Source organism: Atractosteus spatula, chromosome 4, assembly GCF_055471065.1.
Source record: "Atractosteus spatula isolate fAtrSpa1 chromosome 4, fAtrSpa1.hap1, whole genome shotgun sequence".
Classification (NCBI taxonomy): domain Eukaryota; kingdom Metazoa; phylum Chordata; class Actinopteri; order Semionotiformes; family Lepisosteidae; genus Atractosteus; species Atractosteus spatula.
Genome location: NC_142709.1, coordinates 6409891 through 6518763, shown reverse-complemented (window position 1 = coordinate 6518763; position 108873 = coordinate 6409891). Strand labels below are relative to the sequence as shown.

At 41.2% G+C, this 108873-nt stretch overlaps 9 protein-coding genes across 15 annotated transcripts; 5 read left to right on the top strand and 4 right to left on the bottom strand.

The window, feature by feature from the left end:
- Positions 1-3981: 3981 nt before the first annotated feature.
- On the bottom strand, positions 3982-40857 carry LOC148835739 (sentrin-specific protease 7-like). 5 transcript variants are annotated; one of them, XM_088914929.1, is made up of 24 exons: positions 40710-40844; positions 38799-38933; positions 37892-37996; positions 37332-37435; positions 34833-34922; positions 34031-34210; positions 27949-28055; positions 25732-25880; positions 24953-25304; positions 23263-23411; positions 21221-21355; positions 18840-18882; positions 17422-17613; positions 15253-15521; positions 13445-13575; positions 12879-12995; positions 12264-12383; positions 11153-11245; positions 9101-9306; positions 7534-7598; positions 7138-7181; positions 6543-6611; positions 5385-5532; positions 3982-4462 (listed from the first exon to the last, which is right to left on the bottom strand). In XM_088914929.1, exons 2-24 carry the CDS (start codon positions 38856-38858, stop codon positions 4328-4330), a joined length of 3063 nt encoding a protein of 1020 aa, XP_088771055.1. In that variant the 5' UTR covers positions 38859-38933; positions 40710-40844; the 3' UTR covers positions 3982-4327. The 5 variants fall into 5 exon arrangements, 4 of the variants coding, with proteins under 4 accessions (XP_088771055.1, XP_088771056.1, XP_088771057.1 ...); XM_088914930.1 differs by having other exon boundaries at positions 18849-18882; XM_088914931.1 differs by lacking the exon at positions 38799-38933 and having other exon boundaries at positions 40710-40857.
- A 3162-nt stretch (positions 40858-44019) lies between these two features.
- LOC148835738 (cotranscriptional regulator ARB2A homolog) lies at positions 44020-44967 on the top strand. The gene has a single exon (XM_088913343.1). The coding sequence runs from the start codon at positions 44020-44022 to the stop codon at positions 44965-44967; it is 948 nt and encodes a 315-aa protein (XP_088769469.1).
- Positions 44968-47199: 2232 nt separating this feature from the next.
- txnl4b (thioredoxin-like 4B) lies at positions 47200-50376 on the bottom strand. 2 transcript variants are annotated; one of them, XM_088913346.1, is made up of 4 exons: positions 49925-50376; positions 49474-49630; positions 49152-49303; positions 47200-48263 (listed from the first exon to the last, which is right to left on the bottom strand). In XM_088913346.1, the coding sequence occupies exons 2-4, from the start codon at positions 49603-49605 to the stop codon at positions 48098-48100; spliced, it is 450 nt and encodes a 149-aa protein (XP_088769472.1). In that variant the 5' UTR covers positions 49606-49630; positions 49925-50376; the 3' UTR covers positions 47200-48097. The 2 variants fall into 2 exon arrangements, with proteins under 2 accessions (XP_088769472.1, XP_088769471.1); XM_088913345.1 differs by lacking the exon at positions 49925-50376 and having other exon boundaries at positions 49474-49738.
- Positions 49941-52395, top strand: trmt10c (tRNA methyltransferase 10C, mitochondrial RNase P subunit). Its single transcript, XM_088913342.1, has 2 exons — positions 49941-50060; positions 50692-52395. Exon 2 carries the CDS (start codon positions 50716-50718, stop codon positions 52060-52062), a length of 1347 nt encoding a protein of 448 aa, XP_088769468.1. The 5' UTR covers positions 49941-50060; positions 50692-50715; the 3' UTR covers positions 52063-52395.
- Positions 52396-53535: 1140 nt separating this feature from the next.
- Positions 53536-60307, top strand: pcnp (PEST proteolytic signal containing nuclear protein). The gene is made up of 5 exons (XM_088913344.1): positions 53536-53668; positions 56350-56564; positions 57043-57117; positions 58404-58459; positions 58737-60307. The coding sequence occupies exons 1-5, from the start codon at positions 53623-53625 to the stop codon at positions 58843-58845; spliced, it is 501 nt and encodes a 166-aa protein (XP_088769470.1). The 5' UTR covers positions 53536-53622; the 3' UTR covers positions 58846-60307.
- A 1470-nt stretch (positions 60308-61777) lies between these two features.
- zbtb11 (zinc finger and BTB domain containing 11) lies at positions 61778-74035 on the bottom strand. Its single transcript, XM_088913341.1, has 11 exons — positions 73507-74035; positions 71794-72035; positions 70493-70724; positions 68538-69457; positions 67422-67604; positions 67075-67314; positions 66307-66451; positions 66077-66194; positions 65395-65553; positions 63924-64099; positions 61778-63320 (listed from the first exon to the last, which is right to left on the bottom strand). Exons 1-11 carry the CDS (start codon positions 73814-73816, stop codon positions 62773-62775), a joined length of 3273 nt encoding a protein of 1090 aa, XP_088769467.1. The 5' UTR covers positions 73817-74035; the 3' UTR covers positions 61778-62772.
- A 1221-nt stretch (positions 74036-75256) lies between these two features.
- Positions 75257-79308, bottom strand: rpl24 (ribosomal protein L24). Its single transcript, XM_088913340.1, has 6 exons — positions 79245-79308; positions 79042-79117; positions 77431-77541; positions 76839-76975; positions 76381-76444; positions 75257-75390 (listed from the first exon to the last, which is right to left on the bottom strand). Exons 1-6 carry the CDS (start codon positions 79247-79249, stop codon positions 75310-75312), a joined length of 474 nt encoding a protein of 157 aa, XP_088769466.1. The 5' UTR covers positions 79250-79308; the 3' UTR covers positions 75257-75309.
- Positions 79309-79471: 163 nt separating this feature from the next.
- Positions 79472-91795, top strand: cep97 (centrosomal protein 97). 2 transcript variants are annotated; one of them, XM_088914621.1, is made up of 11 exons: positions 79472-79530; positions 81823-81965; positions 82880-83038; positions 83883-83984; positions 84658-84771; positions 85448-85614; positions 85968-86132; positions 86422-86552; positions 86904-87555; positions 88545-88620; positions 89028-91795. In XM_088914621.1, the coding sequence occupies exons 1-11, from the start codon at positions 79482-79484 to the stop codon at positions 89640-89642; spliced, it is 2373 nt and encodes a 790-aa protein (XP_088770747.1). In that variant the 5' UTR covers positions 79472-79481; the 3' UTR covers positions 89643-91795. The 2 variants fall into 2 exon arrangements, with proteins under 2 accessions (XP_088770747.1, XP_088770748.1); XM_088914622.1 differs by lacking the exon at positions 79472-79530 and adding an exon at positions 79767-80182.
- A 1973-nt stretch (positions 91796-93768) lies between these two features.
- nxpe3 (neurexophilin and PC-esterase domain family, member 3) lies at positions 93769-101020 on the top strand. Its single transcript, XM_088914833.1, has 6 exons — positions 93769-94045; positions 94858-95084; positions 95803-96566; positions 96948-97021; positions 97902-98120; positions 99690-101020. Exons 2-6 carry the CDS (start codon positions 94992-94994, stop codon positions 100235-100237), a joined length of 1698 nt encoding a protein of 565 aa, XP_088770959.1. The 5' UTR covers positions 93769-94045; positions 94858-94991; the 3' UTR covers positions 100238-101020.
- Positions 101021-108873: the final 7853 nt, after the last annotated feature.

The following is a 108873-nucleotide window of genomic DNA, read 5'->3' as shown; positions in this document are numbered from 1 at the left end:
TTATCAAACGTGCAGGTTGAAAAAGGGCAGAAATCACACAATGAATATCACAGGAATAAAAACGTTTCAAATATGAAATGATGTTTTCTTTATAGAAAGTTCTTCTAGACATAGCCTTTAGTAAGTTTTTAATTCCATGCATGTGTTTATTTGGTGTGGTTTTAAACAAATATGAAGGCTGCAATTCAAAGTCATGGAATAATTTCTCTGGTGGCATGTTTAATAGATGATAAGCAATTAACTCTTCCAATTTAAAAAAAAAATCAGGTTGTGATGCATTTTTTAGGGCCAACAAAAATGTAAGGAGATACTCTCAACTTTAGGGCTTGCACTAATAATGAGTTGAAATAGAATTAATATTTGTGTATATTGTAGAACCTATTCCACACATTCCAAGTAAAAAACAACAAGAACAAAGTAAAGAGATTAATATGAAAGAGAAATGGAAAAGTTGTATTTTCATAAGTATTTAAATTCTTTGCTGTGACAAACCTACAGCAGATTACATGATTTCAGAATAAATTCAACTGCCTCTGTAAAGTTCCTAAGTTAGGTAGTGAATTTGAAGAAATTATTCTGTCATGAAGACCAAGGAGCTTTCAAAACAACTCAGGGATATATTTGCATAAAAGAACATAACAGGAGAAGGGTATAAAACCATTTCAAAACCTTATGATCTCTTTGAGCATGGTTAAGTCAATTATTATATGGAAGGCACCCAAACACAGCCTAGATCAGGCTGTATCTTCAAATTGAGCAGCCTGCAAAGGAAGACACTGGTTAGGTATGCCACCGTGAGGCCAACGATGACTTTGAAAGAGTTACATAGTTCTGTGGTTGAGATGTGAGAAAATGTCTGCAAGTCAACAACATCCCAGCCACACAACAATGGGGGCTTGTGTCGAACTCAAAAGAAAATCTCATATCCAGCATGGGGATCGCAAGGAAACACCTACGATACTGCTTGACGAACGTGAGAAAACGTTCTGGTCACAAGAGACAAAATTTGACCTTTTTGGTCTAAATGCTAAGTGTTACGTCTGATGCGAACCTGACAAAGCGCATTACTTAGACAACACTAGCCCTGTTGTCAAGCATGGTAAAGGCGGCAGTAAGTTATAATTGAGCTTCGCATCAGCAGGAAATGAGAAGCTTGTCAAGACCGATGGGGAAAATAGATGGAGTCAAATTATTTTCAAATCCTACCAGAAAATGTGTTAGGGACAAAAAATTCCCTTTCAGTAGGAGAATGATCTGAATCACAAGGCCCAAGCTATGCTCGAGTTGATCTTACCTCATGAACTGGCATAAGGAAAAGAAGGGGAATGTCTTTGGTTCAGTCAAAGTCCTGACGTGAATCCTATAGAGACAAACAATTTGAGAGAGCTTGAGCAAACCTGCCAAGAGGAATGGACATCCACGATACCAAGCTGGCGTGAAAAGTTGGTGCAGATTCACCCAAAAAGACTGCTTCTACCAAAATATTGAAATCATGGATTTGAATGCTCATTCAAACAACATTTTGCAGTTTTTCCACTGTGGCTTGTGATGACTTATTATTGTAATGTATCTTACTCTTAGGAATCTTCAATTTGAACATTCAGGTTTTGAACACAATATTGTGTAGATTATGATTTTGTAATCACACATAATGGGACACCATTGGAAGAGTCTGAAAACTTTTGGAAGGCACTCCAAATATATTATATATAGAATACAAATTTCTCTATTAAATGTTACATTTCAATGTAGTAGTGCATTTATGTAACAGTGTTTATTGCTTGCTTTTGATATTTGTAGTGCATGTGCACTACTTCATTGATCAAATCTAGCTGCTTACATTACATTTTTTAAGTTCTTAGCAAGCTGTAAGGATCTTTTATCATGGTTTTAAATTGCCGTTGCAAACACTTCTCTCACAGTATATCATGGTATATTGCCTGTAGAAGAGTTGTACTAAAAAATTTGAACAGACCTGTAGTTACAAATGAGAAAAAACATTTCTGCAGCCGTGGACACAATTTGTAAAAATTCTGCACAGCATTTTGAGATCAACTGCAGCCATTGGGTACTGGGTTGTAATCTTATGAACTCTAATGCCTTAATATTGTTATCTCTGATACAAATGCTTTGTTTGACATTCCTTTTGATTGGAGAGGGAGGAAAACCGCAAATCTGTCTCCAATCCTCTCACTGAGGCCCATATGCTCCTTCTCTGTGATTCATCTTTGTTGACAGCCACGGCTGTTCAACCAAATGCTAACACATAACATTAGCCTTCTACCTCAGGTTTCTGAGAAAGGAAATGTTACCATCTGCAAACCTTACAAACCAGTGCTGCTATCCTGCGATTTTTCCAACTTCCACTGTTTCATTCATTAGTGACACATTTTAAAGATATTTTTTATACACACTTTGACTCAAGAAAAGTTTGTCGATATACCATGGTAACCAGAACAGATCTGTTTCACTCCCTCTTAAGGTTATTTTACTATAAGAAGAGGTTACTCTTTAGAAAGTGGAGTAATTAAGACAAAGACCATTCACACTCTCGTCCATATATTGGCAAGCCGTAGCTGGGGAACAGCAGGAAGTGTTATGGAGCTCAGATTCTGAAACCGATTAATCATCAGGGGTATTCTTAGGTCCATTACTTAAAAGATTCCACTCATACTGTAGGTTGCTTCAAGTTAGTAAACAGAACGTCCTTTGAAGCCACAACCTAGACTTTCGTCTTTTTTTTGTGAAAATGTACATTGCAGCTGCAGCTCAGAATGAATCCATCCAAAGAAGCTGCCAGCCTCAGTAGAAGGTGGAATTCAAACTGGCAGACGGATGCAATCTGAGGATTGTGCTTTCTGTGTCCGGTTAGCAAGCGATGCTTAAGCAATTTCACAGAATATCCGAATCCCCAAGTTGTGCATCAACTTCCGTACCAACGTAAACTCTATTCACTTTGTTTTACTTCCCAGAACAGCAAAAGGTATGCTTCTAGGCATTATATGCAGTGAATGTAAAATTTAAACCATAAAACAATATGTATTATCCTACAGAAAACACTACAGTTTGCCTCAGTAGCTCCAGTTTGAGTCCCTTCCCCAAGAGTCCCAGTGCCTGAAGTGGCTGACACTCTTGTGGTTCCGGTCACTGGTGAATGCTGTGCCCCTGACAGATGTAAAGAGATGCGCTGGGCAGTGTTACGCTGAGTGTTGTGTTAATCAAGCCAACTGACGGGGTGCTGGAAATTCGATGATATGGGGAGATGTTCTTTAGCACAAAGAACTTCACAGATGAAATCTTTGTGCCAATGACTTTTTTTATGCACTCATTTAAAATTAATGTTAAAAATATTTTTGTGCATTAATATACAGAGCATAAACTGTACTCTATAAAGTCACAGGCAAATTGTTAAATGGGACTGTTAACCCCTGGTCATTGTAAGATCGTCTCAACTTGATTTTAAAATCCTGACCTACTGAATTTTCATAAGTGCTTAGTTCAAAAGCTATTCTATTTTTTTGGACATTTAAAAAATGAACTTCATTGATAGAAACCTACCGTCCATTTTATTGACAGCAGGTAGGATCTCTAATAACAGTGAATCTAAAACATACTCAGGCAATGGAAATAGTGGTTGGCACTTCTTAACATTCAACGCAAATAAGTGGTTATGTCAATTCAGTCAGCACCAGCACTTCATTTCTCTGTCAACGTACTGTACATTTTCATGACTGGATACCTAGGCACTTTTCATTTATCAGTAGGTAGCTTCCTTTTGTTCAGATCAGTTTCTAATTATACCAGTATTTCTGGGAATTGTCATTGGAGCACTAGGGAACCTACCTTAGGAAAAATAATTATAATACCAATGAAAAAAACACTCCATATTCACACATCATATAGCTCCCATTGTACAAATTCCACCCAGTATATTATGACCCAGTGAATGAGAACTTCCACATTTCAAAGAACCCACTGGCATTTTATCTACATTTTTATTTAAATATAGGATGTATTTTAAACTATTACAATGCCTTTTAACTTAAAATGTAACAAAAACATTAAAACAAAATGAAGACAATCATTTTAGCTGAGAAAAAAAAGTTTAAAAGGAAAATCCAGTGAGAAAAATGTTTTGATATGTACAATATTAACACAATAACTTAAAGCATTCCGAACTGCAGTTTGGGATCATTTAGGTTTGATTTTGGTTCCACTTTAAGCTTACTGGAGGCCACAGTATGTTCCTGTTTTGCACTGGGTTGTATTTGCACAGTAGCTTCCTCGTAGCCCTGTGCTCTGTCTGTGTGAGTGTCTGCTGCAGAGGTCACTGGCTGCCGTTCTTCTGCTGGCTGTACAGCTGCAGTACCAAGTCTCTAATCTCATCCCGCTTCCTGTTCACCTCCTGGCGAGGAAACCACTGCTCCAGCAGTAGAGGGAAATCAAAGTGGACTACAGGATCCTGGGAGCAAAAGTACAGACTTCGATTAACACTGATGTGACACACGGAGTGGCTTTCAGAACTTCATGGAAGTCGTTATGTGCCGCATGTTCCCTTCTGTTTTGCAAATATGTTGCTAACTTTTTTAAGTTACAAACTGCACACTTAAATTGCAATTTGAAAAATGCAGTTTCAATACAGGTAAAATATTTAATTCTTGACTGCAACCACCACATTCAAAAGGGCTAGATATACTAACCACCAAAACAATTTTCTTAAACAATGTTTATTATCAGCATTTCACATTATTAAAATAAAGTAGCAGATGTCAATCCACTTTTGAAAACTTAAATGACAGTGAAAAAAGCCTACACTAGTGGACAGGTGTGTATGCACTGGGCAAGATTTTGCAGGACTGCAGGAGTCATTTCTACTTCCTGTACCACACATGTTGCTATATAATATCTCACAAAACACTTTGATCCCCGCAGTAGTGTTGTAACAAGGCTGGACTGCACATGCAATAAAATTTCTGCTCAGTGAAATTTCACATTTCATCACTACAGACGCCATCATTTAAATTCATAAGACTTTGACATATCCCTTTACCAGTGATCATGTCAGTTACAAGAAAATAGAAGATTTCAATGCTCCAGCATATTTATATAAATGGTAAACACTTGCAACAACTGATTTGATATAAGATGTACAAATCATAAAGCATGCGTGTTCTGCTGACAAAAATCGCCAAGCATAGTGCAGAGCTCTCAGACATTGGCTAACTTTTGTCCTGGCAGGCAGTGAATGAGTTGAAAAGGCCCCTGTCTAGCTCCTAGAAATTATTTCATATAACATTAGAGCTTTCTCCAAGAGGAGTACAAGATGGTTCTTGCTCTAACTAATCAGTTATCGGTAGCTTCAGCACAGTGAAGCCTGAGATTACCTGGAGGAAGCTCTCCACGTACTGAAGCAGGTAAATGCCACAGTCGCTGCTGTTGTTCTGCAAGGGAACGCTGCAGTGGCAGCCCTCCACCTGCGAGGTGAACTCCCTGGGCGTGCCTCTCCTCACCTCCCACTCTACCTGCAGATACCTGACACAGAGCAGACACAGAATAGAGGTCACAACAGAGCTGAAGAAAAGAAAAATCAACTCCGGTCCGCTTGTCTTTTCGGCTTTCCCAAATAGCTGGAATAAGGAAATCTACACAGGTGTATCAACAACTTCACTGTAGTAAATGACAAGACTTGATTCAATATTCAAGATCTACTGTTAGAACATGGAAAGACTGACTGAATATTTCTTAATACATAAGAACATCTCAATCTAGACAAGCACTAAAGTAGCATTCGCTCCCTTTGGAAATGTAACAATGACATCTTGAACAAAGATTCTCAGCTTGAACAAAGTTCCTCAGCTTTAGAGAGGCTGAATATTGACTACCTTGTACCATCTTGTTGATCACAGTAAACAAACAGAGAAAGAGCCACCTAATCTCAAGTAAAAACAAAAACAATTTAATTAAGTTCCAATCTCATCCTCCACATTTACCTGCATCATACTGTTGTTTTATTGCTTTTCATGTAGAGCAACAATCTGAACCAAAGCATTTTATTCAGGTCCATTTTAGGACAGGGGTCTCTAATTCAGCTCCTGGAGAACCCTAATCCAGCAAGGTTTATAGACAGACATTAAATCATCAGTTTTAAAAAAACACAGAACAATTTAACTGTGATCTGGATCAACGTTAGGATTTAGAAATCACTACAACAGAAACTACCCCCAGAGGACCAGAGTTCTGTTAAATCTTGCTGAAAAGACCACTAGACATGGGGGACTGACAAGACTTACTGAACTAAGGCTCTCCAGGACAAACGTAAGGACAAGGATGCTGGAAGAGATCATTCTTGTCAACACAAATTAAATCATCTTAGACACAAGTCAATCTGCTCCTGCAGCATGAGAACAGACAGAAAATAACTGACTTCATTAACAAGCAACAACCCACAGAGTTTTTCCTCAAAAAAGTGAAAATGTACATTGTTTAAAAACTCTTTTTATTTTTAAATTTTCCTTTTTTGGGACAACATGAAGCGTACTCACTCTTGCAAGAGTTTCACCGTGCGATCGTGTGACGACAGCTTTAGAGAATCCATAATAAGAATGCAAGGTCTAAATGATAAACGCAGAAGAGACATTTTTTCAGTTCTGAGACATCGAAGAGCACGTCTAAAAATAAAACATCCACTAAAAATAACCATATTCCACGTTGCCTTTCCTATTAAGGATTAAATTCCAACAAAAAAAAGAAAATGGTGGAATGAAAATATAAACACAACTGTAATGTAATCAAGTCTGACACATTTCTTTCAATAACATTAGCATGTACTGTAGTGGTATTCCTGCTTGTACTAGTTAATAGTTCGTTGTTTTTCACCTAATTTGCAAACCTTCTATGTCAATTTAATGTTATTAAAAACATTTAAGCAACCAGTTACAAGATCATTGTTTGTACATTCAGAAGTACATTAAGATGTTTAATTTAGATGTGGGGAACATTTTGAATTGCATCTTTATATCATTCCCACTGAAAATCAAAAACAAAAGCTTACAATAATTACAAAATATTAGGAGGCTCTTATACTGGTACTCAATACATGATCTCAATTTACTATTAGGATGTCAACTTTTTTCTCACCTCCTACACACTTTATCTCTTTGACAGGTCTTTTGCGTACACTCCTACAAAACAGACAAGAGCACAAAACAATGCGTTTCTTAAAATTGTAATTCATCACAGGGCAGAAAAACACAGAACCACAAGAGTATTTTATCTAGTCCCTTCAAAAATTATACGTTACAAGGAATTTTTGGCAAATACAGTAACAGTAACCCTTTAAACCAATAAACAGGATACACTGTAAATGAGAATTAACTTACAATCTAATCTGTTTCAATGCAGTGTTTTTTATTTAATACTATGTTTATAGTATATTTTCATAAATATTATAATATGAAATATTAGTGAATTAAACTAATATGAACTATAAATTCTTAAAATAACAGTCTTAAACACACAGAGGTTAAGCATTACCGGAAGACGGTGAAGATTTTGCAAACATGAAGCTGACAATCCTCTTTTGGAAATTTCTGTTTTACCTGCAAAAACAAAAAGTCAGCAACAAAAACAAACTATTAGCAGCACATTTCAACTTTATGGTTAAGCCTTTACTCATATTCTGGTTGCAAGCTTTTTAATGGATAAACGATTCAGACATAAGGCCTTTCAAAATAAATCCACAACTACAACATTTTTGAAATGCTAGGGAATTCTAACCTTATTTAGCCAGTCAAATTAAATCATAACATTTCCAGATAGCTTTTTAAAATAATTTTACCATAATTTGTTTCTTAACTAACATACTGAAACAAAGACTCTCAGCATTATATTGGTCGTCTTTTCCCTTGAACATCTAGAATATTGCAATCTTTATTTGAAAATAAAACAAGATAAATAACATATATTTTAGTAGCCTCTGTAATAGTTTGGTCTTTGTAAGTGACAAGTTTGGCCAGGGAAAGAAACGCATTGCTCCGATAAAAATGGTCTTTTCTCATTGGTGCCAAATTCTAGCCAGCTTTCAAATGTAAGTGTCTTGTGATAAGTGCCGCCTTGTTACAAGTTTTCAATTTTATTAAGCGTAAAATTGAAGCAACATTGCACAAATGCTGTCTTATGGGAGACATTTTCTGACTGGACCTGTTTATGACAATCTTTAAGCACAATAAAGGAGAAACATTTTATAAAAATATGACTGAAATGTCTCATGAAGTATGCAAGACAAAACTGACTACAAAATAAATAACACTTATCCGAGGGATAACTATAATAAATGTGAAAACAGAAACATGCAACAATATCTTATACAAATCCTACATGTAAAGATCAACAGGCTGGAAATAACTCATAGCAAACTTATCTCAGTTGTCTCTTTTAATTTGGCAATAGTTTTCTGGTATCTATACTTTTAATGACTTTTTTGTGTTCACAATGTTTTCACTATATATAAAACAAGAAATGTAATATTGTTAGAACCATTACAGAATTTACTGATTGAGTCATTTTTATCCCTCTTTAAAAATAAAAAAAACATTTCTTAATTCCTAGTGTATATTGTTCTTTCAACACTGTTTCTTTGTCAATACCTACAGAACAGTACAGAACGACCTCTTTTACAAGCTTTAACGCAGGAAGAATATGTGCCACGCCAAAGGAACAATAAAAAGTAAAAATTCAAGTGAATCCAGCTGTTGGAAGTCTCTTAATACTCCAATAAAAATCCCATTCACTGATTTCAGAACACACAGCACTTTACTATGCAGAAATGAGGCCATGTCTATATTTACAAAGTTAACAACTACACTTAATCCAGTACAATACAAGACTACCGCTGTTTCCAACACTAATAAGTTAGGAATTCATAAGTCAAAATATTTTTATATTCATTATGTATCCCAGTCTTCTGTATTTACCTTATATGTGTATCCTATATATATATCTATAGAGGTTAAGACAGGGGTCATGACAAACCTAAAAACATGTGATGGACACAGCTGATGAAGAAATACAGTGGAATAGAAAAGAACAGTCGACTTTCTACCTTTTTCCTCTTCACAGTCTTTGCTGCCCTCCACGGAGGCTGTGTTTGAGAAGCCGTTTATCCTGTGAGCCCCAGATGTATGTGGCCCAGTCCGGGCCTGGCAGGTTCTGTTCACTCCAGTCATGTGGGCTGCCTGACCTTTCCATTCCTCGTGTCGCAGCTCCTCTAGCCAAGGGAAGCAGATCACAGCCAGGTACCAGTGAGCCCTGAAAGCATCAGCGCCAAAAACTCAGCACACTGAACCCAAAGCCCAGACAATGGCCGTTTGTCATGTTTTTGCAAATGCTTTCAAGATCAATATTGCCACTGGTTTGCATGTATGTATATAGGTTTGTGATGGTTTAATATACTACCCCTTACAGAGATTAGTATTCACACTGTCTTAAACTAATTGATTGACCACAAATCATAATTACCACTGTCTGAAGTGAACTATGATTCAATAAGAAGAGACAAAACGTCATAAAAGAAGATCAGCAACTAATACGATTCTTAATAAATGTGCAAGGAAAACTGATGGAGATGGAATGTATCAAAACATGTTAGCAACTGTAGTCATATATTACATTCTTACCTTAGAATATTTAAAATCACACACCCTAGAGAACTATCCTAAGAGCAAAAGTAAAACAGGATCTTGGAAAACATTCTGTAACAGATATTCTGTTAAAGCAGATACCTCTCATCCTGAACAAAAAGGCTGGACGAGATAGCCAGATCGACAAGCTAAATAATAAAAAAAATAAAATAAATAAGTAAGATGGAACAAACGACCTCTCATTTGAAGCCTTTGTTCTTATTCTGAATAAGCTGTATTTGCCCTTTTGCCTTTCTGTAATAGAAACTCAACAGTCAGACTAAAAACCTTTAAAATCACTGGTGACTTGAGCCAGAAATTGCAGATTATTTGTAAATTTCAAAATACCAACAACTGCTTGTTTTCAGCTGCTAACATCTACAGTACATACAGTGTTTGAATGTACTGTATGTAGATGTCTCTTAACGACAAGGAAGGTCAAGAACAATGAAGTGTCCTATCTGGTGTATATAAAGTTAAGCATAAATCTAACTTAGTAATTCCTAACATATGTTGAGAGAAAACATCAGTGTCTTTCCCAGGCAGTTTTGGTGTGCAGGCAATTAAGGGAATGCATGTAGTTCAAGTACGTAGCTGCGTCAGGATGCATAGGCTGCAAAGGAACCAGTAAAGGTTTATTCCATGCTGAAAAAAGAAGAAAAGAAACACAATGTTTCCTGTTGGTTTCTGAAGAAAGCTCCACTGCCGAAACATTGTGTTTCTTTTCTTCTCTTTTCAGCATGGAATAAACTTTTACTGGTTCCTAAGGGAATGCATGTTAAACAATACTTAAGGCTTTTAAGATGTCAGTATTTAGATCTCTGTTTTTAATATTTTGGCATACTACTGTACAATGCTATGAATAACATAATTTAGAGGAACCCACAAGTAAAAATCTTGCCTTTAAGATCATTTCAGTACTTGTATGTTTCGATTTATTCTTTATCTAATCAGAATTGGGAAAATGATTGGCTTTATGGTGCAGTATGATCTTGATTAGTAAATGCTGTGTGAAGTTTCATTATTTTTTCAGTTTACCACAGAATTTTAACTTTCACGCTAGAAACATTAGAACTTTAACATAACATAGTGGCAGAAATAGATGTGCACCTCTTTACATGTGATGCCAGTTCATTGTAGGTCATTTCACAAGTACAAATTATGATCTATGGTCATTGTCTTCTATGTGTTTCGAAAGAAAGGTACAGTACAATAGCCTAAGTTCCAATCCCTGTTTCACGGAAATGTGAAAAACAAAATAAAAATGAGAATATTGTGCAACAGGGTTCCAGCTTCACCTCTTCATTGTATGTTAAGAATGAACAAGGAGAAACACATGTAACTGTTCTCTTTCCAGCTATGACATAGAGCAGTAGAGCTGAAATTCACCATTCTAGATGCTATACTATTTTAACTCTCACAACTGACAGATTATGTACTGTCTCTGTACATGGCTTCAAAGAAGAAATACTTACTTTTGATTGACGGGCACAAACAAAAAATCTTTGGTGAAGATGTCAATATGCCGAGTCCAAGTCTTAACTCTGTGGTGTCTCCGGTGTTGAGCCCTGGAGAAAAACAGTATATACCTGTAATTAAACTGTACATTTAAGGAAGAGGATTAGCTGCAGACCAGATTTGTTATTTACAATCAAGATTACCCTTTTCAATGAACTGAACTGCATCAAACGTCAGAACTACAGCCAGCAGTAGTGATTCTAACACAAGACTCAGACTAAGAAAGTCAAAGCAATGTTACTGAAAAGAAACATCAAATATTATCAGGCTGGCCTAAACACATTTAAAACTCCACAGATATAATTCCAATTATACTCATGCTTTTTTCAAACTATCCTTTAATTTAAATGACCTATCTGATTTCACAACTATGAAACATGATGACTTATCAATATTAAGACTCTTGTATTATAAATCCTGCATATTAGTACGCTATATGTCAGTGCAAGTGTCTGCCTACAACTGCGCCAATAGTGGACTGTGTGGTGGCTACATGAGTGGGCAAATTGGCTAAACTGATACCATGCATTCACGGTGGGGTTTCAGCTGTTAGTCAATCAAAGCAATCTCCACACCTTTCTGAAAGAATCCAAGTTTTTTTTAAGCAACCAGTTATGAACTGTATACCTTTTCACCATGTGCCACTGACCTCTATTTGAATAAACACTCAAACTAAAGAGGTACTGATAGCCAAGAACACAACAGGGAAAACAAATTAATGAAATTCCTTCAACAATATTTGACGGTTTCCCCTGCTGAGTCCCAAGATAGATACAAATTTAATAAAGAGCCAGATTTTTCCAGCAGCCAGCAGGAGAACATTCTCATGTCTCTTAATCGCCCTTTCATGCCATCTCAGGGTATCACCAAACAGCTCTCTAGTGAGTAAGTTAGATGCTCCTACCTACACCTACAAAGCTTCACAATGTTTACATAAATTTTATATATGCATTCTTGCGCAATACGCAGATACACATATTTCTGAGCAACTGTACACGGAAGTAGCTCAAGCACTTGATATAGAAAAACCAGCTCCTCAAAGCTGAGAAGTTGGGGTCTCCTGCTTACGAAATGTTGGCCATCTCTTCATTGGGGGTGTCTTTCCGGGTGAGCTGCTTGTAGAAGAAACTGCTAAAGATGTGTGCACGCCCTGTCACCTCTTTTGGTGCCTTCTCAAGCATTAAATATCTGACAAAAAGGAAGAAAGGTATGCAGTCACACACGAACTCAAAGATGTTACAAACAGTACAACAGCAAAAATGAATGCAGTTTCAATTCTGTGAAAAGATGTAGTAGTTCTAGAATACAGATAAATAACATACATACAATATATCCCCTTAAAACTGGATGTATAAGGGTTGAAACCATGGCAACACCTTTTGCTCTACTTAATTATCATTAAAATAAAAAATATTATTTTTGTACTGACCCTCACATATATTTTCATATGCACTTATTGAAAGGCTTCAACTCTTTTTGTAAGACATCTAGGGTGGCAAAATGATTCATGCAAACTTGTTGTTTTAAGATAACGACTTTCAAAGAACAGCTTCTGTATAGATGAAAGGAAGATAAGAACATTCAAATCAACCTGATCTCTGAATCAAACATATTTCTGTGGAGTCATCAAGTCAGTGATGCACCACAGAAAAAGAACGCTCTTGGAAACTGTGTTGTATTTACTTGAGATAAAAGTCGATTATGACGTCATTCAGAAACTCTCCATTGTCCAGGCATTCTAGATCCTCAGAGGTGACGGCAATCCCTCCTTTGGATGGGGGTGGAGGGTAAAGAATTAACCTGCCAAAGGGATGACAGGCCTTGTGCATTCATATAAATTATTTTTAAATAAAACCTACAGCAATGACAAGAAGATAAATACATAAAAAAGTCATATAAAACATTTTCTTTCTATTGACACATAGATAGACATAGTGGTAAAGGATGTTTTTTTTTTCAGTTAGTATTAACTGTAACCCGTATTATGACCGTTACTGGGAAATCATACATCTTTCAACTTCTTTGGTCGGTTTTAATACTCATGTGATACACAGTAAGAGGCAGCAATTCAAATCATTTTAAACTCCAAATCATACTGCATTCCCAATCAAAAGGTTCAGCATAAAAAATAGAACCTTTCCCTTAATTAACATTTCACACCAAGTGACTATGAAGACTTTGATTACACTGAGAGTGGTGGTGGCATGATGTCTGCAGAGACTTCCAGCTTTTCTGAGTGATGATCTCACCTTGTAGGTGGTCCTCTGTAACTGTGTTGGCTCCAGCACTTGTCTGGCTTTGCAGCTACAGACACTGAATAGGAGTCATTTACCCTGTTGTGACAAAGGGTATAGCAGGGCTTGTGCAGACTGGCACCCTCCTGTAGGTACACAAGCACAAGGTTTCACTCCCACCTCAAATAATGTTTTGAATTTTCATTTCATAACCATTTAAGCTGCAATTCACTTGGCATTCATGACTCTCTATTCAAAAAGACATATTTATGTTTGTATGCTGGCAGTTATCTCCAATAACTGTCCTTGTTTCACCTTCCTGCTGATTTCCATACCTCCCTCAGACATCTGCGTCAGCACAAAGCTACTGAACGCGGGACAGTGGCTCCTCATACATCTCTTTTTGTCTGAATTCACCCAGTTGCCAGCCCTTCAGGTCCAAAGCCATCTCAGTAACTTCAATTTACCAAAATGTGGACTAATGACCTCCCTATCACATCACGAAAGTTGGCTAACAGGGCATCACTAACGGGGCAATGTAAATGGATAAACCATTTATTTTTCTATATCAAAATAGAACAAAATATTATTTCTATATTAGCATTCATAAAAGGTTTTTCATCTAATGAAATGCAAAGATTCCATGTTGTTTCTTGAAATAAATATTCAAAGCATGTGTTTCCTGGATGCATGGCTTTCAACTACATTTCCAAAGCTTTTTTTTTCATGTTCCCTCACTGCACCAGAGTCCATCAACTGCTTCAAGCTAATGTTGGAAAACAACAATCAGCAAATAATGCACTAAATATTTTTTTCATTAAGTGAAAGGATATCTTTACCAATTTCAATAAAATGTGATTATGTTATTAATCACATTTTCCTTAGCTGAATGATGGTAACTTATTTCCTTGAGAATTTCTATTAAAAATGCAAGATTAGATTTAGCTAGGGGATAAATAATGTTATGCAATAATTTGCATCCCTTTTGAAAGTATTTGTTGTAATTAGTGCCTAATCCCTGTTGATGGCCTCTCCTGAAGACCACAGAAAATCAAAGCACAGATCACAAAGAAAGGCAGCTCCTAATGAGCAGGCTGAGGTGGCTTATTTTTCTCAGTGCCAGCTGGCTTTATAATAAGTGGTGTTTACCCCTGGTTTCATCAAACAGGGAATGTTAATATTTTCTCCCTAGCTGATGCTGCTGATTTTAACTGATAGATGAGGACCAATCCCAGTTTTCCAGATGGCTGGGAAAAGAACCAACATTAATTCCAGCAATAATCAAAAGGACCCAAAAGCATTTCTAAACTCTTGCCTCGATAAATATGTTCTGTTACTTAATGGAAAATTAAAATTTACAACTAAAACAAAGGGTGGCACAATGGTCAGCATGGCTGCCACGCAGTGCTGGGGCCCTGGGTTCAATTCCAACCCTGGGGTGCTGTCTGCGTGGAGTTTGTATGTTCTCCATTTGATCTCGTGGGTTTCCTTTGTGTGCTCCAATTTCCTCCCACGGTTCAAAGACATACTGGTGGGTAAGTTAGCTTCTGGGAAAACTGGTGTTTGTGCGCGCTGTTAATTGTCTCTGTGTGTTTGTGTCTGTGACTGACGTCCTGTCCAGGGCGTATCCTGCCATGTGCCCCCTCAAGCTGGATCCCCCACAACGCTTAACTGGAAGAAGCACTTAGAAAATAGAAGGAAGGAATTATATCAACGATTTTTGTGCCACGTTCAGCAGGAGGTCCTTGGTCTAGACAAAAAAGGGAGACATGAAGAAAACGGGCAAGAGCAGAAAGAAAGCAAACCAGTAAACAAGGAGTCACCTGTGGAGAGGTTGGGGAATGGTGGGTGTGACCGCTCTGTGGACGATGGTCCTCTGGTTCTGCTCTCTGTGCCGCGCACTGTTTCAGGACAGACAAGAGTGGGCTGTTCCTTTCAAACCTTCTGAGCAGAGACAGGCCCTCAGACTGAGACAGGGGGTCCAGCAGCTCCGAGCTCCCGTTTCTCTGGCCCATCAGCTTGCCCAGACGTTTGCAATGCTGTTCATCTTCCTTTGCACACAGCTTCAGCAGCACAAACTCGCTGGCTTTAGCTGAAAAACAGGAACATGAACACAAGACAACAGGAGAACTGGCTATTAATTAGAAAGTAAAGATTTGGAAGTATTTTTTGGCAGTCCACTAAACATTTTTTTTTTCTTTCTAAAGGTATTATATAAAATAATATTTATGATTTATTATTATTCAGGAGGAGGCACTCAGCAATGATTTTACACAGGATTTGGCTTTAGGATGCTAAACTCATTTTTGATGATTAACAATGATTGTCAATATATCATGGCAAGACAGATGTTTATGAGAACAAAAATAAAGAGCTACTTTGGCCCACAGCATTGAACAGAGAACAAAGTTATGTTTTAAATATGTTTGCAACTAAAATCACAAAGGAAAGAGGTGCAAATTAATCACATATTCAACATATATCGCATTTTAATTAATTACCAGTAACATTTTGGTTTAGATGAACTGTTTTTATTATATACAGTCAAGATAAAAGAAGACTTATTTGCAAACCAGGCTGTATGTCAGCAAAACCTGTAAGAAGTTAGAAAAAGTGCAATTTTCCAATTGCATAAGTATTCTATCTCCTATGTCAGTACTTGGTAGAAACATTTTTGGCAGTAACTGCTCTCAATCTTTTTGGATAGGTCTGCACTGGCTTTGCACAATGGGATGATTTAAGTTTTCCTCATTCTTCTTGGCACAATTCCTCCAGTTCTAACAATTATGTTGGGGATCATTGATGGTCGGCAATCTTCATGTCTAGTCATAAACATTCTATTGGATTTAAGTGAGGCCTTTGGGCCAATCAAGAACATTTACTCTTTACTTCTTGTCAAAGCAATTCCAATTTGGTTCTTGCCTTGTGAGTCAGATCATTGACGTGATAAAATGTAAATTTGCGACACAGTTTTGAATTCTTGAGGTGACTCAAGCAGGTTTCTCTCTCCAATTCAGCTGTACTTTGCTCAGTCATCCCTCATTGCCAGATGCTTTCCCTCAGTCCGTCACTGCTGACACCCTCCTAACATCATGCTGCCTCCACTATCACGCCTGAAACTTGGGAAGGCGCTGAACTGGTGACGTGCTGTTCGGACATTATAATCTCCAATTAGACCAAAAGGTTCAATTCTTGTCTTGTCTGACCATAAAATGTTCTGCCACATGTCTGCAGTGTATCCCATACAAGATTTAAGTATGGGTTGTCAGTAATGGCTTCTTTCTTGTCGTGTCATCAAAACGGGCTAGATTTGTGCAGGTACTGAGATGTTGTCAATGTAAGAACGCGGACTCCTCTTTCAGACACAGACCTCTGAGAAACCTTTCCCAGTTACTGCTGGATTCACAGTGCCATCCGTTGCCCCTCTGAAGACAGCATTGCCTTTTGTGTGCCAAGGGCACAACAGTATTCAGCAGTGAATAAAAATACTCCAGCGTTCCCTCCGCCACCACCAGTGAAGCGGTCAAGACCTCGGTTACCACCATGTTACCCACGTTAACATGTAGACACGATGGCAAGTTTACAGTCAGTCTACTGATATGCGAGTTACGTCTTCCTGGAATGTCTCATGTAACAGCTGATGCAGTCTGTAAATGGCTTTGCCGCTGGATAAGATGAAAGAGACGGCCTTGGGTCAATGTGGCAGATGCCTCATGCAGCCAGTTTTCTGGCTTCTCTGGACTGGTTTGATGACTGAAGCAGACCTTCTCATTCTCTGGTCAATGTCTCTCAAAGCCCAGTTACTTTCAATTATACCAATAGCACAAACTAATGTTTATTACCCAACAGAGGCAAAGTCAAATCTTTTGCTGCTCTTGTGTTGATTAAAATCATTACTTTTCGCACCTAGAAAAAACTCACTTCTAATGCAGATAAAAAAAACTGCACAAAAATACAGATGGAACGAAAAATGTTATTCGTCAAAGCCTTACCTGCCTGTTCGACAGGATAAACTGGAGATAACTCCTTCTGGATAAGTTGTGCTTGAGCCTCGGAAACCCACAGAAAGATGAGGGTGCAGGCCTCACTGCCATCGCCCACGGGGCTGCACTGCCACACACCGTACCTCTTCAGTTCGGACATCACCACTGTCAGAGAGAGGGTCTCACCTCGATTGTCTGGGTCTGGGGTGAAACAAGACTGTGCTTCAAAAACCTGAATTAGGATGCTGTGAAAGATAATGTATTTTGGCAAATGAGATGCAGGACTCAAAATATTTTCTCTCTTTTCTTATCTGGAATTGTCAGTTCTTTGTGTTGATCCTAGTTTATTAACAGCCACCCTGCATATCAAAACAAGTATACAACATGCCAAGATAAGCAACTCCTCTTGTGCTGTAAAGTGAAAAGGGAACATGTAAGGAACTGTACTCTAAATTTGAGAGATTAAAGATGACTGAAATCACCAAATGAAACTAAAAACATCTCACAACTAATACAGTAACAACATTGTAAAAAAAGGATAATCCTTTACTTCACATAAAAGCACAAATCTGCAGCACATGATTACTTGTGATTCCTGTCACTAATATACTCATTAATGCTCTTATTATCACAGACTGACAGCATAGACCATGTGCCTCTTTATTAAGTCTCAGTACTGTAGCTGGCTGATTTTGCCAGGCACTGAGATACACACAGAAAAATTATGCTATAATATTACACTACTTTTTGAAGCACACTGATGAGCTGTGCACAGTTATGGCATCTCAAGGATTATATCATGAAACAAATCTGTTATGCTGTATTCAATTATTATTAAAATAGAATTACTGTTAGCACAAATTAAATGTGAACATAGGTTCTTACTCATCATACTGCTTTACGAAAGCATATGTTTTGTGGTAAAGTCAAGTTCTAATTTGGAAAACAGCACACCAAAAAAGCTATTTGCTAAAAGGTACAGCTGAACTGGATCATCTAGCTGAGATATTAATGATTGCTGCCTGTTTGCTTTTTCTCTTTGTACTGTCTATTAGTAGTTATACTTTTTCTAAGGTCAAACAGGTTAACAACAAGATATCTGAATTTTGCATTTTGAAAATATACGATTTTACCCTGTTTAGTACAGCTCCTGTTTGTCAATCAAACAATGTATAGGCTCTATAACTGTTAAATGACTTAAAATTTGAGAACAAAAATAAAAAAGCAAAGAGAACCAATAAGACCAAGATTAAAAATAAATAACATATTAAAAGATACAGTAGCTGGTCACTGTGGCGGAGGCCTGGTGCTGACCAGTAAGAAGTCCTAACCAGCAACTGGGCAATGTTTATTAAAGATTACTCAATGATCACCCAAACTAAATTTCTACAGTCTAGAATAGTTCAATTACTATATTAAAAACTTACAAAGATTACCTTTCAGTGGTATTATGATACTTTCTCCTGTAACCTATAAAACAAACAGAAAGAAAATATAAAGTCAGCAAAAATGCCATACTTGGTATGACTACTGCATGAAAATAATTACGTTTTTAATAGGATTCTTGATTACTGGGTAAATATATGGGAAACATGAGTGTGGGAACCTCACAAAAAAATATCACAGCAGGAGACTATTAGCCAGGGAAGAAGGTGCATTCTTGCATCAAAGTTCCCTTATAACTCTGTATTATTTAACACGGATATAAGCAATAAAAAGAAAATGGAACCAGGAGAATAAAAGTATGCATAATGCTCTCACGAGAGTGACTGCTTGTAAGAAACACTGACCATCAATCAGTCTAATTGGGTTTCAAGCAAGCCAAGGATTTGCTCTGGACTGTGGTATGCATTGATGTGCAGCAGGTAAGGCACATCTTGGAATTCATTCTCGACGACTATAGCATTCCGAGCCTGTATCTGCTGGAAACACTTTGTCCTTGCTTAGCTCCCCCATTAATTCTTTAGTATAACAAAGTAGCCTGTTGTGATGATCTGTTTTATCTAAATGATACCAATTAGAATAAGCTTTTGTTTGCTTCAAAGGTTTAGTTGACAAGACATACAGACTGTGCAGAAGTACAAGGCTTTAATTATCTGTGAAGATGCCTTTAGGCCCTTTGGCAGCACCTACGTCTGGGAGGAGAATATATTATGAAAAAAGATTCTGAAATCTGAAAACTGTGAGGAGACGTGATGTGAAATTATTTACTAATAGGAAGAACCTTGCTCTGCAATTCCGCAGCAGATACAAATTGCCCTTATGTGCTTAAGAGCAATACAAAAACATTACTGGGGATTTCAGCAGTGATTTTGCATTGCTCTTTCGTGAACACCTCCAAGACGCTGGTTAGCAGATGAATAATAGTGTTAATGAGCCTCTTTTAAAGTGCCACTACTGCAATAACCCTAAAAGTTTCAGATGTGTAGACCACCAACTAGCTGGAATTTTCTTCAGCGCACAAAGCAGCAAACACAAAAGGCATTATGAACACTTCTCCAAAATCTGGTGCATTAAAGCTGTGGGCACAACAGGCAGATTACAAACGGATTTTGAGAGTGTCAGATCCCCGTTTTGCATTAGAAATAGAAACGTTTAGATCCTAACAAAAAGGTGATTTGGAAAGACGTTCATAACAATAATAGGTTGTAAAAATGTGTCTGTCTTTTTTCATTGCGTAAGCAGTATTTCCTCACTTCTCATTAAAAAGAAAAGAAAATATAGTCTTATTTGAAGTCGTCATGGTCTAAGGAGAAAGAAAATAGGCTTTTCCAAAAAATCTTAAAAATCTCTAGACAAACAGCCTCTTGCATTCTCAGCCAGTCTGCTGTGGCCAGGTCTGAGATTCTTCATTGCTGTTTCTGTATTTTTTATACAGAACAATATGTGCAATTCTGAGACTGTTAAGAGTGTTTTTATTTAACTGTAAAATATGTTTTGGCACTTTACAAACAAAATGGTAACAGCTATTTTGATTTTTCATTTACTATGTGTTATTCCTTAGCATATTTAAGGCTACAGTCTGTGAATCTGTATATATATACACACACAGACCTGCACCAATACAGGCGTAATAAAGCAACACTGGAAAAACAGATGTCATGTATTAAAATAAACTGCAAAAGAACTGTACGTTTGGGCAATAAAAAAAGTCTGGAAGAAGGCATGGAAATACAGAACTACAAAACAGGGAAGAAACCCTGTTCAGTTCAATTTTCAACTACTGCACTGTTTTTATCCATGTGATATAAACAGAAATCTGACTGTGCCTGCTATACAGAATATACTATGTAAAATATAACGGGCTGGAAAACAAAAACACTACTGTTTTCTTGCTTATATAATGCATACTTTTTGTGCATTAATTTTTTAATAGCCTGCAGTTTGGTTAAATGTTGTTTAATCATGTTTAATCAGGTTATTTTTGTGTTTTATTAAGACTTTTTGAATGAAAACATAATTACATTTTAGGTCTTAAATAAACAGTTATATGAACCATCCTAAGGAGTGCACAAGCTTTCTTTTGGCACTGTGGGTTTGCACGCCGACAGTGAATAGATGCAATTTAAAGTTTCAGGTAGTTTTCTGTGTCTGAAACAAACTACACAAAAGATATTCACCTACATAAAATATCTAGATAATTTTCTAGCTATAACCTGTGTATAGTTACAACTCGCTGTTACCACTCCAAGATATCAAGAAAGGGGAAGGTATCAACAGGTGGTATCGAGGGGGGTGGTGGACACGACATGTCCTTTGCTGCTGGCCCCACAATTCAGCAGCTCAGGTCACTGAAAAACGCACTTACTTGAAGACAGCCATGGGGCTCTCCTTTTATTTTCCCACAGTGAAATTCAGAAAACTTCAGTTCCACATAGAGACCCCTCTCCTTTTCATCCGACTCTGCAGACTTCTCACCCAGGGAAACGTCTTCATCCAATTTCTGAAGCAGAGATCAAGAAAATTCAAAGTGTCAGAGCTTTTTAAAACAAATATACAAAACAGGACACAGATCTTTGGACGGAGCATGTACGAATGATAACCAGGATTTTTTTCGCTGTTCACATTTTCTCCAAAAACAAAATACCAACACCCCTCATTCAAGCTATTTCTTTTCCTCAGAGGTCTGCTTCTCCTTTCAGAGACCATAATATCCTGTCAATAGTGCAAAGGGCACAAGACCATTTTTATTGCCTACTTTTTATTCATTAATTTATAACATTTTCTTTCCATTTGTGTCAATACCAGTCCTATTTGATTCCACACAACTCCCTTTGTTATAACACAAAGACCTTTTTACCTCACTAAAGAATCATTACAAGCAATAGCTGAATACTATGAGGTACATGTTCCACCAAGCTCCGGTAATTACATCACCCCTATCTACTTTGGAACCTAACTAACTATGCCACCTGCTTCTTTACCACAGCCAAGACACCGTCAAGACTCCCACAATGAGATGCACATTATGTGATTAGTGATTTGTGATTGCGAAGGTGTTGGCAACGTTACTAAATCTTAAGCATTTGTCAATATGAATACAGCAAAAAAAAAAAATGCAATTACTGCAAAAATCAGGAATGGCACATCGGCATGTGCCTTGTGTGTTACAATGTACAGTGGATGATCTGAATGAGCAAAATGAGTTATTTTTTTCAAAAATGAAAGTAAAAAAAAAAGTGTGAGAGTTCATAAGATACTGAAGGAAAGGAAAAGCAGTGCACTGAAAAGTTTTGTCGGGACGGAGGCGTTAGTATTTCAGGCAAGATGGTAGGACAAACAAAAACATTTTCTTGTGGCAAAACACCGAAACTGTGTAACAGCAAAAAGCAATGAAGAATGTTGACAAGCCTCAGCTAGAGTAGAGTAGGCTTATACAGGATGTATCCCATCATATAGGAGTGTCGCAAAATTAAATAAAAAGAGTTTGCTCACTACAATACTGACCTCCCGTGGTTCTGCTAATTCTCTCATTTGATACCTGTCAGTTTCTAAGGACCTGTTTCTAGGTGGAATAGAGAAGTTCAACCTGTACCTTCAGGTACAAACTGCTACTCACTTCCGAGACACACTTTTACTAAATACAGACAGAAATGTACTGCAATAATGAACCTTTTTAGATGTTGTGGATTGTCAACTCCAATATGATACAGCAGAGGGAATTACTTCTATAAAATGTACAACCTTACAACCTTGCATACCTTCAAAACAAAGAGTGAAACAGGTTTTTGATTAATAACCATTAATCTAACAACTGTGAAAAACTTTTTAATTGCAGCCCAAGTTCAGTGATCAAGATTCAAGTCATCTCTAACTCAATAAAACACTCTTGAAATTCAAGATACTATGTGTGCAAGGGCTTCTGATGTTGAAAGTGTTCTATGGCAGCTGAATGGGGGTCTGCCTTCAAGCAAGAAAGATACTGCTAGAAGCTTTACAATGACGTCCAAGCTTGCCAGTGATTTGAGCATCATCTCCCCACCCTCGACAGAACACCGTTAACTCGGGCTAGTTCCTAGGGGCACTATGCAACATGCCAATGAGCTGACAATCTGACAATCATTTCTAGCATCTGAGTTTCATAAGAAATGGGATTTTTCACAGCAGCCATTGGTACAGTAGTGAATCTTGCATCAATACTGGAGTCTTGTAAAAACCTTCTTTTTCATAAGGGATTTCATTATTTAATTTAACTGGTTCTGTGTGCCCTTTTGATTTCCTACAAGTATTCCATACCCCAATCTACTATCTCCTCTCAAAGTCTTTTTTTCGTTGCTGTTCTGCGAAGTGCTTCGAAGAGCTACTTTTAAAGGCTCTATATAAAAATACAGTTTATGATTATTGGTGTACCTGGTTCTCCGACTCTCTGATGTCTTTTTGCCTTTCTTTCTCCTCCATCTCACTGTTACTTGTCCGGAGCTGCTTAGTAGCTGGGGTCAGAGAGGTGGTGGACTCAGGGGTGCAGCTGTTCCCCTCTTCTTCATCACTAGAGAGAACAACTGAGACACACAGAAACACTCTTTTAGTGCAGAAACCATGTGGATCCCTCGCAGTCACGTGCATGCTTACACACTGGGGGACCGTGTTCATCAGGTGTTTAAAAATGTAGTTCAGGTGGGTAGCTGGGTCCGCATGCGTAGGCTTCAAAGGAACAAGTATTAGGTTTATTCCATGCTGAAAAGAGAAGAAAGAAAGAAAACACAATGTTTCGGCCGTGGAGCCTTCTTCAGGTGTGGCAACCTCACACCTGAAGAAGGCTCCACGTCCGAAACGTTGTGTTTTCTTTCTTCTCTTTTCAGCATGGAATAAACCTATTTAGTGTTTAAAAATGTTCTGTGATTTGGTCCAATTCTACACTGGTAAGAAAGGTTTAAAACAAGGAGAGGGGGGGAAGGGATTCAGGTAGAAAAGTTATAATTCGGAAGGGAACGGAAATGCAAGAAGGGAACCAGTGCTATGAAAAATTATAGAACTATTCTTTTCCCTGACAGCAACTGTAGCTCAGATTGCCATCTCAAACTTCTACAGAACTGTGAAATTTAGAATCTTTTGGAATCTAAACTAATCCTAACATCAAAAATACCTATTTTGATGCTATTTATTCACATTCAAACTGGATTTTTGTCCGTCAGATTCCTTTCCACGGCTCAAACAAGGGAATTTAGGCACACAGCTTCCAATTTTAGACAGTGGCAGATCTATGAAAGAGTTTCATATCCTTATTATGTATAAAAAAATTCAGGTATCCAGATAACAAAGCAGTACATTCAGCAACTCTGCTCAAGATGTAGCGCTGTACTGTGCTTCATCTGCTCTGTAGAGAGCACAACTCCAACAAGAGGAAATGTGTACTTTTGCTGGCATGTACTGCAAGCCACAGCATCACAGGGTGTCCGTCTGTGGCAGGATGCTTTAATGGGCTTTGGGAAAATGTCACGGGTGGAAATAATCCCAATCACCCTAAGGTAGTACATCTGATCTACAGCAGGTAGGAGCAGCAGGGCTCTACAGTCATGAACAATTACAATTTTTCTTCATTATCTTCAAGTAACTTATAAAACTGACATTTATACAGACTAGGATAATGATTAAAATGTCAATTGTGCACATTTTTTTCTACTTTGATTGAAGCAATATATTTGAATTGTGCTCCAATTACATGCCACCATGAAACGTTTTATTAGACTTGTTTTTAAGATTACACCGATGCTCCAAACAAAAAAGCACAAACTACCACAAATAATGTGCCTGATACACATTAAAGACACCATTCACCCTGTCTACTTGGTAATGAGCCTTGTGAGGATGAGGGTTCAATACAAATTCAATAACTCAAACAAGTAACTCTACAGGGTAACATTCAAGTCAGAAATGTATATTTGAAAACTTGACACCTAAACAACAAACTTTTTTAATTAGAAGAGAACTAGTAACTGCATGGAAGTACCCACAATATTCATCACACCAATTTCCCGATTAATCCGTGAACGGGAATCTGAAGCTCCTTCAGATCCTGCCTGTCCTGTCAAACTGCACTTACTTGGCTCGCTGGGAGCAGGCGGGGGCTTTAGTGTGGAGGCAGAGTGACGTGTTCTCACACTCATTTTCCTTTCCTCAGTCCTCTGCTCAGGCTGGTCACTGCAGGGGGGCTTCTCTCCAGCCTGGGTACTGTTCTCTGTGCTGTTACTCTGTACGGGATCTGTCTTCTGGCCTGTTGGACTTTCAGGAGTCACACTACTGCCTGACCATCGCAGACAGAGCTTCTTTGCAGTGCTAGAAACTTGACGTGTCTGTTCCAGAACAGCTCTCCTGCCTGGGGTCTGGCAGTTCTCAATACTGTCTGCGGTCTCATTGCCACCACGAGGTACTAGAGAATCACTTCTATTCTCCCCCTACAAAAAGACACATTATAAAAAAAGGTGTTATGTTAAATTTTTGGACAGTGGTGACTAAAGAGGAATTGCACCTCAAGGGAAAAAATGATGTGGGCCATAACACAAACAGGCAGAATAGCCCAAAGTGTGGCATGAACCTGGAAATGTTGGTAGCGATTTGAGATCAATGTATTTAGAATGTATTAGACTGTATGAGGATATGTATTATAATGTGAATAAAAATACTTAAAAGAAAACTAATACCCAAGTTAAATGTAGCTAATGTGCGGTTCAGTATTAATGTGAATTATTGAGACGTAAAGTTTAAAAAAGAAGACAACAAATAAATGTAGACAAAAACTAAATACTTCACACAATTTCCTTTAAGAACTTCAACTATGAAGGTAAGTGATATTTAGGATTTAGCTCTGACAAACATCTTTACCTGTGGCTCCTCCGTTTCCACACCTGTCTTTCTCTTCCTGTTGCTCTCCGACAGGGACTTTTTTGCGTCTGCTGGATCCTGTGCCTCATTCTTTATTCTATTATTATTCTCAATCAATCTCCCAGTCACTCTGCAACTTGGTAGCAAATCTGAAAAATCACAAATAGCACGTTTAAACTTTGAAATATCAGAGAAACCAAGCAGGAATATAAGACATGAAATAAGATCTTTGCAAGGTAATACTGACTGAACTGCTCAGATCAGATTGTCATTCAGCCTTTGTATTAAAGGTCTCATTTCTGAGGATCTGGTAAGAATGATCTTTTGCTAGCTAACAAAGAAGGAAACCTACAGTGAGAGAGTAATTTACATTTATATTTTAAAAATACAAAACATAAGGTGTAAATAAGTATGCCCTCAGAAGATAATGGGGATTTCCAATTTTTAACATCTGAATTTAAATTCTAAAGTAAGGAGGTTTATTTAAAAGTTTAATGTACAGGTAAGGTAACAATTATTCTTATGGAAACTGCCTGTAATAGACAACAAATGTCAAGACAATGACTCTTTGACCTGGGTTTCACATGTCCTGTAGAAAGAATACCTCAAACTCTTTCAAAGCTTAGGGTTTCATATGTTAAACTTGGCATGTGTTCTGCAAACACATGATTTTAATATAGAAACTTATCTGTACTAATATCTGATTAATGCTGATGAAAGATAACTACGATGAAAGATACAAATCTCAGATGAGCTAAAATTATTCCTTCATTAAATTAATTCAAGACAAGGCTTTAGTGCAAAACCTCATGCGACATGGGATGCATCACTCGAACGACAACATGTCACAGAACAAGCACACATCATTAAACCAGGATCTGCTGAGATTTAACAGGTCAATAAAGTTAAGCTTAATTTGTCCAAGCTACCTCAGATTGTTTGCCAGGAAAATGACAAGGATCTTTCCATTTCATTTTAAAAAGGTCTGGAGGAAGGTTAGAGGTAGTGCCTCAAGTACCAACTGCCTCAAGCAAGCACAACAACAACAGAAAATATGCTAAAGAACAAGCAGTTGCAATATAAATGAGCTTCATACATGATTTTTATAGACCACAATTTCCTTTTATTTGAAACTTGATTATCTAGGTCAGGCTCCGGTCCACTTTTTTTTTTCTAACTGAATTTTTTCATTTGTATGGCTGTCATGTGCTCATTCAACAAAGTGAAACAATAACCAGTCATGGGCAACATCTTGTTATAAAAATATAGACATCTTGCCATAGAAATTATTTAAAAGCGTAAATGTTCTGTATTTTTTAAAATGTTTTGCTGAAAATCCCAAAATAAATTTATGTACTTTAAATATACATAATTGCCTTTCTGAACAGGGACCTTGTTCAGAAATCTTGCTACCTACAAGATTTACACGTGCAGATTTCAGTGTATAACAACTGTGTTCATATAGCGTTTATCGCTGCATTAAAATGCTCCATTTTTCTCCAGTGAGAAAACAAATCAGTGAGTGACAGATCTAACTTTCTGGTGCTAATTCAAGAGAATTGAAGACTTGTTTAAATTTTCTTTCTGATTTGTAAATTTAGGAGTCTGTTTCGCATTTTTATCAAAATTATTGCAAATGTAACACAATATACAGTATTTATTTTATTAATATGGCCCCAAATCCATTGTGTGTCCAGAAGTAAAATGCCATAATTACAACACTCCATATTTTTCATGGAATCTGAAAACAAGATGATGTTTTAACCAGAGAATCAACCACTTAAAAATATTCTCTAGAGTGGACAAGAAGTTGCCACCAGCAGCCAGTAGAAAGCCAGGGACTGTGGCTTGATATCTTGAAATGGTCTAGTTTTGCAATGCAAATCAAAACCAAACGTTGGGCAGTGCAGGTCTTCCATTGTGTGCAGTTGTCTTCATTTCTTCCAGATCATTTTAGCTCATGGCTTTAAAGCAAAACAAACAGATCCTAATTTTAAATAATACCCTTATCCTTGAAATTCCTGGTATATACTGCAACTGCATCAATTGTACTACATACTGAAAACATTTTATGGCTGAGGTGAATGAAAAACTCAACCACTTGCCCATAACACATTTGAAGTGTCCTGGGAAAACAAAAGATCAATCCTTAAATTTCAACGGACACTGCGTGCCACAGCATTAAAGATGTAAATCCGCTGGAACTTGAGTTCTAACCTTTTGATTCCACTTGGGTTCTCCTCAAGGACACAGAAAGACGGCTCTTTGACAAGTTCTCACTCAGCTGCGGCAACAAAGAATCAGATGTTCTCTTGGGCCACCCACTGAAACAAAGGACCCTCAGTTTATTCAAAGCACTTCATTCGTGGAAAGGGAGCAAGGAAGAGGGAAACAGGAAAAAACAAAGCATACAGATAACTCTTACAACAAAAAGAAAACACCATGTGGGCAGCGATGAAAACAAAGACACCCAGGCTGTGCACCAGTCACAGTAAGCACACTGAATAAATACACCGCGCAAAGGTCTCAGTTTGTCTCGACACGAATCATGATCAATCATGAAAAAATGGCGTAAATAACAAACCTGAGTTTAAATAATAATAAAAATTCGCAACATAATTTTGCTAAAAGTAAAAAAATATATCCTTAATAAGAAGTCGGTCACATGGTCTCCTAATGTGGCAGAAGAGCAAATGCACAACTTTTTTAAATGAATGGGTCAGACATCCACACTCACTCAGCTTTATTCCAGCTTTATCTTTTTATAACAAATTATGTTATGACACAAAACAATCATCAAATGGCATCAGAATAATCAGCAGACCATCATATGCAGTGCATCTATACACCCTCCATGTGAAAATCATTCTGAAAAGTAACTGAAAATGGGAACCAGGAAAAATTAGTTGCATAAGTGTACTGTACACACGCCTGAATTAGAACTTGGTGGAAGCACATTTTGCTTGAATTACGGCCATATTTCTGTTTGGATAAGTCTGTTCCAATTTAGCACACCTAGATCTGGCTGTTTCCCTATTTCTCCTTAAAAAAACTGCTCAAGCTCAATTAAATTGCAAGGGGACCACTGATGGACTGCAACCTTCAAGTTATTAAACAGAATGTCAATTAGATTGAAGCCGGGGCTCTGACGGGGCCACGCAAAGACATGGACTTTTTTCTTTAGCAACTCCACTGCTGGGTTTGGCTCTGAGCGTAGGGCCACCGTCATGTTGAAAAGTAAACTTCCTTCCCAATTTCTGCTTCCTTGCAGAGGGCAGGAGTTTCTCTTCAAGAATTTGATGTCAGTTGGGTGATCTTGTATTGGGCTTTTGCCAATGGAAACGGTTGTGCAATTAGGCCAGAAAGGTCTATCCTGGTCTCCTTAGGACCACGACTGTCTTTTTCTACACGTCTTGAGAATCTCCCGGCTCCTGCAACTGTGCTGTACATCTCCCACACTGTTGCAGAGGTGGGCAAGTTGGGCTCCAAACCCATGGATCCCCAACAGTTCCACAGTGTTTTTTCCACGCCTCAAACGAAACTCAACAGAGGCTTTTTTGAGTAAAGACATTCTTCATGCCACCATCCCATACAGACCGCACTTGTGGAAAGCTTGGGATATTGATGAGGAATTGGTGCGATGTGGAAGGCAACTCGTTACAGCAGAGCTAGTTTACATTCGTTTTTACTAAGGAGTATTTACACCTGTCCAGCCTACATTTCTAAGTTTCTATTTGTCACTACCTATCAGAATGTTTGTGTTTCACTTGGAGGATGTGTGTTACCCTGTGTAAAGATACAGTACATTCTGATTTCAGGCTGTCTTTCCACCAAATGATACTTTTGAAAGGGTGTGTATACTCTCTATAGGCACTGTACTTTCAGTCTTCTTTTCATAGGTCAAAGTGAAATAAATGTTTAATATGCAGGCTGTGCTTGGTTTGTTGAGGACATGAGACTCCACATAATAGTTTAATAACAGTACAACTGCAGGAAGGTATGCATGGGACAAAAGTGAGATTTTAAATCCTTTAAATGGCACAACAGCTTAAACAATGAAATAGATGATGATGGCAAATGAAAGATGTCTTTCTTTAAAGTATAAAGTGTTTTTTTAATCAAAATATTACTCGAAAGGCAAAAGAAAACTGAAATGTGCGGACAAGCTGGGCAGTGTTAAAAGCGAAGGAAACCATAAAAACAGACCACAACTGATAGAATACATAAAAAGAAACAGAAAAATAACTTGAAAACTTGGAGAAAAACTAAGCTTCAAAACACAGAGGTCCCTGCATAAGAAAGTGAATGTAAACTTCATCCAGACGTTTCTTAAAAGAGAAGATTTTGGGCCCAAGGGGCCTCCTGGCTGCCTTGGGGTCCGTGACTTCTTCGGTCCTCCTGCAGGCTGTCAGCACCCAGACCGGCCTCCCAACACACAAGAACTACTGAGCAGTGGAGAAATCTAAGATAATCAGCCTTCACCATGTTCTCGACAAACGGACAAGTGCACCTGTGTCACCAACCTAAAGCACTCTGCAAAGTGTTGCATTCAGGCAGTTTTAGAATGTAGTGAGGTGCGTTTTCCAGGAATGGTTTGGGTACACTCATTCTCTCAGAGGGCAAGATTAATGTTAATCATGACATAATGGCACTCAGTGATCTTCTTCACCCCATGTTGCTGCAGAGGTGTTAGTGGGGCCAGTAGGGAGCGCTCATCCTGCAGCCTGTGTGAGTCCTAATGATACAGTATAGTGACAGGGACAGTATACTGTAAAAAGGCGGCGTCCTTCAGATAAGACATCAAATCGAGTTCCTGACTCTGTGGTCATTAAAAATCCCAGGATGTTTCTCGAAAAGAATAAGGCCAAATTGCCCATTGGCCTTTACCAATCATGGCCTCCTAAAAATCCCCATCTCTGAACTGGCTTCATCACTTTGTTCTCTCCCCACTGAGAGCTGGTGCGTGGTGAGTGCACTGTGCACTCTACGGCTGCCGTCATATCATCCAGGTGGGGCTGTGCATTGGTGATGGTGAAGGGAAATTACCTGTAAAGAGCTTTGAGCAGAGTGTCCAGAAAAGCGCTATATAAGTGTATGGAATTATTTTTGTCATTATTATTATTATTATTATTTATTATTAATATTCTTTTCCGCAGGGGAGGGTCTCTTCCAGGATGGCACTACACTCATCCCCAGGGCACACGTGGTCACCCAGTGGTTAAATGAGCATGACACTGATGTTATCCTTATCTCATGGCCTTCTCAGTCATCAGATCTGAACCCAAAGAGCATTTACAGAATTCTATAACAATGCCCAAGACAAAGTTTTACAACTCCATCAACCAGGCCTGAGTTAACCGACTTTCTCATAGAAGAATGGAGCCATATATCCATCCTGCACAATTCCAGATGCTAGCAGATTATAAACTCCAGTGCATACAGGCTATACGGTGGCCCACACGTGGTCACACGTGGTCACACATGTTGTGACCCAAAGTCCCATTTAATGACTTTACATTGATGTTATCATTTTTCCCCCACTACTTTTACCTATATGAATCCATAGGACATAAAGGTGTATTTCAACACTTAAAATCAACTATACATTTTTTGCAATACATTATCAGTATCGTATTTGAAAACGCTCATTTACAAAATGAACAATAACCTGTAGCAAACTTCAAATATTAAAAGCTTTAGATTTTTCTCGGCCCCTGATTAAAAAGCTCAAAGCTCAAAATAAACTGTAGAAAAATGACTTGAAATTGAAAACAGTCACTGCACTTGAAAACATTTAATATTTTCTATTTTTAACTATAGCAATTGTGTGTCATGGAAAAATTATAAACTTGGATTTCAACACATGCAAAGGAAGAATAAGCATATGACAGAAAAGGTCAAATAGAAGTGGACAGAGGGCTTTTTGCCTGCTCAGATGCCTTTGATGCAGAAAAGCCAAGGTAGGAAATTAACACTGGTCTAGTATACAACTTTTCAGACCTAGCCTCATTTATATAAAATAATTTCCTGAAAACTTCCAATGCAAACTTACAATAAAACTGTAAATCATAATCACAATGAAAATTATCCTGAAAACTACACAGGTAACTGAAGAGTCCAATTATTTGAGAATATTAATTGTAAAATATTTTCCTCAGCCTCAAAGAAAAACAGTTGGATCCTTTTTTCAATTATGTTTCAATCTCACTTAAACAATTCACGATTATCGATAAATAGGTCCAGATGCTGCTAGAAGCTAAACAAAGGACAGTTATACAGCATCATTGCATTAAAAGGACACTATGGTGCCTTGAATAATATAACAATGGGAGCATTAAAAGTGTTGCCTCTATGCAAATTAAATCTTTACCGTATATAAACCTACTTATCAGCTCTTTGAACTGAAAGAGCTTAAGAGTTAATCAAATACTTAATATAAATCTAATGCTTTATATTAAAAAGATTTAGCAAAAAGGCAAAGTATGAAATGTAAGAACTCTAAAGCTTGACATCCAACCTTTTCCGAACAGTTTAGAAATACATATGAACTGGAACATAGCCAGCAGCCATATCACTCTGCAACTCATAACTGGCAACCCACTGAAGCTCAGCAGGTGTGAGCCTGGCCAGTACCTGGATGGGAGACCTCCTGGGAAAGCTAAGGTTACTGCTGGAAGAGGTGTTAGTGGGTCCAGCAGGGGGCGCTTACCCTGTGGTCCATGTGGATCCTAATGCCCCAGTATAGAGACGGGGACACTTCTTCGGATGAGACAAAAAACCGAGGTCCCGACTCTCTGTGGTAGTTAAAAATCCCAGGGCATTTGTAGAAAAGAGTAGGGGTGTAACCCCGGTGTCCTGGCCAAAATCCCCATTGGCCTTTACCAATCATGGCCTCCCAATAATCCCCATCTTTGAATTGGCTTCATTGCACTGCTCTCCTCCCCACTGATAGCTGATGTGTGGTGAGCATTCTGGCGCACTATGGCTGCCGTCGCATCATCCAGGTGGGGCTGCACACTGGTGGTGGTGGAGGGGATCCCCATTACCTGTAAAGCGCTTTGAGTGGAGTGTCCAAAAAAGTGCTATATAAGTGTAAGCAATTATTATTATTGTTAACATGAATGTCTCTGTTATGAGTATTTGCGTAGGAATTTACCTGTTGAGTTTCTGTCAGGACTACAGGATGAGTGCGGAGACAGAACTTGCAAAGAGAAGCTCAAACACAAGCTTATGTAATAGCCATGCAGGGAAATAATAACTTAAAGATTCATCACAAAACTGATAAATTAATTTTAGAATAAGGATCATAATTTTAGTATATCGATAGTTTTCTGTGATCCTTTATAAATCTGGGTCACAAATTGTATGAAGATCTGTAGCACTGTTGGTGTCAAACTACAATATCTTATATCTTCAATATACACTTATATAGATTTCAAAAATAGCACCCTTGCAGCTGAAAGATTAGTCCATAGCGCCCTTCTTCATTTTATTAAGCAGAAGTCCAAGAGGTTACCGTATCACAACTGCATCCTTAGGTTTTCATGACATTAATCATGACATGACATTAATCACTTCCTCATCTACATTACTGACCCAGAAATGTCTGTCTCTCCTCTGCAAGATACTTTGTAAAAGAGAAGGAATGATTTCATTTTTTAAATGTAATCTTAATAAAAGACAAGTTCTCCTCCTTATAAAATGTTCCCAGGTGAAACAAACTTTACTCTCCCACGGGGTGTATATATATATAGGAGTCTTTATTCCTTCAAATATTAATAGCATCTAGAAAGCCAGTTAACCAAAACCTCTAAAACGCATTCAAACTAACTTGGAGAGGTGGACTATCCTGCCTCTCTGTCCTTGGTATAAAACTAATTCTACCTGCATTCATGTTGTTATTTTGGAAAATATCTCCGTCCCTTCATTCACTTTTACAAATGCAGACAGGGATGTAGACATAAAACTGTCAATGCAAAATGTTTTGCCATTTTTTTTACAAGAAATCTGATTTTAATGTAATTTAAATCTGACAATGTCAAGCTGAGGAAGTGCAGGTACAGGACATGTAGATGAAAGTAGAGCACCTCTTTCTCTCTTGCACACCACTTTGAATCTTGTCCCTTAGAAGACAGATGCAGAAAAATGCCCTAGCATCAAAACCGGACTAGTTGCTAAAAGAAGTTAAAATGCAATAGTAGTTTTGAAATAAATCTTGAACAAAGGGCAATTAAAGTATCAATCAGCTACCAAGCAAAGCAGCTGAGTTAGTGGCAGGCCATGTCATAGTATTACTTACCTTCGGAGATGGCAATTTAGCCGATGTGGTGTGAGAGCCAGGGGGTTCTGTTCCGAAATCTCACGCGAGGCAGTAGGGCGTGCTCGAGAGTCTGACTCCTTATTGCCCTTCTCCCGGTTTAAATAATCCCGTCCTAATTCAGTCCTCAAGACATCCGTTAAGACAAGTCTGGCATCCTTGCTATATGGATACAGTTGTGCAGAACAGTAGCATAAATGTTTGGTGACTTTGTGAACATATAGCTATTTGGCAGAAAATGGAATTATCTGGGTAAATGAGAGACACCAGGTATACTGAAAGCAACAGCGCATACTCCAGCATCATGATGTCTGTGCATTAATTCGAAGTGCAAGGCAAAACAGACAAGCAACTTCAGATCAGCCGGCTGCAGGGTTTTTCAACCTGGGGCATGAGCAGCCAGTCTCATCAAACACAGTCTGACAATAACTCCAATCCAAAATGATTACATGCTACTGTATTAAGATATTAAATTCAAGCTTTACCATCCTCTGGAGGAAATTTGTTTTGCAGCATAGTTCAATACAACAAGGCAGACATTGAGTTACACATTTCATAACACTCTCTGAAATCTTTATAACCTTTGTTTGTAGAGGATATTTAAGTTGATCCGATTTGCTCCAATTAGTTTGCTACTTATTTTCATTAATATTCCTGGCCTGTTACAATTAACAGTACTGATGCATGCTGCCCAACACAGAAGTGAGACAGTATGTTATTGAACATGTTAACCATCTCCAAATTTTTTAATGTTCTACTAAAAACTATCCAGTATTTTATTTACCTTTGAGCGTGATTGTACTCTTCGACCCCAAAGCAATCCAAGCACTGTTCAGAGGGCTGGGATTTGCGTTTTATGGTGCATGTCCCAGACCTGTAAAAGCATAAACAAAAGGCTCAAAGGATTTAGGTTCTATTTCTTTAAATATGCAAAAAATTATAGAAAAAAAGGTCTGGGTCAAGGGCTATAAAATGCAAAAATACTCAGCCCACTGAGTGCGCTGACTGCTTTGGGGCAGAAGAGTACATTTTTGCCCAAATGCTAAAAAATACTGGGTAGTATTTAGTAGTCCCAAGTCTACTATGAAAAGTAATAAAAAAGGATTTTCTTCTCTCCTAATCTTTTGTTTCTTTCAGGCTGATAACCACATACAAGGTGGAAGTAATTTTAGAATTCCTCTTTCCTACTGTAGCTCAGTATGAGCAAGAGAAAGATCGCTGTATGAGTTGTCTTTGAATAAGATGAAGCTTTCTTCTGGACAGACCCAGAACAGGATGCACGATAGTGTGTGGTTATTCAATGTTAGACTGTAATATTCTGTTAATGTATGGAGTATTGTCTCGACATTTGCAAGTGTTTGGTGCAGAGACACATCGAGAAAATGTACATTTAATCAAGTCTACCTCTACACCGTCGCATAATGTACTAGAGTACATATAGTATGTCTAGTTAAATTACATTTGTAACCCTCTCTTATATGATAATGATATTATCATATAATATAACACTGGTAATTTAAAACAAACAATAATAATCACAAACTTATAATAATCGGTTAAAATAAACAACAGGAATTCCTCATCAGTGTCCAACCCCACTTTCTCCCTCAATATAACTGTCAGTGAGCCTGTAAAGCCGTCTGCAGCTTGTCAGTCCACACAGAACCAACTAGGCGCGTTCGCTGCAATACAGGAACAAGACCACACTGAGATGCTGATTCTTTGTCATGGGTACTCAGGCAGGGGACAGGGAGAGGCTAAGTTCATCTCGGGAGCCGAGTCTGTTGCACCATGAATTTGAAAGCTGCGGTTTCAGCCTTCAGCTTGGTTTCATCTCCCTCTGCCCTTTGACCTTACATTTTGTATCAAAATATAAAGTACTGCGACTTCTTTTCAAGCTAGCAAAAAGCAATGAAGAGTAACACTGCTTGCAAGATTACCTTCTGCTACGTAGCTCTGAACCATGAGCTTTTATAATATATGACTGCACTGAGAATCTCGCAACATAAAACATAAATACATGCCAGATTTTGCATTAAAATTCTCCACCCCCCACGTGTCATAAGTCTGCAAGTATCACCCTTGATGACACTTTCCTTAACTGGCTGCAGAACTGCCACATCACTACCTAAACAGCATTCTCCTTGAGCTTGGACTTCTCTGACGTTTGTTTGGAAATTCTGAGAGGTGCAAGAATAAACAGCCCTCTGCTGCATTTAATAGAGGATGTGCCCCATCTGGTGTATGATGAAAAAACAGCACCCTCATATAAGGTTTCTGTATTTAGCTGTTCCTGAATACAGTTCCTACTATGGGGCCCAAAAACTCAGAGCACATTTTACATTTCTAATTTCTGAATAATGAAATATGAACATTTCATGTATGTTCCAAACTAATCAGAAACACAATCAATTAAGAACTGACAATTATTTTTTGTTCTACCCACCCAATTTGGAACTGCCAAATGCATGTTTGTTTGTGTTTTGAGTCTCGGCTCACGGCTACAAACTCCGAGATGATGCACAAAGGAGAATGAGGAAGTGCAGGCTGACACCTCTGACCTGCCCACCTTCGAGCCACCTATCTTTTAACGCACCACGGGCAAGAGCCCAGGAGCGGAGGACCAGCACTGAATGGAGATGAGGCACATGCCTTACTGACCGCACCACAAGGCTACAAGCACCCAGGAGGACACAGTGGTCACCGAGAGCCTAAGGAGCCCCTGTCATCCCACTATACCCTTGGCGGGCACGACAAACTATGCGTCACCACTTGGGGAATCCACATTGGACCCCTGATCACACAACTCAACCTGCGCGGGGGCACAGGCACACACTATCAGGATTCGACAAGTGCTGGAACATGCGTGAGCCAAGTTCTAACAAAATGTCAGAGAACAATAAACACTGACGTAATTACAAAAGTACATAATACTAAAACTGTGTATTGTAAACCGTACACCCATTTTGCCAGGCAAAAATAAAAAACAAAAATGATAGAACTTTTATGATAATCAGAGACAAAAGGGACGATCGCAGTCCAATATCAGGAGAACACCAATGACACACTGATTTTAGACTGGAGTTTTCATTTTGTGCTGATCACTAAATCAGCAGTCAACCAACATATATGTTTAAAAAAACTCACATGAACTTATATATACACAAATACTCCACGATACTAGAAGTAATGAAATTTTGATTTAGAAAAATTAGTTTCAAAAGCACCAACAGTTTGATATTAATGTTGGTAAATATCCTGAAGGTGCCATCCCGATTCTTACCATGCTCGCATCTCTCTGTCTGCTGCATTTGGGCTGTTGTGCCGGTTGAGAGAAATCAAGGCTTGAGATCTTCTGCCACTGTTAGAAATCTGACTCCAGTGTATCTATTAAAAAACAAAACAAAATGACTATTAGGAAAAAAAACATTACTGTTTGTACTCTGGACGGGATTTTAATTTTTCTAGAGAATGAAGGTGGAATGGATTACCTCAGTGACTGAAATATTTCTGTATATAACATATCTTCTCTATTTATATATTTACAAATATTAATTGCTACTTCCAAGTCATGACCGCAAGCCTTACAGCAACAAAATGTGAAACAAAAATATGGCTTGAGATCTGCATATCCCACAGTAAGGAAACTAGACTCCGTAATCACTGTCAGAACATCACAGTTCTCCTAACGAGCAGAAAAAAAACATGCATTTGACGTGAAAAATGGGCAGCAAAAAAAAAGAGATGTATTCAAGTGTTAATCATTTACCCCTTTTAAATAGACTCCTCCCCGTGGGTAACATACTTATGATGCCCCTTGGAATTCAGTTAGATTGCACTCACCTTTTTGTAACCTGAACCTGAGGTCTGAGAAAGAGGAGACTGCATCACCACGCTCGGAGAGTCAGAGGATGACTTCCTTTTGGGAATCCTGAAACTCCCTTTCAACTGAAAAACAGAATGGTGGGCACAGGCCTGATATTTCCATTTTCTGTTACATATTAATCTAGACTAGATAGAAAGGTATATAGAGGGGGTCCCTGATATGTGACCCCTACATAGATTCTTCCACACTATCGTTATTGTTAGTAAGCAGCTAGGGGACAACTTAAGCAACAACAACTTTTATCATATTTATGTTGGCTTCTGTGTATAAATTATACTGGAGTTTAAATAGTACAAAATTTAACAAACCCAAACCGCTGCTCCAATTATATTATTTTCTTTCCATAATAAGCATACACTCTGAAGAACAAGTATCGCTTTAAAGATGACCTAATATATTTTTAACTGGGAATATTTTTTCTACTCACATTTTGTTTTAATTTAGTTGTATCCTTTAAAGGCTAAAGCAGAACAATTAACCCAAACACAATGAGAGGGAATCTTGAAAAGCATACTTTCTCAGTAAATATAAACTTTGAGACATCTCCTACTAATAAAATTATTTTATGTGCATGTAGTGACTTGGCCCTTGGCTGAATTCAGTAATATTAGATGTAAATTCTACAGGAAAATGAATGACCACTATGACGTAAACCAATCTCAACTGCAAACTAGTGTCAGCAACGTAGTTTAATATTGCCTATCGGAGATGTATCCAAAAAACCTTGCTATTGTTGTATGACTACCAGTTAGGACAATTTACAAGAAACACCCCACATTTCAAACAAAAAAGCATCTGATTTCTGCCCCAAAACCATCAAAATGTCATGGGTTCTCATGCATAAGGCCTGTTCTGTAAACAAACCTTAGAACTCCCCAATTTGTCTGGCAAAGGTGAAAGACCCAGCACTTTCCTGTGATCCATTGCTGACCTCGCGTCTCACAGGGTTTAATACAAGTATCTCCTCAGATCAAGTCCAAAAATCTTTGGGGAAGGTCACTGTTATTGAAGCAGAATAAGGTATATTTTATTATAACCATGAAGATAATACTAGGAATGCATGTTGCATTTTCTTGTGCAAAAAAACCCAGGAAATAATCTCCCATAGGCAGCTGATAAACAAAAACATCTGAAATGTTTTTAGGTTATTTAGAACAGTGCTGAAAACCTCATTCATTTTAATCCTGGTGAGCACCCCTCCTGAAAACCTATAAAATGTTACTATTACATTTATTCAGGCTAGTCAATACAATACAACATATTAACATATGGGAAAATAGTATCCATCATGTTTCAATACAATAATACTTAGACACTGATCAAAGGAGCAGTTTATTTTCATGCATTTTCATTTGTTGCATCTTCTTTTAAAGCATTCTGTGTCATCTAATAATTCTCAGTCTAATCAAGTATTCCACACTTGATGGCCAAAATATTAGGAACTCCCAGCTACTATACGCTGACAGTGACAGGCATCACATGCTTGGCTTGAAGGACACAGCCAAGACTCTCATCGTCCTCCTGAATTGAACAATCGCTACATCTGAAATGTATTCAAGGCAGGTGCTGTAGGAGTTTTGCAAATTTACTGGAACAATTTACTAATTGTAACAGTAATTCACATGGTATTTGGCTATTAGGATTCAAATACACAAAACACCTTTATTAATACATAAGACTGTGCATATAAAAACATGTGACAGTCTGCCTGGATACAGACAGCAGATCTTATTGTGAGGGTTACCAAGTTACAGCATACATCACAATCACGAAGAGATACAAGACAAGGAATATGCATTTAGTATACCAACTTGGATATTATACAAAATACTGCCTTTAAAACAGCTGATTAGCTAGCTTCTAAATATACATGAAGTTCATTTCAAGGACATGATGGACAGACAGAAGTTACTTACAATTGTAAAATTAACACCTTAGTATGGTCTGCAAATTCAAATGATAAATTAAAACCTGTAACAGACCAATATTATTAATCGTGTTAATAACAAAAAACTTACATAAAATGATTAAATGCCTATTTATTATTAATGTCAGATTCACTGGATACTTCAAAATTAACAGACTCTTATTAAAGCGTAATGTGACATTTGTAGCCTTTGAACGGAAGTCAAATCATTCATCATTTACTTTGAAATGAAACCTTGTGTCATTAACAGAACAGCCTGTGAAAATGAAACTATATGATGGAAGAAACTTGAACAACTTTAAGTGAAACATTCAAACAAGTTTTCATAACATAAAAGGGATTGAACAGTTTACCATGGACTTTTTCTCGAACTGAGGTTTTATATAATGTAACGTAGCTAATAGTAGAATTGTATTATTTGAGGGTCGACACTATTTAACAGAAATACGACAAATAAAAAAATAGTAATGAAAATGCAGTATTATACTACAAAAATGCTATATGTGAAATATTCCACGGAACCAACATATGCCAACCAACCGACACGTAGTATAGATAGTTTTTTTTTATTTTGTCAGCTATAAAGACCTTTAAACAGGAAGCGGCAGCCTACAAAACTGGCACTGCTACTAACAAAATACTGCGTATCGAAAATCTAAAAAATTCGCCATCCTAACAGATACCCCTGTATAAATCCCCTCTAATCAGTTTTCAACCCATGCTCCACCAGGAAGCAGGAGTAAAACAATTCTGAAATCACCTGAACGCCGGGTCTTCCGTGCACAAATACAAAATTTGTTGTAGATAATAACAGTATCAGGTTTACATTAGCATTTCCAGCTACTTACCAGTTTCCGTTTGCAGAGCATTAGCAAAAACCTAAAAAGTTTTTTAAAAATTAATCCTATGTATGATACAAGTTGTAAATAAGGGGCATAAAATATATAAAAACAAATGCGTGGATCTACCAACCTACAAAAAAATCCAACACTCTTCAATTACTTCCTGTTTTTACCGGATGTGGTTAAACTAACCAATCCGCGCAGCCAATGTAGGCGGAATCTAGAATGAAGCTTCCGGTGGTCGCATGCTTCAGGGTTTTAGTACCTGCGATACAACAGTATAGTTCTTCTAAACTTTACTTAACACCGAATAATACAAACAAAAGGAGAAAAGGTATACAAAAAAAGATAAGTGCACAAAAAACACACAAAACAATACAATGTCGAAGGTCATTTTCTTTTTCCCATATTACATCTTGCAGAGTATAACGTAATACCAAAATCCTTAAATCAACGTTCACATTTAAATGCTTAAAGATAGGGTTTTGCATGTCTATCTAAAAGAACTTTGTATTTATACAGGTAACAAATGTGCCACAGTTTATTTTAGAACCTTACAGAGCACACAAAAATCATTTAGCTTATAGTGAATTTATAAAGTGTTAGTTTAACAGGATAAAACCTATGAACAATTTTAAATGTTATTTCTTTAGCCTTGGTTGTAAGGAAATATCTGTCAGGGGTTGTCCAAACTAATTTCAAATTAATATTTTCAAATATCGCATTCCAGATGGATATACTGCATCTGGTCAGTAGCTGGATGGGTGACCTCCTGGGAAAGCTAAGCTTGCTGCTGGAAGAGATGTTAGTGGGACCAGTAGGGGGCGCTCACCCTGCAGTCTCTGTGGGTCCTGATGCCCCAGTAGAGTGATGGTGCCATCCTTCTGTTGAGATGTAAAACCAAGGTCCTTACTCTCTAAGAGCATTAAAAGTACCAGGGAATTTCTTGAAAAGTGTAGGGCCAAATCCTGGCCAAAAGCCGTGGCCTTAACTAATCATGACCTCCTAATAATCCCCATCTATCAGTTGGCTTCATCACTCTGTTCTCCTCCCCACTGAGAGCTGGTGTGTGGGGAGAGTACTGGCGCACTATGTCTGCCGTCGTATTATCCAGGTGGGGCTGCACACTGGTGGTGGTGGAGGGGATCCCCGTTACCTGTAAGGAGTTTTGAGTGGAGTGTCCAGAAAAGAGCTCTATACGGGCAAGGAATTATTATATACACATAAGAATGAAGCAGGGCTTACACAAATTTCTCATGTGGTATTGCATTTTTTAATCGTTTACTTCCACACAATCCAATAAGAGATTAACTGTAAAACCTGGAAGGTCAGCCTTGACAGAGTTAAAATTACCTTTAAACAAACTCACCCCATTCTCAGGAATAGCATCAAAGACCATGGAGTATCCCAGAGTTGAAATTCGGAATCTATCCACAAATTCAGTGTAAGTCAATAATATGCCCTCTGTGTTTAACAATTCGCTTACTAACCAAATCATATTATTATATCATGTCTACAGGAATATACTTTTATTTTGTACTTGATGTCTTTGTTATTCCATATATCGTATTTATGTGGTGAGAAATTATCTTTAGATATTACATTTCAAGATAGGAAGACCCCTCTGTTAAACTTGGATAACTTCATCAGAATTGTTCTTATATTAAAACTACACTTAAACAGAAGGTCAATATCACCTATACATTCAAAAACCAAATTGGGAGGATACTGCAGTATACTGTAGGAGGAAGTCTCATGTGCGATAATGCAAATTCCCTTACCCATTGCCCTTAATAAATACGTGTCTAGCTGCATTACAAACACATCACGTATGTGAATTACAATTAATAACGTTGATAGAATTGTTTTAAAATATTGTAACGCTTCGGGGTACAATATTATTACAATTATTATTTTAAAAAAGAACCAACTTTGATTACTTTATCGTACGACAAATTTAAAGCCAGTGTGCATCTGAAAAAGTTTTTTTTTTTAATCTCGAACATTTACCCACTTTTGCCAAAGAGATTCTTAAATTAACTCGCTTTTAAAGTACAGTATATCAGAAATGGCCCTGTCTGGCGATACTTAATTTTTTCCCCACCCCCACACGGGCCTTATTTGTATGAAAATATCTAAGTTTGTTTTGTTTTTTTTTAATACGTTGAAGGTTGAAATAAGTGAAATGATAATGAAATTTTAAATCCCGATTTTTTTTTTTATTTCTTCGAGTCAGTGAAGTGTAGGGTAATGGCGGAATTCCCGTCTCTCATCTTGAAGGCAAAACAAAATTCGACGAAACAACTTTTCACCACGTAAGAGGCTCTCCAAGGTTTGAAGAATTAATTCAAACGAACAACAAGTAGCATCACATTTTTATTGTTAGCCTTTCCTATAGACTAATAATTGACACTAATAATACTGGATACCAGGTATAAATACAATCTCATGAGGTTTTTGTGTTTGACGCCATTTGATCTGAACCCCGAGGTTTGCGTCCTGTTGAATTTGACCGGGCCAATTTTTCCACAGTAAGTCTGTCTGACCTTTTTCTCTCTGTCATTTCCCATTCAAAATCATCGATTTTGCTCTTAGTTGCAACCAATGGCAGTTTTGCCATTCCCATTTTTTTTTTTACTAATTAACGCACAGTTATTATCAAGTATCAAATGGGAATTAAACTGCGAGGTAGTTTAAATTCGTAAATAAAAATGTTTATAAGGACGGAGTGGCTAGTTCCTCACTCTTTTGCTCAGACATTATGTTGTCGCAGGACGATTAGTAGTTTAATGTTTCAGACATTTTTATTAAAGCTCATTTTTCAGTATAAAATGGAGAAAATGAAGACCTGCTGACTACAGACGCTGCACTCTTTCGATTCGTTTTGAATTGTAACTATTCGATAAGTGAGAGGTCTTTATGGATTTTTATTTTACTTATTTCATGTCACTGTCCACATGAATCATATCAGAACTGTTCCTGTTGTAGCAGTAACTGTTGTAACGTACTGTGATTCTTTGTTAATAAGAGGAATGCCTTTCTCATCCGAGCATTTCTTCCTCGAGAATGACATTTTCCCGTGGCCTCTTTTTTTAAAAAAGGTGAAAGCTAATGAAATATCACTTTAATTAATAAATTTAAATTTGGTTCAGGTAACGCTAAAAAGGAAAAGGTATTAGTACTTGATAGACTATATGGCTAAGTAGCCCTTGCGTGCAGAAAACACTATTGAATGTTAGGTAAGTGGGAGAATGTTTATTTCAGGTCCTGAGAAGAAACTCTAATGTTAAACTTTTTTTTCCCCCCAGCTCCGACAATGGACGAATGTGCCGAAATGACGAGTGGTGATGCCTCCCCCGACTTCCAATACTGTTTTAACCAGTACGGAGAGCTGAGGCATCGAGTGAGCCAGGAGCCATTCGTGTTCAAGTACGACAAGGGGGACATGGAAAGCAACCAGCGCCAGCACCGCGCCCTACAGCAGTGCGTCACCGAGCACGTCTACAGACTCCTGGAGCAGGAGTGTCGCCTGCAGAAGATCTGCATCCCCGTGGATGCCGCAGACCGCCAGGGCAGGGGTGCCTTCTTCATGAGCCCCGGGGCTCTGCGTAAATCGAAGACCCTGGTGGTCCTCATCCAGGACCGGGGAAGCATCCGTGCCGGCCAGTGGAGCAGGAGGATGATCGTCCGCGGGAACGTGGAGAAGGGCAGCCAGATCCCCTACATCAGGAGAGCTCTGGAGGGCACGTGCGAGGTCATCGTGATGAACCCCAACGACCGCGCGGTGGGGGGCGGCGGGAGCCCCGAGGAGCACGTGCGGTACGTGTGGGACCACTTCGTGTCCCAGAGCGCCACCGGCCACGTGGCGGTGGTCGCCCACGGCTACGGGGGCCTGGCCTTCGTCGACCTGCTGTCGCGGCGGCCCCAGGCGGTGCGAAGCCGGGTCTACGCCGTGGCCTTCCTCGACTCCTGCCACAGCCTGTGGCACCAGGCGCTGGAGGCGGACAGCCGCGAGTGGCTCCGGAAGCACTGCCGGAAGTGGGTGCCGAGCGCCAAGCCCCTGGACCGGCCCGTCAGCCCCCCGAAGGTCGACTGCCCCCAGGTGTCGGCGGGCACGGAGGACCGCGATGCGGCCCCCTGGCTCTGCATGGGCTCCGTGTTCCGCTTCTTCGCGAGGGCCCTGAAAGCCAAGACAACCGTCCCCTTCTCCCGGCCGGCCATCATCACCAGGAGCAAGAGCAGGAGCGAGCTGCCTCAGGCGTGAGCCACCGCGGGCGGGAAGGATGGCCAGCAGCTTTCCTCTTGGAACCGAGGTGGAACTTCCCCTCCAGACTCTCAATCTTCGTAAAAAAAAAAAAACAACCCCTGTGAGGTATTTAAACAAGATGAGTCAGCTAAAATTTCCACAGCTTTATTTTTTTTTTTTTCCCCACGTCCTGTCCAATGCTGTTTGTGATACTTAGCACTGGGAATTTGGAGCTTTCCAGTAAAGTTTATGTTAGGTTGTTTTCCTCGTTGTGGGGATAGAAATCGGTTATTTCAATTGACTAGTAAAGTACTGTGTTTAAGTACTGGTATAGAGAACAGATGGTCGGACGATAAAAATGAGGAAGTGCCGTGGATCTATTCATTCCTCGAGTATATGAAGGAAACTCGAAGCGCGGTGCAGCTGGGCTCCCTGGCTGCTGAGTGGTCTGAATCGGAAGCCTGTATTCCACGGCTCTGTGCTTGACCTGTACACTTCGAGGCACCTCATTTCAGACCTGGAAAGAAATGTCAGTGAGGCGAGAGTGTATGTACAATTTGATGAAGGAATAATAAAAAGAATTGTGGTCGCAAATCTTTCTGTCCGTCAGTATAGTTCTGTGAATGTGTCAAGCGCTTCCCTTGCCAAGGGATCCCACGGTGGTTAAGTACAGGAAGAGAACCACTACCCTAGGTAATGTGCAGCAGCTCATGACCTAGCTCCCCTAGGGAATTACATAGCAGCAGATCAGCAAGAGAGGTGAGAAACCACTCATCACTTGAGCCAAGGGGAGGAGGTACCTAGGCCAGTGTGCTGGTCCAGCGTGGAATCTGGCAGAAGAATCGAGATATGACTTCATCAGTTGAATTCAGAAGGAAATTTTAGTGCAGATTCTGCAAGGACAAAGTGGAATTTAGCCTCTCCAGCTCTGAACTTGAACTGAGTTCAAGTTCAACTGGTGCAGCTCTGAACTTGGAACATCTTGGAAACCTGCTTTGTACTAATCTAGCCATCTGTTTTCAGGGCTAGAGCTACAGTATCACGTGTATACAAGACCACATGCTTATCATTAACATATGTTTTAAACCGAAACAGGCTTTTATAGATGGTATGTGAAGTTGCAGTGTGAAGCTCTCAAACTCTTCCCCCATATTCACATCTTCCAGATCACACACACAAAAAAAAATACATTTGGCAAGATCTACAAGGGTCTATATCTGACCAGGACAGCCTACAACTAGAAACCGAGGTACCCATGTTCCTCCTTCAGTTCAGCCCTTATTACCAAATAATCAGTGTAATCAATAAAAACAATGGATGCTTAATTCGTAACTTGTAGTAAGTGATTAAAAAGATAAGATAAACTTAATTAAAATAATGACTGTAAACCAGGGATGCATGATATTGACGAAGCTGCAGCAGACATTTTAAACAAAAACCATTCTTATAAGAAACCATTGTGGACTGGTGGTGTAGGGCCCGATACTCAGGGGAAAAGATCTCCAGTCCTACAGAAGTAAAGAAAATAAGCACCCTTTTACATTCCAGATCCTGATAACATTCAACAAGAAAAAAAAACAGATCGGTGTGAACACAAGAGAGGTTGTTTCACGTATATCAGAATATGCACTTATGACAAATTCCTAAACCTGCAGGAATGACAGTGTGGATCTCCTTTCTTGGTGTGTGTGTTGGCGAGTGTTGCAGTGCAACTGGCTCTGCTGAACAGGCAGGAACTGGGAACTGATTCGGTGTCTCCCCCGCTGTAGGTCTGGCGGCATGTTCTGGAGATGTGATCCCATCTCATGATCCACATCGGAGATGCCACTGGTAGGGCAATCCAGTACATGTCTTCATACTAGGCGCATCTCAAAGGTCACACTTTATCGCAAAAACCATACCTCATCAACCAACTAGAGGAGCTCCACCCTGATGTAAAGCTATTCACTGCAAGAACTGACTGATCTGAAAAACTGTGCTCTGCTAGGCATGTGTTTCAACATCGGGATTGCAGTACTTTAAATCAAGTTGTCAGGTGCTGTAACTACACTTCTACCTTTAAGGAACTAAATGTTGTGAGCAATCAACTGTAAAAAACATAATTATCAGGTTCATTATATGAGTGCTCAGGCTGGAAACCACAGCAGACAGGACCCTCCAAGAACTGAATTCTCCTGCTGACAGTACCAAAGTTTTTGCAATGCAACACACTCCAAATCATGGGATATACATTACCACCATCACACTACATTTTAAAGCACAGCCATCTCTTTATTATCAAACACAGATCCATACTTCACATATTTTAATTGTTGAAAAACAAATAATTCATAAATCATCTGAGCCAAAAATAGAAATCCTTTTCACATTATATGAGTTTCCAACTGAGCCCAAATCTGCCTTTTATCTTGAACATGTAATCAACAATTGCTATCATCATAATGAGTTTTATATTTGCTTTATTTTGTTCAGATTCACTTGAACATCGCCAAGGCATTGTAAGAGAATGCACTGCCCCTTGTGGTTGTGAGTGGTACTACAGTATATTAAACGAAGCTTTTTGACCAAAGGTTTCAAACGTGCTTTAGGGCTCTTTCATTTTCAATGTTTAATGGTAACAAAGAAATAATTGAGTACTACACTCACTTTTAATACAAACCTAAAACATCTGAAACACTGCTGAAAAAATACAACAAGCCAAAAAGGCCACTTTTATCCCTCAGGAAACATTCATTGCTTTTTCAGAACCCCTGTGTTTCATAACAGATTCGGGGTCAAAGCATGTCTGCCTCTTGTGAATCATTCAGAAACACCTGCCGTTCTCCTTTTTTAAAAACAGGACAGGAAGGGCAAACTGATGAATGATGCACCAGTATGATTGTTTCACATATCGAGAACAAAATGTCTGACGACAGAGGCCCAGTTACAGCAAGCTACTGTGTCCCACCGTTCCCAGACACGTACTACTAAGGCATGTGAAAGAAAGTCACACCAGACAGCTGAATTCCTTTTTACAGGTGGCAGAATTTAACAGGAGAAAGTTCCTTTCCTTCAGCAGTACACATTCCCAAACTTTTGTCTTCCTTCATGCAAAGTCCTGTTCTGTAGTCACAACCCTGCAGCATTGGAATATAAACTGCAACCCAACCTATATTCCTTGGTAAAGGAGATCGTATTTCGGAACATCCCTGGGGTCGATAGGGCTCTGCACGATGAGCTTTCCTCTCATTGCCCCTCGATAAATCACCTCAATCAGGTCGACAAAGTCCTGCTTGGTTTTAAAACTTCCCACAAATTTGGTGTGATCCGGAGACCTAAACAAATACCAGGAGAACAGAACGATAATATGAGTGGAAACCTTGAGCGGCAAGAAGTCTAAACAAGGACAGAACTGTACATTCCCCCTGAATGGAACAAATAATTTTATTTCTGAAAGAACATCACGGTAAAAAAAAAAAAACTTCACAGAACACCAACAAGGTGTAAAATCAAACATCTACATCAAGTCGTTTTACATGTCTTGAATAGGTCACTCTACATTCTTTGCCTTTTCAACCAGCAAAATAACCAGTCTTCTACTGTCCTTACCATCTTCTACAGGTGCGCTACTGAGAGTGTGCTGACCTGACCGGAAGGAGTTACAGGGGGTGGTCAGGTCAGCCCAGTCCATCACTGGGGTACAGCTCCCCTCTATTGCGGACATTTTTATAACTCGCTGTCTCAGGAAGGCTGGGACTATCGCTAAGGATACCAGTCATCCTGGTTTCTCACTTTTCTCCCCCCTTCCCTCTGGTCAGTGTTATAGGAGCATAAAGAGACAAACCTCCAGATTCATAGACAGTTTATTCCCACAAACTGTCAGATTACTGAACTCTACCCCTATCACTTACTCACACTGCTGTTCTTTTTAAAGTTGTTGCTGCTGTTGTTCTGTGTTTATGTTCTGGTGTTTCATTAATGCCTTTGTATGGATGTATACATGCAAATAAGCATTTTATTGCACTTATATGACAATAAACTGAACTGAAACATCCAGGTGTTCATACAACACCGTACTAGAAACAAATCATTCATTTGAATCTCATGTGTTATTCTGGAAGAGAGGTTGAGATGATTCGAAGAGCGAAAAACAAAGGATTAAAGAAAGAATGTCTGTGCGTCCCTTCCCTTTCATACAATCTATTACATTAATAACATCTCACCCATAATCCACCTTCATGTGTTGCCCATTGAAGAAGAAGACTGTGGACGGGATGTAGCTGATGTCGAAATACCTCGTATAGACTGGCACTTTATCGACATCCACCAGGTAGATCGAAGCCATGTTGCTGAGATCATGCGATGTCTTTGACAGCTTTAAATGGAGAAAATAATCAAACAACCCCGTATTTATTATGACAGACACACAGACATTTTCAAATGAATTTCTGCATTTGTCTTCTGCTTTCGATCTTAAGTCGTACGTCGTTAAGTTATAGCTGTAGAGCCCACAAGGATATGAAAATGAAAAAAGGGAGCTCTTACTATCTCATCAAGCTGCATACAGACGGAATCATCATCCCTCCCAAACCGCAACACCAAAACTTTCTCGGCCACACTCTTAATAACCTCGTCGATATCCTTCTTACAGGATAGCTTTGGCAGAAACCAGCTCATCTCTTGTTTTAAAACGGAGGCATTGCTGTAAAAAAAAAAAGGGAAATAACAGTTTTACACCATAATAACAAAAACAGTAGTGAAGTGAAGTGACTTCTATTTGTGACCCGGAATTGATAGTCGCCGCGTACAGGAGTTTTATTTGTTCCGACTGGAAACACGTTTGTTTTGTTTTGTTTTTCTCTCTCTAATAAAGCCACTGTATATCGACCATTTATAAATCCGGCTGCGTAGATGCAGTGAAGTATTCGAGCTATTTAAAAAGTATTGGAGTCTACGGGTTAGGGGTTCTTAAATTTTTCAAGTATATCTTACTTACGTATTTGCCTTCTGTTTCCCTGCATGTGAGGGACATCACAAACCGACGGCAGAGTTTTTCCCCCTGACCTTAAACCAGCATGGAGCTAGAGCATGAGTAGTGTTGAACCCTCTGGAGTGCTGCAGTGTAATTAGACGTAAGTGTTTGAAACAAAACAATTAATGATATTCGAAGTAAGAGAACAGAGCTTTATGTCGGGGGAGGGTGGGGGGTAATTTAGCGCGTTTAAGAATTTGGGGTTCTTGTACAAACCCCCCCTTTTTAACAGAATAACCTGTGACGGGTTTGCTTGTGAGCTTGTGTCGGTGAATCATTTTCTGAAATTATTCTCCCTGTAAGCCATCAGTGAAATAGGAATTATTTAGCCGAAGAAAACTAAGATAAAAATCTAGCCACCCCGATATCTGAAAAGGAAACGAAGTGTAGAGTGATGTGTGCTCTTCACAGAGTGTGCTAATAAGACGTGTTATACTTACTGTAAGTACTATAGGCGGGGCGTGGATATAAACCATAATTCAATCTATATTTGAGCACTGAAGTGTGTGTTTCCTGTAAAACCAAGCTTAATGTGCTTCTAAACTTGAATGTTTCGAGATTTTGGCTGCCGTCGCATCATCCAGGTGGGGCTGCACACTGGTGGTGGTGGAGGGGAGTCCCCATTACCTGTAAAGAGCTTTGAGTGGAGTGCCAAGAGAAGCGCTATATAAGTGTAAGCAATTATTATTAATTTCTTTCTTAATAGATGCCTTTTTCTTGCTTCTGAACAGGCGCTGTTAGAAAACAGCAGTAGAATGAAGCTCTTAAAGCCACAGTTTCTCAGCGTGGTCTCCAGATGCTGCGTGCCCTGGATGCCGGCCCTGGCTGGCAGGCGGGCGGGCTGGCTGCAGAGACCCTGCGGCCCTCCTGCCCCCTGCCGAGCCCTGTCCGCATCCTGGGGGCTCCACAAGGAGGCCAGCCCGCCCAAAGGCGGGACCGCGGAGGGGCTGGACCTGGGCGCGTGGAAGGCGGTGGCGAGGTCCGAGGCGCAGGGGGGCGCTTTCCCGGAAGCAGGGGGGCAAGAGGGGGAGCCCTCCCCGCTGCAGGCCTCCCGGGAGCTGGTGGAGATGTGGAGGCAGGCGGGCAAGCTGGTGCCGGAGCACCTGGCCGAGGACGAGCTGCGGGCCTTCGGGGAGCTGCCCACCAAGTCCGCCAGGAAGAAGTACCTGAAGTACCTGGCCATCAAGGAGGGGCACAAGAAGGCCAGGAAGGAAAAAAAGGCCTCCGAGAGGGCCGCCAAGGTCTCCTGCAGGGACCCCGAGATGGAGGAGGAGCCCAGCGGGGGGCGTCTCAGGAACACCTTCCTGCTGCAGTTCTGGCAGCGCTCCATGGACGCCCTGTATAACTGGCGGGCGGCCCAGGCGATGCAGTTCGGGCAGCCGCTCGTGTTCGACATGAGCTACGAGCAGCACATGTCCCGGAGGGAGGTGGACAACACCGTCTCTCAGCTCCTGGAGTGCGAGGGCTGGAACCGGCGGTCCGCCGACCCCTTTCACCTCTACTTCTGCCACCTGAGGCCCGGGTCGGCCTACCTCCAAGAGCTGGCGAGGCGCTATGGCCCCGCCTGGGAAAGGCTGCTGGTGACCGCCACGGAGCAGCCGCACGTGGACCTCTTCCCCAGGGACCGGCTGGTGTACCTGACGGCGGACTCGCCCCACGTCCTGAGAGCCTTTGACCACAACAAGGTGTATATCGTGGGCGCAATGGTGGACAAGTCCATCCAAACCGGCCTCTCGCTGGCCAACGCGAAACGCCTCAAGCTGGCCACGGCCCGGCTGCCCTTAGATGAGTACCTGCAGTGGGAGATGGGCGCGAAAAACCTGACTCTGGACCAAGTGATCCGCATCTTACTAACGATGAAAGACACTGGGAAGTGGGAGGAAGCGCTGAGATTTGTGCCCAGTAGGAAGCACGACGGCTTCTATGAGGCACAACGGCAGACACAGCAATGTGGGAGATCTGGAGTGTCGCTTAACAAACAGAGGACTTTCGTGAGGCAGGAGGCCTTCCAGCCGAGAGCAAGAGCAGCTTTCAAAGGCAGCAAGAGCGGCGAAACCGCTTCCAGGGCGAAGACAAAGAAGAGCTGGTGGGAAGAAGATTAGCCCTGATAAATCTTAAACCCGGCGCTTCAGAATTTCAGCCTCTGCATTCTAGTGAAATGAGATTGTAGAATCTTTTGTGTTTTTTTTCTAGTTATGCAGATTTAAGAAATGGTATATAAAATAAATCATGTACTTTATATACTCAATAAATCGTGTAATTGTAATTAAGCATTTCAGCAATTAGGTCTGCTGGTTTTTTTCTTTTTTAAGGTATAAACTTATGGAAATATGGAGCATATACTATCTACGCTACTCCTTAAAAAAATAAATGATTTGGTCTTGCATTTCAAACATATTTATTATTGTATATGAATATAATAAATATATACAGCACATTCATGCAAGCTCCTGTTATATATATTTTTACACATATTCATAGTACAACCCAGTTACAAAACGGAAGTAATTATTGGTGCCTTTACAGACGCAAATTTAGTCCATAACAGTAGGAAATAATCTGCTTAATTTATAAAGATCATCAATAGTGTTATCATATGTAAATATCCCCAGTATTAATAAAAAGCTGAAAAAATAATATTGTTAATACATTTGTATTATACGAGAGCATAAAGCAAGGTTTTATGACATAAAGATCATAAGTAAAAAAGTTCATTTTTACAGTTTTAAATTGTGCATTGTGTGATCTGTAATGCAGTGAAAGTGCTTATTTTAACGATAGCCTGTTCAAAGCCACTTTCTCCTTTGTGATATTATGTTCACCATAATTCCTGATAATTTATAGAGAATTCTGTGTACAGAAACAAATGTTCTGAAGTCTGTATTCCAAACTGACCCTGGTTAAACAATCAGTAGCCTGTCAGTCTAATGATTCTGAATCAGTACCTTATTCCTTTTGTAGAGGGTGCCCTTTAACACACCATCAAAAGACCCTGTTACCCTCAAGAGTGTAGACAACCAACACAATCAATTAGGATGAACTGAGAGTAGGTCACAGGAAAGGGAGTTAACAGATGACAGATCAAATAGAACACAAGCAGAAGGAATTTAAGGTTGGCCCTAAACCGGACAAATGGTCATTGCAGTATAACTTTGTATCATATTTAAGATTAAAGTATAACGTATGTTGTACACTCAGAATGAAAGCTGGTTCAGGAGAGTATTAGTGAGTAAAAGTCGTATGAGTAAGCATAGAGATTAATGGAAATTGCATATCAAAGAAATAGATTGTGATAATTTTATATATGTGGCCTTGTGTAAATATAACATTTACCATATAATGGTAAACAAAATGATGACGAGCTGTTCTAAATTGAACAAGTCAAGGTCAGGATTAATTTTTAGCCACTATTTTAAGGGTTTCCCTTCTGAGTGGGCGACCAAAGTTATAAGAAACACATGCGCAAGCTAGTATCCCTCTCGAAAACGGAACCGACTTTTTCTGCAGACCCAAAGGAGACGAGCTGGAGCTCGTGCCTTGAGCGTCGGGCCGGACATCGCGCAGGCGCAGCATCCGGGTCCTTTCCGGAAGTCGGGCGGCAGTTGGGCCGGACTTGGGGAGGGCTGGCGTGACGTCGGCTCGGTGAGTGTTCGTCAGGGAAAATGGCCGATGAGAAGCGAACCGACGAGAAGCTGTTGGATGACGGAGGTGAAAATCCGATTTTTTTTCCCCCGCATACGTGTGTAACTTTTAGCAGATCGGCGACGCAGCAATGAAATGTAGAGCTCCGTGGCTGGAAGCGTCCTTTGCCGCGGCGTTAGCGTGGTTTCCGCGCTGTAGCGCAGGACTAGATCCCGCGTGAATAGCCGTGAGGCGGCGGAGGCCTGACCCCGAGCTGTTCACGCTGAGCTTGTTTGTCACGCACCGTGGACACAAGCCCCAGTTTTGTCGTCGGCCGGCTCATCTTTAGGTTTCGCGGGTTTGGGGCTACGTTTCCCAGACTCCAGGGATCGAGAACTGTTGGAGGTTTTACGGTACCCCGTTTCTAAGCAGTTCGACGGTAGTTGGTGTATTTTTAATGTTAAATCATCCTTTTAAGTTCCGCAATTCGTACCGTACTTTAGTGTAAAACTATTTTCCGCGTTACCTTTTCGGCGAATGCTGAATAATGTCGCGGAGGAAAGTCCAGTAGGTATGGCTGCTCGGGCTAGTTAGATTGTACCCGGTTTGTTACCAAGGAACAAAACACCGCTTATTTAAATCTGGCATGCTGTAGGGAGGCAGTAATGTATTTTATTGATTGTCACACACTACACTGGTTTGTTCTAGCTGCCTTCAGTTGGCAGCACTTTTAAAGTCAGTTTTAATACCAGTATTGTGTTTTCAGGATTGGTGAAAGGCATGATTGGCAACAAATTGTATCATTTCTTTCCAAGAAACACTCGATGCAAAAGTGTGGTGCTTTATTATACACCATGAATGCATTAAAATTTAAAGTGAACAGTTTTATTAGGCAAATATTAATTAAAATAATTTGTTCTCTGGGGGTATGACACCCAAACTGTAACCGTGTAAACATTGATTTAGCATCCAGTCCTAAACCATTGATAACGGTCTCGGAGTGATCTTCATTAGTCTAGTAGGCAGGCGTTAATTCGTCTCTTCAGTATGTATGAGCAACTGCATCCTGGCAATAAAGATACATTTAAGTGGAATGGGACAATTAAAACTAATGATTCCACACAGAGGAACTTTATCATTTAAAAGTACTACGTTTTTAAATCACAGTCACATCTCAAATGTGTTTATGTGCACTAAAGTATAGTAATCACTGAGAAAAAGCCAATTGGGAATATGTCAGCCCCCACACGTCCTTTCAAAAAGGATACCTGTGCTGGCATTTGTGCTGGAGGACTGTGAGTTGCAAGTCAAATGTTCAGCAAACGAGGAGAAAGCTTTTATTTTTCAAAGCGGTCCCCTTGCACATCCACGCACGCCTCCCTTGTCAAGATAGCTGTTTTATTCTGAAGACGCCCTCGGAATAAAATTCAGCTCGGCCGTTTGGACCATTTGGGCTATTTGGTGTTGCTCGGCACCAGAGTTCAGACTGAAGCAGAGAGGTTCCCTCATCGGGCCAGAGTGGTGAAAATCTGACGGAGTCACACCTAGGACTGTCAGGTGGGGTCCCGTTGAAGCCTTCTCGGCCCCCGCCATGATGCAGGATGGCGCCGTTCGCCTTCTGCGTTTGGGCAGTGAAGGGAGTGCTCTGGGATGCAGCAGGAATGACTGATGGAGTGGCCAGCCTCCTTTTGTTCCGTGGAGCTGTGGCAGACGTGTGGAAATGTGCAAAGGGGCAACGCTGAAAAATGTCTCCTCTCCCGTGAAGTGTATTTTGTGGATAAATTAAGCACCATAAAAATGCTACCAGTTATTAACTTAAACTTTGTTTTAAAGGGCCATCTAAATCACCCACCATAAAAAATGAAGCAGGACATTTTTTTTGTATCATTTACTGAAACTGATTTTGCATGAACCTGAAGCAGATGCCAATTCTAACAGTTTTAGATTCATTTGGAAAAGAAGCAGCTTTTTAACAACTCTTACACTAAATGTGGGATGAATGGGAATGGTGTATGCCTCATTAAGTTGTGATATAATTTTTATTTAAACCTGAGTGAAGAATTTTAAATATCCCAAATTCATGTTAATGAGTGTGATTTGGAACCATTTTAAACCAGTGTTGAATTGTATTAGAAAAACAAAGACTACATCTTCTGTGCAATTTTTAATGAAAGCTAACCACAAAGGGTCACTTAGTACTCTGCGGGTAAGTGGCTTTATATAAGAAGAGATCACTTGCCTAGGTGTAACACTCAAGCTAGTCTCTTGTGGCAAAGTGGCCCGCTGTAACAACTTTGTTGTGTAAGTTTAAGTAGTAACCAACATTTCAAATTCTGGACCTGTTTTTGCAGCACTTACAAGGAAATAGGAAACATGCATAAAACTTACACAACAATTAAAAGTTGGAAATGGAATAGAAATGAAACTGCTTCCCATATGTATTCCAACTGTATTACACTTTCATGCACAGAATATCTTTTGTGTGCTTGATGTTTAATCAGGGACTAAATGTTTATTTTTAAAAGCAAATGTACTTTGAAAGAATTTATGTATGACAATGCTGAGAGCCCCTGTGCTGTGGACAATGTTCTTAGCTGCTGCTGTATTATCTACTGTATCTAACAAACAGCGGACAAGCCAGCTGAGTCAGTAAGAGCAAAGGCTGCAGAGAGGCCCTCCCTAAAACGGGTTCTTAATGACGTTGCTGCTGCGGTTCCCCTGCTCGATTTAAAGTAGCTCACCTTGGTAAGTTGTTTCGACTCCACCAGGACCAGAAGAGAAGGGAGGCAAAGGTGTGAAAACTAAGACTGTCTCTTCCAGCAATGGAGGAGGAAGCAACACTCGAAGCGCTGACAAGCGTTCGGCCGAAGAGGCTGCCGGAGACTCAATGGTGCAGCCAGCACCACCTAAAGTTTCCAAAATCGGATTAGGCAGCCAGGCCGTTAAGAAGCCAGCCCCGATCTCCATCAAGCTGGGTGCAAGTGTGAGTCTGGATTTCCTGATTTTCGGTGTGTCGTGGTGTTTACCGTGTGTCAGATTTTCTTTCAGATGAAAGTGTCACATTAGAAATGCTATCTCCATGTTGATGAGCCTAATGTGACGCGGTGTTTAGTCTTTGGATCCCAATATTAACTGTATCCATCCACTGTGTGATTTCTTAAAACTATACAGTGCATGAGTAACCCATCACTTTTCAAATCTTAATTTTTACACCCACTTCCTAAATCATCAAGGAATCATGAGTGGGTGGGGGACAAATGTGTCCATTAAGATGTCGTGATTATTAAAATTATACTTCAGCAAGGCTATAACAGTTTATCATAATCTAAAACATGATATTGTGACCAATAAGACAATTATTAAACGATTTCAGTGCAATGCTATTATTAACCAACGAATATATTGTCCAGAAGGTTACTCTTCTGAAGTTGAACTTCTTTTTTCTCTTTTGGGGGATGCAGAAACCTAAAGAGAGCGCACCAGTTCTCCCTGCAAAGAAACCTGCGCTGGCGGCTGTGTTTAACGAGGATGAAGATGTAAGTGTTGATGCAGCCGACCTTAGCCTAAGCAGTGAATGTAGTGGATAAGAATTTCATGACACTCTACACAGAGTGAGCTCTCTAGCAAAGCATTTTTACTTTTTCTTTACACCTAGACCTGCCATGTTTTTGGTATACCTCTGTAATTGGTATAGCCAGTTGCCTAATTTTACATCTGAGCTTGCAGCTGTGAGCCCTGCTACTGCCCGAAGTGGGTAATGAGGCTTTGTAGGCAGAATCTCTTAACCCGCCCACCCTTAAGCCGCTCTCCATGTGCAGGGGAACTACAGTCCCTATTTCTCTGACCAGTGATTAAATCTTGGTTATAAAATAAATTCCTTGATGGCATAGAAACATTTTACAAATTTCAAATTGACCACAAAATTGTGAGCTTTATGAAAGTGCTGGATAGTTGCCAAGTTGTCACAAACCCACGAATTGTGATGTGATGCGGCCCTTCCTGCTCACTAGTCACTGTAATGACTAATGTAATGCGATGGATGAGCGAATACGGACAGGTTGTGCAGCAGACATTTCACTGCAGAAGTGTTCTTCCGACATGATCTGCATGCAGAGTTAACAAGTAGCATTTGTCCGCATAACCGTCTCGAAGTCGGGAGCAATACTTCTGTTGGATGAAAAGAGATGTATTCACAAGCCTGCTTGTTTACAGTGTAATAAGACCGCGACACGTCACCGGATGTTGTGTTGCCTCGTTCTGAATCTCAGAATATGGCGCTGCACATACCTGGAAATGTTGCCTATTTTGTGATGTTAATTGGAGTTTTACAAGTTATTGTGTCCATTTTACTCTTATTGTGGTTTGAAAAGCACTCGATCAGTGCCGATTTTTTTTTTCCCCTCACCCCGAAAACCCCCTTTTTGCTGTTGCCCTTTAATCCGTCATGTTACACACCTCCCTGCGGGAGGTTCAGTGCCGCCTGGAGGACGCTGTACCACACTGAACCCCAAGCCTGTGAACACATGGAAGGCTGAATCAGTGGCATTACCTGCGCTCAGACCCGTGGCCATGCTCTGCCTGTGCTGGGGCAAGCGCCTTTGCTGCCTTAGCCGTTTGGAAGGTCCCAGCATCCTATTTTTTAACATTAGTTATATTGACCAGAAAATAGACGTGATTAATCTTATTGATTCGAGTCTCAGCCATTTATATAGCTTATTCAATAATACACTATTTATACAGGAAACTAACAATTATTATATAAACTTGAGGAATTTCCATTTTGTAGTATAGTAGTTAAATATATTTTTAAATTTTTTTCCAGAGTGAACCTGAAGAAATGCCTCCAGAAGCTAAAATGAGAATGAAAAACATTGGGAGGTAAGAACATGAGAACTGACCTATTGTTTTATAATTGTAATACACTACTGAGGCAAAATTAGTGATTTAAAAATTTGACCTATTAATGTCCTGGGTATCCTGGGAAAGTTTCTTAACTGCATTTAGGAAAGCTAAAGACCTTTCCGTTACAAACCCTGCTCACATCATTGTGACTTTAGAATAAATTTTCCAGGTAAAGTGGATCATGAGAAAACAGTCTTAGTGTAAGGAGAACACATTGACATTTGAATAATGCATGTATCTTTTATTTTTGTAGAGACACGCCTACATCTGCCGGACCCAATTCATTCAACAAAGGAAAGCATGGCTTCTCTGACCACCAGAAACTGTGGGAAAGGAAGCTCAAAACTCACACGGATAAATAATGTGAAGGTGTATTTGGGGTTTGGGATTATTTTTTAGGTTATTTTAAGTGTAGCACAATTTGTTTTATTTATACATTAAAACGCTAAGGGGGCTTTCATAAAATATTTAACAACACAGTGGAACATGGTTATTGTGTTGGGGTATCTCTTTTGGACATTGTTTGTCACTGTGCAGTTTTTTTAATCACTTATGTGAAGAAGAAAAGACATTCCCTCAATCGAGAAGAGAAACTGCACTCTTCTTTAATAGTACAGCATGCTTAGCCAGGCTATTAATCTTTAGTTTTGTAATTCATATTGTTGCACACTAGCCAAATCCAGTGCTTATAAAAGTATTTAAAGTTTAAACACTTATTAGAAGCATACTTCACATATATGTGAAGAAAGGATAAAAGGCTGGGTAAATTTTATTGCTCTCCAATAAAATCCCACCCATGTTTTGACCATCCCTTCATTTAGCTGCCCAGTCTCGGCAATGAACGTTCAGTGCTTACCAAAACAGATGGAAGCTGCTATTAAAAATATTAATTTCAGCTCTTAGCAATGACATAATAGTGAAAGTTTTTCCTGTGAAAAATACTGCATAGTATATAGCTATTAGCCATTTGTTGGTAATTTAGTGCTCAAACTATATTTTAGTACTATTCCATCTTATGTATAGTTTTTAAATAAATGGTTGATGCTACTGTATTTTTGAAGCCTTCCTTTTTCTTTCATCTGAGAAGAAATAGTGTTTAATCTCATGTCCATGGATAAGTGACATTTGCTGTTCTGCATCTGCTGGTATGTAATTATTCAGCAGTCATGAATTGTCTACATCAGCTCTCGTTTTGCATTCTGTGTGCTTCACTATTAAAGTAGGCAATTGTTTCTGCTTAAGCTTTGCTTAGAATTACTTTTGGACTAGACTCTAAATCCAGCAAATTCATTAGATCTTTTGACCTAATATTTCATGAGTATATTGTTTAATATTTTTGCATTTGTAAATATCTGCTTCACTATGAAGCTTCACTTCACTATCACTACTAAGACTGTGACATTTGTATGCATTTCAGTAATATTTAGATACTAGCTACACAGTGTATTAGGACCCAAGATTATAGTTAATAGGAATTCCCATGTTTTGTAATAAAGCTTTTGCTGCCTGAGAGTGTGCAAGTGTATGGCAATATCCTGCCCATAATCCTATGTTTAAGATGGTTTTGTACTTTTAATATTTGGTTTCATTTTAAACTTTTGTTTGAAAAATAATGGCTTCATGTGATGGGTGGGAATTGATAGTAAGATTACCATTACAGGGGAAAAATTGTATTTAAAAGCAAAACTTGCTGAATATGCAATTCTGTATTTAAAAATGCATGAGTGATGTAAATAAAACTGAAATGTGTGCCCCACCAGTTTTGTTATTCATACAGCTGGCATCTTAAGTGTTGATCAAATAAACTTTTGGATAAAGACTCAAGGGTAGTGGGTTGCCTTTACGTTTTCTAAAGTGGAAGGGTTTCACAAGTTTTTAAATTGTTAAATTTGCTCCACTGTTTTGTAATCAAGTTTGTCTGTTTACAGTTTTTTTCAAGTTCTTTCATACTGGATATTAAGCAAAGGTGAAGTAATGAAAATTGTAAGAGCTAAAATATTGACCTGCTAAGGTCACATTAAACAGGTGAATTTAGACTACTGTATACATAATATGGGAAAAAATAACTTCCATATGTGGTACAGAGAATGTGAGTTCAAAATTAATCTTCCATGTGTGGAAGATGTCACTTTTTTCTAATGCAAATGTATATGGTTTTTGAGAACATCTGTAACCATTGATCCAATATCTATCTATCCAATATCTATAAAACTATCACTCCTTGCTGTGTTCTGTTTTTGAGATATAGGTCTGGTCAATTTCAAGATTTAACAACCTACAGGTGTTTCTGCTTCAGAACAGTCAAATGTATTGTTCATAGCAGTGGAGACTGTCATATTTATGAAAAATTGTTAATAAAAATGTACACATCAGGGCTTAACAAACCAAATAGGGAAGTGTTAAATTCTCTACAGAAAAAAAAACTAACAATACAGCTTTAAAAACTGGAGTATCACAAAAACCACAAGGGTCTACTCCTGTTCCCATTTCCAGATACATCTACAGCTTTATTTTTGGGATTAATTTGCTGAGGATAATATACAAGGAATATTCCCACCTCATGGTCATTGTACAATATTAAGAGGGTCAAAATAAAACCTAACCCAAGATTGAGGATGAATATTGATGTCAACATCTTAGGGGCTTTAACAAAAACTACCATTAACCAATAAAATATGGATTGCGTTGGCACTCACTTTTGGTCTATAGATATATCAGTACATCCCTGATTTTGATGTTTAAACCTTTAAACTTAATGAAACTGGTAAAAATGCTTTGAGAATCTGTTTCGCTTCGACAACAAATACACCAGGGCGTTTCATCTCTGAGAAATCCACATTTCTATAACACACCACCAAATACGTTGTGATGTTTTGCGCACAGTGTGATAAAACCGCACACTCAGATGTGCTTTTATAAATCAGATGTCCTGTTTAGAGTTGCATGCAGATCCTAGTGGAGCAAATACTCACACTTATATTTCACTGCTCAGCTCAATGCTCAGTTATCAGTTTTATAGGGTATTAAAGCTCTAAAAAGTAGTCATATTAGAAGAAATATTAAGGATAAAGTCAAAATGCATTAAATTGCTTCTACTGTAATGTTGCCTAGAGTACCCTGGCTATTCAGTGTCATTAACCATGAAGCACATTAAAATCTTTCATATTCATAACTCAGGTCCATTTTGTTTTTGCTGGCCCTGTTACACACTCTGTAAAGCCGCTTTTAATACTCATTAAATAAGTATTAAAATGAGAATTAACAAATGTCAATTATAGCCACAGTACAGCCAACCACTTTGCATGTTCTTTTTTAATTAGTCACTCAGACCATCCAGCAATTTATACAAGCAAAAAGAACGATTATACTTTTATCACATAGAAATGTTACTGGAAACCAGTACGGTATATTCATCATACGCCTTAACGCTTGGCTGACCTTTTCACAGTTTCAGGTTACCCATTATTCTGCAGTAAACATCATGTGCAAAATGAATTTTACAAGAGTCTTCACTGATAAAATACATACTCACATTTTGGAATGCTTTTTTTGTAATGTTTCTTGCAACTTACCTAAAGATGAAATTCAATTTCACTCATTAATATTCAAGAAAGGCTTACAGATGAACAAAGGAGAACATTATTTTTCACACCATTTAAAGACTTCTACTGTTAAGATTTTTTTTAATCCAGCATTGCTAAATTTAGCCTTCCTCCTCTGGCAATCATATCATTTTTTGCATCACTCTCTAGGCATTTCTTTGGCCACATATTATATTATTACATTGGGGGAAATACAGCATACAAATTGCAAGTATTATAAAGAAGCTGCAAACCAGGTAAATCTTAGCCTAAGAAGTTTATGGGCAACAACATACACTTCCCTGCATACATGTACACATTGTGTATAATACCAATAAACTGCTCATGTATAGTATCATTACAGCTCATGTAGCCAAATATGCAACATTACAGACCAGGTTTTGACAAAAAAAACTGGAGAAAATGAGAATTCATCAGCCTGCAGGTGCCATGTCAAAATTTTCCACAAAAAAAAAGCGCAACTTGATATTTACACATTTACAGACAACCCCTCCCAGGCAGGTCCAGGTTATCATTTGGAAAACGCAGGAAAGGCCGATTCCCAAACCGAACTCGGACTGCCACGCGGATAGAGGCTCATTCCCTGGTACCCTGGCTGTCAGGAGAACAACCCCAGCTACACAAGGCCATTCTGTCGCAGGAGGAAGAACCGTGCCGATTCCGTGAAGATGACGTCAGTGACGAAGGTCACTCTGCTTCCGTCACGTGGGCCACCTCCACCTCCACGGTCTGGATCGCATCGGGGGTCTCCTCGGCCAGCTTGGCAGGGCCGACGCCCCCCTGCTGCTGGGACAGGACGTAGTTGACCACCTGCATGATGCTCTGGTCGGACAGCGTGGACACCGTGCCGCACTCCTCAGTGGCCGCCACGGCCTGCACGGCCTCGATGGTCTCCTCGGTGACCAGCACCGTCTCGATCTCCTCGGCCACCTGCTCCTCCTCGGGCGGCCGCAGCTCGGGCGGCAGGTCGGCGGCGATGATGCTGATGGCGTGCTCCACCTGCGTGCCCTGGTTGTGGAACTGCAGCGTGTCCTTCTCCAGCATGATCTTGCCGGGGATGTAGTCGTTGTGGAACTTGGTCATGTGCTTGCGCAGGGTGCGGGCATCGATGTAGGCGTCCTGGCACACCGGGCAGACGTAGGGGCGTTCCCCGGTGTGGGTGCGCACGTGGCGCTTCAGGGAGCGGGCATCCGCCCACGCCACGCCGCAGGTCAGGCACTCGAACGGTTTCACGCCTGTAGCAGAGAGGCAAGTCAGAGCACGATCGCGATCAGAAAAGCTTTTTAGCAAAACAGAGTAAAAGAGCAAAATACTAGGACAGCTGCCGAATTACAGAACTAGACTCCCTGTGTACTCTCTTTTTTTTTACAAAACCCATAAAGCCTCAGGAAGGTTAATTCTCTGTGCTTTTTGGAAGAGTATACAATGATTCTATTGTCTTATTTTTCCCAACAGGGATTCAAAACAGTCTTAGCCATCAGCTCTGAAGGATACTGCGTTTATAGTTCATCACACCCACTGGCAAAGAGGACACGCGGTCCCTTAACCACCCCTAAAAGTACAAAAATAAAAAGTAAAATCTGATAACTTTAAAATCTTTAAAATTCAAGACAAACGTACAATGCCTCCATTTTTTTTAATAAACATTTAATGACGATCTCATCAGTAAAGAGAAACATAAAACAGTACGCCACTGGTTACAGACCTCGTTAAGCTACCCCTCCACCCACTTTCAGCCCTCATACCCCAGAGAGGGCCGAGGCGCGTGGTGAACTGGCAGTGACACAGCACGGCCACCGGCGGGCAGCGCGGCGCGGCGCGGCGCGGCGCAGACTCACCCTGGTGGTTGTTCATGTGCCTGCGGTACTCGCGCAGCTGCGTGAACTTGCGGCCGCAGTGCTCGCACTCCCGCTCCAGGTTCTGCTTCACGCGCCCCTTCTTGCCGTGAGTGGCCTTCTTCACGTGCCTCCGGAAGAGAGCCTTCTCGTAGAACTCCTTCCCGCAGACGTTACACCTGAGCGGCACAGAGACCCGGCTTTAGCGCCGCGGGCTGCAGCCACCTGGGGATTCTTCAAAGTGATGCCACGGCAAGATGGCATCTTGCTCCTCTTGCGTCAGTGGGAGCAACTATTTCTCCGTGATCTGGTACTTTTATTCCATCTGGGTTATCACTGTGTACTGCAAAGCCTGAGCAACGTCCCTCAACCTCACTGCAAAACCAAACTGTCTTTCCGCATAACCCAGCTGGTTGCGACCGCTAAGCGACTGAATACTCTAGAACTCAGGATAACTGCAACGAGTCCTCCATTACATACACGATAGTGTTTCAGGCCAACCGGGACTCCACTTCCTTAAAGCAGAGAACTATTTTTGGTTTGAGACAAGTATGTTAAAACTAGGTCTACTTGTTGGTTTCGCAGCATCTGTACCTCAAATTGGAACAGGCTGGAAAAAAGTGAAAATGAGCAGCAAAATCATGAGATCACATCACATCAGCTTGAATACCTTCTACAAACAGGGGGACGTAAAGAAGGCTTTACTTTAATAAGAGCACTGGGGAGTGTATGGCTCACCCCCTTCACTGTCAACTTATATTACACCCATCTGGTGTAATCAGCACCACTAGGTGTAACGGTAATACTCAGGAAGTCCTTCATCCCCTCAACAAATCTCATTCGTTCTCAAACGCTCAAAAAATAACCCCTTCTCCTGAAACACTGTTATACTGAATTCTTTGTTGGTGACGTTTGTGTTTGTTGTACGGTTGTGTTGGACTCTGACATAAAATAGATGCCCCCTTGGCTGAATAAAGCTTGATCTGAATTTAAAATTAAATGTAACTGTAGGCTGGAACATGTGACTCGTGTCATCTGTCGAGGGATGTGCAATTTTCATTATAACATTTTTAACACGTTCATCTGATTGTGGGCAATCAGCAGCAGCTGCAGTATCTCAAGAGCTAGGTTATACAATAAGCGTGCACACAAGCTTCAGGCTTTAAAAAGCTTCACTCAGCATTTATATTTCCATACCATCCATTTACAAACGAGTGTGAACCACCCCTTAATAATATAAGAGTGGTATTCTAGAAGCTTCACACGAACATTTCAGTTATTTGAAACAATGGCGATTTTCCCTTAAACTAACAAGCACCTGACACACGAGTCCAAGGGGAGCAGCCGTGATAAAACAATCGGATGAAACCTTTAAGGGAACAAGGCGACTACAGTATAGTGCCAGCTTCTGCCAATCCTGCCACTCACTCCTCAGGGGAAAAAAAAAAGAGTGATTCTCAGAAAAGCAACTCACTTGAAGGGCTCCGCAACGCTGTGGGACTTGACATGGGAATACCAGTCCTTCTTCCAGCTGTAGCACTTTCCACACACCTGGCACTGGAAGGGCTTCAAGCCCAAGTGCTTGTTCATGTGCTGCTGGAGATCGCGAGACTCGTAGAAGCTCTTGTCACACCTGCAGCCAAGAGATCGGGCAAGTCAAAAGGCATCCGACAAAATTATTCAACACCATACCCCCGTCCACATTTAAAATCCCACCCTTTGGCGCAGTCCGCTGCTGCTGAGATTTTGTTTTGAGAGTTTACACTGTAACCTTTACTGCAGCCAACCTAAACACTAGTCGGAAACTAGTTTTTTTTTTTTTTAGTTTTCACCCTGTTGATCAATTTTCTTGACCCCTGAAGCACACAATAACATTGTCGCATCTTGAATGGCACATTTGTTCCGTAGCCCCGCCCTCATGTATGTGTTGTAATGAGGTCACACCCAGAACTGTTATTAATTAAAACATGGCATCAGCTTTTTACAGTATGCTCAGGATTTTTAGAGTAAATGTCTGCTGCTCAATAACAACTTCCATTTTGGTATCTAGCAAGTGCGTATGTTTCTTCAGTCATCTTTGATGGGAATGTAGAAGTCTTCAACGTCTGTCACTGGATTACAATTGTATATTCCCAAGAGCTAGAAGAGCTACTCACTGTGTACAAGGGAAGGCCCGGACCTCTGGCTTTGGCTGATGTCTCTTTAAGTGCTTACTCAGTCCAGATGCTCTGTGGAATGATTTCCCACAGGCTGCGCACAAGTATTTTGACTCCCCTGTTAGCAGATCAAACTCAGGTTACATACAGCGATGCCACATACAGACAGAAACATCAGGATGTCTCCCAATTATTCTATTTTGAAATAAGAGTAATCTCTGCCCACCCACCTGTGTGGATGCTCATGTGCTCCTGCATGCTGCGCTTGGTGACGAAGGACTTGTCGCACAGCGTGCACTGAAACTGCTTCAGGGCATCGTGGAGGGACCTGTGCATCTTCAAACTGTGCTTGTGGGCAAACGACTTCCCGCAAACCTAAAACAAACAAACAAAGACGCTGGATCAACACCAGAAGATGATTCACATGGCAATCTGTCTCTGTTCGAGTAAAGTAACTTTCTGCAACTCAAGTAACTTGCTTGGTGTGCTCTGCACTGAAGCCCAATGTTTTTTTATGACTATTTGAAATCAATGCATGCATATTTTCTTTTAAAATCTCCAATTGTTTTTCTTCCTCCACTACAGCCATCACTATCAAAGTACCCAGACCAAGTCGCTGCTACGAAACCTGCACCTGACTGGGAAAGATGAGGGCACACATGCCTCTCCCAAATGCACTGTCAGCCCTTCTGCTTGCTGTTGCTTCTTGAGCGTGTGAACAGCAGGGCTTTAAAAACAGAGGAGTGCCGATGCTGCCATTACCAGCGACGGCAGTCCCACATGCCCAGTGGGCTAGGAGTTCACTGCTATGCTGATTTCACGTACTAGTTCATTATTCTGTACTCCAGGTGAAGTGCCTTACAGGATGCCCTACTTTGGAGCCTAAGCTGCAGGACTCTTTCACCCTGCTCCAGCTTTGCAAGCTTTCCTTGACGGCTGAACATTTCTCCCGATGGATTGGGTTTGAAGAGCTCGTCGAAGCAGCCAGGCGGCTCTACCTTGCAGGTGTGGGGGCGGACCCCGGTATGGCTGAGCATGTGTATCCGGAGGGAGTAGAGCTTGGGCAGAGTCTTCCCGCAGATGTCGCACACGAACTCCCTCTTGGTCCGGCCCCTGGCCTTGGCGTCGCCCTCGTCCTCCGCGGGCCCCCTGGCCACCCCTGTCCGCTGGGTCTTCCGCTTGTGCCGAGCCAGGTGAGCGCGGAGGGAGGCCGCGTACTGGAAGTCTTTGTTGCACAGCTGCAGAGCAAACAAAATTTTAAAAAGCCGCCCGTCTCCAGCCGGTCCAAAATAACCGACGCGCTACTCGCGGAAAGGGTGCGAGTGGAGGCGAGAGAAACACGTACGCTGCACTTATACCCGCGCGTCTTCTCGTGCTTGAGCGTGTGCATGATGAGGGCATATCGGCGCTGGAAGACCATCCCGCACTCGGAGCACACGTGCTCCCCGTCTGTCCCGGTGTCCGGCTCCGCCGCCGGCTTCTTCGAGGGCTGCAGCAGCCGGCCACGCTTCACCAGCCGCTGGGCGACCTGTGGGCACAGGGATCAGGCTGTAAGACCGCACCGCACTGCCCCAGCAAGGCCCAGTCCGGACACGGACCAGCACGGCCCCCAGTCCGGACACGGACCAGCAGAGCGCCAGACGAACTGGAGCTTGCAGTCAGCACGAGCTCAGCTGAGGAATAGTTGCTCTGCACTGAACATTCATTCTGATGTTCATTCTGACACTTACTGTGAAGTTGAGTAAACTCGAATCACAGTGCAGCATTAATTCACAGCACTTCCAGTTCAAGACCAATTAAACCCGCAAAATCCAACAGCCCATTTCTGTTCCTTAAAGTAAACGCTTTAAAAAAAGGTGTTGAAAAGATTGAACTGAAATGAAAAACCAAGGCAAGAAAAAAGAAATCAAAAGAGGGTCAATTTTTGGCTGATAAATCTTACAACTGTCACTTGTGAGGGAAAGACACATTAGAATCTACCAGTTCATTTTATAGAGACTATTTTCATACAGCCTGTGTGAGGTGTTTCATGGTTGTCATTATTCAGGCTTTACATTTACCTTGGTACTTAAGTAACACTGCTACTAAAAACAGCATGCTTTAAAATACCGAACACTATCTGGTATTCTCCTGTGGTTTCTGTCTGTGTTCTTTATCTGTATATTTTTCATAAACGGCAGGAATACTGGTGCACCGCCTGAATAAGTGATTAAGGCATTCAAGTATTCTGCACATTGGTATGAGCACAATAATCAAGTCTTTTGCTGAATTACTGTGGACACTATCACTGTCCTGCAGACTTGCATTTTTATAATGGTTGGACAAAATAAGTGAGAGGACCCTATTTTTGTTGTAACGTCACTCGGAGAGGAATCTGTTTTTTAACCACGTGGCAGGTTAAAAATCTATCTATTATCTATTATCTACTGATAATCCTGCCACCGAAGAGGAGAACACCTGCCTTCTGTACAGCTGATCGCGGGTTTCCTTTCCTGCTCTGCAGCTTCCTCTCCAGGCCCATGTGCAGGCGGATGTAGCCCCCCTCCTCCAGCGAGCGCTGTCGCAGCCGGCTTCTGTAAGTGTCATCAGCGGGGCTCTCCTCCCCCTCCGGGGCGGCGCCATACTCCACCACTTCTACGGCCTCTGGGTTTGCGACGTCTTCCACCAGCACCACCTCCTGCGGCGGCGGCGGTGGCGGCGGTTGTTGCTGCGGTTGTTTCACCTTGGCCGGCCGGCCGCGCTTCCTTTTGGGGGGCAGGGGGGCGGGCTCCGTCTTGGGCGGAGGGTCACCCTCCGCCCCCTCCGCCTCCAGCGCCGCTTGGCCCTCCTCCAGAACGGGGGGAGCGGTAGCCGCCAGGTGGACCACACCTTTGGAGGCCCCCCTTCCGGGGTCCACGTTGATCACAAAGGTTTCCGGTTCCTGGCCTTTCTCGGCCAGCTCCGCCTCACCCGGAACTTCCACAATCTGGACCTCGCCGGCCGCCCACGTGGTCGGATTCGCTGGCCTGTCTGCTGCAGGCCCCGCCTCCTCGCTCTGCGGCATCGGGGGGTCGTTCTGAACCGTGACCACGAAAGGGGTGTCATCTGGGTGCGGTTCCCCTGCCCCGCCCCCCTCTGCAGGGGGCTCTGCGGCTACCTCGGTCACAAGCGGGCCACTGGGCAGGACCTCGGAGGAAACCACAGTGTGCACGTCCCCCTTCTGGTACACCATCAGCTTCTTCTCCTCCACCTGCTTGTGCACAAACTCGCAGATCTCCAGCACCTCCACCATGAGCAGGTGGCGGGCCAGTGTGGCAATCTCAGCCATGCTGCAGAAGTTGAACGTCAGGCTGGAGGTGTAGGCAAACTCCAGCAAGGGAAGGAAACTGGATTTGCTGAACCCTGGAGGAAAGAATTACGAAAACAGAGGAGTGAATTTTGGATTAAACTTGCACCTGAGGAGATCCTTTAAGAAGAGTCAGATGAATGAGAAGCAAGTCTTAAAAACTGTTATATTAGACAACAAAATGACTTTATATACAAAGTAAACTATTTATTTATTATCACTAAATGGGTGTGGAATTATAAGACATGGAAAACAATTTGTGCCAGGACACCCTTCCAAATCTTTTAGGCACATGGAAAGTGTATATACAGTCCCTGGGAAATGTATTCATCCCCATCCAATGACATCCTATTTTGTTGAAATATAAATGAAGTTTTCACTTATAGAAACAATCAACTTCAACATATATGGGTGAGAACAGTAAAATAGGACATCAACAGAAAGGGCTTAACAGTTTTGCAAGGCATTGCAATAGCATGTGGAAAACAAAACACTCTTCAGAAAATATCACACACAATCACAAGATGCATCTGCAAATGGGGTTTTGCATCATCTAAATCAATTTTATTCCAATCCCGGTCCTGAAAGGCAGGTGTGTCTTCAGGCTTTCTAAATTACTTTAAAGCAGTAGCACTTGACCAGCTGGTAAAAGCGATCACTGTTTCAGTCAAGCCAGTAACCAGCGTCTATACGTCATTAAGAGCTGAATAAGAACAAAAATCTGCAAATACACCGGCCTTCCAAGACCAGGAGTGAAGATCTAAGTAGTCATTTAATGACTTCAATGACCTGCTTGATTATGAGATGACAATTTCCTTTTCTACTAAATCCTGCCCCTGAATGACACTTCCCCCCATAGTCAATGACATGAAATGACTGGGGAATGACCATCAGAAATAGTCCTTTCCCATGATATCCAGACCCACATCAATGCTTTCTCCTTGTCGTCTTTCTAAACAATTTCCTTTTGTAGACCATCCCAGAAGAAAAATGCACAAAAGGACACACACCTATCTTTTGGAAAGAAAATCAAGAACAATTATTTTTTGGCAGAGCTAATGCCAATGACATGCCTGCCCTCGCTGTCTCACCTGAGAGATCCACCACAGCCTCATGACTGGAGACGGCCCCCTTCTCGATAAACAGCTCGCTGAAGTAGGCGCTGCAGGCCGCCAGCACAGATTTGTGTGCTCGGTACTCCTCCCCCTCGACCAGCAGGGTAATGTCACAGAACTGGTTGTTAAGGCGCTGCTGGTTAAGCTTGTCCAGCATGGCCTGACCATGCTTGGCTGAGTGCTGATTCACAATACCCTTAGTGTCCACCTGCAAGGAAATTCATTCGGTTTCAGAACGCCGGTGTAGGGGGGTGTCTCTTCCAGGATGACACTACACTCATCCACAGTGCGTGTGTGGCCACCCAGTAGTTTGACAAGCCTGAGACTGACAATGTGATCCTTATTTCACGGCCTTCTCGGGTGCCAGATCTTATCCCACACCACGATTTTCAGGATACTCAGGAACAATGCCTTAGACAGCATCTTCCACATCCATCAAGCAGGTGCGAGTTCCTTCAAATGAAATGACCCAAAGAGGGGAAGGTTCACCTTGCACTTAACATGAACTCAATATTTCCCGAATGGAATTCTGATTACTTTCAAGCTTCAATAATGTCACCTAGAGGACTCACAAAAACAGATACTTCACAAGTTTGTGCATTCTGTTTTGTCTAATCTGTGCACTGTAAACACACCCTGATGTATAAGCATCAAATATAACAAAAGGACAGACTGTGCTTTGAGATTTGCAATGACGTTATACTAGGCAACAGGGGATTATTTAAAATCACTAAAAAAAAGGAATGACAATAATTTTAGTTGCCAACACTGCTAACAGGACATTCTTTTCACATTGGCAACAAATCAAAATACAGTATTTGATTTGAAAATATAAAATATTTGAAAAAAGTGCTATGCACTTCAGCATTGTTCAGCACTGTCCCTATCAATGAAAGCAGCTGAATTTCAGAGTCAAGCCACATCATTTCTTAAAAACGTCAATTAGAATTGGCAACTGTATTTTGGTCCACCCAGCTGATTCTGGATTTACCACTTGTATACTGTTTATACCTCAGATCTCGGGGAAGAAGGAAGAATTAAAGACTGAGTCCTCCAACCTGCCTGCTTTGAGCCACCCATCTTCTAATACACCCCACGCTGCGCACCCCTGACAGACAGCACTGACAATCCCACCCTTCCTCCGCTGTGTGCTGCTCGGGGAGTCCCACCGTCAGCTGGTGCCCTGACCCAGGCACAAGCACGCAACACCTGGGCTCATGCCACTTGGGACACCTCCAGGGGTGCCAAGTCTCCGAAAATAAGTCCACTTTACTTACGAAGACGAGCTCATGCTTGGCGATGGCCTTGGAGGGCCTGCAGGGCTTGGAGGTGGCGGATCCGGGCTGTGGCCCCAGGGCGCCGTCCTCGTCCTCATCCTCATCGCTGTCGTGGGCCGCCTTGCGCCCCCTTCGCTCAGAGCCCTCCCCGGGCGCCTCGTCGGACCACCCGCGCGAGCGCTCCTGCTTCTCCTGGCACGGGCTGCACACCTTGATGTAGTCCTTCACCTGCTTCAGGATGCCTGGGGGGGAGGGTCAGAGCCAGTGAGACACTCGCCACACAGGGCATCCTTTCCCCAGACTGACCGGAAGCAAAAGCACTTCTCTCTTCTTCTACGGTTGGACACATTCCATCATTTGCAAAAAACCGCGCACCCCCCCAAAAAAAGATGAAAGTAGCAAACAACCTTTGACGTCTCAAAAACTAGCCAGCTTTTTATGTTATTCTGGAACATGTTTTCTAATTTCCTGACAGTGACTTGGTCGTTTCCACACAGACATACAAAATGTGGGAGCTGACCTGAGGTCATTCCTGTCTTGACCCCAGTGCATCTGTAAATTTACAGACACCTGTTGTACAGTACGTGACACTGTATGAGAATAATATTTTCAGAATTAGCCACTGTGGCATGTGAGAAAGAATGTTGTATAGGGCTATTGCACATGCACTGATGCACATTGGCGGTGGTGGTAGTGGGATTCCCCATTATCTGTAAAGCACTTTGAGGAGTACCCAGAAAAACGCTATATAAACGTATATCATTTTTATATTTTCTTCCAAACACCCATTCGCGGAAGTAATAGAAAGTGACCAAAACTGTAACCAGACTATAAAACGTCCCGAAAAACCTCTTGGATCCAGAGCACCACGGGGGATAGATACACCTCGTGTCTCCGTGGCTTTTCTCCACAAAATGGTCTTTCTCGTCATCAATTAAAACTCATTTCAAACCTTCGCTGAAGAGCGCTGACGTCTTCCATCCTCTCTACGCAAACATGGAAGAGTGTGTAAGAGTACTGTCGGTACTGCACTGTATTGGGTAAATTCTACTGTTGATACCCGATTCTCCACTTAATTCAACTAATAAGTAATTCTGCACTTCGATACCTGATTTGGCGTATAAGGGCTATCAGACATCACTCAAGTAGGTGGTGCCGTAGACTAATGAATGAATCAGTCTCTTCCTCTTTAAAGCACTTTAATATGTTGGGGGATGAAAAGCGACAAACAAATGCAAGTATCACTACAGATACATACATACATCAAACGGGGAAAAAAAGTCACAACAACAATAGTTAAAATCTGAGCTTCATGTGCAGACAGAGCTACGTGAACTTCAGTCGCACTGCAGGAGTATCTGTCGTGTTCTACAAAACGGCAGCCATCAATCCACGCGAAACGCGTTTTCGAGCTTAGAAAGTAAACGGAAGTGAAGAGACACATCACGCATTACAGATTCAAGTGATTTTACTAGATTGCACTGCTGCAGAAAATGAGGCCTCACCGCGCACTCACGTTACTGCACAGGGTACGCACCCCCCAAGTCTTGACTTGAAGTGCGTCCGAGACGTGCACAGAAGGTCACCGACAAAACCAAAACACAGCCACCACGTCTCCAGAAAAGGCAGCGGAGCACGTTGCCGTGTGTACAAGCCTGGCGTGTCGCTGCGAGCGATTTCCGCTTCGACCGTTTTTAAAAGCACAAACCTCACCTCGCCACCAGTACTTCTGCGAGATCGTGTGCCAGGTCTGATGCCGGTTGAGGTGCTCTCCTCCGGCGGTGATGTGCGCTTCATCGATCAGTTCCTTCCGCCGCCCGGCCTGCAGAACCACCTCCAGCTCCGTGAACTTCTCCTGGCCTTTCTGCCGCCGCTGGTAGTACAGCGTCCCGTTTCGCACCACGTAGCAGGTGGCCGCCTTGCGGATCTTCCGCTTGACATTGCCCTCAGTCCCCGGAGCGTAGGGCTCCCGCTCGTCGGTCAGGTAGCGCTGGATGGCCAGGTAACTCTCCTCGCTCGACATAACCCTCCGCCACTCGGCAAGAAGCGATTAGACGGCAAAACGGAGACGATTATCGCCGGAGGAACGACCTGTATTTGTGCTCAGTTAGGTGATTTTGTTTTTCAGCCCTTTTCAATTTCCATAGGAAGGCGAGGAACGTTAGTAAAAGGAAAAAATGGATTGTTTTTTAGGGGGGAACTGCAGTTCTTGACCCTAAGGGATGGACTTGCATGAACAGACAAAATGGCTGCTGCACAAGCGGATGTTGCGTCGGCCTGGGCGGGCTGCGGGCAGCGGAAGTTCCGGGGACCTCTTCCTCCCCGTGACGTGTGATGGTGGTTTGTGCTCAGTCAGGCGTGGGTCTCAGCTGTACGGTTCTGGTTGCGTTTAGGTCACCACTGAATCTAATAAGATAAAATGTTCATTACAGTGAGCACTGATCGACCCGCGCCCTTTAAAAAATTGCATCGAGAACTGCTGTGCTTGCCGGTGAAATTGAACAGAATGCCCGTGATTTTGGGCTCAGCTAGAGAAGACGATTCTAAACGATTAAAAATGCAGTTTTTATTCTTGGTGTTGTCTCCTTTAAAATGCTTATAGATCTCAACATTAAACAGTGTCATCATTAAGATATTTTAGAAAACTTATTCGTTTAAGTTTATAAAAAAAATCAGAGACGGTATTAGATTCTGAATAACTTCACCCTGATTGACGTATCAACATCTTATGCTACGACTGGTGATTTGTTAATTATGTTTGGTCATATCTCGAGAGCGTGGTAGTCTTAATTGGGTAAGTAGTAGTGTCAATGAACCGCTTTCCCTTCGAGGTTCTTGTTTAGCTCATATTTGGCGCGAATATTACCGTGTAAGAAAATGCTTACGTATTTTGGCAGTAAACGAAACAAAACCCAAATTTACAGTTCTTTATAATACTCGCTTCGTCTTATCGGTGCAATATCTTCAATCAGTGTTGCTGTTAAGTATTTTCAAGATATACAATTTTTTTTTTACAAACCGTCCTCTACATATAGAGGCTCCTGTTATTGCAGTACTCCAAATTAACATGAGTAAAATGTTACTTTAACAATAGTAAAAAGGTATGCATCACCTCTAATAAAATCATCTGCCTTCATTACTAGTGTATATATTCAGAGAAAAACAACACTGCCTTGGTGATAATAAAGTAATGGAAAACACCATTAAAAAGTTTCAGTAATGATCGCTTAGAAATGTCCAGCAAGATATTCTGCCTAGATTAATTTAAATTAGGACTCAATTGGTAGTCTTCCCCCAATTATTTAACCTTGTGTGAAAAAATCCATGCGGTTATTAACAGCACTCCGAAGAACATATGGTAGCGAAGACATTCACGGTGGTCCGATAAACAGACAAGTCTGTTCACAGCCACATGACAAAACTCAACTGGCAACATCCATGTATAAAGAGACTCAAGGCAACATACAGTACACACTGTCAAAAGCTTTATTCACAAATGGTCATCAGATCTTAAATTTAGCGCTTTCCACCAACACGTGGAGCCTGCGCCTTCATAGGCTTGGCAATCTTCTGCTTCGGTGCTGCTTTTGCAGGGGCCTGCACAGGAGAAGAATACATATCAGTCTCTGCATATAATCAAAGAGCTGTATTACAGAATCAAGAATTCCCATCCAGAGTATAACTGTTTCTATGCTCTGTGCTCGAGTTAAAATCTGTTGAGCAATTTCAATCACCAAACCTTAAGTACAGCCAAATTCTGATGTGTTTTAAGTAACAGACTCCTACAAACTATATGCTTAATTATTTGAAGTATAACATCTTGCTTTGAGTAAAATAAATAAATGAGGTTGCAGTGTTATTAACATTTTAATTTTTGCTTCCAAAGTACAACTTGTAAAAGCTTGGAAATCTTACAACTTGACATGGATAAAAATTCAAAGCAATGTGGATTATGAACTATAAGCTTTTTTTTTTTATTCTAAACAGCACAGTGGGTGCTACATAAACACCTATGACTGATACAGATTAAGATTAATTTATTTTGCACAAAGTTGATTGCTATCTTGCCATTTACAATTCTGAAGAAATTTAACAGAGCTACTACACAGGGTGTTTCAAAAACAAACAGCACCTTTAATGAATGGCATAATGGAGAAAACATGCAGTAATCAGTTCTGTATGAATAAAATGGGTGTCACACACATGAAGACGACTTTCCAGTCCAACCTTTTTACTTCTCATTAAGCCCCACACTGACTCCCCTCACTTCTCTAACCTCTTCAAAGTAGAAAACGCAAAATATGAAAAATGAGTAGGGATGCACACAAAGAGGTGCGTTTATAAATCACTATATCATAAACTAAAGAAAACCTTAACCCTGTTACAGTGAACAATGTCCTTATAACACCCTTTAAGGAATTAAAATGCAGTTAACATAAATGTCCTGGCTAAGGGAAAGTTCATTGTACATATGACAAACTCCTGTCTTTCTGAAAGGTGAAGTGCATCTCCTCCATATGTAAAGCACTTTGGAGTCCTTCGGGATAAGAAGTATGGTCAACTGAAAATAAACGCCGATAACTTTACCTTAGCACTTGGAGCAGCCACCTTCTTAGTTGCCTGTTTGGCCTTTTTGGCTTCTTTTGCAGCCCTGTACATACAGAACAAGAAAAAAAGATCAACAACTATAACCCACCACAATCACCATCAATCTTGCTTCTTTTCTCAGCAGATATCTTTCTTTCAACAGAGTCTTAACATTCATATGAAGCTCCAGACTTCGAGTTACTCCTCAAAGAAAATGCCATTTTAAACACAACTGTGGCAGATCTGTTGCAAGCAAGAAAAGGGATTTGACACCCAGGTCTGATTCTGCTGCAAGTTCAGGAAAAAGACTCCACTTAAGGTGAATGCAAAAAGGGAAAAGAGGGAGGCAAGAATGTAACAAAGACTTTTTCAATAGCCAGGGAAAGCACTAAAGTTTGTGTCAATGAGCGGTCATTCCCCTTGAGTACACCTCCGCAGAGACCCCAGTTTTCCCTCACCTGATAGCCTGCTCCCGCTGGGCCTTGCGGACCTCGGGCTTCTGGTTCCTCTTGGCCAGGATCTCAGCAAGAGAGGCACCAGTGATGGCCCTCTGGAACTTCACAGCCCGACGAGTGCGCTTCTTCTGAACCTCTTCCTTTCAGCAGAGCAAACCACCAAGACAATCAGATCGGTGCAGCACTGAGTCTTTCAGACCTAGTCTGACTGTCATTGTACTGGGTTTCCTTGGATTCTTTCAATGGTGCCAACCAGGATGGAGTACTTCATTATACAGGCTACAGTAATGCTCAACATTCTCACCAAATGATGCAATGAAAACTTCCATGATATTGGTCTTTATGTGTGCGTTGAACAATTCTGTTCAATTGTCATATACAAAATTCACAGGCAGCTCCTGCTTGATAAGCTAGCTTGTAAAGTTCACAAAAGCAGCTTTGTAACTCTGCAAGCAGCAAAATCTCATCAAAACACTGAAATGTTAGCAATGATTGTTTAACGATACAAGTATTCAACCAAAACACATAAAATGGCAAGGTTAAACTGGCGTTAGCCACATGGACATAGCCAGCAGCCCCTGCCTTCAACACTTACAGACTGGCCCTTCTTGTGCTTGCGTCTGTAGAGAACAGTCCAGTTGATCTGTCGGGGATTCCTCTTGGACAGGAAGGCCGACTCGCATTTTGCATTCAGGAACTGGAAGACCTTTTGTAAAGAGCAGTGGAAATCTCAGACAGGTTGACATTACCACACCCTACTGCCATAAGACAACGTCACCCCCCATCAGATTCCACTTTAAGACCCCACCTCCTCCCCACTTCTCACAGTGCACGTTTCTGATCCACATATCCAAACAGAACAGAAAGAAGAAAAAACTGTCAATATCACCAACGATGTTCCATCCACCTCACCATCACCGTTGGCCCTCAAGACCTCGATCCCTATCGGTCTGTGACAATGAAAAACACCTAGACCAGGGGCAAGCAACACTGGCTCTCAAGTGCCAGCCTACTGTGGGTCCCAGAGGCACCTTTTAGCTACTACCCGATAAAAGACCTTGATAACACAGCTGACTTGATTGATCCACCTAACTGTTTCAGGAAGAAGTTGAGAATCCTCCAGGCTACTGACAAAGTCAAGCCAGCTAAAACTGTTGAGAATGAACACTAACCAGAGGACAATGAAAATTATGTGGAATGGCTTTTTAAAAAAAGGCACTTCCTTACCCAAAGGGCTGTAGGAGCATGTAACAAGCTGCACAGCTTTGTTGCTGAAGTGGACACCTGGCTTCTCTCAAGAAACGTCTCTAATGGATCAATAAACTATTACGTACTAGACCCAATAGACTTCTCTCTTGGGAACTTTCTCATGTTCTTAAATTTTAAGTCATTAAGGTCTAAAGTGGAAATAACAGAAACAATAATAGTGCTAGCAGACCAGTTACCTTCCCCAGACTGTAAGCATGCTATTAATCAACAAGGGCCGAGCCATCATTCCTATACCATGAATTTTAGTCTGCCAACTTGTAGCCAAGCAGAACTTAGCAATAACACTGTCGCCTAAAGGCCCTGCAGTTTCACTTGAGTAACAGCTCTGCTAGTGATAATATTTACACGCACAAGTTCCCATTTTAATCCGTCAGTCTCGAGGGGAAAAAAAGTTTCACTTTATAAACTCGGCTGAAAACATTTGATCTGCAAGAATGGTTTACTAGCACTTTCACGAAACAGTGCTGCCATTAAATAGCATCTTGGACTACGGGACAAACCATTCCTCGAAGAAGTCTGCTTTGTCACAGAGCACGTTGACGCAGAAATGTGTCGTAGAAATAACCCTGAAACAAGGACTGATCACCGAGTCGTAAATCAAATGCACGGATAGCAAAACCCACAACGTTTCTAGCTTTCCAACGGAAGAGCCATGCGTGTTTGACTGTACCGAGGATGCGAGAGCAACCACTTTATAAAAATTCAAATTCAATCACCCAAAATAATTACTGGCCTAAGCAACAATTCACCTAGAAGTTAAAGCATCTACATTCGCGTCACGGGAAGTCACAAGACGTACTTCAGGCGTTTAAACAACTGCGCAAGTTAAAAGATCATCTTCTGAAATCTGACAGAAAGTAAACTGTCATTTGATTTGTACAATAATTCCAGCTAGAGGGAAACCAGTACGGACAAGGCCGGCGGGACTCCTGTTTACCTTTCCGTCTATCCTGGCGTAACGCCGGCCGTGACCGGGGTAGATTTTGTACCCACTGAAACTACACAGCTCGACCCTGAAAAGAAGAAAGACAACATGATTATAGATTTTAAAGGTTGTACTCGGCTAACGTACTACCCAAGTTGCGTTATTTTGATGGTTTTAAGCTCAGATGGTAACGGATAAGCCTCAGAAACACTCACTTCATGACGGCGGCTAAGATGGAGAAAAGAAAGAGGGGATTGTGGGTAATCCATTTGTACGAAACTGTAATTAATTGATTATCAGAATACCTCCATGAAATCTACGAGAAGGCCACATACATGTCTTAAATTTAACAAACAAATGCGTTTTTATTTTCATTTCAAACAATTTCTATCAAAATTAAACAGCCAATAAGCAGTTAACTTGGTTGCTTGGCGTTAGTACAAGCGGGAAGTATGGCGGCGATGGAGGGGGGAGTAGGAGCTAAAATGTTAGAGATAAAAGGTATGGTGTTTTGTTCAATTAAAGTATGAACCGTGTCACATTTTCTCTAGACCTCTGTCGTGGGGGATCTACACACGGCCACAGCTATCGAGAAAGCCTTTTGGTGTAATTCCATTATACAATAAAGGTTTTGCGTTTGTTTTGGATCAAGGCGCAACTGGCCCGATGCGTAATGGGACTTGTAGTTTTTTAATGTTCTCATAATTCCGGAGTTTGAGTAAGAGCCCCGAGGTTGGGGACTACAGGTCCCACGATGCCTTGTAAAGTCATGGTGACAGTTGGTATGAACCGAAGTGTAGTCGTTACTGCTGAGAGCCTTTGCTGCTCATCCTGTTTCTTTTGGAAATGCGATATTGGATTAAAATAACCTTTAGATTAATGCAGCCATACATTTAAGATAAGTTCTGTGGAGCCCCTGGTTTATTGTGTTCCTTTCGTTCATAAAGAATCGTGAAAGTATTCAATTTTACAAGGCTGTTTCTCAAAAACCTGTCAGGAGATTTCTGTTTTAACTGTAAAGCCGTGTCCTGTTATATTTAAGATTGTAAACATATGGAAAACGCAGTTTAGCTAACGAGAATAGTGTCTTTGAACGAAAACTGTTACTATATTTGAAACATGGGAGTAGAAAGCCCGAAGTTAGACAAATATGGTAAGTACGAGTTTTACAAATTTTCTTCTAGCATACTCTAGCTATGATTTTCAATTTTGTACTACCCGATTCTTAAATATCTTAAATCTGTACATATATTTAAATATTAATTTAGTTATGCTATTATAATAGTCATTGCAACCACATCGGGCATTGTTATTTGGTACTTGGCGGTATTCTGTTCGTCTAATAAGAGTATATTTGCGTATATAAAAACCCTAATTCTGTTATTCAACCAGAACAGCCCAGAGCACTTGGTCCACTAAAACACTGTTGGAATTGAAATTCATTCCTCTCTGCTTGGAATCACAGCGAACTATTTGAATACGAGAAGACGTTTAAAATAGGTCTAGTCAAGTTCACGTCTCCAGATTTGGAAAATGACTATGCCTCCTTGCCTGCATTGTTTTCATTTATGTGATTCCTCTTTCTCTTCCTTTGGGATAGTGGGATAGAATGTCTGCTTTTATAAAGAAATTCCACATTCAAATCGAATGAGATGTGGCCCTGCGCAGTGTTGATAAAAGTTACTCTTAAATCCATTAATGTTACAAATTATTTGTGTTAGGGATTGATTTTTTTTAATGAGTAAGGAATCACATTTAAGAGGCAGTGTATTACATTACATTTCCCCCCAAATTCCTGTTATATAGTCAGCGGTCACATCCGTGGTCCTTTAGCGGAGACAGTGGGGGACTGGAGTGTACTGCAGCAGATGAAGCTCCCAGATGCTTGCAGTCAAGTGTCTCTGTGAGAAGATGTCTAATACTGCTTCCTTTGGTAAGCAGCATGGAGAGAATGTAATCCTATATAATCCTTACATTTATATCGTGCTTTACTGGACACTCCACTCAAAGCACTTTACAGGTAATGGGTGCTCCCATCCATTAAGAATGTACAGCCCATCCTGGATGATGTGACGACACTATAGTGTGCCAGTACACTCCCCACACACCAGCTCTCAGTGGGGAGGAGAACAGAGTGATGAAGCCAGTCCAGAGATGGGGATTATTAGGAGGCCATGATAGGTAAAGGCCAGGAGAGAATTTGTCCAGGACACCAGGATAACACCCCTGCTCTTTTTGAGAAATGCCCTAGGATTTTAAGTGACCACGGAAAGTCAGGACCTCAGTTTTATGTCTGATCTGAAGGACGGTGCCTTTTAGTGCCTCCCCGTCACTATACTGGGGCGTTAGGACCCACACAGACCTCAGCATGAGTGCTCCCCGCTGGCTTCACTAACACCTCTTCCAGCAGCAACCTGAGCTTTCCCAGGAGGTCTCCCATCCAGGTTCTGACCAGGCTCACACCTGCTGAGCCCCAGTGGGCTGCCAGCTGTGAGTTGTAGGATATTACAGCTGTTCTAGAATACTGCTGACTGAGTGGGAGGGGATTGTGCTGTTCTTTTTTGTTTTGCTTGTTCTTTGAGAAATTTTAGGCTAATATATAACTGATTCCCCCAGTGTTTCCACAAGACGGCTATCCTGTTACTCTAATGTATTGTGATATGTCTGGGATTCTGTCCCTTGACAATGTAATTTCACCTGTTTTGGACTCTTCTGTATCTTCCTGGCTGTTGTTATGTGCTTGTCTGGGTTGTCCACCCTAGTACAGTCCTCTTGTGTTTGCTGTGTGCTCAGGCCCTGTGGTGGACCTCTCCGCCCAGGGGATCCAGAGGCTGGAGCCTTCTCTCCCCTGCCCCGCTGGTGCCCACACTCTCATCCTGGACCGGAACCAGATCATAAAGCTCGAGCACCTGGAGAAGTGTGAGGAGCTCCTGCAGGTCTGGCCTGGAACCCGATCTCATCTCGTTCATGTATTCATGAGGTTTCAACCAAAAGCTCCTCATCTAGCTTGTTTTTATTCTTAAATATTTTGTTTTGATCTTTCCTGCTCTCTTCTACTGAAAATGTGAAAGAGATGTACAGTAGTTTATCATACAACTCAACTTTTTATGGGCATAGTGGATACGCTGTTGAGTCCCTTGAGCTTAGCTGCATGGGGCCCTGTGTATGTCAGTAAATTAATAAACAGTGTCATTGGTAAAAAACATTTTTTAATTCCTATGTATGCGTGTTGCATGTGGAACATTTTGGGATAAAAAAGGGGATCCACTTTACTTACCACAGAAGCATAGCACCCATCTGGGAAGCTTGCAGCTTCACTGCCCACTAAGGAGAGGTGAAAAATTAAATCACTAGCTGAATTAAGAGGGAAATGTAATTGGATGTGATTCTGTAATGCCAGGGAGACTTTAGCAAGGGTACTGGTGTTAGCACCCTTTTCTTTTTATAAAGTGTCACTGGATCTTTATTATCCAAGTAATCTGGACCTCAACTCAAACTCTCATCTCAAGACTGTCATTTTCTCCAGCAGTTCCATTTCTCTTGGTCACTGTACAGTTCACCACAGCAGCTGAGTCTTTGATTCTCGATGCCTCATCCTGGAGGTCTGGAGAACTCTGCATTGCTAATTTGCTCACTAACCCCCCTTTCTCCCTTTCTGTTCTCCTCAGTCTTGAGAGCCTTTTTTCAGGGGTCACTTTTGCTGGGACAGCTAGCTAACTTTGCAAATAAGAAACCTGAGTGAATCCCATGGAAGTGGGATTGTGAAAGAGATGAAAAATCTCTTTCACAAAATCAAAGCTCCACAAAACCAGCTCTTTTAATATTATTTTACTTCTCCTCATTTGTCCAGTTGTCTGTTGCCAATAACCGTCTGGTGCGCATGATGGGGGTATCCAAACTGGTAAACCTGAGAGTGCTGAACTTGCCTAACAACAGCATCGGCTACATTGAGGGGCTGAAAGATCTCGGACACCTGGAATGGCTGAACCTGGCTGGGAACAACATCAAGGTAAGTTAAAACAATTCCAGTACATATTCAGCTTCAAGGCCCTTGTGAACTGTCATTGGTGCATTCCGTTCTTTCCTTAGACAATATTTTGCAATATGATCTCAGTCTTTCACAAATAGTTATTTTTAATGTAAGTTCTCATCTATTATTGAATTCGTTGATAGACAAAGAACAGTGTAAATCGCTGTCATTGTAGCCATAGTTTTGTTTTGCCACAAAAAAAAAGGAATTATAATAAAACTGAAAATGATCCTCACTAATTGCACTTTTAAATGTCCATCCAACCATTGCTGTGAATGGTACAGGTGCAAAAGTCCAGAACAGGACCAAGGTACATTCAGGTGGACTTGCTCTCTGTACCATGGAGAGTCCAGCAGAATTACACAAACGTGTAATATAATATTTACGCAATATTTTAATAAAAACCGACGTGTTTGGAATGAAATGCATGGAAAAACATGACAAAAATTTGCTATCGGCATATAGTGACCATCCTAACATTACATTTGAACATTCACTATAACCCATTGTGGATCCAAGTGTTCTTAAAAATCAATTCTTATACTAATAATTATAGAAAACCCTTTATTTATTACAGTTGCCATTTGATTATTTTTGGTATGTTTGTTGATGTGCTTATTTATTGGTTAAAGACTTTGAAAGATTGTATTTTATTCAGAAAACAGAGGGAAGTTCTCTTCATGGCTGAATAAAACTATGCCTGCCACAACACAGTGTTGTGTGTTGAGTTTGTTTTAAAATAAATATTTTGTAACCGAAAAACAATGGAAGTACAAAAGGTAGCACTAAATGGTTCACACAACCAACAATTTTTTGTCCTCAGGTCGTTGAGCAGCTGAACAGCTGTGTGGCTCTCAAACATCTGGATTTGTCTGACAATAATATTTCACAGATCGGTGACCTCTCGAGGCTTTCAAGCTTAAAGGTAAAATCCTAACCGAGACCTTGTTTATACAGGATGGATAAACTCATCAGCTTCTTGTTTACACTGCAAGCTCTTGAGTTTGCGCAGCAGAGTTATCCTAGGCAACACTGGACACTCACAGGTGCTTCCCTGGCAAGCTGAGATCCATCCATTGGCACTTGGCCATTTTTATGTCATTGCATTGGGATCCTCTCTGGAAACTTGTTCTGTGCTGCTGTGTTCAGTTACTGGCACAGCTCAGCCTGCGCTCCAGGCATGTGACTTTTATGCGTTGAGCTGCTCGGACCTTAGCTTCATTATAACTTTTGTACATGGCAGCTCCTGATTCTGTACTTATGGAGAAGGGAGCTGTCACTTAGCTGAAGAAAGATTAGGACCTTTTCTTATTTAGAAAAGTTTTTTTTGGTAATGTGGGGATAGCCGTCTCCCCACATTTAGTTCAACAGGCTTTACTGATTGGTACTGATGATATCATTAGTGCCAGCCAGCTTTTTGACACAGTGAGAAGCTGTGATTGATAAATTTGCCTTTTTTCTGAATCATTAGAGATGGGCAGGGTGGCAATGAAACCTTTAAACACTCTGGAGGACTGTAATGCACTGTTCATATATTTAAACTTGTCATGTGTGGTGTTTCAGAGGGTTGATTTAACGAGCCATGTGCCTTTATATAGACTCTCCTCCTTCATGGAAATATGATAACTACTCTGCGGACTGTACCAGCTCACTTACCTTCAGGACTGACCATCCTGTCCCTGGCAGAGAATGAAATTCGAGACCTCAATGAGGTAACGTCATGTTCTTTGAGTTAGTACCATGGCCTTGCTTGTTTCAGGACATACAACAAGATTAATTGTAAATATATTTAAGTATGCTCTTTCGGTCACAAAATGTATGTTGTGATCAGAGTGCAGGCTGATTTACATACAGTATATCCAACTTACATGAGACAGGAGGAGTGGAGTGAAGAGCATAAAAAAATGAGAGGTCTCACTAGTGTGTAATTGTTAATGTCCAGGATGCTGTTAGGGGACAGTGACTGTAGAAAGGTGATGGTCCTGATTGCTTCGTACAGTGCTTTTTATTTTTGTTGTTTTGTTCTTAAGCAATGTGGCTATACGTTGTAACCAGCTGTAACAAAACAGCCAAATGTGGAGAAGAGAAAGCTACTGTCTTAATCATTTTCGAGAGAGAAAATATAAAGACTTCATCCCTATCGATAAAGACTAGTATTATTTTATATTTTCAATTATTTTGACCAAACAATATTTGTTAGATTATATAAGCAGCTTTAGTATTTGATTTCTAAATACAGACCTACATTAAATATTTCATATGTACAGTACGTTACAGACTGAAACATGCAATGTGAAGCATGACTTTGATATTTTATTTTAACTCCAGGACTGGTCTTTCCTGTGTGGTTGAATCTGAAAGACACATAGTTGTTTGAAATAATTGCAGGTGTCTTACCTGGCTCCCCTCCCTGACCTGGAGCAGCTATCCATCATGAGTAACCCCTGTGTCATGGCAACACCGTCTCTGCCCGGCTTTGACTACCGGCCATATATAGTTAGCTGGTGTCTCAGTCTTAAGATTCTGGATGGTTATGTGGTGTCTCAGAAGGAGGGGTGAGTACTCAAGATATAGCACAAAATCCTTATCAGTTTTCAGTCAGTCAGAGCTGTCCGAGCTCAACATTTTTTTAATGCATGACATTTCTGGTTTGTTGTGGAATCATGTTTTGTAGTTTATTATGGTATAATGTACACGTACAGGTTTATGCTATACTTTTTCATTACATTCGTGATATTATCATCTCTTTGTTACTATGTAAGCATTCTGTGGTATGCAAAATTTCATGTGTCCCAAATTCTTATCCTGAAATGTCCAACCCATACCTCCAGGTTTCTTGAGCAGGAGAGACCTGCTGTACAGTATGTTGCTCAGGTATTGGTCATATCTTTTGTGTTGTTATTTCTAGTTTGAAAGCAGAGTGGCTTTATAGCCAAGGCAAAGGACGCTCATACCGCCCCGGACAGCACATCCAGCTGGTCCAGTACCTGGCAACTGTCTGTCCTCTCACCTCCACCCCAGCGTTGCAGTCTGCAGAAGATGCCAAGCTGGAGAAGATACTGAACAAGCAGAGGTAGGACCATGTACAGTTTAGTGCAGTTTTATCACATTTCTCACTTGTTGGAAATCTGTGCCATGAGAATCCCCACGCTGCTCAAGTAAAGAGAAATTTCTTCTCAGAGGCTTTTTAAGGCACTTGTTCCAAAATGGTGCAAATAAAACTGAAATTAGAAATCTAAAAATACATTTCACTTATTTAGGTCCAAATGTCATTTAGAGGCAAAAGATATATAAAGACATATTAGAGGCAAGCATTCTGTGTCATTTAGCTGATACTGTTCTGTGAATTTGCACATCTCCAGGCTTCATCAAAAACAGCTCCTCCAGCAGACTGTGAAAGGAGGGCCCTTCTCATCATCCACACTCAGCCGGCCCTCTTATCTTGAGGTGGAGCAGAGCCCCATTTACACACCAGGGGCGTCGGAGGAGAGAGGTGGGACACACATTAGCTGTGGTAATGTCTGAGGTAGTGCAATGAAACTGCTGTCATCCATTATAATGGTTACCCTTAAGGAGAATTCGTAGGTCTCCACCTTCACTCACTTTGGAACTCAGTGTAATTAAACAGCTTCCCGTCAAAGTTAAGGATATCCTTCTTCTTCTGTAATAAGATGATGTTTTTTTGGATTAGATTCAAAAAGGTTCCCTGGAAATGAGCGTTTCTAAATTGGGTAACAATTAGAAAAATGAAAGGGCATGTAGTTTTATTTGTAAAAAAATGTGACTTGACCCAAACGTACAAAATAAGAAAGTCCTATGATGTACATTTCCTGTTGTGGCTCAGAACCCATCACGCAGGTCAATACCTGGCTGGGCCGGAGCGTCTCCTCGGACCATTCCTATGCTGCTGATCCCGTCACACGCCCGCCTGCCGCGGACGGCGAGCCCCTCTTCCTGGAGGACGTGCAGACGGACGAGGACAAGCTCAACTGCAGCCTCCTGTGCTCCGAGTCCACCTTCATGCCCGTCGCATCTGGCATGTTTCCCCTGTCCCCCACCCGTCAGCTCCAGCTCGAGAGCGTGGAGGAGCCCACCCTGAACTTGACCAACTGCAGCGACACGCAGGAGGAGCAGCTGGTGGTAAAGACTACCAGTCAGGGGCAGGGGGATGCCGCAGCGGGGCTGCCCGATTCACACATGACCGACATGGGCTTCCTCGCGTGCACCGCCGACTGCCTGCAGTCGGGCTGCCAGCACCTGGACCAAGTGCATGCCTTCGAGGAGTGTTCTGACTGCACTCCTGTAGGTGGGGAGCAGCGGGGCCAGACCAGCGGGGAGAGGAGTCCTAACTTGGACGAAGCAGCTGTGAAAATCCAGGCGTGGTGGCGGGGCCTGTGGACCAGGCGTTTCCACCCCGCGGCAAAGGAGGTCCGCGCGGAAATCCGCCTCCGCCGAATGCAGGAGCACATAGTGTTTCTGTCTGACGAGCTGGCTCGGTGAGGGTCGGCGCTCACACATCACAGCCCAGACCTTCTGTTTAGGAAGTTTAAAAGGGGGTATCAAAGCAAACATCAGTAGACCTGCAGAAAACAGTATTGACACCCCTTCATCCATCCATTTCCAATAACCTCTAAGTTCAAAGAGGGGCTATTCTATCTGAAATTATTTAAGTCTTATGCACTTTTTTAATACTGTATTTTATATTATATGCTATAGCATAAAAATCTACTAGTTTTTAAGGCTACCCATGTTCGCATGTGTTTCCTCCTGATGCTCTGGTTTCCTCCCACTGTCTAAAAACATGCTGATAAGTTAAGTGGCTTCTGGGAAAATTGGCCCTGGTGCAAGTGTGCGCGTGCTTGTGTCTGTGTGTGCCCTGTGACGGACTGGTGTCCCATCCAGGGTGCGCCCGTTGCTTGCCAGGATAGGCTCCGGCTCCTCTGTGACCATACGAACTCCACTGGGGTAAGATCGCCCCAGGTCCAGAATTGAACCCAGGGCCCCAGCGGTGGAAGGCAGCAATGCTAATACGTGAAGAGGATATTAAGTTTGAAAAAAAATGTGCATTATTTTGTAATTTCATAAAATGGAATAACTTAGGAGGGATCTTAATATTTTTTCAAGGTACTGTTAATACATAGGAATAGGTATTATATGTGCATTAGAATATGTGGTCTTTCTTTTTTTAATCTAATGTCTTTTCCAGTCTGAATCATTAGAGCTCCTGCTTAGGATCACTGCCAACATGAGATCTCTGTCCATATATCTGAACCTTATTACTCAGAAGACTCAAAAGAGAACTTTTTTCTGTTTCCTTTTTAAAGTTTAAAGAATAAAGGCACTTAACTATAACAGTGACTGATGGATGTACATAATCATTTGGACATTTGTGCAAGGGAGCAGAGTCTGATATTTTATCTCACGGGGATAATACTGTCTTCACACCAATTCTGATAAGAATAGCAGGTTCTGTTTCTTCTTTCAGGCTAAGAAAAGAGCGGGAGGAGGAGAGAATCCAGAGGCTCGTGCAAGAAGAAGCTGTCAAATTCTTATGGAAACAAGTAAGTGCAAAGCAACAGATTAATAGTTCATGAAGAAAAAGTAATGAAAAACTAGGCTGAAGTGCATGTACGACTGAAAACAGGAGATGCTTCTTTAGACAATATTTTGGCGTAGGGCAGAACAAGTGGTCCTGCCAGTCTATACGCTGGCATCCTTTAAAACACGTCTAGTTGAGATCCTCGAATCAGTCCCTTAGCTGCTGAAAAAAAACTGAGGGCCCGAATGGCCTCTTCTAATTTGTCACCATTCTTGTGTACTAGAGAAATTCCTTGAAGAAAGCACATGAGATTGTAATTAACTAGTTCATTGTTGTAAAAAGTCTCATTTAAAAAAATAAACTCAACCACAGAAGCCCTTTTTGAAGAACATAATGCGCAAACACTTTATTCTGTATTTCTCCTTAAAGCTTCAGACCTTCCAGTTGTGGCAGCAGTCTGTCAACCAGCAGCTCCAGGCCTTCTCCCAGCTTGGAGTCCCTGTGTCCAGCACCGCGTTTGGACTGGCTTCCTCCAGTCTGTGTGAGTCTCTGTCCCAGGACTCCTTGGCTCCCAACGCGGACAGTCCCGCTGCCCGCTGCTGTGAGCGCTCCTTCCCCGACTCGGGCTTCCATTCTTCCGGTGAACCGCGGGGAGCTCTGGCCACCAGCCACAGTGCCATGGACGACAGCTCGCGCTCGGCCACGGGGGACACCCTGGAGACGGTGCGCCCCGTGGCTGATGGGAAGAAGGACGTCACTGACGTGGGTAGCAGGGACAGCTCTCGCAGCGAGCAGGACAGCAGCCTCCTACAGCAGTACCTCACCTCAGTCCGGCAGCTGGAGGAAGCTGAGGAGGAGGAGGAGGAGGAGGAGGCAGGGAAGAGGACAGACAGCCCTATCCCCCTGGCAGCCCAAGAGAGGAGCTGTCCTCTACCTCCAGCTCCTGAAGAGACCCCCCCTGCCTTCGAAACAGATGAAGTTCCCCACCTGGAGAGAGAAGGGGAACCTGAGAGGCAGGCCCTGCTTCTGGGAGTGGGAGTGTAACGGAGCAGGGGAGTTGGGGAGTACAGGAAAGGCCGCGCTAGACACAACCACGTTTTTTGAGTGCTCGCACACCATGTTGGTCTCTCCTCACAGCAGGAAGCTGGCGTGTCTCTCTGCGCCAGCTTACAGACTGTTGATCTGAAGTGCGGTGTGAACATTACTGATCGGCATGCAAACCTGGTACCTATCTAACCTGCCTGGTACCTTTCACACGCTTTTCCTTGTTTATCTCTCGTTACTTTGCTCCTTCATTAACCATAGCAGTATTTCTTCAGAGATTCGCAAGACATCCTTCTTTTCTTACAGAAACGCTTATTGGTCAAACTTTCACAGACTCATCATTTGAACATTTATGCCTTGGGGCCTTTGAGTAATTAAAATCCATGGATGTTTCCCGATAGTTTTAGGGAGCACACATGATTTTAGTACCGATTTAGTATGTGCCCAGCTAATATTCTTCACTGCTGATCTAAAGGAAGCTGGAAATACCCTGTGAAAAACAGAAAGAAGATATGTTAGAGAAATCTGAGAAGAGGATGTCTACCCTCTCCTCTGTGAAATGTTCTGGATCTTAAACTGGAGATTGTGTCTTGCTTCCCTTTTTTATTTTTAAAAGACAGAAATAGCAGAATTATTCCTTGAGGTTCTTTTATGTATGTTCAAAATCAATAATTCTTTCAGATCCTAATACAGTCAGTAAATTAATCTAGCATGATTATGCTGATGCTGTGCCGATTAATTATGAATGTGATTTCATTTTCGTGTTATTAAGAATCCCTTGACATTCAAATACCCCGCCTCCATTATTTTACTTTTTGTGTTCAAAATCCTGAATGTGAGGCTTTGGGAAATTGGAATGATGTAATTTTCCAACATTAAGCACACAGTACCATTTAGTAGTGGTTGTCAGTTATTGTGAATTGCTGCATTTTGTATCATTCTCAAATTTGTTTGCCAACTTTTATTTGTAGGAAATGTAAATTGTGCACCCACCTAACCTTAAATAGTTTGAAATGGTGTCCCCTTTACTAACATTCTGAGAAGTATATGAATAATACTGAATTCTAGCACTTGGATATTGCTGATGTGAACCCATGACTGCCGTTAGGATGCAACAGTGGCAGTGCACAGTTGGGTTTTCACTGACAGGACTAGTTGAGCTGGACTTCACATGAACTCTCAAAGCTCAGATGTCTCAGTGACTGAATTAGAGATACCTATTTTCCAGCTGGCATTCAAACTGTTTGCATTCTGCTGGTGATGGCTTGCTATGTTCTTAGTGCTGTTTGTAGCTCTTACTGAAAAGGTTTCATTGGTAATTGAAATTCAGTAGCAACTAGTTATATACAAACATACTTTGAGGATCTTACATTTAAAAATAAGCCCTTAGTTTTTTACATAAACGTTTTTCATTGGTGACTGTCTGACGATATGAGGAAAACCCTCAGGTTCCAACTGCAGTTTCCAAAGATCAATGATGAACGACTTGAGCATTTCTCTGCTTTACCATATTGTAAAGCCTTTAACCTGTTGTTGAGTAATTCATGACTGTTATGTTATATATAAAAATAAAACTTGGTAATATAATTACATAGTAAAATATAGCTAATGCATGGTAAATATACAGGAATAAGAAAACTGTTTCTGCTCATAATTCTTCATCTGACTGTTAAAGTACATTTTGGAACCATGCACTGATATGTGAATTGTCTTAAATATTACTGGGAACCTTTTTTGGACAGAAGAAGGGCAAAGTACAGCTTACTATTGAATGCAGCCTTGCACAGAATGAGTAATGTTCCTACAGTAAAGATTGATAGGGCCTGTTGTATGACCACTTAGTGAAAGCAGACATTTTCTCCTTCATTTACAGGATTATCAGAAGCGAGATCAGTGGATGCCAAGTTAAACTATTACAAAGGCAGAACTGTTTTGGAGAAATGCATAGTACATTCAACGGAAGGAAGTATTTTAAAGCTTTAGTTCCTCCATTGAGTCAGCCACATGAAGTAAATGTTAGCTGTGTGGCTTTCTTTTTCTAACGCTCAGATTAATGAAGCATGCAAGGTCCACATGGATGAAAGTCTCTGTAGCACTTAAGAAGTTCAAACTTATAAATAGAACAATGTTTTGTAAATAAATCTGTAAATTTATGTTATGTGTATTTATGAATGTTTTTTATGTAAAGTTTTGAAACTTCTTTTTCCAATTGCCACAATAACAACACGCATAACAAACTTGCAACAAATCTTTGAAGGTCTGAGATCATTAGATTGGACAATTCATCATAACATTATATACCCAAATAGAGATTTACATTTCTGTTATGCAAACAGATGATTGATTCTTTGCTGGATGTTCTTGTGAATTATCCCAAGCATAAACAAATACATTTATTTGCTTAAATTGTGTATTAGTACAGCTGTTCATGTTTTAAAAAGGAAACTTTTTACTGATTTTTTTGTTTTTTGTGCATAATTAGTGTTGTATATTTGGGGTGTTTATGTTTTGTCACAGTACATCCTTTAAATGTGGCTTTGGCTTGTTCCACAGTTAAAATACTCAAAATAATTCTTAAAGAAGGTGAGCGCTTTTCACTTACCACAGTTGCATGTTTCTTTATTTCATATTTACAGCAGAAACTGGTCATTAAACCCAGAGCCCCTCTTAACTTGCATTTCAGTCGGGCCATTTCACAATTGTACAGAAACATTATGGTTTCATACTTTAGCTACAGTAGTTGTCGAATGCCGCTACAACATGATTTTTATTAGAACAGATGTACTGCATGTAGTGTACAACAACAGCAGAAGATAAAATATAAGTTTTTAAAAAAAGTATTGTTAATGATAAAAACTATTTCCTGTGCCCACAGGAAATAGATTTTGCTAGATAGGGATGTAGTGAAAAGTAAATGACGGTTAATGGCATTTTCAATTGGTCCGGTATATTGTTGTAAAATGAATACAGAAAATTCAGAGCACTAGTCTAATTTTGTGCGAAAGGTGGGGAAAAGCTTTTAACTATTTTGCAGGCAGTGAAGCGCAGGCTTTTTAAAAACTCTATGTTGATATTGATTGTAATTGGATTAATATGGGAAGCACTGGCGTGTGTGCCACCACTTGGAGTCCCCATCTGCAGTATTGACATGATTAAGGCTCGAACCCACAATCATAGAGGGCAGGTGATAACCTTTACCAGTTGAACTTGTCACAAGACCCCATGGGTGAGTTTTTAATTTTGAAATAAGGAATCAGGGTCTCGATCTTTTGGCTTTGATCGCTGAAGTCAACCCCAGCCTTGGCTACACAGATCTACTGTACAGAACTCTGTCAGCGGTGCAGTACTTATCCTGCTGAGAGTCTTACGAAGTGCCCTGATCTCGCTGTGAGGGCAATGGGCTCCTCTCTTTTGCATGTAGTAGTCCCCTCCTACAGCCCTGCCCCTGCAGCATTCCTGCTCCAGGGCCCTGACCCTCGAGTCCTCTCCTCTTCCCTCCAGTAGCAGTCCTTGACTCAGGGCCGAGCACACAGGCAAGCGGTTTTTCCAGTCTTGGTAAAACAGTAAAGGAACTACAGGCCAGCAGCCGTACCACCCTGCAGCTCACCACTGACGACCCACTGAAGTTCAGCAGGTGTGAGCCTGGTCAGTACCTGGATAGGAGACCTCCTGGAAAAGTGTTAGTGGGGCCAGTAGGGGGTGCTCATCCTGCGGTCCGTCTGGGTCCTAATGCCCCAGTATAGTGAGGGAGACACTGTACTGTAAAAAGGCGTCGTCCTTCAGATGAGGCGTAAAACCGACGTTGGTGATGGTGGAGGGGAGTCCCCTTTACCTGTAAAGAGCTTTGAGTGGAGTGACCAGAAAAGCGGCCACTTCAGTGGTAAGCAGTAAACTGTTTTCCCAAGACAATACAAAGAGTATTGCAACAGCATTAAAACATGTTTTATAGCGCTGGTACGTTTATCGAAACTAAATATGGATGTGGATATGCTATTAGTATTTTTAGTAGTAATGATGAGTGAAACACAATGAAAAACATTTCTCATTTTAAAATAGTCTAATGTCTGCCAATATGTTTCCTGTGTGGAGGGGGCACGTGAATGAAACAACGGAAGACGAGGACTGTGCTACAAAATGACGCGAAACACCTGCAATCTCTGTGTATAGTGGCGCAACACAGCAGCTTTAAGGCTCAGTTAGCCGATTCTCGAAGACAGCGATTGTTGTCTAGCCTAGATGAGAGGATGCAGTTCTGGCAGGGCTTTCTGCTCATTGAAATGTATTGATGCACGAAGCGTTTAGCACGCCCCAGTGGACGGTTTTCTTCAGAATCAAATGTTTTGCAAAAAGCGTAAGTGCTTGAACCAAACCTCTGGACTCGGATTTGCTTTTTTAGAGGGGACGTGAGTATTTTTTGTACGTCTTTCGTGTAAGTTTTCTAATATTTCACTTGCTATGCTTCTAGTTGTGCATACCAAGGAAGCTGTCGTTAGTCTGTTAATAAAGCATGATTTTTTTCCCCCGCTGCGAATACCTTTATAAAACGAAACTATGAAACTGGATGGCGCATTCCTTGTTTTTATTTAGCATTGCACTGGCGAAATAAATTATTCTTTTCCGAGACGCCAAACAGCAAACGCACAATTTGCCATTCGTGTGTCCAAGTTTCGAAAGCAACTAAAACGCATTTCGCGTTAAAATATAGACTATCTGTCTTCCTCCTTTGCCGATTTTCTGCATCATCAACGTTCTGATTTGCACGAAACAGCAGAACATCGTGTGACTTGATATCAACATGACCGTTGCAGTGTTTTGATATTTATCATGAACATAATGCAGTCTCCTGCTATCAGTGTGTATGACATACATACCCATATTGTTTGGTGCATGTTTTGCTGTTTGCAATTTTTCATTTTACTATTTAGTGCCCAGCGCACCAACGTTGAGCTAATGGGTTTAAAAAGATTATATTATATTATAAGATGATAATAAGTTCGTTCACCCGTCGTTCTCAGTCTCTGATTCCTGGTAAGGGCTTGGTTTAATAGTAATCTATCTGAGCAAAAGAAATAAGTTGAAATAAGTTTCAGGAAAGCAGTCAGGGATGGTTTTCAGACTCTTGTGGCTTATAATGTATTAGCACCTTACCACACCTCTTGACTGAGTGGGAGGCCATTAAATCTTCGTCTCATTTTACTCATTTTGTTTCGTGGAGGGCGAGCGGTCCAGGTCTCTCTCCTGACTGATCTCTCTGCCCCGTGGGAGTGATGCGGACGCGCCGGTAGGAGCAGTGACTGCGAGGCCACGATATCGAGCTGGACAGTGGCCGGGGGAAGGCGCTGCGTGACCATGTGGACGAATCTGTTCAGGTTCACGCCTCTCTTTGTGTTCCTGGCTTTCACTGGTCTCGTCTTCCTGCTGAGGAACATCTTCACCTTGGAGGTGAGTGGGGCGAGATGCACGATCCGTTGCCCTGTGAGTGCGCGTCTCCACAGAGGCTCTCTGGGCAGCTGCAGCAATGTGTGCTACAAGGGAGCTAACACTGCTTGTTCCCAAAATGTCGCTGTGTGGCAAAATGAACATCAGACTGCGCTCAGTAATGGTGTAGAAATACTGTCGGTTTCTACAAACGGAAATTGAAGGTTCTGGAGATTTGGAAGCCATTTGGATTTGGAAAGGCAATAATATACATTGTCATTCAATATGTAGGATCCTGTTGTAGCTGGAAGATTTTTTTGGAGATGGAAACTGCTGATTTGATGTCAATAGACAAATACTACTTATATTTTTAATTGTTTTTGTATAAATTGTCATGGAATAATGATATAGTAGGAATTTGTTAAACAGATAAAGTGAGAATAATTATCTGCACATATGATTTATAATTTATGAAAGGACTGCGTTCTTAGTTTTTTGGTAGAATGTAAGTTTTTACTGTAGCGTTCCGCAGGCTCGTGGCTCCTGCTGCGCCTATTCCAAGCACGTTTACCACGCAGCACAGATTTCATTTCAAAGAATTATCGATTTCATAAAATCACTCACTTTCCATGGAGTCCCGGGCGATCACTAATTAGAAAAGCGCTGCTGCTGGTAAAAGCCTGATCGCTGAAAGCAGCGGAGGTTGACATCCGGCCTGACGGTTAAACCTCTTCTTGCACAGAAATTTGATTGCAACACTAGAACGGCGCTCTGTCGGATCCAGGACACCATCAGCACAGCCTTCAAGCCCGTGGGACCTGCCGCGGTCAACAAAGACTCGTACTGTGGCTACTCGGAGCTCGAGCTGAGCCCGGAGGAGGTCCTGGAGGAGCAGTACTTATTGGACCTGATTGCCTGGCCAGAGCCGCCAGTGCAGACCCCGTCCTTCCAGCAGAGCACTGACCCAGCACACAGCTTCTTCGTCATCCTCCATCCCAATGGGGACCTCCGAGTGGGTGGCCAGCTGGAGGTGCTGGTCCACATGCAGGACTTCCGGGGGCAGCCCAAGCAGTACGGGGGAGACTTCCTGCTGGCCCGGATTCACTCCCCGGAGCTCAAAGCAGGGGCTGCTGGGAAGGTGGTGGACCACCAGAATGGCTTCTACTCGGTGTTCTTTGCCTTGCTGTGGCCAGGGGAGCTGACGGTGTCGGTGACGCTGGTGCACCCCAGCGAGGCCGTCCAGGTGCTGAAGAAGCTCCGCCAGGAGCGGCCCGACCGGGTGTACTTCAAGAGCCTCTTCCGCACTGGCTACTTCTCCGAGACCACCGTGTGCAACCTGTGTCTGCCCGCCAGCCAGCCCCTCTGCAACTACACGGACCCCCACACGGGAGAGCCCTGGTTCTGCTACAAGCCGAAGCTGCTGAGCTGCAACAGCCGGGTCAACCACGCCAAGGGGGGCTACCGGAAGAACCTGCTTACTGCCAAAGAGGGGCTGCTTTTCCAGAGGTAACAACATTCCCTTCTCTGGGTATCCGCAGGTCTCCTCTGGGGGCCGTTGCTGCTATGTGGACGTATGTGTCCACACAGAAGAGGGATGAATATTAGTGTGTCCTCCAGCTGAAGACAGAAGGAAAGGGTTTTGATTTTGGGTGAGATCTGTACTCGGCTTTCTGGTATATGTTTTGTTCTTTAGCTTGTGAAAATGCACTGGTTGAGCGTTACTTTTCCACAGCTCTAGTGCCTAAGATATGGAATTATCTGTTTCTCTTTGAATGACCTGTTAAGCATTCAAAATAGAAAAGGGGACTTTGCAGAGACCATCTGTTACATTGATCTTTCGGTTCACGTCGGCAAATGAACACAAGAGGATTCTCTTCTATTTTTCAGTAATGTAAACATCAAAGTTCCAATACTGGCTTCTGGTGCAGATCACGTGACGGTGAAGCTCCAGGAAAAAAATGGTAAATAACATCTGTTGTTTTGTTTTCATCTTTGAATATTCTCTTCATTCCAAGCAAAGAATGCTACCCAGCCACGGTATTGAAGCTGAAACCCTGGGATTTTCCAAGAAACAGCTGGATGAGATTCTTCTATTTGTAACTATTCATATGTCATACATTCTAAAACCTAGAGAGCACATACATGGGAATCTTTTAATAAAAATCTGTTAAACAACAATGTTGCAGGAAGTAAAGAGTTTTGAAGTATTCCTGTGAATACTTCACGAGCCCTGCAAGCTTTATCCCAATTCAACACACAGTCGTTTCATTCTCTCAAGTCAGACCTTCTTTTGTTCAAGTTTATGTTTTATACTTCCAAATATTCTAAGTATTTTTAGGTACTTTTTATGAAGTACATAATTTATGACGAAGCTACAAAAATGAAAAAAAGTTCAAAACTTTGCATTTCAGAGCCCAGACAAAAATAAGATATACAAGATGGCATCATGTAGTGGAAAATAAAGTGTTCAGTGTAAAAAAATACTGTACATGATCAGGGTATACTGTATATTGTGCTGTGACTATGCAAAGAAAGGGTGTGACTGTCTTTTGTGGAATGTGATTGAAATTTAGACAAAGGTACCGAGATTCTGTTTTACTTCATACAAAATTAGGCAAATTTGAAATGGTAAAGTCATTCAATATAAGCATGTCTAATGGTCAAATGTTTTCTAATCATAAACACAGCACCCTTCTTCCTGGGTATGTGAGTGCAGCATTAAATCATCAAGTGCACAAAAAGGGAGAGAAAGGGACCTGTGAAAACAAGCAGAAGAAAGGTATTGTTGACTTGGAATGGAGTTTAGTTTTTATTTTTGTGTGTGTGTGGGTTTCCATTTAGGCCATTCTGACGCAGGGAAGAAGGCTAACCCAGATGGCCTGACATTCATGCCCTCTGGATTCTATTACCAAGATGTGTGGAAGCCCACAGGAGGAAGAGCTGTGCGCCAGTTCAACGATGCCCTCTCAGTCACACAGTGCCTGAAACGGAAGGTTATTTACCTATATGGGGACTCCACAGTGCGCCAGTGGTTTGAATACTTGAATGCCCTTGTTCCGGGTAAGTTTTTGACTTCCCCCTGATGTGAACTGCTCATTGGATTAGAAAACTCAAATTCCTCTCAGTATTTCTCAAACAAAATTTCTCCTCCCCATTCTCCATGTAAGCTTGGCTCTTACATAGGAGATTTATCGTTTCTCTCAAATGTTGAATTTTGTCGAGTTCTTTTTCATTTTATGCAGGACAGAAGTCATCTTGCCTTGGATAGTCAGCACTGATTTTATTATCGGTTATACCTTGGTTATTTATGTTTTTACAGGAATATTTGTTAGAATTATTTCTAAAAAACATGATTTGTTATTGACCCTGATCACTTTACCATTAGAAAATGTTTATCATTGAAGCAAATTTCTGATGTCATACAACTACAGTAATCCTGGAGTGTCTTTGTGGCTCAGTTTAGTGAGGTGAATTGCTGTTGGCTGTGTAGTGATTTCAGGGTTTATTTTAATGAGTGGGAGTAGATTGTGGCTCTGCTGAATGTTTCCAGACACTGCCAAAATTATAAAGGTGGGTAATACTTTTTAGTACTGCATTTTGATGAATGAAAAAGTAGCTACGTTCTTATACGTTGAGATCATACGTTCTGTATCATACGAAAGTACGATACAGAATAGCAGGCGCTCCTGAGTGGCTCTGTTGGTAAAGAGGAGGCGCACTCTTATTCAGGCAGGGGTTTGAGCCTGAGCCATGTCGATACCTGACTGTGACCCCTGTGGCTTCATGCACGCTGGCAGGCAAGAGGAGGAAAGCTCCTTGGTACAGAGCTGCACAGGTTCAAATAACGAGTAACTCGAAGGTGGGAGAACCAGAGGGTTCACAGCCATGAAGTTAGATGTTAAAAAAAAATGTGCAAATAGCAGTAGTACTCAGTACGCTTATACAATTATGTCTTAATTCTTTTCACTGGATCGACCCACAGACAGCCCAGCACAGGACATGATCTCTAAGGGGAAGCCCCAGGTTTCACAGAGTGGAATTTGTACAATAGATCAGTTGGGAGTACCCTGATTCATGTACTCAGTGGCATATTTTTCTGATGACTAGAAGCATTATGATGCTGATTCTGATCACAGCTGTTGGCTTGCTTGGCTGCTTCATACTCTGTATAGGTTTGTCTCCACCGTTGAGCATCTGAACAGATATATCAATGCAAATGCATGGGTGGAAGAATTTTTGGCATTTGGCAATTCAGGCATCTCACCCTGTGCCTGTACCAAAGTCTTAATACACAGTTACTGAAGTTTTACATCTCATCTGGGCATAAGGACCCACACAGACCGCAGGGTGAGCACCCCCTGCTGGCCCCATTAACTCCTCTTCCAGCAGCAGCCTCAGCTTTCCCAGGAGGTCTCCCATCCAGGTACTGGCCAGGCTCACAGTGCTGAGCTTCAGTGGGCTCCCAGTGGTGAGTTGCAGAGTGATATGGATGCTGGCAGAAAGAAAACCTAGCCTGGTGTGTATTGATGTCTCTGTGTCAGTGAATGGCTGCTTGCTGTGGTATCATATTTGTGCTGCCCTCTACTTTAATCGGGGGTTAGATCGTTCTGAGCCCTCTCTTCCCGCCAGGTCTTCAGGAGTTTAACCTGGGCAGCCCGAAGAACGTGGGCCCCTTCCTGGCCGTGGACAGCGCGCACGGCATCATACTGAAGTACCGCTGCCACGGGCCGCCCATCCGCTTCTCCATGGTGGCCGCCAGCGAGCTCCGCTACGTGGCCAACGAGCTGGAGGGCATCGTGGGTGGGCGGGACGTGGTGGTCGCCATCACCATCTGGTCCCACTTCAGCACCTTCCCCGCAGAGGTCTACATCCGCCGGCTGCGCAACATCCGCCGGGCCGTGCGGCGCCTGCTGGCCCGCAGCCCGCGCACGCTGGTGGTGCTCAAGACGGCCAACGTGCAGGAGCTCGGCCCCGAGGTCAGCCTGTACAACAGCGACTGGTTCTCCCTGCAGCTGGACGCCCTGCTGCGCCACATGTTCCGGGGCCTGGACGTGGTGCTGGTGGACGCCTGGGAGATGACGCTGGCCCACCGCCTCCCGCACGCCCTCCACCCCCCCGCTGTGATCGTCAAGAACCAGGTCGATGTCTTCCTCTCCCACGTCTGCCCGGGCGGCTGAGGAGGCGGCGCTCAGGACCGGTCGTTCCCCGGCTCGGCGCACGCGACCCTCGCAGGAAAGGAGCTGTCAGGCGGCGGGTGCTGCTGGCCTGGTCGGCGCTGGTCAGTTCCGGGTTTGCCCACAGCCCGGTCACGAGAGGCGGGGCTTATCTTTATTGCTGTAACCCCGCCGCTGTCCGCCGTAAGGCAGTACTCCAGCGGCTCTCTGTGAAAACCACTGTATAAAGTCTGCAGAAGTTTTCTTTCTGGATACCAGGTGCTGCAACTACTGGAGGATCACTAAGAGACGTTGAGGAGAGCCACAGGATATGTAAAGATGTGTATCATTAATTATTTTTATTATATTGTTGGCTTATCTTTACTGACACTACATTCGCTGGCATATATCCACACACTTTGAGGTTAGGGAGCGATTAAAAGCTGCTTGGCTCCAGTCCAGGTGTTCTGCTAGCCAGGTGTCCCCATTCACGCGTTCGACAGCTACATGTATGTGCAAGTAAACAGACACTTCCATCATTCCTTCCCGAGCCGACGAAAAATATTTTTTCCTGCGTTCTTCTCTCTCATCAGTCAGAGCAGAAGGAACAGACACAGAAATAACACCGTGTCATCAATTTGTTCTCCAGGTTACTCTGATCATGACAGTAGATGCACTGTAACAACTCTGATAGCAATTGAGAATACAGTATTCTGGAGTTGTTTATCCTTTGGGATGCAAAGCTTTATACTAATTTATGCAATTGTAATAATAAACGTTTAAAAACATGGAACAAAGAACCGTTAATTTCTAGCCTGTGTCATTTACGTAAGTCTTATTTAAGTTTTCTATCCATATGCCCAGATCTAACTCGGGCCTTAACGGGATACTTTTATCATCCAACGGCTTTTCAGTATTCGTGGTGCAGATACAAGTGAATCATCCATCTGTTTTCTAGCCACTTCATCCAGTTCAGGGGCAAGGAGGAGGCAGAGCCTGTCCTGGACAGGACGACAGTCTATCACAAGGCACACAGAGACACACATTCTCACACTCACACCAGAGCCAGTTCACATACCACAATGTCTTTGGAGGAAACCCACACAAACTTCACACAGATAGCAGCCCAGGTCCACAATTAAACCCAGGGGCCTCAGTGCTACAAGGCAGTAATGCAAACCACAGCGCCACCCTACAAGTTAATTATAATATCTCTGTTTAGCTTACTGTTTCACTATGTGCCTACCAGCAGGTAAAAGTGGGCTCACACTTAGATGTAAAGGGGCTTGCATCAGCCACACTACCTATAGTGTCGCCGGTTGACTCCATTGCTGAAGGTGTGAGTTTTAATCATAGTAACACAATCTGATCCAAAATGCTTCTGATCCACAGGCAAACACAGATATTCCCAGCTGAGCTTTCCCACATAGTGAAATTTGGGAAACATGGCTAACCTGCCGTGTCGTTGAAGCCAATACCCAAGCTTCTCTTGGGACAGATCTAGGACCCAACAAATGACACTGTTCTAAACACAGACGCAGAATAACGCCCTGAAACAAAAGCTGAAATCTCTACCTCTGCCTCACATCAGTCTTTTGATCTAAAATACACTTTTCACTAGTACACAGCAAAAATGACAAATTATACTTCACCGTTCCAGTGATTTTCACTTTATTCTCAAATTCTTTCGTGTTTCAACCTTGTTTTTACAAGTGCCACATAACGTTCTACGCTTTTACTTCAACCTCATCAAATCTGGCAGTTCCGGAAAATGCTGTTTGTGTCCTTTCGAATTTGAGTTTCTTCGGTATCTTGTTCATTATTGTTCAGTGCAATTAATAGATTTTTTTGGGGGGCGTATTTAGGGTTTACAAAAACAACGTAAATTTTATGTCATCTATAGTGTCATCTATATTGTTGCCCGAACTTCAGGTTTCAGACCATTTAACAGTTGTTAACTTGTTAAGACTATCAAGTGATGACTCAACTGTTAAGAACGGTTTGTTGCGTTGCTCTTTTCTTCTAAAGAGAAAACGTCATGGTCGTTCACTGAAGTTCAAACCAATAACATTGCATTGTGTATTAAAATAATGTATTACACGTGTCTGTTAAAAGCAGAAGACGCGCGTCTCTATGTCTATACAGCACAAGACAAACAGCTATGCAGTTAAACATGGTCACCACATTTCAAGATATAAATACCATTATTTACCGTTTGAAATACACATTTATACTTTTAATAAATACATATACATTTATTTTATATCAGAGCAGTTGTATATTAGATTAACTTTATATTTTTAATTTGTAATAAATATATAATTTTATATCAAAATAGCTATATGTATGTAATTTCCATTTATTCGGACCGCTTTAGTTGCATATTAGCCTGGTTGTATATCAAGATAAGCTTTTTTCATGTAATATAAGCATTTTAAAAATCAAGCTTATTATTTAGACCGGAGCACCGCAGCGTAATGGGTTAGTCTCTGGACTCGACTGTGGGGCTGTGTCGTACTGTGATCTGAAACTGCTCCCGTCCGCCCGGCTGTAATAGCGTGGACCATCGTTTCTGATGCTGTTCGCGTAACGACAGGGCAATTAGGATAAGTGCAGGACCGATCGGCTGTTGTGGTTTGAATACCTACCACTATGTCAACCTTTTTTTTCTTCATTTTTGTGTATGTGTGAGCTAGTACGCCATGGTAAACCTTCTAGTTGAGAAGATTAGTCAGCAATTTTACAGATGTGTATACACAGTTAAGATTGCAGCAATGAATCATAGTATGAAGTAAAATGATACAAAGGTTCGCTTGTACTGTACTTCGGCCTTTTAATTTTCCCAGTGGAAGTCTGGAAAGCGGAAATTCCCAAGTTCTTATCTATGACTATGGGGAATTCCACACTCGTCTGTTCTCAGTCCTCTTTTAGGAGTATTTTCAGATTACCAGAAGTAAGAAATAGGGAAATAATAAAATAATCAAATAAAAGCAGGACTAGTTCATAGGACATGGTTCCCACCCTATGTTTCTCAGAGCACTTTTATTAACGTCACTCACAGACCTAGTCGGGTTTTACTCTTCAATCATTAGGGTTTAAAGGACACAATTATACATTTTATGAAATCGTTACTGAGAGACTAAAAGCGGTTCACCAACGTTATGGAGGTATGTTTGGATTTTACTTTAGTGCATGCTCTTTATTACCTTGAAACAGTTTTTGGGCGTGAGTGATATACGTGATCCTGTGCATTAATGGTAGTACACAGATAAGAGTACATTTTAAAATAAACGTACAGGTCATTTTTTGTTTATTTTTCTATAAACATTAAAATTAACAGGAACCATGTTTTTTAAATATATTTCGTAAGATTAAGTACCAACCAATTCCCAATTCTCGTACACTCAGAAGGCAGAAACGAAAATAAAATCTAGCCTACTGCGTATTTTCAGATGTAAAAATGTACATATACCACAGGTTAACAGTTTTCCCAACTGTGTACAGTATGTGTCCAAAGTATACGAGTGACACAAATTCGGCAGGTAACACTCATTGGCATTAGAGATTCTAAAATATTGTCAGGCGGCACTCCTGGACAATAGCTTCAATTGGTACGAATAATTTGGTGTAAAACCAAGCGACTTCTTTCCCAGACAAGTCATCTTCCATCACTGTAACTCACTGATGCTCCTTCCTCCACCAGGGTCGGGTCTTTGTGTTCGCGTTAATTAAAACCACGTCATTTTTAATGTCTACGGATTATTTATCGTCTCGTTTGGGTAACTTTACCTCAAATAACAAAACCGGAGAACCTGGTGTTGTGATGACATCTTATAATCAGAGCTCAGTATTTTGTCATTGAAAAGAACAATACCATTTATTGTATCAATTTAAATTATAAATATTACGTAAGTGCCCGATGCGATGTTCATGCAAAACGTATACATTTGTGTGTTTGGTTGTTCAACGGTTTATCTCTCTTTATGTGTTTATCTGGGATAGCATGATTGACAAGTCTCTGGACCGACGGGTTATGGTTCCCTGCTATGAAATGCTGCTGTTGTATCCACCCAGCTGTATAAACAGGAACCAGTCTTTCTTGGGGCAGGTCCTGTGATGGACTGGTGTCTCATCTAGAGAGCAGCCATGGGCCACCTGAACGCTTCATGCCTAGAAACCAGGATAAACTCTGGACTCATGGGCCGTTATGTTTGGCTGAAATGTAATGATCTATTTGTTGTCAGTTGCGATTTTGAACACCAGATGGCGCCTCTATCTTATGATTTGTTCCAGTGCCTCTACATCTTGTACCAAAGGGAATGGGACTTTTTTTATTCCTCTTCATTCTTGGGATGTGGGTCATGTCTCAGAGAGTATTGACTCTTCAGTCCCTGCTTGTTGTCTTCATCCAAGAATAAGATAAAGGGAAGCAGTTTGACCTTCGGGATGGAAGACAGGCTTTGCTCAAGTCCTGTTTTCTTTATAAGATAAAATCACTTTATTGGCCATATACAGTTTCTTGTATTAGGAATTTGTCTTTTCACATACCCCAGCTTGCTCTCCATGAGACACACAGACAGGGAGAGAAGCTTGGGGTCAGAGCGCAGGGTCAGCCTTGTATACGGCACCCCTGGAGCAGTTGGGGTTAAGGGCCTTGCTCAGGGACCTATCAGAGTAGGATTCCTTTGCTGGCCCCAGGATATGAACCAGCAACCTTCCAGCCACAGGCGCAGATCCTTAGCCACAGAGCCACTGCACTGCCCCTTATAGTTTGCAAGCTATATTTTGGAATGGTTACTTATTATTATTAAGGCAAAAAAATACGGGGGAAAGATATAGCAGCACTATTGAACCGTCACTAAGATCTGCTAGAACCTGGACAAGACCAATGAATGAAAACATCTACAGGCAAACGTATTCTGTCATCTGTACTCCCTACGACATCTGTGTCACAGGATGATTCAGTAATTAAGACACAGTCTAGTTAGCATCAGATGACTGGAGAGAGCATTGTTAGCATCTGATGACATCAGAGTGTATTTTAAAGCACTAGCTTCTCATTTCAGCTAACAAGCTGTGTGGATCCGATGTTAAGATATATACTTTGCTGCTCTGATATCAGTCCAGGGTAGACAAATCAGTTATACTTCCGGGCGTTAATATAATGTCTTGCCCTGACAGGTTAAGTACTAAATCTATTTAAACCACGAACAGGGAAGACCGCAAGTGGATCAAATTTAAAAATCCTCAAAGGCATTGAAAGAGTCTAATGCAATGGACCCCTTCTATGAAACACGGACCATCGGACACAAATGGAAACTGGATGAAGTACGTTTAAAACTAGGAACAGGAAGCACATTTTTGCACAAAGCATTGTGGGAGTTTTGATCAACCTATGTTTGCTGAAGTTAATATACAACTAGTTAGCTTTTTTCAAGAAATGACTGGAGGAGATCTTCAGATCAATAATCTACTCTCCACCAATTGCTCTAGATTGTCAGAATGACCTCCTCTCGTTTGTAGTCCTTCTGAGGTTTGTATGTACATTTCAAACACAATGTTTCTAGCAGTGATGTGAAATCACACCGCGCTGCTTGTCAAGGGGGGGGATCTTCAAATGTCTGGATTGGTCTTCATGACCCTCCAAAAAGTGATGCAAGCATTTCCATAGAGGCGCAAGAGTCAGAGCACTCTTTAAATCAGAGCGGATACTGTAAAGGGATTTGGGTTTTTTAGCAAAGGCTTTTAACAGCTGTCAGTGTGGTGTCAACAAGCCAGGAGAGTTCATGAAAAGCATGGAAATTTTGGGGAGCAATGGATGACTGACTTGTCACTACCAATTTAAATATTAAACTGAAGTAAATTTAATGTTAAACAGAAGAATATTGCAAACAGTACTGACAGTGTGTTTATCCTGGCATGTGTATGATGCGACGTTGCCTAAGAAGGTAAACATGAAATATGACTAGTACAAGTAACCATGGGATAACCCACGTTCCTCATACTCAGAAAGGGTAGACTGAGCTCAAATAGTGCTCCTTTTGAATGAAACAAGTCGAATCTTGCAGACATGCACATGTAGGAGTCTGAAGAATTTGTAGAATTTGACGAGTCACATCCTACATTTAATGTCTCATCTCCTGGTCTTGTCAGTCTTTTTGACCTGCATGAGTGCCATCAGTTACATCAGTCTCCTAATGATAAATACATTCCAAAAATTCAAGAAAGACAGTATTAGTAGTTTTGAGGAACAAAGAGTATTGCAGATAATCTTGCGTTGCGTTTATATATATAACACTGAGCAAAGTGAGATGAGAAAGTTGTTTTGGCACTCTGCATGAATTGTTTTTGGTTTTAAAGGGTTGGGTTAGCATTAGCCTTAAAAAAGACTTTGAAACCTAATCCTTGCATTAACCCTAATCCTAAACCAGACCTAAACTATATACCTTGTTGTATTTTATCCCTACACCTAACCCTAACTCCAGTCTTAATCTTAATCCTAAAACCAACTTTATCCTATTATGTATTATTCTTCTACCCTTTACATTAGTTTTTACCCTAAATCCCTTTTCTCTATTACTAAATCTAACACTAACTTTATCATTTACTCTAAAGATAATCCTGTTTTTAACTGTAGTTCCAGTTTAACCTAATCCCAATTCTTGCCCTAACTAGTTTTCTACTGTAATCTGCATGCTAACCTTAACTTTGCTTCAATTATAGTTTTCATCTGAAACACAAGTCATACAGTAGTTAATCCTTGCTGTAGCTGTACAGCTCACACTCTAAGCGGTCTTAACATCAGATTAATGCATAGCAGGCTCATTGTGTGAAAGATACAACATAAACCCTAACAACTTTTCAGTCACTAAAGAGAACATGGTGAAAAACTTTTTTTAGGAACAAGTAGTAGGTCTATTCCATGCTGAAAAGAGAAGAAAGAAAACACAACTTTTCGACTGTGGAGCCTTCTTTGTGCGTAAGAAAGATAGGGCAGTCAGCAAAGATAATATAGCCTGGGAAAACACAAGGCAGGAGAGAGGAGGAAACGGAAGCAGGGGAGAGGCAGAGTGGCCCATCAAGTGGTGTGAGGTCGAGAGAGGTGAGAGGTGTGAAACGAAACCTATGAATGAATAGAGAGGCTTTAATTTTTAGAAAATAAAATTTTATTTTATGTTTTGTTCCATGTTAATTTTATTATTTTTATTTGCTTTGGCAATACTGATTGTACCCATCGGTCATGCTAATAAAGCACCTTGAATTGAATTGAATTGACTTCGAAGAAAACAAGTCTGTCATTAAGAGAAGGGGGAAGGTGTGAACCAAGTTTCAGGATAATTTTAGTTTCTGATGTCCTTCTACTATAGGAGTTAGGAAACCCTACTTTGAGAACGCAGACGGAGAGATCGGTGTGATCATGGCCGTCAGAGGTGAAATGAGAAACTATGGGCTTGGAGAGATCTTTAATCTTCACATGGTCTCTGAAGCGGTCTCCAAGTATATTTTCTGTTCCTCCAATGTAGATGGCTGGGCACTTACTGCAAGAGATACAGTAAATAAGGTTGCTGGAGGTACAAGATGTCAACCGAGTGATCCGGAATTGTCCTGAGGGGCCTTGAATGAGTGTGGTGTTAGATATGTACTTGCAGGTACATATTTTTTATATTCCTGCCACTTTCATGTGTTGCTGTGGTAAATTTTAATATATATTATATAGAGCCTGCAAGATCCATTTTTAATGGGTTAGGTTGAATGAACTGTTTACTTTTCCGTCCTGCGTGCTTTGCTCCTCCAGAGAAACACACTCAAGCTGATTAGGCAACACGCTACACCTATTTACAATGAAGAGGACAGGGTGTGGAGCTCTGCAGATGTTTACGTACTAGAAGAAGCACAAAGAAAAGCAGCGCATAAGAACCCCCCCCCCTGATGCTGATGTATTATTTGAACTCTTCAGGCGTGTGGAAGGGGCGGGGGAGCAGGAGAAAACAGGAAGTGACGACGGGGAGGGTGTGGAAACAGGGAACCGAAGAGATGGAAATCGGGAACACGATTTCCAGGGAAATGTGGGCGCACACTATGGTTCTCCCTACCTAACCCTTTACCTCAAATTCCCATACATCCCTTATCGCCCCAGAAGCCCGATGTTTCATTCCGTTTAGAAGCCTTCACAGCCTAAGTTTTCAAGCTTATTTTGTTTAATTTTAAAGCTTTTGAATGAACTTGTTCCGTTTACAATGAAGAACGGCAATATCTGTAATAAACCTCATTAAAAGTCACTCGTGTGTCGGATTATTACATTGGACGGGTTGTAACCCGAGACTAACTTAAAGTAGTTAAATTACATCATCAGCGTAATTGGGTATTGGCGATAAATGCTTTTATTGTTGATTTTGGCAAGAAAATGCTTAGGAGCAGATGCTCCGAAGTATGGTTCATCATTTCCACCACGACAAATAGCTGGTTTGTAAAACCCGCAGAATAATAAGTGATTTATGTTTTCACCCATGACCTCTCAATAAAAAAACAGAGCTTTGCAAGACACTCTTGCATAAACACTAACGACCGAAAAAAAAACGTCCTAGAATGCTCCCTGTTCATGAAAACGGATATTTTAAAATCCTGGGGAAAAAAGAGTGTTCTAAAAATATCTAGCTGTG

Bases quoted from the DNA above. Each gene is read 5' to 3' on its own strand.
- LOC148835739 (XM_088914929.1), bottom strand. From the start codon at position 38,858: ATGGATCACAGGAAAGTGCTGGGTCTTTCACCTTTGCCAGACAAATTG. The intron at 34,211-34,832 runs GTAAATAAAATA...GTATCCATATAG, and splicing joins GAGTACAATCACGCTCAAAG to CAAGGATGCCAGACTTGTCT. The intron at 9,307-11,152 runs GTAAGTATTTCT...TGATGCTTTCAG, and splicing joins TTTGTGCCCGTCAATCAAAA to GGCTCACTGGTACCTGGCTG.
- LOC148835738 (XM_088913343.1), top strand. From the start codon at position 44,020: ATGGACGAATGTGCCGAAATGACGAGTGGTGATGCCTCCCCCGACTTC.
- txnl4b (XM_088913346.1), bottom strand. From the start codon at position 49,605: ATGAGCTGGTTTCTGCCAAAGCTATCCTGTAAGAAGGATATCGACGAG. The intron at 49,304-49,473 runs GTAAGAGCTCCC...CTCCATTTAAAG, and splicing joins GTATGCAGCTTGATGAGATA to CTGTCAAAGACATCGCATGA. The intron at 48,264-49,151 runs GTGAGATGTTAT...GTATTTGTTTAG, and splicing joins CACATGAAGGTGGATTATGG to GTCTCCGGATCACACCAAAT.
- trmt10c (XM_088913342.1), top strand. From the start codon at position 50,716: ATGAAGCTCTTAAAGCCACAGTTTCTCAGCGTGGTCTCCAGATGCTGC.
- pcnp (XM_088913344.1), top strand. From the start codon at position 53,623: ATGGCCGATGAGAAGCGAACCGACGAGAAGCTGTTGGATGACGGAG. The intron at 56,565-57,042 runs GTGAGTCTGGAT...TGGGGGATGCAG, and splicing joins CCATCAAGCTGGGTGCAAGT to AAACCTAAAGAGAGCGCACC. The intron at 58,460-58,736 runs GTAAGAACATGA...TTATTTTTGTAG, and splicing joins AGAATGAAAAACATTGGGAG to AGACACGCCTACATCTGCCG.
- zbtb11 (XM_088913341.1), bottom strand. From the start codon at position 73,816: ATGTCGAGCGAGGAGAGTTACCTGGCCATCCAGCGCTACCTGACCGAC. The intron at 70,725-71,793 runs GTAAGTAAAGTG...ATTTCCTTGCAG, and splicing joins CCAAGCATGAGCTCGTCTTC to GTGGACACTAAGGGTATTGT. The intron at 65,554-66,076 runs GTGAGTAGCTCT...TCTTGGCTGCAG, and splicing joins CGGGCCTTCCCTTGTACACA to GTGTGACAAGAGCTTCTACG.
- rpl24 (XM_088913340.1), bottom strand. The intron at 77,542-79,041 runs GTAAACAGGAGT...TCTTTACAAAAG, and splicing joins ACGCCAGGATAGACGGAAAG to GTCTTCCAGTTCCTGAATGC. The intron at 76,976-77,430 runs GTAAGTGTTGAA...CTCTGCTGAAAG, and splicing joins AGCACAAGAAGGGCCAGTCT to GAAGAGGTTCAGAAGAAGCG.
- cep97 (XM_088914621.1), top strand. From the start codon at position 79,482: ATGGCGGCGATGGAGGGGGGAGTAGGAGCTAAAATGTTAGAGATAAAA. The intron at 81,966-82,879 runs GTCTGGCCTGGA...TCATTTGTCCAG, and splicing joins AGTGTGAGGAGCTCCTGCAG to TTGTCTGTTGCCAATAACCG. The intron at 88,621-89,027 runs GTAAGTGCAAAG...TTCTCCTTAAAG, and splicing joins TCAAATTCTTATGGAAACAA to CTTCAGACCTTCCAGTTGTG.
- nxpe3 (XM_088914833.1), top strand. From the start codon at position 94,992: ATGTGGACGAATCTGTTCAGGTTCACGCCTCTCTTTGTGTTCCTGGCT. The intron at 97,022-97,901 runs GTAAATAACATC...GTTTCCATTTAG, and splicing joins GAAGCTCCAGGAAAAAAATG to GCCATTCTGACGCAGGGAAG. The intron at 98,121-99,689 runs GTAAGTTTTTGA...TCTTCCCGCCAG, and splicing joins CTTGAATGCCCTTGTTCCGG to GTCTTCAGGAGTTTAACCTG.